Source organism: Phodopus roborovskii, unplaced genomic scaffold, assembly GCF_943737965.1.
Source record: "Phodopus roborovskii unplaced genomic scaffold, PHOROB, whole genome shotgun sequence".
Classification (NCBI taxonomy): Eukaryota; Metazoa; Chordata; class Mammalia; order Rodentia; family Cricetidae; genus Phodopus; species Phodopus roborovskii.
The window spans coordinates 16,966,932-17,111,110 of NW_026126470.1; the positions used below are offsets into that span (position 1 = coordinate 16,966,932).

Consider the following 144,179-nt stretch of genomic DNA (forward strand, 5'->3'; position numbering starts at 1 on the left):
TAACCACAGTTCATGTGAATTGATGATTTCACTGACCCTGACTGCATCAAGTCCAGAAGACAGAATTTCACCAAATTACTCCCCATGCTCTGTTCTCCAAGTGTTCCACTTAGTACTGAACTCTTAATCTGAACCCTGAACTCTTGTGAGTATCTCCATTGACAGTTGCCCACTTCAAAAGGGAGTTTCTCTAACCAGGGTTCTGAGCAGCACTAATTTGTGGGTATATTTAGAATGCCATTTAGTAACATTACTATTTAGTGAAACAATGGTAACATCCCACCTCACGCTCAGGGCCAATGATCTTCTGGACCATGAACTTTCAGGCCAGGTTTACAATACCAGACACTATCCTCCTCTGAAACTGTCCTCGTGTCTAATTAGAAAGTAGGCGGTTACTCATATAACAATCATGCCACTAGTGCATTGGTAGGCATACACATCTTGCCTGGTAAATCAGTATGCAGGATACAGGATCAACTGATAATAAGTCAATTGAACAGTTTCTTCCTAAGCAGCCAGATTAGCATCATCCATCGCCATGAAAACTAGACAGCAGGAGAAGGGTTTCTTGTTCATTTCATGCTTGATATTCTCTCTGTCCTGAAACCAAAGTATGTTACATCTTCAACAATAGGACAACCAAGAACAATGTCAATAGTCTATGCTATCTTCGGGGACTTTAGGACCTCACTTAGCAGTAACTCATAGGGAGGTATCCCATATCTAGTCAGAAAGTTTCACTTAGTAATTCCTATAGTAATTCTGAAGAAAGCAGTGTCGTCCATCTGTCACAGTTAGGGTTTCTATTGCTGAGGTTAAACACCATGAACAAAAATTAAGTTGGGGAGAAGGGGGTTTATTTGACTTACACTTCCATAGGATTGTTCATCACTGAAGGAAGTCAGGGAAGGAACTCATACAGGGAAGGATCCTGGAGGCAGGAGCTGATGCAGAAGCCATGGGGGAATGCTTCTTACTCCATATGGCTTGCTCAGCCTGCTTTTGTGAGGGGCTTATAAAATTACAGCTTTATAGCTTGGAAAGGAGGAAGCCTACACCCAGAGGCCATGCAAAGTAAGGTTTTAAGCATGATCCAGTGCTATCTTGTTATTCTAATTTGAAGCATTTATTCGTAAAATTAATATTACTCACATGTAGGGAATTTTCATAACAAATGCTCTTAATTGTTACAGAATTCAGGATTCTCAACAAGGAAGAAACTTCAATAAGACTGTAGGATGAGAGTCCCCTTTCCCTTGCTATGTTCCTTTAGTTTTCCATGACTTTCTACTCTGCCTATATAGGATCATGAGCATGTGCCACAACACCTAGTTTTACCACTTTTTTTTTGCCACATAAAACTTTTATTGATTCTCTGGTAGTTTCACCTCATGCACACCTATCACAATCGCTTTCCAGTCCTATGTCCATCTCCCTGGTGATCAACACCCCCCCCCAAAAAAAGAAGTAAGAAATCTAAAATTTAAAGAAAAAAGACAGAACAACCCAACACGTTCACTTTGTGTTATCTATATACTCACTGGGGCATGGTCAAACTCTGAGTAACCTGGCTCTGAAACAGAATTGAGTCCTTCCCTTCTCATGCACTTCCCAGAAGCCATCAATCACTAAGAGCTACACTTCAGCCTCTCTGTTACACTTTAAGAATTCTCTTTAGTGGCTGCCTGTCTATGCTAGTACTTTTTGGGGGGTGGAGTTGTTGGTGGGTTATCACAAATCTTCCCATATCCCTCCCTCTCAACTGTGTGTCTGTAGTCATCCATATTACAATAAAAGTAGCCTCCTTGCACTTCACAGTCAGAGGGAGCACAGATCATGGCCCTCCACATGTTTTCTTGAGAGCAAACAGACCACAGATGTAGTCATTGGCTACAGTAGAACCATGGAACAACAGGCCCTTGGAGGCAGCCCGGACCTGGACATCAACACGGCCTCAGGTAGCAACACCGACGATTCAGATGATTATGGACCCTGGCAGCAGCAAGGCCTACAGACAGCCACATGGCCATTTGTGGTAGCAAAGGACATGGACATTAATATAGGCTCTGACTACAGTTAGACCACGGACCTACACATGACCCTTGTGGCAAGGACACAAATATCACTATAACCACACATGGCCCTTGGTGGCATCACGTGCCACAGACATCATCCAGGCCCCCATCAGCCTGGCTGCTGGCTGTTCTGCCTGAGTGCCTTTGCTGGTGCTTTACTACATTTTAATATAAGTGTACTAATTAATATAAGTGAAAATCAGTTGTATTTCATAAAAAAAGAATCATATCGTTTTATGTTTTTAGAAACTTATATGGAATTCTCCAATCTGCCTCTCCTTTTGAGTGTTTTGGGCTGAAATATGTGAGGGAAACCTGATACCACATAGATATCCAGTTGGGAATGGTTGCATCTTGCTAAATTGGGAAGAGTTTGAGGACCTCGAAAAATCAATCTATTCATTCCATTCTTAGAATGTTGACAGTGTAGAGCATTGAACTGACACAGACATCCTACCTGGGGGTCAAATTGACATACAGGCTATAGGTGTGTGCCTTCGGGCAATTTGCTTCAGTCCAGCCCAGTGCAGTCTTTCTGTGTAGTATCATTAAGTCCAGCTTCGTAGGATGGCTCTAGGGGTTAAGTAATATGAACAAAGGACTTAGCTCATGTCCTAGAAAATCATGAGCACACTGAAAGCTGCAGCCCATTCTCAGTGTACCACAACCTGTTTCCTGTATTACCTTGAGATGGAAACCTACCACAGCTCTCCTAACGCACAAAGCAGCAAGGCCAGTCTTGGAGAGGAGAGTCTGAAATGTGGGGAAGGGTGGGTTTCTAATTTTAAAATGTGTTCTACTGTATGGTGATGGGGTTCATCGCTAGTCCATGTTCTCATACACGTATATGTATTTATGCCACAATCACTGGAAAGTTTGGGGAGCTCTGTCTTGTTACCAAATGTTCCTTGAGAAATTGGGATTTCCTCTTAAGGTTCTTCCTGTCTTTGATAAAAACAAACAAAAATCCTATATGAAATGAACTCAAAAGGAATCCCAAGGACAATTTTATTAGAGTTCAAAAGAAAAACTTTAAAGCAGGCAGTATGTAAATGCTGGCAGCCTTGATGGGAAAGATGGCCAAGAGGTCAGCCACAGGACAGACAAACAGACACATGGTTGGGAGCAGAACTTTAGAGAAAGAGAAAAAGAGCCCACAATACCATAAAAAGCATCCTTGGTCCCGGCCAGTGTCAGGATGAAAGAGACAGAAAAGAAAATGGGAACTTGAACCAGGCAAGCAGACCCCACAGAATCTTATGGCAGTTTATAAGGACAAGGGAATTGAAATTCTGGGAAGAAAAAATAATCACCCCACTAAAGGAAAAATATTTCTGTGGCTTATGTATTGTGACTTAAGGTGAATGCACCTTCCTGAGGCACAATACATTGGTCAAATCATTGACTTGTCCAATTAGAATGCTATGTTCTTTCACCCAAGCCAGAGATTGCATTCTCTCAGCCATTAAAAACTAGTTTTCCTCTGATGGAACTTCAATGCTATTTGAACACCATGGTTGAGATTTCTGTGTTTTCCAATCACTTATAGTTAGTTAAAGTCTGAAAATATCAAGCAAAAATGCTCCGAGTGTTATGATAATCCATATTACTATATACCCTGTCTTGCACCCGAGGTGAATCATTTCTTGATCTAATGTGTCCATACTGTGTTTGCTACCCCTTGTTAGTCCGAGTACACATTTCCTGTAGTTGGAGGTTTCCCATCCGCCCTCCAGCTTCCAAATAACCATTCTAAGGATTAATATTAATTATAATTGTTTGGTCAATGGTTTGGACAACTAGCTAGCTGTCACAATTAAATTAAACCATTTGCATTGTTCTGTATTTTACCACGAGGTTCATGGCTTGTTACCTCATATCTTGCTTCCCCTACACAAATTCTCCCGGACTCTATCTTTTTTTCTCTGTATCTTTGTTTGGAGTCTCCATCTGGCTCTATTCTGCATGGCCACTGGCTAAATCAGCTTTATTTTTCAACCAATAAAAGGAACATATATTCATAGAACACAGAAGGACATCCCGCATCAGTATCCTACTTGTCAATCTACACTATCCTGGTGAACCAATACTTGTGTTCCAGAGTTATTGATTTCCTTGAACAAGGAAACATGCAAACGAATTGCTAAGTAGCGTTTCCTTTATGTGAAAAGGTAAAAATGCAATGAGGTAATTTGAGAGTGTTACTTACATAATTTGGATTATAGCATTTGTTTCTATTTCATTAATGTTACTTTCAATCCTTTACTGTACTTTACTTAAAAATTATACTGTTCCATAAGTATTTGTAGGAAAAAATGCATGTCAGGATTGGACGTTTAAATTATATCTTCTACAGAAAAGGACAGTAGTGTAACATGATAAGCCAAGCTAAAAGTTATTGTGGGTTTGGGCAGAACTATCAAATTAAAGCTCATATTTAAAAATTCTGTGTAATTTTAATATTAAAAACAATAGACTAAATTAAAAACAGACATTAGTATATGTTATATCCATATCTCCTATTATAAGATGACACAAGATATATACACGCAACAGTTTCTGGAGGCTAGAAAATAGTATAATATGAATTATTTTGTTTATAAAATAATTTTAATTACCATTAATGATTAACCAATGCAGCTTAAAAGTCATCATTCTAAAGGAGAAGATAAATAGCATTTCTGACTAATAGTCAAGGCTTTTTTGCCTACATGCTGTTTTGTCTCCATGCTCCCATGTTTTTAAAATTCTATAACCTTAATACATATTTTAAAATTTTTATGAGATTTATATACAAGTTTTATGCCTTTCTTTTTATCCAAGATACAAATATTCGCCAAGGGTCTGAAGGAGTAGCTGCTGAAGAATTTCTAGGCAAGGTCATTTGTACTTGATCTGACTTATTAAACTATTGCAGGAATTTCAATAGCACAGTCCTTTCTTAGACTGCCAAGTTTTTCAACCGACCTCACTTAACCCCCACTGTGTCTCTTGTTTTCCTGGAATTGCAGTAGTCAATACCAGCTGGCTAGGTCTTCTTACTGCCCATCTACAAGTTTTATCTACTGAGAGGAGGTGCAAAAAAAAAAAAAATGCTTTACTTACACCCTTCTCAGCTTCAAATTTAATTGACAAAAGATCAACAAGAGGGAAACCATATTTAATTAAGTGCATGGGAAAGATAGTCCCAGCAATCAGGAGAACGTAATCATCTAGTGTGTCTGATTTAAGCTGATACAGATGATAGTTGCTCATACAGCATTCAGAGCCAGGAAAGAAATGAGGACATGGATCTTTGAGGGGGTGGGGTGTGGCTATTGAAGTTAAGACAGAATCTGGGAAGGCAATGCAAGGTGAATGAAGATTGTCATATGCCAAGCATGGTGCTACATACTTAGAATTCCAACACTTGAAAAGATGAAGCAGGAAGATGTCATGACTTTCATGTCACCTCATTCTGGGCAACATTGTGGGTGCAAGACCAGCCTGGGCTATAGTAATGTCCTGATTCCAAATCAAAACCCACCACTGCCACCACCGACAATTTATAAAATGGTTGTCTTGTTGATATAAACTCTTTGTCATGGGTTGCACATGAAATGTCTGTCACAGGGCAAGTGTTTGATCTATTGATCCCCAGTTGGTTGCCCTGTTCTGAGACATCATGGAGCGGTTAGAAGATGTTGCCTTGGTGAAAGAAGTGCGTAACTGAAAATAGGCTTGTGGGTTATAGCCTCCCTGGTTCCAGCAACCTGGCATCCCTCCTGCTGTGAGAGCTTTGCCCTTGCCTTCCCTGCCACGAGAGACTGTCACCTCTGGAACTGTCAGACAAAATGCCTCTGCCATGTATTTTGCCAGTGAAATGAGTGCGGTAACTAATATACTCTTGGAGCTGTCCTCCTTCTGCTGCAGCTTCCTGATGAATGTGGATTCCCCATATAGGCATACATCTCTTCTACAAAAGGAAAGCTTTTCAGAGAGACTCCTGTGTCTGCAGTTTCTCAGAATAACCAGTGCAAAACATGCCAGCAATGTATTACGAGGAGCATTTTCTAGTCTCTTACATCCAGATTTAGAAATGGTTTACTTCATTCCAAAACATTTGTGAACTTTAATATACTGAGACATCTTAGTAATAACTGTGAAGGGGATGAACAGGAAAGAACTTGTGATGTTTGTGAAAAAAAATCCAGGATAAATCATGATGTAAAGAAAAATTTGAAAGAGCTTTTGACAAAGGAGTTTGAAAGGCATGAGGATAGAACCTATGCCTGACTCTAGCTTCTGCCTATGAATGTGAATTTTGGTGCAGTTTTTCAGGTATTAGAAAGACATAATTACATCGTGTTCAAGATGCAAGATTCATATCAAGATGTTATTAAATTCTTGTCTATAAAGTCTTACTAATTAGGTACTGTTATTTTTGAATCTTCTATTGGTCACATAGCCTCTGTCATTTAAAAACAAGCATTATTTTCAATAAAAGTTGCAATGTTATAAATCAAGACTGTTAGCATAATACAAATTCCCACTTCCCCTCATGTCTCTGAGACAATGAGTTCCAAATCTGTGTTCCTTGAATTACAATTTTTAGAACTTCAAGGAATGTTTTTTAATGCTTTATATTTTTTTTTCAGTTTCTGAGTTGAGATTGATTGATTGATGCATTCGTCATGTACTCCTTCCATGTCTGTGTAAAGCAGGTTTCAGTGGCAACAACAAATACTAAACATGCATGTCTATAATCCCAGGTACTTGGGAGATACAACCATGAGTTCAAGATCTGCTTACCGTGTATAGGAAGAGCCAATAAAGAGGTGACACGGGACAACGGAGGCACTGGCATAGTGACACGGTAGTAACACAGGTACTGGCATAGTGACACACAGCCAAAGGAGGTACTAGGGTAGTGGCACATGACCAACGCAGCACCTATTGGTAGCTAGAGATCCTGGCAGCAACATGATTTGTCAGACCGATACCGCTAGGCTGTCAGGACCACAGAACTAGCCATGAACTTCCTATATTTCACAAGCCTCTGTGCCTGTGTTAGGTGGAGAGTTCTCTTACAGATCCTCACCTATGAGTATTCTATCTCCTAAGTGCCATTGTATTCTCATAGAACCTCTTCGTGTCATGTCTGCTTATTGTTTGCTTTAGGTGGGGGATGCAGTTGCTTTAGATTATCAGTGTATCTAAGGGAGGAAAATATTTCTAATACTCTTAGGTAGATTCGAGACCTTCATCCTTAAAACTTCAAATTTACATTTGAAGTGAACTCTACTTTTTTTTTTTTTTTATGAATGTCTTACAAATATCTTTGCGACATGGAATTCTCCGAGTGTCTAGAAATTGATCTCAAACCTTGTCTAAACAAAGAGAAATGCATAGTTAAGACGAAAGAACAATTTCTTGGTTCACACATGTGCACACAAAGTATAATGATGAATGTTGCTAGAAATACTGTTCTTTTCTCAATGGGAAAAGTAGATTTGGCATTTGCTCTTAGTTTATTTTATGCTTACACAGTAGAGCACCCGAGATTGGTAAATTATGTATCCAACAGGATTTATTGACTTATAGCCTCAGAGTCTAAGTAGTCTGGGAAGGAAGGTTCGGCCTACGTCTACCAAGTACCTTCTTGATGTATCATCCCATGGCAGAGTATGTGTGTACATGTGTGACATGTCAGAAAGGGGATCTTGCTCTTTTATAATAATCACAACAATAATTCATTCTCCTAGTAAATTTATTGTCTCATGATAGTAGAACCTTTACATCTTATTCACCTTTCATCAGGCCCTATTTCCCAATACTGTTGTCCTGCACATGGTCTGAGAAATATTCAAACCACAGCAGGATTAAAGGCTGTATTTTCATTTCACGTGACATCTACTCTATTATCTTTTTCACTCGAATATCAATAATGCAGAGCAATGCAGGCATGTAGGAGTTCCTAAGTAGTAGTCTGTGAATCCACAGGCCTAATTAACCATGTCTAGTAAAGCAAATGTGGGAAGAGTTATGGTGATATTTTGTTTGTGTTTTAACAAAGATGGCCCGAAAGATCAGAGTGAGGAGTTAGCCACACAAGTTAGCCATAGAGGTCAGAGAGTGATGGCTCACACCTTTAATCCCAGCACTAGGGAGGTGGAGACAGGAGTGATATGGCTGGGTGGAGAGAGGACTATAAGGCAGGAGGAAACAGGAGCTCACTGCATTCAGTCTGAGAAATCCTACAGACAGGAACTCCCATTCGGTCTAAGGATCTGGTAGAGCTAAAAACCAGTGGTTTGATGCTCTGCTTGTCTGATCTTTCAGCATTAACCCCTATATCTGACTTGGGCTTTTTATTATTAAGACCAATTAGAATTCGTGTAACTGCCAGGTACACAAAGTTTGAAGATGAGTCAGTCCTCAAAATGAGTTTTTATATTAACTTGTCTTAATTCTCAAGTTTCTGTTCTCCATTTATTACAACTGCAAGTTCTGTAAAAAAGAAACACATATATATTAGCCAGAAAGCTTTACCTCAAAATCCTATAGCTGGACAATTGACAATGTACAAAAACAAAACAAAACAAAACAAAATGTTAAGTAAGAACCTTCAGAAATGAGCTCTATATGAATGTTCTAAGTGGGTCATCAAACTTTTTAATCTATTTAGCACTAAGGATTTTAAAAACTAATGCAAAGGAATGAAACTTTGAGGGTCATTGTACTGCCAAATTCCTGAAATTAAAGCATAACATGTCAATAGTTAAAAAAAAAACACTTTAATAGTTTTTTTTTAACATTAATTTCATCTGTTTTTGGTAAAGGAATACTAAAGATCAGACATAGAGCCTTGTTCTTTCATGCTTTCCAAGGTTGAGATGTATCTTTAGTCTGTTACCTTCATAATTTCAAATGGAAGAACCTGATTTTTTTTAGAGCTGTCTATCCTATGTAGAACCCTGAAGCTGCTCTGTAAATGAAGAAAAACTGAACTATGGACTCCAACTGTGGAAAAATAGCTCAAGTTTACTCTCAGACAGACCCACACTCTCTTGGGTCTTAGTGTCCTCAGGGACAATCCGTGTTGTGGAATTCTTGTACTATCCCCCAAATTCTAACCATTTCACAATTTTTATATTCTAGCAAGGGTGTTGGACCATCATCAATGAAGTAAAAATATAATTTATCAACCTAATGTGGCTAATACAAGGAGTTAAGGTGGAAAAAAATCACAAAAGATGGTTGAAGACATCCAAACGTCAGAGAGTTATTACCAGGCCTTTGCCAGATGCTATGATTGTGCAAACCCGGTATTTCATGGATCCTTTACCAAGCTTGCTTTCCCCATTTGTATGTGTATTGTGTTAATTGTATTTTCGGCCAATGCAATTTCTCTGGGCTTCACCCTCACTTCTGTCCCTAGGTTAGATGGTGCAGTTGAACATATTTTATTGTCTTTCCCATTATTGGGCTTTTCTTAAAGTAGCATATTTTTTAAAGTAGAATAAAATATTTTTTTTTTTTTACAGTAGAATATTCCACACGTGGTAGTTAATCGTTTGCTTCATTTGGCAACACGGGTATTAGAATTATGCATCATCTAGGCAGCGATTCTTCCATAATGTTGTTTGCCCTATGTCATTTATTCATTTATACTCTCTTCAGTAAATAAACCTTAAATCCCCAGAGACTAGCAATGACTGGCACGCATTCCCGTACACGAAACAGACACAGAATGTCAATACCGATGCATGTAACGATTAGTTAAGGAGACAACGCAGAAGAACTTCTAACAGCGCTCTGCTTATTTGACTTTTTTTTTTTTTTTTTTTTCCTTCTTCCAGCAGGTTCATGGCTTGTGAAATTCCTAGAAAGGCGTGGGTGACACGGGAAGTAGTAGCTGGAGTTCTGGGCCCAGCCGGGTTTGGGGACCTCAGAGCTAGGGAGGGAACATTATTTTGTGGACACTGTGAAAGAAAGAGGGCGACCTGGTAAACCAACCTAAGTCTGGGGGGGGTTCAGAGCGTCAGAGTTTAGGCAAAGCCGCCGCTCCCGGGCAGTCACCTGCGGGATGATGATGAGCTGCCCTGCCGGCTGGCGCGCTGGGCGGGGCCTAGACGGCAGGCGGCACACTCTAGGGGGCGTGGCACCAGCGGGGCCCCACCCTCAGCCCCCGCGGGTCACAATGCCGGCTTAGGACGGACGGGGCGGGGCCGGGCCGAGCGTGGGCGGGGCCTCCGGGCGGGGCTGGGCGGGGCGGGGGCGGTGACGGCGGCGGGGGCGGGGCGGGAGGCGGAGTCGCGGCGGCTGGAGGACAGCGCCATTCCGGCCGGCCGCTCCCTCCGTCCGCTCGCCGCCAGCGGCCCGCAGTGGTCCCCGGCCGGGAGCCGTCAGGCGAAGCGGAGCGCGAACGCGTGCCGCGGCCCCGCTTGCTCGCGCTCTCCGCCGCCGGCGCCCATGGGCCGGGCCGCCGCGGGCGAGCGGCGCTGAGGCCGGCGGGCGCGGAGGACCAGAGGCGGCCGCGGTGGCGCTCTCCCGCGGCGTCTCGCCGCCACCGCCATCGCCTGCGCGCCCGGCTGGCGGGGCCGCCGTCCTCCCGGGCTGTCCGCGCCGCTGCCCCGGGCCCGGTAGAGCACGGCAGGCGGGATCGCCGCGGGGGCCATGACCGTGGAGCAGAACGTGCTGCAGCAGAGCGCGGCGCAGAAGGTGAGCCGCTGCTCCTCGACGGGCCGCCCGCCCGCCCGCCCGCGTGGCCGGCCTTCCCCGCCCGGCTTGGCCACCCCCGGGGTCGTCGTGCTCGGCCCCGCGGGGCCGCGTGCGGAGCCCGGTGTGGAGCCATGCCACAGGCTCTCCGTCCACTCCCTTCTGCAGATCGCTCGCCCGTAACCGACGGCCCCAGAGTGATCCCCTCACATTCCTTCAGTGCCCCGCCAGGCTCTGTGATTAAACTTTTAACCCCCCTTGCTTCCTTCCCCATTCCCCTTTCTTCCTCTAGAATGTCACTTGCCATCCCCTCCCTCCCCCCTTTCTGGACAGTTTCTCTTTCGGAAGTGTTGTTATTCCAGGCCTGCTGCTCTCAAGATCTCCCAAACCGAGTTACCTGCCTCCCCGGTCAGGTGCATCGACCCCGGGTGGACGCTTTACAAGTAGAGGGAGGGTTTGCTTGGTTATTATTATTATTTCTTTTCTTTCCTTTTGCTCCTGAATATTGAAACTATCTCTCAGGAAAGGAGACCTTCATGGCTGTTATTGAAATCTTTTGTCCCCTAAGTTTGACCTTGCTCTCTCGTTCCTTCACCCTTTACTCTTGAATCAGCTAGACATTTACTTAGGGGGGATCGTCACATCTTGCTATTAGAATAGCACCTTGCTATTCTGGATTTTGCTTGAAGGGTTTTACATACTCCATCATACCTTGCCCGTGCCTTGAAGAGTAAGTTGGTCATGACTTGTCCTGCCTCCCCCTCTTAGTGCTGTGAAGAGAGCAGTTTGCGCACAAGGGAAGCATTGGCTTTTGGTGGTATTTGAATTGTAGGGGAAATTAGGTTTACAGTGAACAGCCAGAGCCGTGTTTGGCTCGTCTGTATGAGTAATGGATGCCACACCCTGCTGTAGTTTTGACACACCATACTTGGAGTCTACCTGCCTGTCTTTAAAGTAAGGCCCGATGTATTAAAATAGACCCGTAGGTGCAAACAGCCTGCTGTTTTCTTTTGCACTGAGAACAGTTTTAGATTTTATATTACCTGAGATAACTAAAGATGCTGCAGAGTTTTGGAAAGCAGCAATAGTGCGTTGTTGTTCCAGGCACTTTTGGCTTGGAGGTCCGTTTTAGTTGACGTTACTTGTAAATTGAGAAGATTATTGTAGACTGTGATGTACTTGTGGCAAGACAAGTCAAGACAATAATGGGTGAAACAGTTTGCCTCCTAATCCTGTACGTCGTATCTTGAACACTATAATCTTTAGATTCTGGTTTTGAGTATGTGCTGGAGTTATGACTGGGAAGGTCATGTGATCTTCAGAGTACTAAGCAATAGGCTCAGTGTCGTTTTGCTTATATTTGTTAATGCATGTGAAAATTTCTTTATTTTAAAGTGGGAAATGCTCTATTCTTAGCTTCTCTCAAACTTGAAAAATGGCAAGGAATTTATTTATTGTTCGTGGTTTTTGTTCTTGTTTGTTTAGACTACTGCTCCTTTATGCAGAGTTGGGTAACTATCTCGATAGCTCAAACTCTGTACGTAAAACTGTCCAATCAAGAGTCAAACTGCTGGAAGTGGTCTTGGTTATCACGTCCAATATTCTTGTTTAGTGGGCTTTCTCTTCCCAAAGAGAACATTCTCTAGTTCAATATATTCATGCCATGATGCTGTCTTTTTCAGCACGTGTTGAGGTAGGTAGATTATTTCATTGACACCGGGGACTGATTTTAGAGCAACATCATATAGTTTTATACATCCATCATATTTACTTTTAATGGTGTTGGTGATTGAACCCAGGGTCTCATGGGTGCTAGGTAAGAACTCTACCAAGTGAGCTACATCTGTAGATTCATTAATGTGTTTCTTTTCCCTGTTAATACACCGTTATTTGCTTGCCAGTATTAGAATTGCTTCAAACAATAGGGTTCTAAATGCTTGGAATAATCCAGTTCAAAGTTGAAGTCTTAAAACTATGCTAGGAACTAGGAAGCGTACTTTGCTCTAGGAAGTAGGATGTGAGCTTCAAATGTAAGAAAAAACAAAAGTGAAACTGATTTCACTTAGAAGCTTTATGAACTGTCAGAAAAAGAAGGGGATGTTTGCAGCACACTGCCACGCATAAAGTGAATTTTAACCGGGTTTCTCTTTTCTAAAGAGTATGTAGGTCTGTTGATACATTTTAAGGAAGTGGCTATTAGAGTTGTTGCAATGTTTGTATGTGTTTTTTCCTCTTTACTGTAAAGAACTGTTAAGATTGGTACTTTTTTTGAAAGTTACCACTCACAAATCTTTTAAGTGTTTTGTTCACCTAGGAAGTAACTTGTGACAATAATAATAGGAAGAGGCAAGAGAACATGTCTTCCCTTTTTGTATTGTCTGCTTAACTGCTGAAGTTTGCTCGAGCCAGGGAGTTTGGACATGTTTGAGAGGTGCAAGGAGAACAGATTTCCTGAGGCTGAGGCATTAGAGGTGAGCATTTGTCAGCACACGGAGTCCAGTAGAACCTGCCGTTATTTCTCCTTGGACCTGTCCCTTCAGCCCTTGCGCTTGACAGTAACCTCTGTGGAGAATCTTTAGATGGCAGAGGAAATTTGATACATACATTCAAGATCTACAAGCAGGCTCCTTAGGGGAGGAGGATAGGGAGCTTCCTTCCAGTAAACAAGGTACTTCCAGGTGAGCAGGAACTTTACTTGAAACTTTTCCTGAGTGAGTTGCCTGCACTGTTGCTCAATAGCACTTGGACGTGTCCCTACATGCAGTAGGACTCACTAAATATTTGACGAATGAATTTGGGGAGTGAATGGTTCTTAGAAGGGAAGCAAGCACAGTGAACGCTTAGCCTCCTAAGTAAGAAGTGACATGCAGTCATTGAGAAACAATGAAAGCTTAAAAGAGCATCCAGGCCAGGGACAGAAGCAGTAGAAGAGGGAGACAGGATGTGGGTTAGGTCTAAATCACCCTTCTGTGACCTTGGGCAACTCATTAAATGTCTCTCAAGTCTTCTTGTAAAGCTTTAAACTGTGTGTAAAAACTCCTTCAGATCTGAGTGTTCGGTGGAGCCAAGCAAGCATTTATTTATTTATTTGTTTATTTTTTTTTTATTTTAATGTAGATTGAGGATATATAGAGGCAAACATCCTCTTTAGGTTGAAAGATCAAAACAATGAACAGATTATTCAAAAAGTGCTATCATTATTCACTCTGTGCATGAAAACAAAAGCAGTTGTCAGAGGAAATCTTATTCCTTTGCCATGAGAGAAATGTTAATTATGTAGGCATGCCCATCAGAGAGAAAGCTGGGACAGAAAGATTCTCAATTCAAGGCCAGCTGACTACACAGCAAGTTAAACCATAGCTGTAAAAGCAGACAGAGAGAGAGAGAGAAGGAAGGAGGGGGGGGGGAGAGAGGGAGGGAGGAGATGAGGAGAAAGAAAAGAAAAAAAAAAGATGTTTATACACTTCTATAACGGTTAACAGCCATATTTTCTAAACATATACCACAATTCAAAGCCAGTAAAGCAGTTCACCAAAAATACCATCTTGGAGGCTGAAAAGCTAGACGCTTGCCGTCCAAACATGAGAACCTGTGGTCCATGTATACGCCACGTATAAGCCAGCACCCATGTATAAATAAGCCAGGCAGGCCCAGCAGCACCCATTTGTAACCAAGCAGGGGGACAAGAGACAAGATGGTCCCTATAGATCACTGGCTGTTGTCCTTACCAGTCAGTGAACTTCAGCTTCAGTGAGAGTCTCCAAGTCTAAGGTAGACAGTGATTAAAGCACACATCCAGCATCGGCCAGCAGCATAGTATTACATGAGCCTGTATGTGCATGATATGTGTGCTTGAATGCAGGCATGCATATATCCCGGCATTTGAAGGTCAGAGGACAACTTTGTAGTCAGTTCTCTCCTTTCACCTTTGCAAGGGATTCTGGGAATCAAATTCAGGGCCCCTGGTTGTGCAAGGCAAGTGCTTATACCGGTTTAGCCATCCACCTGGCCCATTGCTTCTTTGATCATAGTTCAAACAGTCCTCAGATTCCCGTGCAAAAAGGATATGCACTGAGTAGAAACTGGATTTTGAGTTCTTTTCCCAGGCAAGGAATATGCTGTGGGCATATATGTCTGTCTTTTGATGTAAGGATATGGGTCTGTCTTGTGATGGGGGATGGTAGCAGTGAGCTGTAGCTCACATTCTGTCACTCAAAAGGAAATGAGCTGGGTTCTATGGAGTGCCGTTTGCTGTTGCCTTTGGGATACAGATAATACGTTATGTTATGTGAGCTATTCAATACTGCATTGTAAAATAAGCTGCAGGTTGGATGCTTTTTTTTTTTCTAATTTGAAGGGCAATGGTAAGTCTTTTGAGCATGCTAAACTATGATTTGGGGTTGGTCACTTTAGGCTGGTGTTGGTTTTTGCTAGTCTTGGTTTTCACCCAGAACCATAGATTTTTTTCTTTGTAAAATCTACCCTCTTTTTTGCCATCAAAATGTTTTCAAGCTTCAAACATCTTCCATATTCTAGTTTTGTTTCTTTTTGCTGTTGAATATTCCCCAGATGTGTCTACATGGAGACGTTGGTCTATCTCTGGTACTTTCTAGTTTTCCACTAGGATTTTTGTTTTGTGATATTGTTATATATAGATGATTGTTAGCAAGCCTTTGAGTAGACAGACATATTTGTACTTGTCTTGGGCAAATACATAGGAGTAGAATTGTTAGAAATATACAGTTAAATTGTTACCTAGATTCTCATACAGCTGTCCATGAGAGGTCCATTTGGTTTACAATTTCCTCAAGAGTTGGTTTTGTTACTCTTTTATGTTTTAGCCATTTTAGTGAGTATAGTAGAAACTCACATTAGCTTGTATTTTCTTAATGACTGATGGGTTTTGATTTTTCTTTTTCTTTTTTCTTTTTTGGTGGTTATATTTTGGATGACGTTTAAATATTATTTCTCAAATAGCACCTAGTTTTCCATTAATACAGGTAACAACAGCTGAGTATTTTTCCAAATTGAAATGGTAAAATGTTAAAGGAGTTGTTAAGGGGAAACACCAACCATGAAGCTGTAGAATCTATTTTGTTTCTTAAAAGAAAGACTATTTGATAAAAAAAAAAAAAAAAAAAAAAAAAAATGGAGATTGCTGAAAGCTCAGGAGCATTTTCTTTGTCATACCTCAAGTCAAACATTGAGTTTATCCCTTTAATAATTAATTGTTCATATGCTCTAGATATCTTCATAATGCATTTTTTATTGCCAGTGTATAAAATATTTTCATAGTGGATGTATAAACAAACAAGCACAACTGTTTTATGTATTTAGTTGAAGTTTGAAAAGAACTTGGAGGAGGACTGGTAGGTGTTAGATGAACTGTGGAGAGATATATTGGGCAAAGATGTCAATTATACTTTTTGGTCCATCTGATGACAAGGAAGAAGGCTGATTTGAACCACCAAGTTGCTGCATCTTGTTGGATTTTTATTGTTGCTGTTTAGTGGAAAAGGATTGGGTATGTCATCAAGGGCATTAGGCATCAGGGAGCAGGTGGTTACAGAACTGAGAAGTAAGTTCTCACTGAAGCAGGAAGGGCATTTATAGAGGAATGTGTGGAGAAGGACCAGGAAAGAGTTGGTGATGCTCTGTTAACATCAATGGTAGCAGCAAATGTACACGGCATATGTAAGACTTACTGTTTAATTTCATGGCACAGTACATGGAGAATCAAATGCCTTATTTCCTTAAGCTTCTTTAAAACCATGAGTTGGGTCTGGAGATCTCAGCAAGAAGTCCCTCCAGATGTTCCCTGAAGCCTTTAAGAAAATGCAAAATAGGCTGGAAAGTAGACCAGAAGCAGCTAAGGCCTATGTCTCTGAAAGGGAGCTTCAGCTCCCCACAGTTTGCCTGGAGTCAGCAGAGACTCTGCAACAGCATACCTGATGGCCAGTCTCAGCTTTGGACTGCCTGTGTTGTGAGATGGGGGCAGGACACTCTGGGGATACCCACAGAGAAGCATCTCTGGTCACATTGTCCTGTGCTATGTGATGTGGTTCTGGGACAGCAGCAACACTGGCTGTTGGAACTTACCATTGGCTTATATGGGGCTTCCCTGGGGCTAGCTCGGGCACACCTCCTGATCAGCAGGTTTCATAGCTGGTGATGCTGTAGGGGGTATGCCTTGTTCTTCCTTTTCTGGGGGAGCAGGCAGAGATCTGTGATCTTAATATCTGAGGACAAGAGGGACTGACTGACTAGGGCCACCCCCACTTCTCTCTGTCCCCTCTTTACTCCCTTTCCCTGCGTCCTAGGCACTTTCAATTTGATTATTAATTTTACATTTATTTTATTTAAAATGTAATTTTAGTTTCCTCTTTGTTCTGTCTCCCCTTCCCTCCCTCCTTCCCTCCCTCCATCCCTCTCCCTCTCCCTCTCCCTCTCCCTCTCCCTCTCTCTCTCTCTCTCTCTCTCTCTCTCTGTGTGTGTGTGTGTGTGTGTGTGTGTGTGTGTGTATTTGGATTCACTCATGCCATGCATGCATGAGGAGACCAGGGGACATTTTGGTGAGTGGTTCCAGTTCCCTCTTTTCTCCAGGATTCTAGGGACTGAACTTACAGACAAGCATCTTATCGACTGAGCCATCTTGTTGGCTCTACTTGCCATATCATTACCTGGGTTATTTACCTTCTTGATTTTGAGTTTTAGGAATTCTTTCTGTACTTTCCATGCTGTCTTATATGTAACTGATATGTTACCAATTTCTTTGAATTAAAATATTTAAATGTTGATGTTCTATTTTACTTTTTTTTTGATTAGTCCTTTTAATTATATTTACTCCCCCCCCCCCCAGTTTTCATCTTCCACATTTTATTTTGGCTTTGATGTTTATAACACATTTGAAAATTTTTTTATATCTGTGCTCTGAGGCATAATAAGGTTCATATATGTATAAAAACATCATAAATTTTTGGTTGTCAGCCAAACCTGTAATGGCTGAGTTATCCCAGAGCCAGTTCCAGTACAGGTTCCAGAGCTACAAGAAACCCCGTACTGAACCCCACCCCCTCAAAAAATCATACATTTTATATATGCTACAAGCACTTTCAAGATTCACTTCATGTGGATATATAATTGTTCCAGCATCTTTGTTTTGAAAAGATGGGCACTGATCTTTGAGTTAATAATTACTTTCTGAAAAATTGACCGTACATGAGTGGGTTTGTTTATTTTTCTCATCTTCCTCTATTCCATCCTTACTCTGTATAATGTCACATTTTAAGAAAGCATTTAGAAATAGGTTGGGGAAGTTCTTCTGCAGTCTTTGTTTAAAGAATGTTTTGGCTGTTCTCTGATTTTACATCTCCATGTAAAATTCTAGTGTTCTTTGTGCAGTGAGACCAAATGCAAGGTAGGAGTTTTGAGTAGGATTTTGTTGATTATAGGGATCAATTCTCAGTGCATAGACTCAAGGAGTCTTAATCTAGCAACATGCTACATTTTCCCATTAATTTAGATTTTGATTCCTTAATAGCATATCATGTACAGGCCTTGGTGTGTCATTTATTAGTTAATTTTTGATATACTCTAGATGGCATTATTAATTTAGGTTTGTATTTTAGTTGTTCTTTGGCAGATAGAGTATAATTGATTTTTGTATAACCTTTTTCCAGTGACCTTGCTAAATGTTCACAGTAGTTTCACTAGTTCTAATAGGTTCCTTACTTTATAATTTTCCTATAGATCCTTTGTTTTGTTCTTGGTCTGTGTTCTGATTCTTTTCCCCTTGCTTTTTTATTGTACTTTCTGGAGTCTCCAGAAAGAAAAATATTGACTTGGCATTTTTGTATTGTTCCTCATTATATGTGAGAAACGTTTTGTCCTGTACTTAGTATGATCTTTGCCACAGTTTTCTGGAACGGTATATTTTTAATGTTGAAAATATTTTCTTCAGTGTGTGAATATTTTGGCAAAATTCTTTTTTGGTCAACCTTTTTTTGTTTCTGGACATTTCACAGCTTAACCATGATATCATTAATGAACTACTTGGTTATCTATTGGAGTTCTTATAGAGCTTTCTGATGCTTTTTTTTTTTTTTGTGAAATTCATATATATATATATATATATATATATATATATATATATTCTGATTTGGAGAAGTTCCTTGAAGTCCAGTGTCAACTTGTGCTAGTTTTCTGTTTTTTATAAAAAATAATTCCAAGCAAATTAAAAGCAGGAAATGTGGGGGCTGGAGAAATTACTTGGGTTAAGAGCACTGCCTGCTCTTCCAGAGGTCTTGAGTTCAGTTCCCAGCAACCACATGATGCCTGGCAGCCATCTGTAATGAGATCTCATGCCTTTTTCTGGCCTGCAGGGTTACATGCAGGGAGAATATTGCATACATAACAAATCTTTAAAAAAAAAAAAAAGCCGGAAAGGTTTGCACTGTCCCCTGCAGTCCAGGGTTGGTGGCCTTTCGTGTTTGTGTACATTATAATGGAGTGCCTGTCCGAGGCAGTTATACAGATTGTCGTGGTCAGGATGTAAAGAAAAAAGAGTGTGGAAGGAATAAGGCCCTTTTCCAGTGCATCACCTCCTCTGCCTGTCTTCCGCTTGGTCTTTCCTCCTCCTCCTCTGCTTCCTCCTCCTTCTTTCCTCTTTCTCCTTTTCCTCTTTCTCCTTCTTTCTCTTCTATTTTAAGACAGGAGCTCTCTACATAACGATAGAGCTCCTGGAAATTACTCTGTAGAACAGGCTGGCCTGGAACTTGTAAGATCTGCTTGCCATTGCCTCCAAGTGCTTGGACTGTAGCATCATCCAGAAAAGACAAAGATACAAGGTAGAGTTGGGAGGGCACTCCAGTGAATACTGAACCACACATGTTTATTCTGCATATTCTTTTTATACCCGCATCAGAAGAGAGGGAGAAGACCAAAGATTTCATTACCAAGATACAAAGAACAAGCAAGTGTAATTACCTTCTCAATACCCAAACATCAAGTTAAGTACACCCTAAACCAAATATCCTCTTGTCACGGAAAGATACACAATAGCCACTCCTTAGGCTAAATATCCTGTTGTTAAAGATATACATTTGTTACTTCTTAGGTCAAATGTCCTGTGTTTGAACTCTGACCTTAAGTCAAGATGAAGTGGAACCATTTCTATGAGCCCCACCACTGGATTAAAGGCCTGTGGCTCTATGCCCTGGCATTGACCCTTACTTTATCCTCCTGACCTTTTTAATTCTCTTTATAGTGAACATTCAAGAATTGAAGTTTCTAGGTGGTGGTTCTTTTCTCAATATGAATTGCAGAAGAAGAAAACAGAAAAAGGATTTCTGTGAGCCTGTAAAGTGTGTGTGTGCATGCATGTGTGCCTCGTGTAATCTCGTGTAAAATAGTCTTATGTGCTCTAAAGTATAGAAAATTTAGCTGTTAATAAAACATACCTGTTTTTGTTACATGTCTAAAATTTAATCTTTCTGCTTCCTACTTTGTGGTTTCTGTCTTTGAGAGATCATGCGTTTTACAGTTCATGCCCATCTCTACCAGGCTTGTGTACTCACATCAGGTCTGGATTCTGGTGGGTTGCCCACTTTGCTGCACTTACACACAGCCACCGGTCAGTATCATAACTATCTTTTCATTTATTCTTTCTTTGTTTTATGCAGATTGGGAAATAAAAACACACCTAAAGCTTGAATTCCGTGGTGGTGTGTGTCCAAACTGCACATGTGTTATAAGGAGCTAAGGGCTAAGTGGGGATGGAGGGAGGACGGACAACAAGAAGGGTTGAAATGGAGTGCTCATGATGCACAGAGATGCTTCAGTTATTACAGAGAAGCTCTGTGATCTGATGTTCCTTTCACTACAGGCAGGAGTGAGAATCCTGGCAGGATAATAGACAGACAAGTCTTTGGTCCTTTCCCTTCCCTTGGTTTCTCCCTTAGGGAAATGACTCATGGTGCTAGATGATGGTCTGGATAGCTCCAGGGTGGGAGTCATTAGCCAGAAAAACTAACCAGTTTGACAAGAGGAATGGGACCTTTGAGTATCACTCCTACCTCCAGGCAAGCGACAGTGTCTGCAGGTGGAGCTCAGTTGTGAATGAATGGCCAATGATTTAATTACCTGTTTCTTTAAAAACTCACTTAAAGTGCCCACTAAGTACTGCAGGAGAGTACTTAACATGCATACTAAAATTTCATATTCTTAGATTTTTTCCCCCTGGGCATTTATTCTCTAAGTTATTTACTGTTAGAAAAATAAAAACAAAAAATTAAGGAAACATTTTCTAGTTAAGGTCCAACCAGAACAATAAAGAAAATACAAAAAAAAAAAAAAAAAAAAAAAATAGAGTAAGGAAGGTTTAGTATAATGAAGTATTGACCAAGAACAGATTGTTGACTGCTTAAAGAAAAATGTTTATAAAGGGTTAATAGAGGAGGGGACAGGCCTCATGATGTGAATCTATAGTGTCAGTTTCTCTGGAAGTGAGGGTAGGGATGAGATGGCTTGCCTGGGCTGCAGAGGGAGTTGAAGATTGCTTGGACACCAGAGTGAGACCCTGTCTCAAATATTGAAAACGAGGCACTACAGTGATGGCTCCCTGGTTCAGAGCACTGGCTGCTCTTCCAGAGAACCTGGCTTCAGTTCTCAGCTCCCCCATGGCATCTCCTGCCGTCAGTTCTAGGAGATGCAGCTCCATTTTCTGGCCTCTGAAGGTACCAAGTACACATGTGCTACACAGGCATACATGCCAGCAAAACACCCATGCACATAAAATAAGTAATATGTAAAAGTTTTGAAAAAGAACTGAAGGTGTAATTTAGTGCTAGAAAATGTGCCTGTCATGAGTAAGGCCCTGGGTTCAATTCCCAGTACTACCCCCCCCCCAAAAAAAAAAACCCACCTCCACCACCACCAAAAGAAAGGAGGAGGAGTTTGGAAGAGTTGACAAGGGCTATTTTAGCACCTCACACTTTTCCAATTTCCTTCCTTCAGGAGAGGTTGTGATATAGCTCACTGGAAGGGGAGAAATAGGCTGAATTCTGCATGCTAGGACATTCCTAGAAGAGGTACATAGAGTTTATAGTCCGTAGGGCTGGGGTTCTCAACCTGTAGATCTTGACTTCTTTGGGGATCACATATCAGATATCCTGCACATCAGATATTACTATATATGGCAGTAACAAAATTAGTTATGAAGTAGCGATGGAAATAAAATAATTTTATGTCTGCTTTTGACCGTGGATGTAACAACCTACTGACTTCAAATTCATGCTGCTTTGACTTGCCTGATCTCAGGGACTGTAACTGGGATTGTGAGCTAAAATAAATCCTTTTTCCTAGTAGTTGCTTTTGACAGGATGTCTTCTTATAGCACAAGGAAATAAAACTAGAAGAAGAATGTTTAACAATTAACTAACTAACTAACTAACTAACTAACTAACTAACTAACTAACTAACTCATTATTCTTTCTGTGTATACGTGTGTGAAGGCCAGAGGATTAATGTTGAGTTCTCTTCCTCAACTTCTACTTAATTTTCTGAGTAGGTTTAGGCCCTCTAGCTGGCCATTGCTGTGGATTGCCCTGGCTCTGCCTCCCCAGTACTGGGTTACAGGTCCAGACCACTTTCTCAGTCCTTTTGGGTGGGTACTGAACATCCACACTAAGTCCTCATGCTTAGTCAGCATGCCTTAGGCACTGAGCCATCTCCTTAGTTCCTAAAACATGTTTATTTCATTAGTATAAGTGAGTTTAATTTTGCACTCCAAATGAATTAGGAAATGTAATTCAGAAATTAGAGATATACCACATTTTAATTGGATTAAAGAGCTGTATTAGCATTAAGAACAAAGTAAATGCTTATTTTACTTAAACCACAGATATGGAAGTTAAAATATATGACTTGATTATCAAAATTTTGTTTGCCTATATGTTTTCTAGAATGTAGGTACTGTAATTTAAAATCAGACTGTGTTCCACAAGATTTTGCCAGTTTAGTTTTTGGAACTGAATGTGTATGATGTTCCCATAGAAACCATGTTTGTTCCTGTAGAGTTCTTATCTGCCCCCCCCCCCCAAATGTGCTTAATTTTGTAGGCACTTAGGTTATAGTGCTACGTAACAACATTTAGTGGGAGAATTGCATTGACAGTTTTTTTGTCATGATTATTTTATCTGCCTTTTACTAGGGGTGGAGAACTCATGAAATGGTGTGGGTGTATTGCAGATAGGACTGAAGGACAAGGTGACAGGTGTGGATAAAAATTCTTGGGTGAGAAGGATGGAAACTTACATTTATCTAGGACTAGCTGTATTCATTACATTCCTATAGATCAACTTAATATCTTTTCTCTGTTTTTATTTATTTAATTTTTTGAGTTACACAACTGCTTGCTTATGGCTCTTTTTAAAAATGCTTTATTTTGTCTTATTTTTTAAAGTAAAAGTTAAACCGGAACTGGTGGCTTTTCCAAGGTTAGATAGAACCTTGGTAAAGAACAAAGGACAGACACAGCATACTGTTGGATTTCTAGGTAAAGGCGTGGCTTGTATAACTTCTATTGAAGTGCCACCAAGCTCAAACCAGAGAAAAGCCTCACCTGGTGGCTGCAGGAACTACAGTCTGCCTGAGCCGTTCTGAGGATCCCTGTGTGCAGTATTTATTGAAGTGCATATGATGGTGGCCAGCCCCAAAGAGTCCCAGACAAACCCAGTTAAGTTAATGAATCTTCCAATCCTTGCTTTATTTGAAAATGCTTGGGAAAAAAAAAAAAAAAAAAAACCTACCTTGCAAGTGGCCATATTAAAGATAGTTTCATTGTAGCTCTCCCCGAAGCATCCCATACACTTACACAACTAGGGGCCTTTAGGGTAGACCAAGTAAGTTAAGGATGTAACTGAACCAACATTTCCTTGTTTTATTTTATCTCTGTGGTCTCCAGCACTTCTGCTTTGAAGTTAACTAATTTATGAGTTGTTTTTGATTAAAGAAATGCTTTGAAAAGTTTTATTTGCTCTGGTTTAAGCTTTTGACACTTTTAAGTAAGATTGATAGTAGCTAAGTCTGAAAGTGAAATGTATGAAATTTATAGAGAGAGTAGAGGATGATGGAGAAAGTCTTACCAAGTGAGCTTTGGTTTCTGTGTTCTAGAATCTAAGCGTTAGAAAATTGGCCCAGTTAGAAAATTAGCCCTCTTTCTTGTAGGGCAGTGTAAGCCCTGTGTACTTGTGATCATCTTTGCAAACCCTGCTATATTAATTTTAATTAACATACATATTTAATTTAATAAACATTCTAATTAAATAAATAAATGAATTCAATTAATTTTAATATGTGCTATATTAATAATAACATTGGCCCCTGTGTGCCAAACACCAGGAGTACAGTAATGATCAAAATAACCCTTCTCTTAGCTGGAATTACTTGATTAGCTTCTCTCCATTATATAATTTATGGAAATCTGAAGAAAAATGGTAGCTTTCATAGGTGACCAGTGCACACCAGTCTTTGCATTAGAAATAGAATGACACTCTGTAGAGCGCTGATGATGCAGGGAAGGGGAAAGAAAGCACAGCATAAGGCTGGACACAGGGGTGGAGACCGCAGCACAGAGCCTCTACCAAGGGTTAGCATTTTAAAGGGCACCGGAAGCGGAGGAAAGGCTCATGCACAAAAAGAAGCGAGACGTTATCTTATTTGAGGAGAAATAAAGGTCAAATGACATATTATAGAAAAGCCTCAGGAAGTAAAGATTTTCCTTTTCTTTTTTGTTTGTTCTGTGTCCAATGGGAGAAAGGTTTGCTGTTCAGAAAGTGGTATGCCAAAGACTATGCTTCAGTAGAAAACATGTTGGTTCCTTTGGCTTAACCTTCCTGTGGCTTTCTCAAACTCCCCCAGAATACATGTGCTTTTAGCGTACCCTCTTTCTCCTTGCTGCCTTCCTTCTTTTTCTTTTTAGCTTCTGACACTAAACACGAGTCTTTATTGGCCATGGCTAATTGAGGAAGATGATGTGGGAGGAGAAGGTGGCACCAGTACCAGGATGGCATCGCTTAATCGGCTTGTAGATGTTGGAGAACTCCACTACCCAGGTAGTGGTCCATCATCTCTCCTTGATTTCCACCTGGCTGTAGGATTTGCTCCTGTTCGTCCATGCTCACCATGCTGCCTGCCGTCTCTGGCAGGTGCCTGTAGGTCTTCGCCACCTCTCCTTTCTCCACAGATGACTGCTCCTCCTTGGACTCTCTCAGGCCCTTGAGTAGTGAGTGCTGCTTCCACTACAGGCCATAGTTCAGGTGCCACCTCTGGCTGTCCAGCAGCTGGTCTAGGTCCATGCTTTGGTAGGTGAGGGTGGCAAAAGTCCTCCTCTTATCAGCTTCACTTCAGCCATCTTGCCTGTGGCTTGGAAAATGAAGCGTTCTTACCCTTCCTTCTTTGAGTCAGGTTCTCCTTAATTCTGTGCAGCCCTCCTGTTCTTCATCTTGAAATCCCCCTGCCTTAGCCTCCTGAATGCTAGCTAGGATCACAGACCTGTGCCATGTCTAACCATCTTCAGTCCTGACTGAGTCTTCATTAACCAGAGAAGAATGGTGTCATGTTGTAAAAGTCATTTTAAAGTGTATTGTCTCCACCCACCTTTGAGGAGACAGAGACTTTTGAGTCCCTTTGCTTTGTACGAAACAGAATTCATTTAATTTTAGGAGTTGAGTAAAAGGACCAGTGGCTGACTTAAGAGTCATGCAACTGTCCATCTTTTTACTTCGCATCCGCATTCTTGGAGCTTTGTGTAGAGTTATCATTGTTAATGAATGAGGTGAGAAGAAACTCTGTAAAAGAGAGAAGCTGGAGCTGTGGAACTTCAAAGTCCTGTTTTTACCTGTGCATGTGCTAAGCTCTGGGAGGGATTTCCGGGAGCCTTCAATGAGAATGACTTACTGGGGAGGGCAGCACACACAGAGATTATGAATATTTTTTTATTTATGTATTAAGATTACGCATCATTTAGGAAACAGCGTTTTGTATATCAAGGGCATAAGAAACAATTTACCCCCCTCCACTTTTTAATTCTCCAGAGTTACACTGATATTAAATACGGTGTCTTTCTAGTGAGCCCCCGGGGCCCTTCTGCTCTGCCTCTATAGATATGAACAGTGAAGAGAGACTTTTCTAGTGTTAGCTGTCCCTGGCCATTGAGGCCCCAAGGCCTGTGGGCTGGACTGCTAGACTATACACCCAGAGAATTAGGGTTTATTGAACTAGGCTTTAGAACCAGAGGTTTTTGATTTTAAACATGCAGGTTGGAGGCTTGCAGTTGTGGTTTAATCACCAGCAGCTCCAGAATTTGGCAGCTGCTGTATTCCTTCGTTTTCAGCAGCAGTGAGTGGAGAAACCAGACACCAGAAGGCAGTGCCTGCTAGTGTGATAACTTCTGGGTGGGCTGTGTGTGGTGGGAACCTCAGTTCCCAGAGAGGCTAGTGTTATAGCACTGAGACCTATCGCACTGGGACATTTGGATCTCGATTGCAGGTAGTGTTACAGCTCTCGGCTTAGGGGGTTGGGATTCTTGGCTCCTAAGGCTTCCATCTCCTTGGAGTCCCTCCAGTGAGTAGAGAGAGCCTGCACTGCAGATTGGCTTGCGTTCTTTTGCTCACTTAGTTTCTGTCCGTGCGTGCTCTCTGGATCTCTGCAGCCAAACGACCTTCTGTAACTGCTGCCACCTTGTGTTAGCTGGTCTGTGTACTTCACTAAGAAAAAGATGATAACTGCTAAGCCTCCTGCCTGGAGAGAACCCTTGGGAAGGAGTCTCTAGGCATACCAGCTAGTAGCACAAGTTCCCAAGGACTCTCTGAAAAAAAACAACCAAGTTCCCTAGTGATCATCTGTGTGTGATGTGTAGCAGTTCGTACCACTCTTGATGCTGTCCTTCAAGTGAAAGTTGATGTTTGTGCTCATCAAGCCACCTGCTTGTAGTCTTTTCTAGTTTGGATGAAAATGGCTTCAGGGCACACCGGTCAGCCGGAAGTACTGCCCCATGGCTAGTACAGACTGGAGCGCTCTTAACTGGGGCAGGTCTTCATCTGTGGCTGTACTGGTCATCTGCATTCCACATCTGTGGAAGTGTTCTTGGATTAATTGTAAAACATCCATAAAAGCTGGGCTTCTATGAGCTCCTCTGCCTGGTTGCCAGAAACCAGGTTTCTTGGCTGATGGTTCTTGAGGCTGATAACTATAATAGTTTGATAGTTCTATTTATTCAGAAAGCATTAACTGGGTGTATCTGATGTACAGGTAACTAAGTAAAGCCCAACACAGAACTAGCAATCCTAAAAGCATGCGCCAACATTTAGTAAGATCTAAGAGTGTCCGTTGCTGGTTCAACTCCAGCCCCTTTATTCCAGAGGTATGTTCCAGTGGTCTCTCCATTTTTTATGGAAACAGTAAAAAGCAGCATCACAGTCACCTAGAGAGCTAAAAGAGATGTAGTGAAATTACCCTTTCTTCCCTATCCTTGAAGTGCTGCATTTTCCTGTAGAAGAGGAGGATGCCATTGTGCAGTGAAAATAAGAAGGAAGAAGATGGAGGCCTGTGTGCATTTTGGCATCTTTGCTTGTTGACTTTTGTTGCAAATGCCACTGTACATGTTGTTGAATTCTGTCTTCCCTTTGGTCCAACAGTGGAAACAAGTAGAACCTGCTGTCTTCTGTTCTATAACACCTAAAAACCCATACAACCGAAGTCTTTGAAACTCATTAACAGGCTCCAGACTTGTAGTGAGTCTATCCACCTTGCAACCTTGCATCTGAATTTGCTAGAGGAGAGGTTTTTTTTTTTTTTTTTTTTGGTTTTTCTGAAGCAGGGTTTTTATGTATTGCTTTTGGAGCCTGTCCTAGAACTAGCACTGTAGACCAGGCTGGCCTCGAACTCACAGAGATCTGCCTGCTTCTGCCTCCCGAGTGCTGGGATTAAAGGCGTGTGCCACCAACACCCAGCTTTGGAGGAGAGATCTTTATGCAGTATGCTGGTGTGAGGAGAGTGTATCAAACGACAGGTTTGGTAGGTGGGAAGTGTCTTAGTTACTTGCTTTGTTCCTTCAACAGGACACCCTACAAAATACAAAGAAGGACACATTTGTTTTGGCTCACAGTTCGTCATGGCAGACGAGGTTGTTAACAGGAACAAGAGTTAAGTTTTTTTGTTTTTTATTGTGTCCGCAGTCAGGAAGCAGAGAAAATATGATACCCAGGTTTCTTCTCTCTTTCCTAATTTAGTCTAGGACACTAGCCCATGATGACATGGTGCCACCCATTTAGGGCGAGTCTTTCTAATTTAGTTAACTTAATCTGGAAAATCTTTCACTGGCATCCCAGATTTTGTTTCCATGGTGATTCTAAATCCAGTCAGGCTGACAGAAGAGATTAACTGTCACAGGAAGGTGCAAACCTTACCAGACCAACCTTGGTCATAATCCCACCAGAAACCTCAGGAATACAGACATAGCTGCATGAGATGCGTACAGCTAATGACGAAGGGGACAACGTGTCCTGTCAGGTGGCCTCTTGGAATTTTCTCCATTGCCTCCCCACATCTCTTGTAAATTTAGCTAAGAAAATGTCTCTCCCTTTTCTCTCACTTCTCCTTTCCCAGTTTCCCACCAACTTATTTCCTATTTCGTCAAAATTTGTGAAAACATAAACCATCATAAAATAGGGCTTTTTTTTTTTTTTAGTAACGTATCAGACTGACTTCTCAAAAAAATATAAAACACTGAGCATACGTGGTGAAACTCCAAAGACTGCTTCTCTTCATACATTTCTCCACGTTTCTTATTGAACTCTGTAGCACCCAGCTATTGCCATTAAAAATGACTGTAGTATTTAGTTGCATACAGAGACTGTTGTCATGTTCACTGATTTACGGGTGAGCTGAGTGGCTCTTCTCAATGTCAGCCCCATTTTTTTGGGGGGGGGTTGGGATTAAGGGGGTTGCTCACGTCCTCTGTTAAGGGTTCTGTGGAATGTGGTCCTCCCTGTTTCTGCTTGCACACAGTTCTCCGTTGTACCGTTGATGAGTGCCCATCTTCCGCAGCACAGGGAAGTATGTGTTTAGAAGAAGGGGGTAAAGAGTACATTAATGTGTTCATGTATTATTGGGTGTGTTGCCATTCTAGCACAGTTATATTTTATAGCTATGCATTCATCATTAAAATAAAAGGTTGTTTCTTTAATCATACTGTTTCTAGGGTTATTTGCATAAAATCGTTTGAGGCACATTTTGTGAATGAACCAGCCTGCCTCCATTTTAGGCTTCGAAGCATCTTGTAAAGACAAACTAGGTTCATTCCTGTTCATGATTCAACCTCTGTTTTTTTTAAGGATTATGTTATGTTCCAGCTGTAACCCTAATTACAAATGTTTCTGTACTGCCTATTCCAGCCATGGCAATAGTGTCTTTATAACTGCCTCACACCCCTAAAGGTTATATGACCCCCTGTGATTACCTTATTATGACTACCGAATATGATTCCCTTGGTTTGACCACTTGTTATGTTCTGTTCCTGTGACCCTGCCTATTTTCCCCCATTTGGAAGTCCTCTCTGCTGAGCTATATTCCCTGCTGACCTCTCAAACCCTGAGGGGGAGGCAGCCCATGTAAATGAATAAAAAAAAGTTTGCTTTATTTAATTTGGCCATTATTGTTTTGACTTTGGCACAGTGGCTGTGCCTTAGCCTTGATCTACAACTATTTCAGCTAGCAATTTTGACTCGACAGTTACAGGCCTGTTTCTCTGGCAGCAGCCTAGCAGCTCCGATGCAGCTTAGTGGGAATTTGGTTCCCACAGGCACTAGCTCTGCCCCTGCTGGTAAAATAGCTTTCACTAAATCTCTAATATTCTATTTATAAATAAAACTCGAGATTCAAAGGCTGCGATGACAACCCGCTAGATCAGAGAGGCTCAGCAGCACCTCTGTAGCTACCCTTCTCTCCTTAATGGTGTCCATGGGCTCAACCAAACAAAGACTGTGCCGCCCCAAATGGCTCCCTACTCCTCTGCTGTGTCTCTGTCTCTACCAGATGCCCTCTGATGCTCTAAGACTACTTTCTGTTACCTAGTCGCCAACTCAGCCTCCTGACCCAGGGTTAATTTTGTTTAATTAATGCAAATGCAAACTTAGGGTTTACGGCACGATCAAATATCCCCTGACAGACCATGGTGATTTGGGTTAGTGGTCTTTCTCCCCCATCTTTGGGAGTAACAGTTGTTTCTGAAGTAAGTCTCTGATGGGATCTTGGTCTTTATATTGTTATAAACATGTTACCTCATCTTGTTAACGTTAGTGCTTGGCAACTGCTTTCTTGGTTCAAGGACATTTGGATTCTTTCCCTTATTCCAGGATCATGAAGAATGACCATGAACATTTCCACAAATAACTAACTTCCCTGCGATATTCAATCGTTTTTCTGAGATGCATGATTAATGCATACAACTTATGTAAAGAAAGGGCTGAGGTTGCAGGAGCAGTACATTGCAAATAGATTGTGCTATTGTCATAGCATGCTAAGTGTTACATTAGAGGAAAGAAATTCCCATATTATATATTTTGAATTTTTTGTTGTGTTGTGTTTTGTTTTGTTTTTCGAGACAGGGTTTTGGAGCCTGTCCTGGAACTAGCTCTGTTGACCAGGCTGGCCTAGATCTCACAGAGATCTGCCTGCCTCTGCCTCCCCCAAGTGCTGGGATTCAAGGTATATGCCACCAACACCTGGCTTATATTTTAAATTTCTAATTCTGGTTGTTAATTACATTCAGTTTCATTGCTGTTTTTCTCAAATGCCAATCAACCAAAGAGTTGATAATATGTTTTTCCTATTTCAGCCTGTAAATTGGCAGTTTGAGTCTTTGACTGAATTGTTGGGTACTTCTGGCTCTTTCTATACTTTCCTGTTGTACTTTAATATTTGTAGTATTATTAGATAATCTTGTCATCTAGCTACTTAGTACAGTTACTTCATATTTGATTTCATTTTTAAAGTGACCTTTGCCTACTTGTCGATTATTTTTCCCAACGCCACTCAAGTTGTGAGTGGCTTGAAACTTTATTCTCTACAGTGAAGCCTTAAGTGGAAGTCTTAAAGTAGCTATTAAAGAAGGCCCTTTGCTCTAGGCTAGTTTTTCTAGAATTTTCATGGATGTTGTATATGGGGACACTAAATGAAAGAACTTCCATAGCTTTTTTTTTTTTTTTCTTTGAACCACTTGAAAACCAGTTATGAATGTCTTATACTGTCTCTTAAACATTTCAGGTATATTCCTAAGGAAAGAGAGGTTCTCCTACTATAATGCAGTCAGGACTGTGATACTGTCATCCACTGAGCAGCATTCAGCGATGCGTCTGAGTCATCTCCACTGGCATTCTGCATGGCATGCAGTAGCCTTTGCTGCACCTTGTGCCATACCTCTGGATTCCCCATACGCCAGACACACAACACACTCTTTTTCTTTTCTGTAGACATCTTAACAGATGATAGAACAGTGCATTTGGTCTGTAGTATTTCTTTAAGTGCCTCTGGTCATTCTTCAAGATTAGGTTTAGGTTTGTACCGTCACAGGTTACAGTGTGGCAGGTGGTGGGGACCGCCCTTTTGTCCAGTCACCGGTACTATTAACTTTGATTTCCGTTAATGTGGACCGTCAGATTTCCCGTTAGAGTTAGCTTTTCTCTGTATACTTTGTAACTTGAAAGTTTGTAATTATTCCTTTGCTGAGTAAATGTTCACCCAGTAGTTTTAAGTGTCCCTGAAGGTTCCCAACTGAGTTAGCAGTCAGCTATTTTGAAGTAATAATTCAGGAGACCTACATTATTCTGGGGACCAAGCTTGTTTCCCATCTTTACATATTCTATCCTTTATCTCATAGTGTTGTTTCACATTTGGCGGGACTGTGATTTAAGACATAAACTGTGTCTTAAGGTGTGTGGTGGGAGTGTTCGTAGATCACTGGACACTTGGTAGTAGAGCCCTGTTGTGGTGTTTGGGTGATGAGATTTACCAGACAGACCCCATGGACTGTGAAGACAGGGGAAGGAAATGAGTCAAACCAGCTCAACCTAGGATCTTCTGCGACAGACTGGAGAATCACATGGTTTCCTTTTCGATGACTGGATCTTAGGACTCTTGGATGTATGTACTGGTTTACTGTACAGGCTGGGAAACACACATCTCCTGCACATCCCTGGGGTTCTCCTCAGACTTACGCCACAAACACATTGTTCTGTTTGTTGCTGAGATGTCATCCAAGGAGATGAAGATAGGATGGAAACTTAACTCAGTAAGACTGTTTGGGAAATTACGTAGAATTTGAGGTGTAGGAATATGAGCGTGGAGTAAGGACTGTCTGATGTGTGGCATCTTTGTTACAAAAGAGAGGCATTTTTATTGTCTTTCAAATTCTACTCACTCCTCTTTCTTTTAAAAAACTAAAGTATTTTGCCTTTTTTTTTACAATTTCTATTGTTCCTAGTGTAATAATTCTGATTTTTTTCCTGCCCTCTAGCACCAGCAGACATTTTTGAATCAGCTGAGAGAAATAACTGGGATTAATGATACTCAGATACTGCAGCAAGCCCTGAAGGTATGGCCCTTGGTTATAGTTTAAATTTATGGTATATTTTTGTCTCCGTTGTGTACTGTGTTTAAAAGCTGAGTCTCTTAATTAAACTGTACGATACTAGTAGAGGTAGAGGAAAGCACTCTGTTACAAAGGAAAAATCTCATTTCATGGACTGCAATTCTAAGCATGTAAAAAACTTCAGGGATTTGATGTTTCATGGTAACTAGGGATGATGTATAACCTCTCTGTGTTGGATATTTTTCTTGCAAAATAGTAGGACATGACCCCAGTGTTGGTGAATAAGTTGTCCAGCTGTGTGCTTTAGCATCTAAATGGGGCTCAGTGGGTGGGTTTGAATAAGAGGTGAAGGAGGATCTCACAGTAGAGTCAGTAGAGATAAGGCTAACCTCATTACTAGCATTCAATTAATCATGCCTTAAGGACATTTAACCTCAAATTTCAGTATATGTGCGACAAATCCAATGTGTCATTTCGGTTGCATCCTAGATACAGCCTCATTTTCCCACAGAGGTGCCGAGATGAGTCAAATCCCCTGGATAGTGCTCAGTGAGAGTGATCAAACAAATGAAGTATTTGCTAGAAACAGACCTGTGTTTAGAGCATATTTGTATATAACATTTTTATCACTGTAATCACTCATAGCCCCTGAGCTCTTGTCACTTTACTATGGGGAAAAAAGTAAAAATGATCCCTGATTCTGAGCCAGAGGGTCTTTATTTCCAAAGACAGGTTACTTCTTTCTTTTGGACGATTGAAATAAAAATCACCAATGACAGTGATAACCGGAGAGTAGGACCAGGCAGTCTTGAGTTCTTTATGTGGGTTTGTTCATTTATTCTCCCAGTACCAAGAGATAAATTCTTCCATTTCCCCCTGTGAGGACGAGGAAATGGAGATGTTAAGTAACCCACCCCAAATCCCACACAGCAGTGTGGGGGAATGGAATGGACGCCACAGCTGTCCACCAGTGCCTGAATAAGGCTGTGGCCACGGCTTCACTGGGTGGGAGCTTTGCTTTGTGTCACTTGCCAGAAGGAAACTGGCAAAACAGTGTTAATCCAGAGCCGTGCGTGCTGCTGTTAGAGGAAGTGAGCGTGCAGGCCCAGTTCTTAGGAGCCTGACATTTGCATGGTTGCCAGGCTTTCTTTCTTTCTGATAAATACATGACTAACCCATTCCAGGTCTATTTTCAGAAAGTGCCTTTCCCAGGAGATCACAGATGATGAGTCTGTAGCCCATCTCTTTTCTATTGGAAATTTGAGGGAACCCCCTCCACTTTTTAAATTTGAGCAATATAGATTAAATCAAGTCTTGTCTACATGCCTATGCTGTAAGAGGTTTTTCTTCTTCACAAACTTTCCTTTCAATTTGAGTGTTAGAGTCAATAGGATACTTAAATCCTAACCGATGGCCTCTATGATACTCTTAGCAACATACCACAAGCCCTGTGCGTTGGGAACCATGCTCACTGATTTCATGATCTTTAATTTGTTGTGAGTGGCCAAATACCCAATAAAAACCACTTGGGAGGGCGGGAGAGATGGCCCAGTGATAAGAGCACTTGCTGCTCTTGCAGAGGACTGGATTTTGGTTTGTGGCACCCACATCAGTTGGCCTACAAGCACTTGTAACTTCATCTCTAGTGGATCTACCCCCCTCTCTGGTGTCCACAGACACTGTGCTCATGTATGCATTCACACACATACATATGACACACACACACACACACACACACACACACACACAGTTTCAAAAGGAGGAAGAATTTGTCTTGGCTCATGGTGGGGAGGTCATGGCGGCCGGAGCTTGAGGCTGCACACTCAGACCTTGGCAGAACAGGCAGCAGTGGCACTGTGTTATGCATAAGTCCCTCTCTGTGGGAGGTCACCTTTCTCAGCCAGCCTAGCTGCCGAGAAATTTAAACAACGCCTCAAACCATTGCCATGAGTTTGCCACTAGTATTCAAACACAGGAGCCTGTGAAGAGCGTTTTATATCTAAATCATAACACGAATCTGTACTGAGCCTGACAAACTAAATAACCACCAAGCTGTAAAATCCTCATCGTGTGGGTTCTCCTTATGTGAAGCAGGGCCTTCAAAGCACTTAGCACGTTTCTAGACACCTAGTAAGTGCTTTGTCAATGTTAGCTGTCATTACGGCAGTTCATTTTGTGATAGTGTACTTATCTAACAGTGGTCTATTGTAAACTTGTATCTTGGATGAGTCACTTAAGAGACTCATAATAGGCACAAAGGAAGCGCACTTGAAAGCACGTTGCTTTCCCAGCTACCTTCTCCCTAACTCTTTGCCAGAATGAGATTTGGGCAGGTTTTAGTTCTGCTCTCTTTTGGTTGTTGGTTAGTTTGCAGTTATCTTGATCTCTGTGTCATGTCTTCCCTTTACAATATTAGCAGTGACATCAGGCTCGGCTGCTACTGTTCCCTTTTTTAATGTATAGCCAGTGCAAGCTTTCATAAAGTGAACATCACTATGGTGTCCACAATACTCTCCCGGCTTTCTGCTTAAACTGCCAGGCCTTCTGCATCCTGGCTGCTTCTATGGAGACGGCATGGTTAACATCCCAGGTTGCTGTGCTGTCTCAGTTAGTGTCCTGAGCTCATATTACATTTTGCTTATCATTAGCTTCTTGGAGAATCTAAACATAAAACTGAGCAAGCCGCCTTTCACTGCTTTGCTGCTGTGCATTGCTGCTAAATGAACTTTAGTGTATTTTGGTTAGTTGTGCTTTTGATGAGCACTGTGTGTGTGTGTGTGTGTGTGTCTGTGTGTCTGTGTGTGTGTATGTGTGTGTAGTTGTCATCTCAATGGCAGTAGTTCTCTGTGCTTCTCCACACTGTCAAGCTCTAATATTTCAGCTGACCTAAGAAATCTTGACATTTTGTTTAAGTTTTTTCTGGATGTGCATCCAGTACCCATGTTAAAGAAGCTTTATTTCAAGTATTCACTTTTCCCTCTTAAGGCAAAACCCAGAAAATAAACTCCTTGATTACTCATTTGTCTAAAATTAGAAGTTCATGACTGGCTACTTCTAAATGGATAAGAAAGTAATAGGAAACTAAGAAAATAATTGATTTAGCATTGTAATAGAAGTTTTAATAATGAATATCAAATAATGTTTATAGTTTTATGAAATGATTATTGAGATAGAGTTTTTGGGTAGTGTTTTACTATCTAGTTAGAGTTGCATTAAAATAAGTTCAAGTCAAAATGACTTTTGCTACAAAAGATTATGGATAAAAGTACATACATTTTTTTGTGATTGGATGTCATTACTCCTAAATCATTGGATGTTCCCTTCTTTATATTTGAAGGATAGCAATGGAAACTTGGAGTTAGCAGTGGCTTTCCTCACTGCCAAGAATGCCAAGACCCCCACACAGGAAGAGACGGGCTATTACCAGACAGCTCTTCCAGGCAACGATAGATATATCAGTGTGGGAAGCCAAGCAGATGCAAGTAAGTTTTTCCTAATGTTTTATAACATTGATTGAATTACTTTTACTCCTTAAGCAGAGATGAAGCATACACAAAAATTAATGACTATAAATTTTTATTAGTAACATATGTGCTAGGTTAAAGGGAAACAACTTTATTTGTTATATATCCTTTTATGGGTATCATATAGAATACATGGCTTTGAACTATAAAACAACTATGTGAATTATATTCACGAAAAGTCTAGGATTTTAAGTGGACAGTTATTTGTCAACTTTCAGTAGAAGCTGAGTATTGCTTTGGGGGGGTGTAAGTTTGTAAGTTTACTGTATTATAAAACTTCCTTCCCTCACTCCACATTGGAAATGAGATTGGAAGAAAAGGTTTTCATGTAATCAAAATCCTCCGTAATCTAAAATGTTTTGAAGATACCATGTACTCTCATTTGTACCTTAAGTGAAGATATATAAGAGACTTACACTCTCACTTGCACCCTTAAGTCAGAATACATGAGAGACTCGGCCAAGGCCCTAGCTTGACCTTTCGTGAATATTCTCATGTAGCACTTAGAATTTTTCACTGTATACTAATATCTCCAATATGTTACCATGGTTTAATAACTGTGATACAGGAGATATTATTAAAGTGTTTACTTGGCCATGGTTTTCGTCTTAAGTACCCCAAAATACCAACCTAGTATATATAAAACGTGTTACAGATCCGAGACATAAGATCGCTAACATGTTTGAGGAGCATGTGTGGTTTCAATCTGAGACTGAGAAAATTAGGAAATGGTAGGGGAAGCCGTGTCCCTTTCGGCTGCTTGCACGAGGGGGACCTTCTTGCTTACGCCAAGGGCAGGACGAACTGAGGCTTTGCCCAGTCTGCACCTCAGCTTCTCCTGTTTTCTCCCTTTCCTTTCTTTACACGCTGGCAACAATACAGAAGGAGTTGAAGTTCACAACAGCTCGTGCCACTTACCCCTCAGCTCTTCACTTAGTGTTCTTTTGGTCAGGAAGGGTTTCCAACCCTTTCCTCTCTAGTCTAAGTTATTTTGGTCTTTAGAGTTAGCGGCTGCCTGCGTGCTGGAAACCGTTTTCCCTGTCCTCTTGCTTGGAACAAGTTTTAGCAGCACCCAGAGTGTGCTGCTGCTAAAGACTGCCATTTGGAAATCATTGATGCCACTAGATTTTGCATAGAAAAATCTTCTTCAGGACTAATGAAAGGGGATTAAAAAAAACAGTCGAGAAATGTTTTGATGTTGGAAGAAGCTGGGAGAACGTGAAGGGGTCTAAGTATAGGAAGGGAGTGTGTTTGAGAATAACATCCATTTCTGTGGTGGAAAAAGGAACTAATTACATAGTTTTTTTGTTTTTTTGTTTTTTTTTAAGAAAAATAAAACAAAAGGAAGACAGCAATGTATAGTTTTTACTGACGCCAAATAGAGACACGAATTGGTAAATCGTTCAGTTTTGTGCTCTAGTTGGAGAGGTACGATTTTAGAAGGACTCTTGTGAGTTCTTACTGTTAATGCTACACTAGTATAGGAAGATCAATGACCCGAGGCAGACTATGCTACTGGAAGGGTTATTTGCTGTGCACAAGGGGAAAATATTGCTTAATCCAGGTGTATCACCTGTTTAAGACTCTCAGTAAGGGCCAGGGAAAATGCTAGGGGGCACCAATGGCTGTCTGAGTAGGTTCCCTTAGGGAGAGCACAGCCCACATTCAGAAGGCAGATGTGTGTGTGTTGATAAGCACCCCTCCCCCAAGTATATCTATAGCTCTAGAAATACATAACTTTACTTTCCACCTGGAGTAAAGAGTTGGTAATTGAGGCTTTGGGTTGTATCTCAGCTGATTGTCATTTGAGAGCCTTGTTTGCTGCTCTGCTTTCATAACGTGCTATGCAAAGCTGCAGGCACACTGGGCATTGTGGTCATTACCCAGACTGGTGACCATTGAGACACAGCTCTGTTGAAATTTAATGGGGTGCTTGCATAGTGGCCCCCTTGGTCACACTGTGGTGTCATTACTTTTGGTAGCGATATTTGCATCCTGTTTCGGAAAGTTGTTGGAAGTATAACAGTTGTTAGGAAATAGTTTTGATTCAATAAACTTAGGCTGTGAAGTGAGTAAGCAAAGAGATACATATTCAGTAGATTATTGAGAAATACTTTTGACTGTTCAGTTATTGCTGAGAAATGAAGGCCTTTTGTGTAGTTTCAGTTTTTATGGATTGTAAGCTTGTGTGTGGAAGGAAATGTGCAAAATGGAAATTGTTGTGAAGGGGTGTGTAAGTAGGTGCAGACTTGCTCACCAAGCTGACTATAGCAGGAATAACTACAGAGTTCTCAGAGTGCGGAGTTTCTCGAGGGACTGCTGTGAAGGCAACGCCTCACTTTTGAGCCCTGACTTGATTCCATTGGAAGTGTTTGGTATTTGAAACTCTACAGTAGTGGAGTTTCAATATGACAAAGTTTTATTTTCAGTAAATTGTTACTTTCTTTTTTCTTTTCCTTAGCCAAAGCTTTAGGGTAAATAAAATCATGCTCCCTGCTTTCAGCGCTGGTAAAATTTTATTCTCTGAACTGAAAAATTCATATACTAAATATGTATGCCACTGCATTTATGTGAGCTGGCATGTAGCTATTTGTGCCTGAGTGTCTAAAAGTCCCCCTTGAGGCTGATGTTAAATTTTTATCATGTGTCTTCTGACCATCAAAGGCAATGGGGAGTTATGCCACTTAACTCAAAGAACATTTATATTTGTGCCCCTTCCTTTAATATTAAGGAAATAATTATTTTTTAATACTTTTAATAGTAAAGCCATCTCATATTTCTGGTTTTACTCAGTTATAATTTCAAGGAAACTTGTATTCAGAACTTCAGTTACTTTACTGAGTGTCCTTCCATAATATTCTCTACTGTAATTTAATACTGTGTTGTTTTCTGGGAAAAGGCTCAGATTATTTGCAATATAACTAACAAAAATTCTAGGCCTTTTCATGACTTGTATAATCCAGACCATGTTAGATAATAAATTTTTAAAAGAATGCCTTATGCTCCTAACTTAAGTTAGGGATGAAACTGAGATCTTTTCAGGAAAAAAAAAAATAATGACTGCTAGAGACTAGGGAGATGACCACACAACTATGGGAAGCCATATTTAAGTCCCCCAAACCCACATAGGATGCCTCTGTGTAACTCGGTGCTGTTGCAGACACAGACAAGAGGATCAGTGACCCTTGCTGGCTTCTAGGCTAGATGTAGATTTAATGATGGACCTGTCTCAAGGGAGCACTATGGGATGTGATTGGGCAGGATACTGACATGAGTCTCTTTCTACACAAACATCAGCCCCTACCACATATACAGCTAGATTGGACTAGATTGCAATGCATGGTATTGGCTTTCGTAACTGTAATTGAACCAGAGGAGAAACTGATGCTTTGGGGACTTGGCATACACTGTCTTAGCCAGCCTATACAAAGGGTTTTGGCCAATATGAAATATAATAGCAATATTTTTATACCATGACTATTAAATTGTTTTAAACTTTTTTAAAACAGGACAAAAACAGTATATGTCCACCAGAGCAAGATGCACTACAGTTGAGCAATCAAAATATGGATCAAAAGATAAGAGGGACTTGGGTAGGTAATCATAACATAGAAAGTAATACAGCATTATTAAGGGTTAGAGAAACTGGTATAATACAGTTACACGAGTACTAATTAAGTAGCAGGCTCCCCAGACATTCAAATTGCTGCAGGTGCCTAGCCTTCATACAAGCTGAATCACATTAAACACAGAAAACCCTTGAGGTTCTATCCTAGACTTCAGAGAGTGGTTAGAATGCTTGGCCAGAGTGACGTAAGCCCAGATGGTGATGGGTACAATGCATCCGTTCTGAAGTCTAAGGATTTTACCAATGGACTATTCCTCACATTTTTTAAAAGGTCATTTTAAGTAGAAAAAAAAATCAATTCAATGAAAGTTACAACTCTATCTAGAAATTTCTATTACATGAAACTATTTTGTTCATTCACCAGCAGCCAAAGTTAGGCTGAGAAGTAGGTTAGAATGTGTGGGGAAGTGCATCCCATTCCATGCTGGAAGGTGCTTCAAGCCCATTAGGCATCTCCCAATAGATGTGGACTAGGGAACTTTTCACTGTATGACTTTGAAAGTTTGCTTCATTCTTTTTCAAGTGGAGCTTTTATTTCCTTGGCTCGTGCTATACTCAAGGTCTGTTTCGGTTTCTGTGCTGAGAATTTCCTGACTTTTAGGAGAGAATGCTAGCCATAGGCTATCACGGCCTTGTAGTTGTTGATTGACATGGAATATTAGTTTTTTCACTGTCCAAGTTGAAAGACACAGAAAGCAAGTGAGAATTATTGAATGACTCCCCATTTTCTTTTCTCTTTCATTTTCTTCCTTATGGATGCTACCATTATGAATTTAGTATGCTATTAAAATCAGATGTGTATTTGGAACAGTTAAGCTGTTCAGTATAGTTACCAGGAATCAACATTAAAGTGAAATAATGTTGAAATTTATGATATTTCATATTGTTACAGTACAGTTTTAGCAACTGTACTCAGTTTTAGCAACTGTACTCAGCAGTCACAAAAGCACCATTGTCCAGAATCCAGCGGTAGAGAAGGTGGAGTAATGAACAAAGAAAGGGGTCAAGACCATGCTGGGGAAACTCGCAGAAACAACTGACCTGAGCAAGTAGGAGCTCACCGACCGACCCCAGACTGACAGCTGGGGAACCTGTATAAGACTGAACTAGGCCCCTAACATGGGTGTCAGTTGGGGACATGGGCAGTCTATGGGGTCTGGCAATGGAACCAGTATTCCTAGTGCACAGACTTTGGAAGCCCATTCCCTGTGGAGGGATACAGTGTCAGCTTAGATCCATGGGGAGCCTAGGCCCTGTCCCAAGTGACTTGACAGACTCAGATGATTCCCCATGGGAGGCCTCACCCTTCCTAGGGAGTGGGATGGGGGGGGGGATGCTGGGGGAAGTGGGAGGGTGGGAAAGAGAAGGAACTGGGATTGCTATGTAAAATAAGATTGTTCCTAATTTAAACCAAAAAATAATTAAAAAGGAAAAAGCACAATTTTAGGATTGTGTGAAAACTAATAAAGCAGAGTAGGGGACTCGGAAAGTGGAGCAGGCTTTACGTAGGTGTGCCTGTTTCTATTGACGTATGTAAAGTGTAGTGCCTTCTCTGTCCTCTTCGTGGAAATCAGGGACATATACTCACACCTTACTGTTGTCACTATACGTAGCCCACTTTTTAAATTTATGTTTCATATTTGGTTATTAGAGTTCAGGTTTTTTGGCACGTAAATATTGATTTTTTTTCAATGCTCTTATGGTCCTTCATAAGCCATTGAGAGATGCAGTCCGTTTTTGCTTAAGGAGGACAGAGAGTGACGAATACTAATCCTGAGTTCTCAGGAAGTTCAACAAGAATGAAGTGTTGGGCCAGGATGGTGCCGTGGGTGTGGCTGTGGTTGGGCACAGGGATTACTGTTTCAGGTCCTGTCCTCAGAGAATGCTTTTTGGCTGAGGTCACATTTGAACAAACCCGGAGGGCAAGTGTGGAAGGCATCACAGGGTTGTGTGAGAGAGGCTGGATGGCGTTTGGCCCAGGAGACCACAGGGAGACTGGAAGTCCTTGAGGCTGACTTGTGAGATGCTGTGGTGTTCTCCCTTCACATCTGCAATTCCTAGTTCCCCTCCTTCGGTTCCTGGGTTGCTTTTCTCTTACAGCAAGCCATGCACTGCACAGTTACTAGTTTGCACTCCAACTTGTTGCTTCAACTCCACACTGTCCTGGCAAGTATTCTTCCTCCACTTCCTTCAAATTCCTTTCTTTTCCCGCTCAGTACTGGGGAGTAAACCCACGACTGTAGCTCTTGTAAGGCAAACCCTCTACCACTGAGTGTATCACCCAAGTCTCTTCTTGGTGTTCATATTTTATCTTTCACCTCTCCATGTGAAGTTCTTCCTGCTTTTGACTTACATCTATGAGTCTTTATTGGTGGCAAATATAAAATTAGTTTATTAAACTCAACACAACATTCCCTTGCACTTAGCAAGAAATAATGAAAGAACTTCATTTCATCCTTTCAAAGTAAAATCTTTACATTGTCATTCAACTAGATTTTGAGCTAAATGATGCATTAAAAAAAAAATCACTTTTTTCCCCCCATGGAGAAGTGAGTTATAAGCCATGCAAACACTGTAAAAACCAAGAGGATACATGCATTTGTGAGTTAGAGAAACGTTTGCTAGTATTTCTTGGAGAGCTAGCATTTATCATGATGAGTATCATGTGCTCTATTTCTGACCTTATATGAAATTATTTTAGTTTAGGCAGTCTTTAAAATATGGATAGCTGCTTAGATGCCCATGCAATTTCCTCATGTGGTATTCAAGCAGCGTGTCTACCTAGTGTTTTTGTATTCTCACCCTGATACTACAGGGAAAGTAGGTAGCAAAGAGGTTTTCAGTGTTTTCCTAAAGTCTTCCCATGGTGCAGATATGAGCATACAGTGTGCTGGTATGTGGATGGAATTTCTACCAAGGCTATTTTGATTTTAAATTTACTTCGGCAGTTACCAATCATTTACAGCTAGATTCTTGCCTCCTTTTAATGAACATGCAGAAAATGCTAGTTTTCATTATACAACTGATAACTCTATGCACCTAATGTATTTGTTGTTTTATCCGTCTCTGAAAAAGAAATTCAACGAGGCAGGCTCAAGGCTGGAATTTTCAGCTGGTCTTTAGTATATGCCAGATTACCAAAGAAGTAGATTATAATGCCAGTGAAGAAAGGGATTTGTTCACAAGAGCGAGAGCAAGCAGGCAAAAAGAGCAAGCTTCCTGAATGTAGATTCCCACCAGAAGGTGTAGTTCAGGATAAAGGTGGGTCTTCCTGTTTGAAAATATCCGGATTAAAAGTGGGGCTTCCCATTTCAAATGTTTTAATTAAGAACAAAAAATTCTCACAGGTGTACCTAGCCACTTTGGCTTTAGTTAATTCCAGATGTAGTGAAGTTGACAACTAACAACAGCCATCAGAAGGAGAATTACAAAAAATAAATTCACATTACCTGTTACTAAAATTACATTTTACTTACTAATTCATTAAGTAGAATGATACTGAGAGTCTAAATAATTCGGTATGAGTCGGTCATAAAAGTCTTCTCTGGTGATGGCCACATTGTTGTCACACTGTGGGGGAAGAAAAGCATCTTGATGGCGTAATGAGAACACAATGAAGCAAATGTAATTGCAATAGCTGTACCAGCAAGGAGGCCTTTCCTGTGCTGGGAGAAAGTGTCAAACACGGACTGACTGTATCTGATCTCAGCTGACCTCTTCCATCAGTAAAATGTGCTCTTGCCCAATACCCATGCCCCAGTTCCCATCTGCATTGCAGTTGTAGCTATCTGTCTACCTCCCAGAGGATTAGAGACGTGAAGACAGGCACGCGGGAACAACTGAGTGTGGTCCTTTCTAGCCACATGCAGTTCTAGCCTTTTGTTCCAGTGCAAGGAGCAAGTGTCTTTTATTTGCATTGCTGTCAGGGCAAGACAGATGATATGAACTGTGTGTCTAGACAAGGATCAGAAAGCAGGACTTACTGGGTTGGGCTACAGTGCGGAGGACAAGTCTGTCCGTCCAGAGCTGTGCTCTGCTGGCATGTCCTGGCCTTATCACGGAGATGATTGGCACACAGGGTTTTGTAGCAATCTTAGTCTCCTGTTGGTCAAGTGACTGATTTATCTTTTTCAACTGGATTGTAAAAACCAATTTACAGGAGTCCCAGTCCTATCCAGCCCAAAGTCTTGTAGAACATGTTTGCATTTAATAACGTGGCACACTTTTGATTTCAGGACTCCTTTAAACTCATAAATTTATGATGGACTTCCAAGAGCTATTTGTTAATATGAAGTAGAAGAATTTCTGAGTAAGAACTTAAAATTCAGACAAGCTTAGAATAATAATTCTTCTAAAATAGCCACTTATTCTGTTGATATAAACATTTTTGTACAGAATATTTTTCTGAAACAAACTAGTAAAAGGGTACTCCGCTGCAGGTGTCTTGTCTCTGTGGTGTTGTAGAATAGGTGGGTCTCAGATCTGTTGGGGGATTTGCCTTCTGTTGGAATAAGTTTCTTTGGTTCTATTTTGTGAAGAAAACAGCTTCTTGAGCTGTTCATTTAGGAAAGGGGGAGTGTTTTAATTGTATATTCAAATAATAATGAATATTTTTGTTGAATACACCAGAATTCAGTGGTTCTTAGTCCCCGAAGGGTGAGTTGCAATTCGGTTCCTCAGTCACACTGGTGTGAGGGCTGATTGGTGATTATCAATTGCCTTTCAAATGATGCTCTTGTATATTAAAATCTACCATTGTCTTGCTATTTGAATGGATCTGTTGCCCTTACATGATTCTGTGAAATTACATTGATAATTACATTTTATCTATATTATAAAAGAATACTATGCTAAAATATCAAATTTGTTAGCTGCAGATGAACTGGTTTTACCAGAAAAGTCTTTCTTTACATTCTGAAAAACTATCAAAATTAGAGTAGTTGGAACATTTTATTTTTATTTTTTTCAAAATTCTGAGCTTGGATGAAAATTTCCTGTCAGTCACTAACAATAGTTGCTCTGCAATGACTGATAAAATTGAAGTTTAGGTATTCATACTTTGTAGTATGTCATTGGTTCTTACAACCAAAAAATGATGTTCTATGAAAAATACTAACTTTGCAACTCCAGAGTTGGACAAGCACTTATAACATGCTTTGTCACATACAAAGTGTGTATTTTTAGTCATTAGCAATTTAAAAACCTTGCAAATCAATACTCAATGTTTAGTAAAATTACTTTCTTGATCAAAGTTATAATTCTTAAGAGAAACTGAATTTTTTAAAAAAAAAAAACAGTATTGTTTTTATTTCTAAGTAATAATAGGAATTCCAGTGTGGTACTGATGCCTCGACCCTCATCAGCAGTGCAAATATTAACCACAACAGCCAGATCATGTGTCCATATTATTGTGATTATATTCTTTACATACAGGAATTCTCATCTCTTTAAAGTATCTTTAGGGATAAATAAATCACTTAAAAAATAAAAACCACACACGTTGGGTTTTAAGAAATGAAAGACGTAGACCGGTAGCCTGTGTACCATTCTCTATTCTTATGCTATTATTCATATTTCCCAGCCCTGGGGGGGGGGATAGGTCAGAATTTACCACCCTTGCTTATTGTTTGCTTTTGTGTGAGCTCCAATCCATAGCTCATGGGAGAGTATAAGTGTACTTAATTGCTGTTTCTCGGGGAGTTTCTAGCCATCATATATGCTTGGTAATTTTAAAGAAGAGATTGAATCCAAAGGATCAAGCAGTTGAGGGACCTCATTGCAGGGAGCTGAGGGAGGGGTGGTGAGCTCAGTAACTGCAGATGACTGCAGGACTGAGCATCACAGTGCTTTAACCCCATTGCCACACAGCCTGTAGGGTGGATTTGATCAAGACTGTGCTGGGACTTTGGCTTAGGGCATAGAGACCTAGATGAGTAATCTCCACCTGGCTCCACGTAGAAACTGGGATGCTAATAGAGTGACTTTCTTGCAGCTGGACTTTGGATATTGGAGCATTACTCTAGAACAACATCTACATGTCCATTAAAGACGCTGGAAAAAGCAGAAGCAACAGGAATATGACTGTTCCTCTGCTTCTGCTTTCAAAGTCTCCTTTTAGTGGTGGTATTGACATGTTGCAAATCTTATTCATAATCTTCTTTTGCAAGCAAACATGGAAGTGAAAACACAATAGAAAGACGTGGGAATGGAAGGGGGGCTAATTGATCCTGAGCCTAGAACTTGGCTTTCTGCTTTTCTGTGATTTTTCTCAAATTGAAATCCCTTCCCTTCATCGTCCAGATTCTGTCTAAATTACTGAGACCGCTCTTGTTTTGTGATGCATTTCATACCACCTAGAACTAGCTTCTTTTCATTACCGAATCTGGACTGGGTAGCTCTACCCTCTTATAGCTCTACATTATAGTTCTCTCTTTTAGTTCATCCTTTATTATAGTGCCACCCTCCTTAGCTGTGTCTGGTATAGATATCTTGTAGCCAGTCTTATGAAACCTTATACTTGATGCCCTATGAAGTGTCCCATCATTTCAGCTACTGTATGTACTCTGATTGTGTACTGTATGTTTGGCCTATTTTCTGAGACGTGATTCTAGCAACATTTACTATGTTTTCAAGAGGTTTTATTGTACTTAAGGACATTAAAAAAAAACTTTCTATGGCATCTGTTTATAATATTTTAGTAGTTCTTGTGTGCCATATTGCAAAAAAAAATTTAGATAATTTAGAAGTAGACGTTTGCAATTATCAATGTTCATTACTATTCCCTCAATAAACATTTAATGCTATAATTTAGTGATTAAAATTAAGGTAGTTTTCCCCATTTTGTCCTGTTTTTCCTTATGTAATATTCAGATATTTATAAATTATGTGCAAACATGAATATAATTCCTTTTCTTTTTATTAGACTTTTTCCTATCTCTTAAATTATAATAATAGCATTCATAGCAACAACTTCTCTGTCAAGGAAATTGGGCAAGATACATTGCAGAACTGCATTGATCATCCTTTACACACACACACCTACCTACCTATCCTGTGGTCAGGCAGTATAATATATACACAATCAGAGAGCACCAATGTTGATGTTCGGTAGTGCTTATTTTGCTTCTTATTGATAAAGCATTTTCCCCGCAGGCTTTCTACTTATAGTTTTTAATAAGAGATTACGTAGTAAATTAAAAAAAAACAAGATTTTTCTTCTCTTTACTACTTTTGCTAGATTTTATAGAAGAAACTATTAAGTTACCAATGGTAGTTCATGGTAACTGTTTTTGGATTTTTAAAGATATGTATATGTATAAAACTTGACACTGGCTTTTGGTTTGTTCGTGTTTATTGGACATACAGTCTCTGTGAGGGGAATTCGCTTTCATTTGTTTGCCTTAGTTTTGAGAAAGCTAGTTTTGCTTTGCAGATGTCATTGATCTCACTGGAGATGACAAAGATGATCTTCAGAGAGCAATCGCTTTGAGTTTGGCAGAATCAAACAGGGCGTTCAGGGAGACTGGGATAACCGATGAAGAGCAAGCCATCAGCAGGTAAGAGCGTGTACATGGTATGAGAGTCAGCCCGTCTGTAACCCATCTATGCTCCAAAAGGAAAAGACAGATTTTAAGAACAGCAAGGAAGGCAAACTTAAGTCGAAAAAGTCACTGATGTGGCCCTGTTTCTTTTGCATTTTATGTAATCAAATTTCATTTAGTTCTGAACTTTTAAAATAGTTTTTAATTATGGAGCTCATAATTTTGTCACACTTATTTAATTTTTTTGTTTCCTTTTGAATCTACTGTTTAGTTCACCTTTAGCAATGTAGCAATGTATCACACAGGAGTAGTTTTTTTTTTTTTTTTTTTTTTTGTTTGTTTTGTTTTTTTGGTTTTTTTTTTTTTTGGTAATAAGCCAATGGTAAATGTATTTGACTTCATTGGACATATGGTATATAATGACTTTTGGGTAACGATACTTCTTAATGCCTTTGTGTGTGTACACATACATGGTCTTGTCTGTCTGCTTGTTGTGGAGGCTAAAGATTATAAAATAAAAAGTATACTTGTTGCAAATTTTATTTTTTCTAAATGCACATGTACTTTTGATGACTTCAGTTTATTTCATCATATTAATATGAAAATATCTAGAAGCTTATATCCCAGGTTAGTATCAGTAATTCTGTCATGTGTTTTCTTAATGTTTTGGTTGTGAACTTAGCTTTTCTTGAAAATTACTAAGTATTTGTTGGGTTTATTCTTAAGTTGCCACCTTACAAATGTATATTGTTGGATTATGATTCTTTTCTCCAGGTATACCTACACCTTCAGAGCCAGCTCCACTCTGTTGTCCAGGCATGGTGTGGGGGGTCACTCTCCCTAGTGCGGAGGCAGATGAGGGGCAGAGACAGCTCTGCTGCTCTTATGACCTCAGGGCCAGCTCTCCCTCCTGCCTCAGGCATTGATGGGAGGGGTATGGAGTTGGAGAGGCCACTGTCATGTTCTTAATGGCTTCTAATGGTCAGCATCATCATGCTTTACTTCCCAGAACATGGTGGAGCTGTGGAACAAATCCTTAAAGTTCACCCATTATATGATGTTGCTCAGTATGTTCTATAATACTATAAATCTTTTCAACACTGTATTTTCATTTCTTAAGAGTTCTTGAAGCCAGCATAGCGGAGAATAAAGCATGTTTGAAGAGAACACCAACAGAAGTTTGGAGGGATTCTCGAAACCCTTATGATAGAAAAAGACAAGACAAAGCTCCCGTTGGGCTCAAGAATGTCGGCAACACGTGCTGGTTTAGTGCTGTTATTCAGGTAAGGGTTGAGATTCAGCTCTTCATCAGTGGGCCTGAGGAGCAATGGTATGGGCTAGTGCTGTTTCTTGTATATTTTAGTAGATGTTCAGGCAGGGATTTCATATATGTGGACTAAAGTGGCCCAATTTCAGAACCTCCTAGCCCTTGTCTTTAGTTCCCAGTGTGACTTTTTTTGTCCTCTGTTCTTTGTTGTAGATGGGTGCTTGCTATATAGTCCAGGCTAATTTAGAACTTAGGATCTGCTACCTCAGATTCTGAGGGCCAGGATTATAGGTTTGAAATATCACTCTAATTAAACATTGTATTATCTTAAAACAGTCTCTTTTTAAAAACAATTTTAATTTTCAAACAAGCTCTTAATAGGTAGCCCGAGCTGGCCTCATTCCATTTATGTAAGATTAGTTTCTCTTGCTTTCTTGCCATTAGTAATTGCTACTATTTTATTGATTTCTGAAGAGATAGAAAGGAGATAATTTTGTGTGTATTTCTTTGAAAGTTTAGATAACAATTGTAACCAAGGTAGGGCATTAGAATTAACATTTTTGTGAATCAGATCAGATTTATTTATAAATAAGGAAAATATTTATAAAATATAGTATTACAGTCACAATTACAAATTAATTCTTTAAAGAGGCATTTTGTATGAGGCTGGTGTTGGTGTGCAAATATATCGCAGTACATATGTTAGAATGTTAAAATGAATAAATATTGATTAAATCAAGATCAACACGTTTTATTATGTTAGCTTTCTCCAAAATAGGAGATGTTTGTAAATACACATACCCACTATCTTCTCAACTAGGAATAAATTTTTGGTAATATATTTAGTGTGAGCTCTGATTTGTACTTCTTATGTAATAATGACAATTGTCAAAACTCTTTCACCTTGTTAGTATGAATAACAAAATTTCAAAATTTAAATTAAAAATGGTCTAAACATTTTGTATAGTTTAGTAAGAGTTAAAATGTAGCTTAATTGCTTACTGTTCCTAATAAGGACAAAAAAATCATTGGGCATATGAACCATTTGTTTTTATACGCAAAAAGACTATATTTTGTAGCTTTCTGAGTCTATGTTTTTATGATGGCATCAGCTTGTGTGCATAAGTATCTCATGCTTTTCATTTTCTGTCAGCTTGTTGTCATTTAAAAATTTTCTTTGAAGTTAGTATACATTTTAAGCCAAGGAGTCCCTTCTTGCTTGTGGCACCGGGGCCGCATAAGTAGATTTCCTTTGGTCTTCTGGACTTGACTTCTTCTTACATTGATAGACACTGCAAAGTAAGTAAGTCATTACTTGGGTTTTCTGATACATTAACAGTATAAGGCATATCCGGATTACTGAGAATATGTAGCCTTTCTTTGACAATAGACTTCATTTTAAGTGTTTTTATTCACTTATGTGCCCAAAGCAACAGATAACATATATTTGGTACTTTGTGAATCATGTGGGCATTGCAGTTGTGTCTTAGGATCATCCTTGTAGATTGTTTCTCTTCTCTTGTGTGTTAGTGAGATATATTTGTGGCATATTTTAGACACTTTAGACTATGAGGAACAGATGTGAAGCTGGGATACTAATGTTCCTGAGTGTGTCTACTGCCCTACTCCTAGCACTGTGTGGACAGTAACGCTCTCCTTCGTCAGGTACTTTTCATTGAGAAGTTCAAGAAGAGGAAGTCCCTCAACAGAGCCACTATTTCTTTCTTTTGTTTTTAATTATTTTTTAAATTTTATTTTATGTCTATTTAACATATCAATCCCAGTTCCCTCTCCGTCCCTCCCCTCCCTCTTTCCCTCTCTCCTACCCTCTCATGCCCCCTGACCACCCTCCCCTCCCATCTTCCTCCTTCCCCCCCCCCTCCACATGTAGGGTGATGCCCTCCAGTTGGGGTCATCTAAATCTGACAAGTCATGTGAAGTAGGGACTAGGACTTCTCTCCTGTCTCTAGGTTAAGGGAGTATCCCTCCATGGGGGATGTTCCTGCAAGGTCCTTTGGTGCACCAGGAATACATCCTGGTTCCACTGTCTGAGGTTCCTTAGACTGCTCAGGCCTTCTAGCTGAGACCCATATTCAGGGGGTCTGAGTCAGTCCCATGCTGTATTCCCAGCTATCAGTCTGGGGGCCCATTAGCTCTTCCTTGTTCAGGTCAACTGTCTCTATGTGTTTCTGAAGCCTGGTCTTGTCCTCTCTCTCTGCATCTGGTGGTGTGAATTATAGGATGGTTATCCTTTGTTCTGTGTCTAAAATCCATATATGAGTGAGTACATAACTTCTGTTCTTTTGTTTCTTTGTTAAGTTTCTTACTAGTGGTCCTTTCTAGCGGTGAGTGGGGTGTTGAAGTCTCCCACTATAAGTGTGTGAGGGTTTATGTGAGGTTTGAGTTTTAGTAGTGTTACTTTTACGAATGTGGGTGCCTTTGTATTTGGGGCATAGATGTTCAGAATTGAGACTTTGTGCTGATAGATTTCTCCTGTGATGAATACGAAATGACTGTCTTCATCTCTTTTGATTGATTTTTGGTTTGAAATCTAACTTGTTAGATATTAGGATAGCCACGCCTGCTTGCTTCTTGGGTCCATTTTATTGGAAGATTTCTTCCCAACCCTTTACCCTGAGGTAATGTCTGTCTTTGAAGCTTAGATGTGTTTCTTGTATGCAGCAGAAGGATGGATTCTGTCTTCGTATCCATTCTGTTAACCTGTGTCTTTTTATAGGAGAGTTAAGACCATTAATGTTGATGGAGAGTAAGGACCATTGATTGTTAATGCTTGTTTGTTTTAGATTTGTTGTTGGCAGTGGTATTGTGGATATATTTGCCCTGCTTTACCCTTGGGTTCTGGTGAAGTGGGATTATCTATTGCCTATGTCTTTGTGAGCAGAGCCAGTATTTCATATCTAGATAAATGCACTTCATTTCTTCTGACAATAGTCAGATACTCTCATTTGAAGTGATAACTTATGATTAACAGAGCCATAGAAACCCTATTTTATGTTAATAACTTCTTTTTACTATCTCAGATCAAATGTGATAAAGTAACCACCCACCAAACCTAAGTTCACTAGGTGACCAAGCTTATGTGTGTATATGCGTATGCATGTGTGTGTCCGTGTGCATGCGTGCGTGCCTGCATGCGTGAGTGGGTGCTCATGAGTGCGTGTGAATCTTTGTTTGTGTGATAGAAGCATACTGGAAAAATGTGACATATTCTTCCTTAAAGAAAGTAGTAATTTCATTAAGTTAAAATTCGTTATTCTATGATAGTAAATTTAGCTACTGAAGAACATTTGACTTCTCTAGCAGAAACCTAAGCACCCAGGACAAATAACCTTCCTGCTTTAGAAGTTTGGGTATTCACAACCTAACAAAAGTTACTTTTAGGGGAGACATGAAGCTTCATACTGTGGAAATCTGTGGGTAGAAACCATCATAAGTTCACTTGAAATTGTTTTTTTTTTTTTTTTTTTTTTTTAACTGTATCTTCAATGTTCACTGTTATTTCAAGGAGCTATTACTTTATGTTTACTTATTAGATTCATTTCTTTTTCCGTTTCTGACATCACTTAGTTCTCAGGTGTGAGCTGAGATGTGACTATTTACTGAAAAATGGAACTTTTCACTTTAAGTTGCCTCCATTTGCACCTGACGCTTTCATAGGAATTTGCGGAGTTCCTTGGAACCCTTTAAAGGGACGTGAATGCTCTGCACCGTTTCAGTTCTGGACTATCCCAGGGTCTGAGCTCACTCAGCTCACAGTGAGACAAGATGAAGGAAAGTGTCACCTCCTCAGAGCAGCACACAGCAGGAGCTGCTTCTCAGAGGACAGGCTCTTTAAAGTGCTGGGAAATGAACAGGACTTGTAGAATTCCTTACTTCCTAAGTCTTCATAAAGTAGAGAAAAACAGTTTCTCTCCTTGCACACCCACACCAAGGGAAATTCTTACTGTTCAGAAACAAGGCAGGCGCTGCAGTGGGAGCTCGCTCACAGCATAGTAGCGCAGTCTTGTTGTCCTTCGACAGCATCCTCTTGTAAAGTGCCTCCCACGAGTGGTCCAGACTTCTCCTTTAAGCTCTCTTCCATTTCTACAATTCTTATGTCAAACATTCTTCCTCTACCGCTGTACTGAGGAGGTGACTTTCCAGTTTCTCAAGGTCATCACCTTGTCATCACCGTAATAGAGTGTAGCCTTGTTGCTGCTAATCCTTTTTTTTTTTTTTTTTTTTTTGTCTTGAAGTGCTCCAGGGAGTCCTTGCTGTCCCTCAGTCATCAGTTGTGTTTATCCAGAGCTGTATGATGTTTGATCGTTTCTCTTCCTGATGCTTCACAAACGCAGAAGCTCTTTTCTCTGGCTGACTGGCTGGTGTCCTTACTCTTGCTACTGTGTTCTTACCGCTTGTTTGAGCTCTGGCTTTAAAAGGCCGCTTCTCTCCTAGATTCTCCTCTGTGGCTTTACCTGTGTCTCTTCTGAGTTATACCCCTCTTTCATCCTGTTCATCTGCAATCATATGATCATTCTCATGGAAGAGGAGACTCTGTATTTTAAATGTCATTTCTTCTCTGTCCTCCAGTGTTGGTCATGCCATGGGTATTCCGTAAGTATTGATTAAATGTGTGAATAAATGAGCTGGGCCAGTGGCAAGATCCCTTCTCAGAGGAACGAAAATAATAAAACAGGAAAACGAATTATTTTATGTACTCATAACGTTTAATTTAAAAAGTCTTCACTGGGTGTGGCAGCACACACTTTTATCCCAGCATGCAGGAGACAGAGGCATGTGGATCTTTGTGGGGTGAAGTCCAGCCTGACTAAGGGCAGCCAGGGCCATGTAGTAGGACACTGTCACAAAACAAAAACAAACAAGAAACAAAGAAAAGAGTTCTATTAGAAATTGCTTTATCCATTCATTTTTAGCTCTCCAGTCCTTCATTTGTCTTGCTTATTTTTTAAAGACAGGTGAGCCAGGTTTACCAAAATTTATCTGAATTTATTATTATTATCATTGTTGCTATTTGGTTTTTTGAGACCGGGTTCCTCTGTGTAACAGCCCTGGCTGTCCTTGAACTCACTTTGTAGAGCAGGCTGGCCTCTAACTCACAGAGATCCTTTTGCCTCTGCCTCCTTAGTGTTGGGATTAGAGGTGTACCACAAATGCTTTCATGTTTATAAAATAAGCCAATTTTCATTGAATAAAGTGTAATATATTATTGCTCTTTTTGGCAGTTTATATCTGCAGAAAATGTGACTCAAGACAGAAGTACAGGTGCACTATAAAACTTGTAGGAATAGATACATGCATGTAAAGTATGTATAAGGAGAATCTTAGAGAGGTGCTCAGATGAATTAATGTCTATTATGTATTCTAGTATGTACTACTGTATACTTTATTTTGAACGAATATTATGATGATGTTATTAGATTGCAAAGTCATAGGGTGTGGCCTGCTGATGGAGCTCAGGCATAGACAAGTCTAAGGCCTTGATTCCATTTCCAGCAGCTAAAACACCACTAACAAATCCCCATGATAGAAAACTTTTCATGTCTATCCTACTATGTACCTTTGAGTTATTCTAATTTTGAAATTATACATTTCTCTCCTAGGTTGTGTTTTCCTGGCTATCAAGAGAATGTGTAATATTTTGTGTCTTTTAGCATCCGATGAATACATTAATTTGTACTCCTTTTTCCTAAGTAAATAATCTGAAATAGAACACATCTAAAAACTTCTTCATTATATTTTATCTATTTTAAGAAAACTTCATGTTAATGACATAGTAACCTAAACAGCTTTTAATATTGTAATCCTCTGTATTTTTAAAAAATGGTGGTTGTATAATTTTGTGCTTTGAATGTAGGATAAACGCTAGCCAGGGTGCTTGCCTTGCATGCACAAGGCCTTGGGTTCAATTCCCTGCAACTCCCATCCAAAAATATAATAAAAATGAGAATACCATTTTAAAATATAAACATTCTTGCCTCAAGGAGAAAATAGGCATTCTTTTGCTAATTGCAGTAGTTCTTTATGTAAATAGTATAGTTGTCAAGAGTGAGTCTTGATAGCAGTGATATTCACATTTCCATTAATAGAATTTTCTCTTAGATGTCTTAAATTGTTCTTTTTCAGTCATTATTCAATCTTTTGGAATTTAGAAGATTAGTTCTGAATTACAAGCCTCCATCAAATGCTCAAGATTTACCCCGAAACCAAAAGGTAAATTTATAAAAGATTTTAAAAGCTGAGTACTTACTTTATAGTCTGTATGTTCAAGAATTTTGGGAGCACTTGCTTCATCAAACTTGAAACTATTCAAAATTACGTTATGCCATTAATCTCTATGACAGTACTTCCAATCCTTTTTTTCTATGTATCATAAATGTGAATATTCTTCCTCAGTGTGTCACAATAGCGTACGAGTTCCATTTGGCCAGTTTAAGACCTTATCCCATAAAGCTGTCCACTTAGAATACATCTGTAGGCTACATATTACACTCTAAGGTCTTCCCTTAGATTACTCCTCAGAACTGTTGTCTGCATCAGCATTTCTTCACTTGCTTGTCCAGAAGAAGCCTTTAAACTCAGCTATGTGTTGTGCTCCAGGGCAAACCTACCCCTTCTGTGCTGGAAGTTAGTGTGTGGCAGTTTGAGGTTAAAGAGAGCAGATTCCAGAGTCTGATCCTTGGGTTTAGTTATGGGCCTAAAAGCAAGTCGTATTTCTTTCTGGACCATGTAGAGCCCTTAGAAAAGTGTTTGTTATATACAGTATTTCCAAAGAAAATTTTAATTTTTATAAATCTTACAATTTTAATATTAAAAAATATTGGGCTTATTTGCATGCATACATTTATACTTAGTGGAAGTAAATTGTTGCCTGGGGGAATGATGTGCCTTGAGGCAGGTATCAGGTCGCCTGTAAAGAGCTAGTGGCCCTGGCCCTAAAGAGATGGGCTATGAAGACAAAGGAGGTGGCGTTTTGGGTTTCAGTGATGTACTGAACTTTGTGTGACCCATTGTTACAGCGATAAATTATTAAGTTACATTATCCTCTTGGTGTTTAATTTTTAAAGCCACTTTTTCTGCAAACAATGAAACATTTATAATGCACACTAGAGGAAATAAAACCTGAATTACAGCCAACTTTTAGGGCATAATCTCTGGACTGGGTCAGGCTAAAGAACAACTACTTTTTAAAAGGAAATCAAGACAGTTTAACAACTCCATACTGCTAGAGAAATTGCACAAACATCTTCAAGAGAAAGGCTTTACAAGGGAGTTTGGACGGCTGCCTCTCTATATCACATTAGTATCATCAGTCTGCCTGTCTCATGTCTCAGTAGAAGGCAGGTATACTTTACATGCCATTAGTTAGAATTACTTCCAACTGTGTGTGTGTGTGTGTGTGTATGCACTGTGCTTTCATTTTACAATCTAAAGGACTTCAATCTTGTACTTTTCATAGCTGGAATAAGACCAAGGTAGTTTCGTAAATTTATTTAAAAAGACGTCATTATCCATGTTAATATACCAGAGTTACTTGTGAAGCCCTTAACGTACTCAGCTGTGCTAGAGGAGTGTGTGGTGAGCACATGTGTGTGAGAGAAGTTTGTAATGAGTACATCCTAGAGAATCATGTAATGAGGAGTGTGTAATTAGTGAATCCAAGAGGAGTGTGCAATGAGCACATGCTAGAGAATTTAATTCTTGCAGTGGAAGGAGCGTTACTGTTTCCATTCGTTGAAAGAGCCTTATGCAGAAGAATATTGTGAAAATTTGCATAAGGATTGATAAATGAAAGGCTTTGATATGGCACGGTAATAACAGGAAACTGTGTGTGATGTTATGGGTAATTGTCAGTCACTGGTTTATGCTAAATCCACTTGAGGTAATGAAAGATATTTATCTTAAAGGTGTAGATATAACATTTGCCATTTCTTTTACTAGTGAATTTACATGGAACTCAAGACATGCTTACTGTTACACTGAACTTGAAAACCAATGTGTTAGGATACAGCTTAGACCTGGGATTGAATTAATCATATGACAAAGACAGCATTTGTGTGCACTGCTAAGAATATCTTTCTAACCAAATAAAGCTTCCCACAGATAGTTTGTGCATTTAAATAAGAAGATCATTCCATTTGTATAAATGTCCAGGAAATGCAACATGGTTGTTGTTAGCTGAGCTGATTAGGGAGTGACCACATTTGGGGGATGGTGAATGAATAATTTTGTTATATTGATGGTGGTAATGCTTACGAAGAGCTAGGGAAATTGTGTATTTTTTAATGGTGTACATATTGCATACATCTTGGCAGAATTTCTCTTAATTAAAAAAAAAAAAAATATTGTGCCAGCAGTGTGGTACACTTCTTTAATCCCAATACTAGGGAGGCAGAGGCAGGTGCATCTCTGAATTCGAGGCCAGCCTGTTCTACAGAGCTACAGAGTTCCAGGGCAGCCAGAGCTATGCAGAGAAACCCTGTCTTGAAAAACCAAAACCACGACCAAAACCAAAAACAAACCAAACCAAACACCTCCCTCCCAAAACAAATCCAACCAGTTGTTTCATCCATCTATTTGATTAGGAATGTCCTCATTTGTCATGGGCTGATTGACAATGAAGAAGTGGGTGTCAGAAAACAGGGTATTTGGGGAAATTGTTGTGTAGATTAAAATTAATATTTGTACTTTAAAAAACTAACTTATATTGGGTTGCTGGAGAATGAGTTGAAGACTGGAAAGTGGATCAATTTTTCATATATGTGTTTTGTCTTTAATCTTATTAGTCTTGGTGGCACATATATTTAATAAAACAAGTGTTATTTGGCATTCTTTATGGCTTATAAATTTTGCTTTAGAGTAGTTCACCTGAGACTGCTCCAAATGCTGTCTTTAGCTTGGGAATTAAATGATAAGGTTTTGAATTTATTTCTGTTTCTTGGGGATCCCTTTTTACTACATTGAGAGAACAGTGATTTTTGTGTAGATTATATTACTCTGAACATCAGCTATAAAATTATCTACATTGAAACTGCTATAGTAATGTCAATCAGGAAAATTAGAAACCTTCCTATATTTAAATAGTGTCTTTAAATTATTTCTAATTAAATTGTTGTTGCAAACACTATTATGAGAACTAATTTTCCAATTTACTGCCCTAAAGCATTTCACAAAGTTACATGCAGTTCATGATTTTTAAATGTTTTTTATTTAAAATAACTAGTTCCCCAGAAGGTTTGGGGAACACCTGCTTTGTGTAGCAAAAATCAGAAGCAATATTGAGATCATTGAGAAATATGTAATTCTAATAAGAATAAAATTAAGATTTCATGTTCGGGCTTGATCTGATTAATGATTGGGTTAACATTGTACCTATTAAACATTTAACTTGAAAAAATTACAGTAATTACAATGAATTTTACTGAAACTTATAATTTGCAAAATGAATGTATAAAATAACTTTATTAGTACTGTATATAGTATATATATATATATACATATATATGTAGGTGCTAGCGTTTATTAGGTCATTAAGTAAGGACTGGGTCATTGTATGAGAAGTGACAGTTGGTTGTCTGTGTTCAAAGACATCATTCCAGGGGATGTAAAATTTGGAGGCACTGTTGACTTGGAGGGGTCTAAAGCACTACTAGATGAGGCAGGTCCTCTGTTTCAATGGGCATTTGGAGTAGGCACTCAGATGGTGCCTGGCATGTACCCAGCTCTCACTGAACGCTGCTGGCTCTTCTTGACGCCCTTGTCAGAAGCAGCTGCACCCTGATGAATGGGAAGATTATAATGAGCAGACTTAAATGAGGTGGATATTCTTGGCTGGGTAGTGACATAATTTTCTATGAATATGTGGTATTTATGCAGAAATTGTGAGGCTAGCCTAAGGTCCTCTGCTGTAGTTCTTAACTCCTCTGAGTTTTGTAGCTGACACTCTTCTTCAGTGTGACAGAGTACCAGATTTGTCCTAATAGATGTCAGTAACTTTCTGGTTCCCGTTGAAGTTTCTGTTGACCAGTGAATAGTTTGCTGATTTTACTGGGGATGCTGTTTTCATTTGTATTTTTTTCTTCTCTCTATAGGAGCATAGGAATTTGCCTTTCATGCGGGAACTGAGGTATCTCTTTGCACTTCTTGTTGGTACCAAGAGGAAATATGTTGACCCATCTAGGGCAGTTGAGATTCTGAAGGATGCCTTCAAATCAAATGACTCACAACAGGTAGTCTCCTGTCCCTTCTAATCGACTGTTTGAATAAAATCTTACAGATCATTGTGATGCTTTTTTTTTTCATGTGTGTCTGTTGATTTAGGGTGGCATTTCTAAACTTTATTAATATTAAGTTGAAGTCATTGAAATCATTATTATATTATTTGGAAAACATTTAAGCTAAGCAAAAACGGATTGAATTGGAGGTATTAAGGTAAATGAAGTTGTAATTTATAGAGCGTGTGTGTGTGCGCGTGCATACGTGTGTGCGTTCGTGTGTGTGTGTGTGTGTGTGTGTGTGTGTGTGTGTGTGTGTGTGTATGGGTGTGTGTGGGTGTACTATGTGAGTACCTGGTGTGCCTAGAAACTTGAGGAGGACATTGGATGCCCTGGAACTGGGAATACAGTTGGCTGTGAGCCACCATGTGGGTGCTGGGACTTAAATGTGAATTCTCTGGAAAAGTAGTTAGTTCTCTTAACTATTAAGCCATCTCTATAGCCCCTAGAAGTAACATTTTTAACAAACTTGTGGTAACCCAAATGCAGTATAGTATATGCGATTTTCATGTCCCTGCCTTTGTTGATAGGGATTAGTTTTCCTGAATTTTCTGTAAGGACTTTTGAAAAATACTGCTTCAGTCTTTTTTCTTGCATTTAATTGTTTTACCATAGTGCCCTTTTATTAACATTTGCTATAAACAATATTTTAGATGATTTCTTATGGAAAGCGGCAGTGTCTATAAACCAACATAACTGAAAAGTCAGACAGGTCATCAGCACACATAGCAAGCATGAGTATAGAAAACAACTTTGAGAAGAGTCAGCAGCGTTGAAGGGATGGAGACGACACACTGGGAAAGACGCTCACAGAGCCCCTAACTGTTGGGTAGGGAGCTTTATGTTACTTGGATTCATAACATGGAAATTGAGAGCAGGATTCAGAAGAAAAGATGTTGTCGTCATTTGGAAAGTTCCTTTTTTAAACATTTTAAATTGTATAGCAAATGTGTGCAGACATAAAGTGCTTACAGCAGCACTTTCTATTGTTGTATTTTCCTTTTTTTAATTTCCTCCCCCCCAAACAGCCCAGTGCTATTCATGTGCCCCAACTGCTTTGCTTCCTCACTTAGTCTTCCTTGTTGCAGCAATACTAACACAAGCTAAAAGAAATAAAATAGTCCCTAAATGATGCCAAGCCACCAGCTCTAGACCACTGCTTCTGGTTCATTTACTCATTTATTAACTTACTGCTATAGCCTCCTCGTTCTGCATAGCTGGCTGTACTCTCTAGTTGCTCTTTGTCTAAAATGAATTTTACTCAAGCTAACCTCCATTCTCTGACGTGTTTTCTCTCCTTTCCACGATTACTTTTGATTTTCTGTCTTTCTACTGAATCCCATTGATCTTTTGATATCTTTCCTTTAACTCTGGGGCAGCTGTGGGCCTCTTCCCTAAGAGTGAAAGTCCTGCTGGACAGGGCTTGGTATGTGCTGTAGTGTAGTGTGAATCCCTTCCCCTTGTGTGGACCAGCTGGTTTTACCATTGTGGCTGCTTCTTCTCCAAAGGTCCTTGAAATTAGATGCACTTCAGTTACTTTGGTACAGGTGTGATTTTTTTTCTGACACGCATATTAGTGTAGTGGAATATTCACTTTGTCTTCTTCTGTGGCACTGACCACGCCCATTGGGGGTGGAGCCAGGGGCGGAACGAGGTCTGAGGAGGAGGTAGGGAAAATGATCTCTTGCTGGTGGGACGTGGAGAGGAGAGCATCCGATGGAATTTGCTGGTGTTCATCTGTCTAGGTTTTAAGTTATTTCTCCCTGAATAAACATCTATTCGGCCTATTTGTTTATCCTGATCTTTATTAAACCGCAATATATTAGTGAGTTAATGAAATATGTGCACAAGTCACATGACTATTGTGATTAGTTTTAAAGTATTTTGTACTTGTTTTATGATCTCCCAGAATATATAATGTTTGGAAATATGAAACAATTTTATGGTAGATTCTTTGGTGTACAACAGTGCTGTCAATTTTAATCAGACATTTCTTAGAGTGCATTCTTAAAGACCTCACTTGAATTTTGTCATGTAATTGTAAATTTTAGATTAGTAACATAAAAAGACAGGGACTGATTCTTTCCAAGACTTGTAATAACTAGAAAATCTTGTTGGTTCTTTTTAGCTACAGTCTTCAAGATGAGTAAAATTGTTTAAGAATTTTTACAAATTAACTCAAATCCTCTGGCTCAGGAACAATATACACAGTGGCCAAGGGCTTAGAACTAAGATGCTGACGGAGCCATGCTCTGTGACAAGAAGAGCATCCTTCCGGCCTCTGTCATCTTCTGGTCTTGTCTGGCCCTGGCCCTAGAAGACTAGTTTAGATTTCTGCCTGTCTTCAGTTGTGCTTACTGCCTTCTCTTAGTCTGTGTCCCAAAGGCATGTCCATTTACCTAAGCCGAATTTACTATGAGATTGTAAGAAATTTCTGCTAAGAACCATATACAGTTGAAGTTACCTTTTGAGGTTCTGAGTAAAATCTTTTGCTGTTATTTTGCCCATGGTGACACAGCTAGATTCTTATGTTGAGATAATTCTTCTTTAACCATGTGACACTAGAGTTGTGTTCTCTTCCCAGACATTAGCACCAACATTTTATAGGTGGATTGGTTGACCTCAGCACGAGGTGAGACAAAATATGCAATTACTTCATTCTTGGTATTTGTGATTTTGTGACAGAGTCTTTTAGTAGTAGTCTAAATGGCTCAGTGTTTCAACAGAATACATAAAAGTATTGCTGGAGAAAAGCAGTCAGGGAAAATTACCTATATGGATTCATCTATCTAGCCTTGATACCATGTACTGGTATGTCTTTTCAAAAACATATTTTTCTGTCTTCCAAGCAACATTGTGTAAGTGGTTGGTTTGATTATGTGCCCCCCCCCCCACTTATTCCTATTTTTTTGTGTTAGGGGATCAAGGACCAAATAAAGAGATAACGAAAGGTGGTATTTGCTTCTGAATGTACAATTCATCTGGGATTTAGAGGAATTGTAAACTCAATAATTGGGTTTGCTAACTGCTTAAGCTGAGAAATATCTTGATAAAGTAGATATGGACTAAAAGGAATACATGAATTAGAGAAACATTTGTCAAAAGGCACTAGTTTTTTGTTTTGTTTTTGAGGAAAGATGTTGATAATTGTATAAAGCAGAGTATTTTGGAACTCTTTCATTTCATGGTTCCACTGCAAAGTATATAGGGAGGAAGTTGTAATTTTAGCAAGTGGTGCTGGAGAGAAGGACATCATGAGAGCTTGGGTGGAGGGATGTTTTATTGGGGGGAAGTTGAATGGGGAAACGGGAGGAGAGAGGGGAGACTGGCCTCTGTTCTTGGGACAGGAGTGGCAGAAGAGAAGAGAGAGGCAGGGGGGTGGTGTGGAGGGAGAGAGAATGAGGGACAGAGAGACAATTAGAGAAGCAGAGAGAGAAAGAGTAAAATGGTAGGTAGGCAGGGCCCTTTCAAAAGCAAAGTAGTGAATGTGCATAGGTGGTGCTCTTAGTGGCTGCAGCTGAGGGCGTATCCTATCAGAACCCAAGGACAGGCCACTATGATGCCTGAATACTAACAGATGTAGCCTTTTTCTTTCTTTTTTTTTTTTTTTTTATAAATTCATTTGTTACTGTGTGTGTGTGTGTGTGTGTGTGTGTGTGTGTGTGTGTGTGTGTTTCCTAAAATGAAATCTTGTGATGATAATACTTTTTAAGTTTTTTTTATCATTGTTAAGTTATGAAAATGTATTCCATTTTGTGGAACACATTCACATGATACTTTTGTGAGTAGTAACTTTTATTTTGCAGCATCTAGCATTTTTATCCGTGTGATCAAATGCCAACCAAGCAACCTGTTTTCTTTCCACAGCAAGATGTGAGTGAGTTTACACACAAGTTATTAGACTGGTTGGAAGATGCCTTTCAAATGAAAGCTGAAGAGGAAACGTAAGTCACTGTGATGTTCAGTGATGGGCTTTAACGTCAGTGAGTGACAGTGAGTTTGCTCCCCTTGCAGTGAAGCCCAAACATGGAAGTAGGAGAGACTTGGGGATCGCAGTGCCATCTGTGTTGCCCCAGAGCTGTTTGGTAGTTGTGGCATCACATTTTGGGCAGTTGCCAGTTTCCAGTCTTGATCTGACGGGTGGGTCCTACAGGCACTAATCTTAGGTCATGTGTGTTTCCTGGATTCAGCTTTTCATGAGGAAGACAGGCATGGATTTCCAAAGACCCTACTTCATCTTCAGTCCTTTCCTGAGGACAGGAGGAGCAAGTCCCCCTCCAAATTCATGCTGCTCATTCTGTCAGTTGGGTGCAGCACATAGCCCTGGCAGTTTCATGTGCGCCTGTGGGGACGGTGGAGGTCAGCACTGGCTGTTGCTTCTCAGGTGCCATTCACCTGCTGTTTACAGAGGCTCTCGCATTGGCTTGGAGTTTGCTCAGTCCCCTGTGGCCACTCTCCTATGTCAACTGTTCCCTTATGTTTGTTTCTTTCTTTCTTTTCTTTTTCTTTTTTCTTTTTTTTTGTGACTGCCTTGAGATGATGGATGTTAGCTGGAATTGTAAACAAAATAAGCTTTCCTCCCCTTCAGCTGCTCTTTGGCTGGGGTATTTTATAGCGGCAGCAGAAATGAAAACAAAACAGAAGGCTTGAGTTCGCTTGTGGCATTTGCTAGCCTGTGCTTCATACAGAGCCAGGACTGCCTGACAGGTCTGAGTGCAAGATTACTCTCTGCGCTTTACGTTTGCTGTTGTTTTTATTCCTATGGTGACACCTTAATCGTTTCCTCATGATGAAGATTAGTGAAAACTGAGTTAGGATATCCAAATTGCCCTTCATGTTTACATTGTCCCCTTGCCCACTCACGTGTTTGAATAGGTGGCCTCCACCAGCAAGTACTCTGGTCCAGTATGACAATAGTTGCAGGTCTACGTGTAGGAACCCTCCACGACTGTTCTCTGAGAGTTTGTTTCTTTTTTTTTTTTTTTTTTTTTTTTTAGGAAAATGCATGGTTCTTGCCCTTTGTTTTTTAATGTCAAAAGCTAGTTGAATGTAAAGTTAACAGAGTTGGGCAGTCATTTTACTTCTATCTGTTAACCATTGTTCTGGGGGCTCTCTAAGTGCTTTGATGTCTTTTGAAATTCCTAGTTTTTCCCCTCAGGTCAACATTGTGGGAGCATACCCTAAAGAACACAGCTCAATCGCCTGCCTTTTATCTATATTCTTCTGCCTTCCACGCTCCACTTTATAGCTGTGTCTGTCTTCTAAAATGTTCAGAACGTTTCTTTTTTTATTCCTATTTCATCTAAATCTTAAACTTCACTGGCAGTGTATCCTTATTTTCTTCCCAGAAGTTCTTAGTTCTTTCTGGTTGTGATGTTAAGAGAGGGTTCATAAAAGCTATATACCCAGTGGGCACATGTCCATTGATAATGAGTGAACAAAACAAGTGTGTTATTGAGCCTCCAATAAATGGGAATTCTAAAACTTCACAAACTTCATAAAACATGGATGGGTGTTGAAGACACATTAATTGAAATTAAATTACTCCTGGAAAAGTCAACACTCGGTCATTTATGTGTCAGGCATAGAGTTGTCAAACTCTGAAACAGAAGTGCTTGCCAGATGGGATCGCTGTCAGGCCCAGGTGAGCCTTACTTGGGTCTAAGAACCCTTTGGTGACCCATGTCAGACACTGACCTGTTTATGTTTCTCTTAAAAACAGAACTTCATAAGTTGGTTTTATTAACTTAAACACAAAAGATAATGAAAAATTCCCTTATATAGTTGTGAACACAGCCAAGTTTTATACAGACCGGGTTAAATAGTGTCTTTTAGAGGTGCATAGTATAAGCCCCAAAACAATGTAAACACTGGTGACTTTCCATGCCTCCTTCAAACAAAAAGGACAAAATGTCATGCTGTGCAGCCTGGGACCTTTTGCAGGTGACAATTTGAGCTCTAGGCTGCCCTGTGGAGCCTCTACTTTGGAGCTGGGTTGTTTGGTCCCTTTACTGGCGGTGGTGGTTACAGCTGTAGTTTCTTTGCACTTTTCTGTGTAAACGTGAGAGATGACTTGATTTGTTCCCTTAGAAATCTATTTGGATTAAGCGTCCCTTTCCCTTCCCAACATTATAAGCCAGTATTATACAGGCTTAAAAGTATGAGGTGGACATGTCCAGTGACAATAAGAAGAGCAAGTGCCCCATGAGCGTAGCTGGCTTCTCTTCTGAGTTTGCCCCAAGCATTAACCATTAACTCATTCACCCGCCGTATCCATCCTGCCAGCTCAATTACTGTGATTATCCTTAGCTGACAGGTGAAGAAACTGAAGAATAAATTTAAGTCCTTTGCCCAAGGTGACACAATAAATAGCAGAGCTGTGCGTGTGATAGCCACGCAAATGTTACCACCCTGTGTGATAGCCACGCAACCCCGTGTGATAGCCACGCAAAGGTTACCACCCTGTGATATATTGCTCCTTTTAATGGATCTTTCTATGTTTTCTCAATTATGTGTAGATCTGAAAGTTATAAGCATATCTCTATCTTTTAAACATGCTTTAGGGATGAAGAGAAGCCAAAGAACCCCATGGTAGAGCTGTTCTATGGAAGATTCCTGGCCGTGGGAGTGCTTGAAGGTATAGTTGCTTGTTTACTTTGATTACAAGGGAAGATGCTATCCGCGGGCTCTTTGACTGTGTTTGTTGTCTTTATTTCTGACTGATCTACCTCTTCCTTCCCACTAACCCTTTGCCCAGAGAGTATACCCCTGACTAAAGTGCACGTTCACACTCAACTCCCTTTCATCACTCCTTCTGATGAGTGATCCTCTGTGATACTGAGAACTCGGGAGTGTGAGTTAGAGAGCTGATGTGATCCTAGGAAATTATGATTTTCTAGCTGTTGCTTTCTGGACTTTAAAATTAGAGATGCTCAACCCAGGATAGGGAATTAACTCAGTTGTAGAGTGCACTTGTACAAGTTTCCATCCTGAGCCCTGGAGGAAGAGAGAGGAGGGACAAGGGACATGCAAGAGAGGGGCAATAACTAAACCAATTATCTGCAGATAGTCTGTAAGTAGAAAACCCCACAGATCTGGAAACGTGTATGGCCTTATCAGTTCAGATACAGGACTTGCAGCCTGTGCTGAGGTTGAGTAAGCATCTCAGTGTGATGGTCACTCTGTGAAGTTAGACTTTAGTAAGTCGGCACAGAGTGTTTCAACTGATTGTAATATCCTTACATATTTTCAAGAAATGAAAAGTGTTTTGCTTTTGAATTTGGCTAAGAGTGATTCTCATTGTAGGCTGCATATTTCTTAAAAATTAGACCTCTTAAATTCCTGTTTGATATTTCTAAAACAAGAAAGGTGTCAGACTCATTAGATATAAGTTTTTCTAATATTTGATTCTAAAGCTATAAACTTTTGAGAAAAATCCCAAAATGTCACAGGGGATTTTTCACAATGTTCAAAGTACACTATTCATGAAATTGTCTATTTGTAATGGCTTGAATGAGGCAGATACAAACTACATGTTAGGCATTTAAAAGGTTACAATGAGGTAAGTATAGTTTTTCTTCAAAATCTACATAACGTTATGAGTGAACCATGTAGTACATGTCAGGTTATTTAATTGGCCACTCTGACTTATCTGAAGTACGGTTGTGTCTAAACAGGCTCAGATTGCACACTACAGTCCCCTTCAGAGCATTTTTTTTCATCATAGCTGTTACTTATTAGGACATTGCTTCCTAGATATTGTGCCAATTGATGTGGATTGTGTTTGTTGCATTGAAAAGAATTATTTTAGACCGCTTTCCTACCATGTTTTCATTTCTCATCCTCATCCTCTATTCTATATCCATGGTTCTTTGCAAACAGTGTGCTGTGGCTTTATTAATGTTTCCCTGCAAAGCATCCTGGGCATTTGGAGAGCATCGATCCCGGTGATGGACTTTTGCTCCTCTCTGTTCTTCCTGGCCACACTAGCTTTTCCTCCTGGTGTTCAAGCACGCTTACAAATACCTAAGGCTGCCTTTCCCCGGTTCCCTCTGGTACCAACTCTGGACTCTCCTGACTCTTGTTAAACTCCTCAGCATTCCTCTCAGTGTCCTGAGTACCTGAGTGTTGCTGAGTGTTACACAGCAGGAGAGTTGTAAGGTATCATGAATTTTCAGTGATGGCGCAGAAATTAAACACTGGGGTAAAGGGGGACTTCGGAAGTGACCTTCATGCACCTGCACTTGTCACCTCACCTGGGAGACTGTACTCCCCCCACCCCCCACCCCCGTTTTTCTTAGGGGTTCTTTTCATTTCCCTACTCATTTCAGGCCTAGAATTCTAGGGTTTGTTTGTTTGTTTTGTTTTGTCTCATTATCTAAAAAAAACATCTTTCCAATTTTCATGGAATGATTTTGAAGCCTGGTACCCAACACTCTAATTCCAACATCTGAATTTTTCCTTTAGGAGAAAATATTTTCCTCTGTGCATGAGCTTCAGATTCCTTAGCTCTGTCCATTCCCACCATTACCATATTCTTTCACTGTCAGATCATGGCAGAGCCATTCTTCTACACGCTTAGATCCTGTGTCTCTTGCTCTTATGTTGACTTACCCCATTCACTCCTCTTTCTGAGTCTTTAACTTCTTTCTCTCCCCTGTAGTTCACCAGAGTATTTCCACGTCCTACTGCCTCACATCACAAAATCCTTTTTGTGAATACCTAAGCATTCATTCCTGCTCATAGTTAAGTCCCTTGTGAGGAGGCGGCTTTACCTGCCTACTCTTCCTTATTTCAACATACTGCGTTAGTTGCTGATGCCACAGTTCTGAAAGGGTAGATCTTGGGAGATTATTGATTTCCTCCTATCAGCAAAGCAAATCCACTGAATCCAGTTCAGTTCTTATACTGAACTCTTGTAATCCGATTAAGGAATCAGGCAGTAACTCTTCCTCCTCTTCGGTTATCTTGCCTAATTATCTAAGAAAACAAAACAAAAACTTCTCTAGTTTCTGGGACACTACTTTCACTTGTCATTTTTTCTGCCTGTTGTGGGCTCTTAGAAGATGTGGTGTGTGCGTGTGTGTGTGTGTGTGTGTGTGCGTGTGTGTGTGTGTGTGTGTGTGTGTGTGTGCGCGCGCGCGCGCGTGTGCGCGCGCCTGTGTGTTTCTTATTGCATGTGAAAGTAGGGTTCTCCGTACTTAGTATAGACTCCCTTCCTTTACAGTTCCTTAAGCAGTCTCATTTGCTACCACAGTTTCTCACACTCTAGTCAGCAAGAGGTTCTGAAGTTTGTGTAGCCAGCTCTTGAAATGGAGATCTCCTGGCTCCACTGAACCAGTGCTTTCTACTCCTCTAGACCAGAGGGAGAAAGCAGCCCTAGGCGTATGCATTCAGTTCCTAGAGACCGTCCCTTTTCATTAGAGCTATCGGGGAATCTCTAACCTCACCTTCCTGTTGTGCTGTCTGCTCGCCGTCTCGAAGCCAGCCAGCTGAGCCCTGGTCACGCTCTGTCGTGTACAGGGGTGGAAGTGTGTGTGCAGGATAGCTCTGCTCACCCACTCTTCTCTGGATCACGGTTGTGGGCGCTCTTTCAAGTCCAGGAAAGCATCTATATATTTACTTGCTGTTAGAATCGGAAAAGCCAAATTGAGGAACATTAATTAACTTCTCCAACCATCCTATAGGAAAAAAATTTGAAAACACTGAAATGTTTGGTCAGTATCCACTTCAGGTCAACGGGTTCAAAGACCTGCATGAGTGCCTGGAAGCTGCGATGATTGAAGGAGAGATTGAATCCTTACATTCAGATAACTCAGGAAAATCAGGCCAAGAGGTGAGTCCTGCATTTTCACGGTCTTCCTCCTTCCCATTCTCTTTTGATTGGCAAATTTAAGGTTCTAATTACACAGCTGCTAGTGATGGAAAAAATACTCAAAAATGTTTGCATTTAATTACAATACTTTAGGCATATGTGTGAAACTTGTACAGAATATATAATATGTAACCTATGTTAGATTCTAAATTTTTATCTATCTCATTTTCTTCTTGTCACATTTAGTGTTTTAATGCTGTTCTGTTAGGGTAGTGGTCATTAGCAGCATGAAGTCGTGGTCAGTATTTACACAGGCACATGTTGCACATGAATACATGTTGCTGTAATTTGTCTGGTTCTGTACAGCAAACCCCATTCCCACAGAAGAGGCATTCCTGTTCTTATGAGATTGCATTTGATTGCATAAGGTAAAATGGAATACCCTGCCTTTTTCGTGAGAGAACTAACTGGAAAACACCCAAAGACATGTTTATCTACATTGCTGTTTTAATTTCTAAATCTAGGAGTTTTTCTCTCTGTAGCACCATCCATGTGTCCGTCCATCTGTGTCCATCTGTTGGAGAAAGTGTACGCTACTGTGTACACATGATCAGTCACTGTGAAGCAGTGTCGACAAAAACTCCATGTGTGATGATATAGAGATCTTCATATGTATTGTTTCCTGTTCCATTCTTAGTGAGTGGGAAAATAACTACAAATCAAATACCGTAATTCATAGAAAAGGTCTCTGTCTTTAACAAAAAAATCTGTAATTACCAAACAGCTGCTTTTAGAAGTACAAAATGATGCTGTTACAGGTGGATCATGAGTTCAAGGCTAGCCTGTGGTCTATATAGGATTTCAAAACAGCCTGGCCTATGAGACCCTTTCTAACCCCAAATGAAGAATATATGATAATGTGCATTGATATGAATAAGAACTGGGATCTTGTTTGTCTGGAAATAAAATATTGTGCTGCATAAAATTCTATTTATGTTACTATGCTTAGAACCACTAATAGTTCAGGGCTATATATGTAAGTAATGATTCCTTAAAGTGAATTTAGGAAATGTCTGGTTTTTATCTTGTGCTCATGAGCTGTAGCCTGAGATAATGAAGTCTTTTTTTTTTTTTTTTTTTTTTTTTACTTTGTAGTAGGACAAAAACCGCATTGCTGATGGGAAAAATGCATCCCAATACAGACATGTTCTCTCCCAATACCTAATATTCTCTAAGCGTTCCCTCATGAGTTACAGATGTATATAGAAGACTCCTTTTCACAGTTTGAGTCACTTCACTTTTCCCAGCCACTGTGGGTTCTCATCAATGAAAATGTGTAGTAAGCTAGTTGGGAAGATAATGTTTAAGGTATTGAGGTAAATCTGGAAGTATAAAAGTATACTTGCCTGTGTGAATATCACAAAATGATGTGTGGAATATTATCCTGTGGAATCAGGTATTTGTTTATAAAGATCAGGGACAATGTTTTAATTTTTTTCTAACTTAAGATATCAGAAGGAACTAAATGGACAGATGTCTCAAACGTTAAAGAGCATGTGCCACTTAACTCCATCTCCAGGGACTTTTCTCTTTTAACCCTAGTATAATATATGTACTATACTAGGCCTTTGGTGATTCTTCTAAAGCATGCTCTGATCTGAGCAAAACCTTACTCATATTCAGTTCAGGTAACTATAGCACAGCCAGTTATCATTAGTGTTTGGGGAGGAAAGCAACAAATAAATATGTACTTCTAATAGCTTTACTTGGAGAAAAGTAGCAACTCCAGGATTCAAGTCCATTTCATTTTGCTAAGCCTGAAATGTGAATTCCCGTGTTTGGGTTCAGGTCTAAGTTTATGCACTCTTACTGAGGAGGGTGCCATTCTCCAGACACTGGGAGCTCTGGAATACTGTTGTAAAGTAGGTGCTGGCATTTCCTTTAACAGAAACTTGTTGCAGGGCTTATAAAAACAAATACTTAAAAATATTTGTTCTATTATATTACATCTGTGAATTGGTTTGTGAATGTAAACATTCATCGTTTTAAACAAATGGTAGGCTTTTGTAAATCTTGAAGTTTACATGAGAAGAAGTTTTTGTGAAGTTTTGTTGAATCTCATGCGTGTATGTGTGGGTGGGTAGGGACACTGGCTCAGAACAGTAAGAAATTCAACACATTAAATGCTAGTTTGTATTTGAACATTATAAATATAGTTCTTTATAAGCATAAATTTTGTTCATTGATGACAAATGTTTTTCATAAATTAACATAATGTGTAGTTGTAAAATTCAAGGTAAAAATAGGAAGAAAAAAGAAAAATCTGAAAAAATAGATAATGTTTTCCCAATTTTAGGATGAGAATAGTGAACATTTGTGCTAGACAAGTATTTTTTTTTCCCCTGTGAGTCAAGCCATGGGATTTGACAAGCTGGTTGGGTTCAGTAAGTATCACCCAGTAGCAGAAGAAAGAAGGCAGAGCTCTTCTTGACTCTTAAGGGCAACCGGCATCCTTTTCCCTGTGGAAGAAGAGCTGTGTGTAGATAAGTCTACCCTCTCTCCTCTACCTGTCAGACCCTCTGCTGAGATTTTCAAAGGCTGTGCAAAGTTTTCCAAACAGAGTTCAGCTGTCAGGAAACCATTGTATTTCCCTCCTCAGTGGTGTCAGATGGTGACACCAGCTCCATCACTGCATCCTTATCTGTAAAAGTGCCTTGGGGAAAACAGGCAGAGGGATTCTGAGTGTTTGTTGTTGTTTTCTTCCAGCATTGGTTTACTGAGCTGCCACCTGTATTAACATTTGAACTGTCAAGATTTGAATTTAACCAGGCATTGGGAAGACCAGAAAAAATTCACAACAAATTAGAATTCCCCCAAGTTTTATATCTGGACAGGTATGGTTTATATAGATCATTATAGTTTTGCAACTGCTCAGTGAGTGACAGATGGGTAACTAACTGTATAGTGAAAATGTTATTTCCTTCAGTCTTAGCTTTACTGATACATGATATCGTACTGCTTGTCAAGGGAATATGTTCATTTTATTTTATATGAATGCATATTGGGATATTAAAATATTTCTTGTTTTACATATGTCTTATAAGATTTCAGTTCATGTTTTGTAGTGACTTAACACCAAGTCTGTTTATAAGATACTTCAGAATACTAATGATTGCTCATTATTTCCTTCACAGGTATATGCACAGAAACAGAGAAATAACAAGAATTAAACGTGAAGAGATCAAAAGACTTAAAGATTACCTCACAGTATTGCAACAAAGATTAGAGAGGTATTTTAACTTTTATGAAATTATGATAGAAAAGCATATGTTTTGTGACTACCTGGATTTTTAATTTTAAATATACATTGGGGAACTTATAGATAATCATTCTGGATTTAAATTTTGATGAATAATTTTAGAAACTAGAAAGTAGCTTTAATAGGCTTTAGATGATTATTTCAGAAACTGAAATTAAATATGTTACCCCGATACTGTACATGGAACTAAAGGTCCATAGCACAGAGCATGAGATTTACTTTGTGTTGAAGGGAAAGACAAAGAAGTCTACACTAGTCTCCCTGGCCTCCCAAGATTCATACAGCAGTGCCACTCAGGAATAAGATGGTCAGTGATGGGAGGTTACAGGAGCCAGTGCTATCAAGTGCCATAAGGGAGGCTGTATGTGCAGATGGTTTTACATCCACAGTACTGAATTGTTTCTTAGGAAACACCATAAAGTGTAGAATGTGGGTGTCATGCAGCCAGATAAGCTATAGGGCAGAAATGCAGTTTGAGCAATTTCAGTTGCTTTCCTCCGACTTTATCCTCTCATTTGGTTTTAGTCTTCACATTTATAACATAAAATGTTGAGTGCAAATGTATCATATTTCCAGTGGCTTTTATTCTAAAGAGATTACAGTACAGGTATGAAAAGTGCTCACAAGGTAAACGATGGTAAAAGTCACCAATTGAGGGCAAGGCCAGAGTAGAGAAGGGAACATTTGTAGATGGTCCATCGCTTTGTCTTCCTGCTGCTCCACAGTTTGCAAGGGCATCTTCTCACTGATCTACACTTCAGAGCGGCACTTTAGGTGTGTCCCTACTCATCGCTTTCCATCTTGATCAGCCCTGCTGTCCTTGCCTTCAGGACCATTTAGTGCATTTCCTTCGTGTATGTTCGGTCCTTTCTATCTCCTCCCTTAGAAAGCAAGAGAGTTTCATTTTGGACTTATTTAGTGTGTTGTTTCATTTTATAAGACTTACTTAGAAAAACCAAATGTGCTGACAATATATGGTATGTTTTATTAACAGATATTTAAGCTATGGTTCCGGTCCCAAAAGGTTCCCCCTGGTAGATGTTCTGCAGTATGCGTTGGAATTTGCCTCCAGTAAACCTGTCTGCACCTCTCCTGTTGACGACATTGATGCTAGTTCCTCAACTAGTGGCTCCATCCCATCACAGTCTTTACCAAGGTAACGTTTCGCCATGCAGCATGAACTGGGTATCCTGTATCCTGTAATGCTTTCGAGCAGGGTTTTATAAAGTTTCTGTGTTGTGGTTAACTTCAACAAACTTTCTAAAAAGTAGATTCACTTAGATTATTTTTATTATCTTAGTACATCTATGATTGTTGATTGGAGTAAATTTTTGCCAGTTCAGAATTATACTTTGCAATGTTTTGGTCTGTAGTTTTTGAACCTTTTATGATAAGTCAAGCAATTCTTTTAGGGGAGAATTTGTTTCTGTTCATGTAAGTTGCTATTGGCAAGAGATCTTTACTTAGGGCATGTGTTAGATTTTCCATTTAAAAACAGTAAGACAGTCTTACTTTAGAGTCAGAATTTCATCTTTATGAGATTTCCTTAGGCACGAAGTGTCTCATCAGGAGATTATATCTGTTTTTGAGATTTTTCCTCTTGAAATTACGAGAGACTGATGCCATCTTTGTTCTTGGCCTAGCCGTTGCCATTGCTTTGGTCTGGAAGTTTATAGTAGTATTTTCTTTGAAAACACAGCACAGCAGAGCAGCAGGGAACCCCTGCTGCAGATCTGCCCAGCACATCACCTGCATCAGGTGCCTCCCTGTCATTGAGGACAGTGATCCACAAACCGTTCACTCAGTCTCGGATACCTCCAGATTTGCCCATGCATCCGGCACCACGGCACATAACCGAGGAGGAACTGTCTGTGCTGGAGAACTGTTTACATCGCTGGAGGACAGAAATAGAAAATGACACACGAGGTAAGATGCTTCTAGTGTGCTACCCTCATTTGAGATGACGTCGGACACTGGTAGGGAAAATCACTTCTGGATTTCATATTTAAACACTAGTTTTTATTTGCAATCTTTTCGGAAAAGATTTGATGTGAGAAACTGATCTGGCTCTCTGCTTTTATGCTACGAGTGTCAGATTCACAGGGACCCAAAGGATTTCCCCAGATTACTTAGCTGATTAATGATATAACAGATGGTCTGATTTGAAGTCTAGTGTGCTAAATTTGTATCAAACTGGCGTTCACAGCTACTCCATTGGTGAAATGTCACAAAGCCTCCGAGTTTGTGCTTCCCAGTTTGGTACTTTCTGATGTTCGCATAATGAAAAGGGGATAACTTTTTCTTTAGGTGTAAAAAGTCTTAAAGTGAATTTTCATTTTGTCTGTTTTTTTTTTTTTTTTTTTTTTTTTTTTTTATTTAAAGGGTACTTGGGATTAAACCTGGCAGTTTATCCATGTTAGAGATGCTGAGCCCCATCTCCAGCCTTAGAATTTTAATTTTTAAATCTGGTCTAACAGATTTGCAGAAATGATCCATGAACCCAGTGCTAGTATGTGAGATTTTCTGGCAGTGTTCAGCAAAGTAAGAAAAATAAGGATTTTTGTGTGGGGAAGTGTTTGTGCATGAACACATACATACTGTACGGCTGAATTGCCTTTCTTAAAAGATACTTTATTTTGAATTCTTACCTTTATTTTTTTGTTAAAATATACTTTTTAATTTTAACAAAATAATATTTCATGGTAGATTATAGTTTTTTGACTTGTCAAAAGATATCCTACTAACTCTAATTTCTGCTAGAAAGAATATAGAAACTATAATTTTATATTAAAAAGATGAGATTACATTAAATGGTTCTAATTGTCTTATTGTAAATAGTGAAATTGACTCCTGAGGATAAGTGTGACTAAAGAACAGTTTGATAGAAAAAAAAATAACTGTATCGCCAGCCTCGTAACTGGAGAGTATGTTTTATTCAATAGATTCTAGTACATAACTCTATTAGGGTTTGCTAATATTAGTTAAGCAGTGTTTATTGAATGCTGTAATACGTGTTGGATAGTTCCTTGTGGACATGGCAGATGGTGGTCGCTAATAAACTTTTTACAGTAAAGTACTGCATCGAAGGGAAAAAAAATGAAAAATTTTGAATTATTATTCAGCAACAGCAGACACCTGGAGGTGAATGATCACTGGCATGGGAAAGGAATTGCATCAGTCCCTTTAGTGCACAGTAGCAAAAATAACTAAATAAAATAAACTTTTGAGCCACCATGTGGTTGCTGGGAATTGAACTCAGGGCCTTTGGAAGAACAGTCCGTGCTCTTAACCTCTGAGCCATCTAGACCATCCTTAATGAGATGGTACCTCTTCTGGCCTCCAGGAGATACATGTAGGCAGAATGTTATATACCTAATAAATAAATAAATCTTTAAAAAAGTAAAATAAAATAAACTTTTGAAAAGACAAACTGGTGGTTCCCTACTGGAAGATGAAGAAAGGATGATAAGATGAAGAAAGGATGATAAGTTCTCTCTTTGTCATTTGAGAAAGATGAGCTTGAGGAACATTCCTGTCATAAGACCTTGTGCATGCTCTACTGTGGACCAGGAAAGACCAGTTTACTCCAGATACTTGTTTCCTGTCTATAAGTCTTATTGATACTACATACTAGCTGAGGGTTTTAAGCTCTTGTGTACTGTCCCAATGTATAGGAATAGATGCTTAATGTCTACACATTAACTGAAAACAGTGTTGTCATACTACATATATGTATTTATATAGTAAATCCTATACTATATACATATACACATAATCTTCAATAAATATAGTATGTTTTTTAAGATAATATTTTTCCATTAAGGTGTATAAATCTTAAAATTATGACTATCTTAAAATAGTTCTATGTAAGAGGATACTCTGAGGACATCCCCAAACACTGGGTGTATTTTACTCTGGAGTAGTCGGGTAGGTCATAAATACCATTTCAATGTCTCGATTGGCTTTACCTTTATTGTGAGTGCATTGAATGTTCACATTTTTAAAAATGCTATATTTATCTCATTTTACTATTTTGCAAACATTTTGGACAATTTAATATATACCAAAAATGAAATGCTGGAAATATTATATATATTATTCATTCCCTGAAACAACTGTACATTTGTTTTACCTATATTTTGTATTAAGCAAATTTATAAATTCTTACTTCTTACCAGGCAATGTACTCTATGTGAGATGTTAATCTATTTGCTCATAGCGCATGCTGTAGATATTATTTTCCCAGTTTGTCATTTGACCTTAATGCTAGTTTTGATGTTTTTTTTTTTTCTTTCATTTTCATTGTGTGTGTAGGTATTTTGCTTCCGTGTGTTTTGATGCATCACTTGTGTGCAGTGCCTCTGCAGGCCCGAAGTGGATATCTGATCCCCTAGGATTACAGTTACTGATGGCTGTGAGCTGCCATGTGGGCGCTGCAAATTGAGTCTAAGTCTTCTGAAAGAGCAGCCAGTGCACTTAACCACTGATCCATCTCTGTACTCCCTTTCTTGTTGTTTTGGAATGTTTATTAAAGTTTTAGGCATTTGTAGGGAGCTCATTTTACATTTTTCCTTTATGGTTTGTTGATTATTCTTTTTTTTTTTTTTTTCCGGAGCTGAGGACTGAACCCAGGGCCTTGCGCTTGCTAGGCAAGCGCTCTACCACTGAGCTAAATCCCCAACCCCTGGTTCGTTGATTATTCTATCAGCCTAAATAGATCTCAGAGTTTCAGCTTACTCATGTTTTCTGGTAGCTTTTTCTGGCTCCTTATTGGTTCTCTTCAACCAATCAATAGCATAATTATGTGATAGTTTAATGTATCGATACAGTTACCTCTATTATCCAGATTTTAAAATTATGGGAGAATGCAGCTGGAACACCACGCAGTCTTTAAACAGGTTTTTTTTTTTTTTTTTTTATGGGATTCTTTTCTACTGCAAGTAGAAATAGTAGGTAAAGGAAGTGCTGTAATTAGACTCTATTTCTTTGGTTATTTTAGTGTTCAGTCACTTCTTTGTACACAAACACAATATGTCTGTACGTATGAGGTGGTGAGAGTCGACATTCCTTGAAAGCTTTTTGGATGTTTGGGAATGGTTTGATCTTCTTGGCTCTGTGTTTTTCCTAGACAAGTCTTATTTTTTGTATTTTTAACTTTATCTCTGTGTCGAATCACATAGTCTCCAATGGTAACATCTTAAAGAATAGTTTAAGAAACTTTTCTTTTTCTCTAGTGTGATTATAAGAAAACCTTGGTCCCTCTCTTATTACTCTCTGTAGAAAGCCATGCGACATTTATCGTTCATTAAGTCACATTTTTTTTTTTTTTATCTGTAGATTTGCAGGAAAGTATATCCAGAATCCATCGAACGATTGAACTTATGTACTCTGACAAATCTATGATCCAAGTAAGTGAATGCTGCACAGCTGTCATCATCACGATTATTGACTGGCACTCTAACTCATCTTAATATCATTTTTAATGGCTTGGTTTTAGTCATGTGTATGTTTGTGTGTACTAGTGCATTCGGTGGCCAAAGTTGTCGGATAACTTCAGAGCTGGAGTCACAGGCTGTTGTGAACTGTGGCGCTCGTGGACTGAGAATAAAACTTGGGTTGTCTGGAAGAACAAGTGCTTTTGAGTGCTCAGCTGCCCTTATCCCCTCACACTATCTATCTTACACCAATTCCCCTGGCATGTTCGGTCACACAACTTGGAGATACTTTATTATAATAAGCAATATATTTGGCGTTACAGTATATACTAGTGGGAGAAAATTTCTGCTAAAATTTTTAACAGATTTCCTTCATTTCGTACCTATCTTACTTTAAAAAAAAAAAAAAAAAAGAGACTGACTTTTTGGAGCCCATTCCCTAGGGAGGGATACCTTGCTCAGCCATGATGCAGGGCAGGGGCTTGGTCCTGCCTCAACTTGATGTGCCAGACTTCATTGATTCCCCATGGGATGCCTTATCCTTTCTGAGGAGTGTATTGGGAAGGTGGGGGGAACAGAGAGGGGGAGGGAGAGGGAACTGTGGTATATAAAATGAAAATAAAAACCTTTAAGTAACCCTTTTTTAAAGGTCAATTAAAATTATAGTAAAATTTCCAAACAGTCTTCCAAACATCTCAATTAAGAAAAACTATGTTCAGTGGGAGAAAATAAATGACTATTTAAACATAATTCTGGGAGGACTCTGAGGCTCAGTTAAACTTTAAGGTCTGGCAGGGAGAGATAGCACACTCCTTAAAAGCCACCACCCAGGATGTTGAGGCTTGTAGATATCCGTGGGTTCCAGGCCAAGGAGGGCTATACAGTAAACTATTTCCAAACAGCAAGAAAAGAAATAAACGCTAAGTCTGGCTATGCATTGATTAGGAAGTCTTTTTCTTAAGCTCTCAGAGCTGTGAAGCCAGAGAGAGCCTGTACATGTTAAATGTTCACTGAGACTCCTTTGTTCAGTAGAAATAAGTAATCAGAACCCACTAACACACACAAGTGTATTTTCAGTTACTTACACATGTTTTGTATATATTTTATTTAACTTCCCTAGATGTCCCCTAATAATGCATAATTTTGCACATTTTGTTTGTTCTGTTGTTTTCCTCAAAAATTTTAATCCCTGTTGCTTTAATCCTATTTAGAAAATATGCCCTCCCCCCCACCAGTTTAACTAAAATAGGTAGTTTTCAGATTCCTTTGGAATATGTCATAAAGGACTATATACTTGAAGTTCAACTTTGTTTTCCTTTCCATGTTAGGTCCCTTATCGCCTCCATGCTGTCTTAGTCCACGAAGGCCAGGCTAACGCCGGGCACTACTGGGCGTACATCTTTGACCATCGGGAAAACCGATGGATGAAATACAATGATATTGCTGTGACCAAGTCATCGTGGGAAGAACTAGTAAGGGACTCTTTTGGTGGCTATAGAAATGCCAGCGCATACTGTTTAATGTACATAAATGACAAGGCACAATTCTTAATTCAAGGTAAGATGATGCGTCATCACCATTATTATTATTATTTAGAGAGTTCTTTTTAATTTCTGTGTGTGAGTGCATTGTCTGCAAGGATGAGGCTGCACTTTGTGAGAGCTCAGTGCTTGTGTGACCACCAGAAGATAAGAGTGGATACCCTCGAACCGGTGTCACAGAGGGTTATTGTGAGCCACCACGTGGTATTGGGGACTGTACCCAGATCCTCATGCATAGCCAGTGCTCGTAACTGCTAAGCCATGCCTGCAGCCCCAGCGTGAAGGGCTTTGAATGAGGACTTTTCTGTAACCGTTTGGCCGTGTGATGAATTCACTCAGTGGGTAGAGACTGTGGTCAGTATTGTTCACTGACAGGCGTGAGAAGCTGGGAGTAATGCAACCCAAACTAGACTCCAGTAACGGGACCCGTGCAGTCGTATTGTACTCACAGCCAAAGAGTAAATCCGAACGCTCCCCTCCATGGTGAGTGAGCGCTCGCTAGTGACTCCATCCACACATTGGTTAACATTTGACACCCCAGCCCAGCATAGAAGCCTTTTGTTTCCTGGCCTTTGACATTTCCTCCAGTTTCACATACCGCTATTGTTCATTTTGAACTTTATGTACTTTGCTGATATTTGAACTTCACATCATCTCCTCTTGCAAAGTTTCTTGTAACCTTCCAAAAATATTTGTTCATGTGTTCTCAAACAGATTTCTTCCATTGGACAGCTGTGTGCTTGGCTAGCCTTGTACACTGTAATATGTTTGGCTCAGAGTCAAAGTCCCCGAGAGTCTTTTTGCATAAAGAAAACACCCAGTGAAGGCTCTGACGAGATTTGGCCAACTTTTCTTCCATATCCTCTGACCAGGCTGTCTGCTTACATTTTATGTGTAGTGTAAGTTGACTAAGTTCTAGTTACATACTGTTTCAGAACATCTTGATGCATTGACACTTAACAAGTTAGTGTTTTGTGATATGTATGGTTAATTCCTTAGCAAGAGAAACAACTTCAGTTCTACATAGAATCTAACAAAACCATGGATTGCTTCTTAACTTCTGTGCAAAAGCCACTTACTACACAAACAGAGATTGGATGCTGTCTTATAACAGCAAAAATGATAGTGCATCAGTGTTAAGATCAGGAAACATTTTAATCCTGTAACCCTCTCATCACTACTCTTCAGGGTCTAGAAACTTGTAAGAAGCCCTTAGATCACTTTCTAAGTTATCATGCTGTTGTTTGTCTGAGCACTTTTAGACTTTTAAAGAAACTATAGATAATATTGTTTGCTATAATAACTACATGTTATAACTAATTATAGTATGTATTCCATTTGAAATGCATTCTATTTTGAGTTTTGCATTTTCCCTTTAATTCTAAATTTTATAGTAGTTTTTGAAATATGATTTGCAGAGGAGTTTAATAAAGAAACTGGGCAGGCCCTTGTTGGAATAGAAACATTACCACCGGATTTGAGAGATTTCGTTGAGGAAGACAACCAACGATTTGAGAAGGAACTAGAAGAATGGGATACACAACTTGCCCAAAGAGCATTGCAAGAAAAACTTTTAGCTGCTCAAAAACTGAGGGAGGCAGAGTTTTCTGCAGCTACAGGTTTGTTCATTCTTATTGTTGTATTTTATTACCAAGCAATAACACCTATTATTATTGTGTTTTAACATAAGATATGCTCACTGATATGTTCAGTAGTAGGGCTGTGTGATCAATACCCAATTCAAAAGAAAAAAAAAAAGATAAAACAATGTTAGTCAAAACTAAGTATTTCAAACTGTCTTCCAAGCTATGAATGGTCTGTGAGTCACTAAAACTGGCACATGTATAAGAAGTCAAAGGATGAAGTTTAACCAGAGTCCAGTAGAAAGATCTAGCATCCGCCATGCCCACAGGTCTGGGCTTCCTCGCTCCTGGGCAGACTACAGTGCACACACTTTCCTAATTGCTGAGATTCCTCTGCTTGCTTTGAGCAAGCTGCTGTCCTCTTGTCAGGAAGCAAGAATAGTTGTGATTAGGAAAGATGTAAATTCACTTAATAGATTAAGAAAGCAAATACTAAAATACTCATTTATTGTATAATACTGGGATAGCAACATGGATTCTGTTTTTTTTTTTTTTTCCCCTTTTTAATTGAGATTACAAAACAGGGTTGGGAATTAGCTCAGTAGTAGGGCCATGTGATCAATACCCAATTCTTATAAAAGATACAGTAATTTTACTAAAAACTAAACATTTAAAACTCTTCCAAGCTAAAAATTGTAAATAGACCAATAAAACTGTCAAATGTATAAAAAGTATAGATACTAAAATATGTAATTCTTAAATTTTACCTGATAAAACCGTTAAAATATTCAAAGTAATAGTATAATAAATTTCACACAGTGAGCTTTTAGGAAAATGCAAGGTAAAACTTCTTTTCATCCTTTTTATAAAGATTACCTCTGCAAACCTGTTTTAAGACCATGAGTTTTTTTGCTGTAAATTTTCTGTTTCTCTGCTCTGGGTAAGAAAGTGAGAAGTCAGGAAGTAAACCTAGATATTTCTGCAAATTAGACAACCCAGAGAGACTCCTGGTGGGTTGTCTGTCTTCCCATCTCTGTTTCCACTATGAGTGGATATCTTTTTTTTTTTTTTTTTTGTTTTTAATTTGAAACAAGGTTGTTTTACATGCCAATCCCAGTTCCCTCGCTCTCCCTTCCTCCCCTTTACTCCCAGCAAACCCTAACCCATCTGCTTTCTGCTCCCCAGGGATGTGAGGGCTTCCCTGGGGAGTCTTCCAAGTCTGTCATATCATTTGGGGGAGGGCTTAGGCCCTCCATGTGTCTGGGCTGAGAGAGTATCCCTCTATGTGGTATGGGATCCCAAAGTCCATTCATATACTAGGGATAAATACTGATCCATTACTAGAGGCCCCATAGACTGCCCAGTCCTCCTAACTAACACCATATTCAGGGGACCTAAGTTTGTCCTATGCTGGTTTTCCAGCTATCAGACTGGAGTCCATGAACTCCCCCTTGTTCAGATCAGCTGATTCTGTGGGTTTCTCCAGCCTGGTCTTGACCCCTTTGCTCATCACTCATCCCTCTCCACAACTGTATTCCAGGAGTTTGGCTCAGTGTTTAGCTGTAGGTGTCTGCTTCTGCTTCCATCAGCTACTAGATGAAGGCTCTAGGATGCCTTATAAGGTAGTTGTCAGTCTCATTATTGTAGAAGGGCCTTTAAGGTAGCCTCTCCACTATGGCTTAAGAGTGTTAGTTGGGTTCATCCCTGTAGTCTCTGGCCATTTCCCTAGTACCAGATTGCTCCTTAAATCTATAATGGCTCCCTCTATTATGGTATCTTTTTTTTTTTTTTTTTTTTTCTCTTCTATTCTTTCCCTGTCTTAATCTTCCTGTTCCCTCCTGCCCACCTCTCCCCTCCTCTTCTCCCCTTCTCTTTCTAACTCTCTCTCCCCTCCCTCCATGTTCCCAATTTGCTCAGGAGATCTTGTCCCTTTCTCCTTTTGTGGGGGACCATGTATGTCTCTCTTAGGGTCCTCCTTGTTTCCTAGCTTCTCTGGCGGTGTTGATTGTAGGCTGGTGATCCTTTGATCTATGTCTAAAATCCATATATGAGTGAGTACATACCCTGTTAGTCTTTTTGTGACTAGGTTACCTCACTCAGGATGGTTTCTTCTAGTTCCATCCATGTCCCTGTGAATTTCATCAGGATTCCATTGTGTTTTTCTGCTGAGTAGTACTCTATTGTGTAAATGTACCACATTTTCTTCATCCATTCTTCAGTTGAGAGGCATTTAGGTTGCTTCCATGTTCTGGCTATTACAAATAATGCTGCTATGAACATAGTTGAAGAGATGTTCTTGTTGTTTGAATGTGCATCTTTTGGGTTTATGCCTCAGAGTGGAATTACTGGGTCTTGAGGTAGACTGATTCCCATTTTCCTGAGGAACCACCATACTGATTTTCAAAGTGGCTGTACGAGTTTGCACTCCCACCAGCACTGGAGGAGTGCGCCCTATGAGTGGATCTCTTTACCTACTCACTCTCCTTGCCAGGATTTACATGTTTTTTTCTTACCTTTAACGGAATAATTTTGGGGATTTGTTCGCTTAATTCATCTTTCACAGAGATATTTCAATGCATCATCATGTGTGTGGATTTTAGCTTTATCGTTTTGAATATTAAGCAGAATTAGTTTTTCAGAGGGAATTGTATACTAACTCATTACCACATTGTGACTGATACAGGCATGCACAATTCTGCACAGACTTATAACTTCTTTTGAAATAAATTGAACAATACTGACATTAAAAAGCAAAGAATTAAGAGTCCCCAAGAATAAGATAGTATAACGACAAAAGGGCCATCATTTTGTTGTGTAAATATTGCAGGGTCTGTCTGAATCCACCATTAGAGGCAAGTGAACTTTGCCACTGTGCAGGACGGGGCTTTCTCCCCCCCCCCCCACCCCCCATGCAGCATGTGGCTTCCTTGTAAGATAGGCAAGCTCTGAATTTCCAATGCTGTTGCTTCAGTAGCTACCAAGAGAGTTTTGGCTCCAATCAGTTTCTTTCAGTTTTTTCCCCCCAATTCTATTCCTTTTATAACTTATTTCATCTTTGGTCTCTTCTGTATTCATGATTCTAATCTGTCCTTATATTTGGGAGGTAGAATAAGAGCAGGTAGAAAGCAAATGTCCCTAGTACTGTGCTGTTCCAGAGACTATGTGGTATTTTTTTTTTTTTTTTTTTTTTTTTTTTGAGACATATCCATCATTAGTTTCCTGAATACTATATAGTATACGTATGTTCTTTGGCTGTTTTCTGAATTTATTTTTCCCTTGGAAATTTCAATAATGGTTTTTATCCTTATTTTTAAAAATTACTATTTGAAACGACAGACATGATTATAATGTATTTAAATGTTATCTAATCCATTTCCCAACTATTCCCTCTTTTTTTCTTAACCCACTGTGTCCAGTTAATGCTGTGCATGGTTTGTGGGCATTGAGCTCCATCCACTTGAGAACGGACAGCATACCACGGACTGCCAGCTCTTGCAATAATACCTCATAGAGGAATGCATTTTAAAGTGTGCCAGGAGGTGATGTCTTTTTGTTATGGATTAACCTGAAGTTGAACTCAGGTTTTGAAGTTTTATTATTAACATTACACAGTTGAACTTACAGACCCAGAAATGCAAACATTCGAGAGTTCCACAATTGTGTGCCCACAGCCTGCCTAACATTGCTCTTTCAATACTGTGTTTAGGGAATTATTGAGTACACTCTTAGAATGGAGAAGATGCATATCTCTTTGTAGTAATTCTCTTTACCTCTGTCAGTATGCATGTGGTGGCTCTGGTTCCTAGGAAGTCAAGGTAATAAATGTCTCTTTTTTTCCCTTGAGCGTCCATTATTTTCTTTGATTACTTTTCTTGGACGAGTTAGCTAGTCCCCACTTTCACCTTAGCCCTGTTCCCCATAGCTCTCACATGTAGGGAACATCCCTATAAATGGTGACATTACTAATAGCATTTATGACTGTCTACTTTTTAAGATCCTTTGAATATCCCAAAGTCTTTATGAACCCTTTCACGATCATTCCAATCTATTTTCACTACCAGGTTTTTTATAACCCTTCTTTGGTTGAACTTAATTTTAACCTGCTTATTAATGTGGTTTATATCAAGATTTTTTATGAGTCTTTTATTGGTCCTTAAAAATGTTTTCCAAATGCTGTTTCTTCTGCCTGGAATCTTTATTTCCAAAATAGTCCTGCCTACAAGTTTCAAGACACAAATCAGCTGGCATATCTTCTAAAATGTCTTTATTAATAGCAGTGTCCCATGTGTGTATATTGGGTCCACAGTTCATTTATAAAAGGTTATGAATATCATTACATTTAATATATTATAATAGACTGTAGATTTACCTTGACTTCTTGAAATTAAAATATGTTAAATATATAAATATATATGTCAGGTTTTTAGTGGTCCTGGATGATATTCAGTCAATATCATCTAATATTATCCATAGCATTTTTTTTAGAATCAGATTTCTATATAGAAGAAAACCTTGAAGCCATGAATTATAATAGATTTGACTGTTCATCAGGTAAAACCCTTCTTACTCTTAGGTGCTTAATATCCATAAAGTCTTGGACTGCTGGTTACATCAGTGTCTGATCAGATTATTTTCTTTCCCTTACTGTGCTAAGCTTAATGATTCTATTAGTCATTATTCTTACTGTATTGTGAAAAGAAACTGACAAACATAGGGAACACTTAGCAAATTTCTGCTTAGTCCTAAGTATAAACTTAAGATGCCTGCAGGAAAAAATCCAGAAGGAGATGCTCTGTCTAGTTGGAAGTAGCCTAGGATTGTCTCTACCCTGTCCTCAGCAGGGACATTGAACATATCAGCCCCAATCAGGAAATTGTTAGGTACGAAAGGAATTAACGTCTTTTAACATCTCTCCTGTGCTTCTAGTTTCCCTTATGGGAAAAATCACCTCTCTCATCTCAGTAATCCATGTCAAAAGCTTGGAACCAACTTTGTGTTTAAGTTCTGACTCTTACATTTGCATCTCATCACTTCTGTCTGCCTTTTTTGCTGTTTTATCCAAAGTGCACCCATCCCATTTAGTATCTAACTTGTAGTATCTTCACTAACCTCAATACCACTGTCTTCTGTAATTGATTATTCAAAATGCAATTAGAACAATTTTCTGTGTGTGTTGGAGCTAGAACTGAAAGATTTCTTCATTCTAGGTAACCTTTTTATAGCCCACAATTCTTGCTGTGATAAACTTGCCTTGTTGCTTTTGTATTAAAGCTTTTCTTCCTCTTGTTCACCTCAAAATATTTATAGGACTCAAGACTGTTAGCACTTTGCCCACCAGCATCCTGCCTTGATACCTTCACTATTGTGCAGTATAATATCTAAACCACCCTCACTAATTGGATGTTTGTGTTTCCTTTGGTGGAAAAACTCACTAACCTTTAGGTTTTGCAAGTTATCTTATTTTGAATCCCACAAAGTGTAAATTGATTATAACACCCTCATTTAATTCCAGACCTTATTGCCATGATCTTGTTATATTTAGTTGTTTTTCTACTGCTGTGACAGAACACCATGGCCAAAGGCAACCTTTAAGAGAAAACATTTAATTTGGGGCTCAGGGTTGCAGAGCCTTGGAGTCCATGACTGTCATGGCAGGGAGCTTGGTGGCAGGCTGATGTAGAGCTATGCTCTACAACTGGCACTTGAGCAAGTAAGCAGTACTTCCAGAAAGTTGGAAAACATACACAAGTAAGCAGTACTTCTAGAAAATGGGAGAACATACGGGCCGAGGGAAGAATGTTCAGAGCTGTTGGGCAGAAGGAAAGTTTCTCTCCCCGGGTACACAGAAGTGGTAGTGTGTGGGCTTTTTCGAGCAGAGGACACAAGGTGACACTGGAAGAAAAGGCCAAAACCCAGCGATGGAAAGCTTTGCGGGTCATTGGATAGCCAGGGTACTGTTGGCTCCATGATCTGGAGTTCAAAAGTTAGGTGGAGCTGAGAGTAAGTTTGAACCCTTTTCCTGAATGGTATTTGAGCTCATAAACCCATGTTGGCACCAGTGTGGCAGTTGTCATTGTTTTCTCTTCTGAGAGTATTGAGTTTACAAGGGGCCAGATCAAAAAGGAGATGTAGGGTTCACTCAGGGTCAGGATTTGTCAGACAGATGGGGAAAAACAAACTTGTACTCCTCGTAGAAACACATACCGAAAAACCTGGATGGTTTTTCAAAAAGAGACTTCGGTTCTTTTCGTGTGGAAAAATGTCCTTGCATAAGATACAGTGGGTGTGCATTCTTTAGTAATTGAATACTCTTAGCTTTGTTCCTTTCCTTTTTGGTTCCTTTTTGTTGCTAAGTTCTTGCAATGTATTGAAGCTCACATTTGACAACACATGACTTGACTTGGTTATTGTCTAACTTCTCAGTTAGAAATAAGCTGGTTGTATTCATCTAGTATCTTGTGGTCTATGTCAGATACACAATTGATTCTTTTCTCCTGAAGCACAAACAGGAGGATCAGACTATCTAGAGCAGCCTTCAAGAAGCGACTTCTCCAAGCACTGGAAAGAAGATACCATCCGAGTGATCGCCAAAGCATCCCATGAACATGAAGATAAAGGGCCGGAAACAGTTTTGCAGTCGGTAAGAACCTTCCTTGTGGCTCTTGGAACAAAGCATTCCCACAGTGCAATGGAAAAGTACCTCATCTGGGAGGCAGGGGATGCTGCGGCTCTGCCATGGCATGCTCGGGGAGCATGGGCTGGCAGTTCTTCAGCTTATGGTTTTAAATAAAATTCTCAAGTTTCTAATTTCCTGTCAGCGGTCATAGACTGAATTGTCCATTTGACTTGGAATTTAAAGAGAAGTAAAAGATTCAATACCAGTTTTCATGTTCTTCTCTTTCCCAGTCTGTGATCTGCCAATCCTGGAGTAATTAGGAACTTAAGAGAGTTGTCATTGTTGCGTGGAAGTGAGGGTATTATTAGAAAATCAATAGGATATGCAGTTTGTGAGTATCCCGAGTAGAAATTGTTACTATCATCTTACGGTAATGGAGTTAACAATTTGTTTTATGGGAGCAAAATGAGCACAGAAATATGGATAATGTTGTCAGTGAGTGTGAGTTTGGAAAGCATATGTCAGTTTTGTACTGCAAAACCACCATGTCCCTCTGTCACCCCACCCCAGTTTTAATAGTGAATATAACCAGCCCACCTCACCATGCAGGCTTTACGGGAACTTTAGGACATGACGATTGTCTTCATAGGGAACTAAAGCAAATAGGTACTTTAGAACTTTACATGACTGTCAGTCATTCTCCGCAATAGCCTGTTAGCTAAAGACTGCCAGTAACCAAATTGCCAGTAAGACATTCTATTAGTTGTGTCGCCATGGAATAAATGATAACAAGAAATTCTCTTCCAGCTTGAAAATATGGTATAGCCATCTTAATATGAAAAGTAATTTGAATATATTTTGTTTTATGATTATAAGTTCTGTAAATCCCTTATATTTGTAAGTGAGTTTACAAATATTTGGTAACTCTAAAACTTTTCTTGAAAAATATTTTGCTTCATGAGTCTGGAAGTTGTGCTCTTGGGGGTCATGGGAACAGGATAACCTGGGGAATGAGGTCAGACAATAGGTATGCGGAGAATACCTTTATTGTTATAAAATTTTTACTTGGGTTCTTTATAAATTGGCGCTTTAAATTATTAAGGCCTAAGGTATATCATGCTTTTATCCTGTCTCAGAAAACAAAAAAAAAAAAAAAAAAAAAAAAAAAACATAAGTTAGTGAACGTAGAACTGTTTCATTTTAGTTCAGCTAATCATAAATATTTTGACACTTATCATATACATTTGCATGACTTGTCTTGGTGTGGGTATCATCTTATAAATTAGCAATGTACTGTCTCTTATCTACCTGAAAGAGGAAGAGAGAAAAGAGTATGATGGGAAAGCTATTTGTTTTCCACATTGGTTGTCTTGTGAAGTAACACCTCCATTGACTCCGTTGTCTGTGAAATCTGAACTTGTTGAAGAAGGTGTAAACTATGGCAATCCGAGTAGCTTTTGGCTCTTGGTCTCAGAATCATTGCTTAGGAGTTTGGCAACCATTTCTTGTTATATTTTCACATTTCTACGTAGTATATATTAGAAACTAAAGTGAGGAAGTTCAGACTTTAGATAGATGTTTCTGTGATTTTTATGTATGGATTTTCCTCCCTTTTTACTAGACCTAGAATCTTTTAAACTTTTTACTTGAGTTTCAGTTTTGTTTTTGTTTGTTTGTTTATTTTTACAGATGTGAAGTGATTGTAGAGGTATCCTGGGATTTTGTCTGTTTTTGTTTCATTTTGATAGTAGGCGTCGGGTGCTAGCCCCTTCATCTTGGCTCTAGTGTTTCACAAATCACAGTACCTTAAGTTCCAGTTGTAGAGTGGGCCTGACTCCTGTAAAACATAGAATCGCAGAAGCCACCAACGGTCTCCAAATGTGCAGGCAGCTTGCTTTTTCTGAAGAATTGCTTTGATTTCCAATTGAACACTTTGGGATATGTAAGTGTGTGGCAGGCAGATGGCATGAGGATTACATCGTGCCTGGTTTCAGTCATTGGCCAATGGTCAGTCACTGTTAACTTGGCCTTTTCTTCTTTTCCGATCATTTTTAACTAGAGTTTTCAGATTTTTAGTATGGTTGTGCCGTGAAATTTTATGTTTTGCCTCTTCGTTTATTCACCTAAACATACAAGGTAAATATTTTCTCATGCTATATACTCAGTAAAATCGTGCTGAATATTTTTCCACTCAATAATTGAAATTTTGTATACTTACCAGTTCCATTGTGTATTTGTTTCTACTTTTACATTATTATGAACAGGCCATTTTAATAAAAGGTTTCTCCACATTTTGCTTTTTATTTTTAGACTAGACTCCTTGGATTTAATTATTATGTTAAAGAGGGTGTCATATAAATGCCCAAAAATGATACCTGCTCTCAAAAGAAAACAAAACAAGACAAACTCATTTACTCCACAGTCACTTCAGTTTCACTGAAAGAAAGAAAACTGAAACTTAAAGAAACAGTTAATTGTGGTTTATATTTCTAGTCAGAAGTAAAATCTGCGGCTCTGACACTATCAGTCCCTTCTATGAGAACATTTTTACAAAATCATACAGGCAGTGAGTTTTGGGCCATTTTAATTAATTCTATCATGGTAACCGAGGACCTTCCTAATTTTGTAGCTTTTGTTTACTTTTCGTTAATTTGTTCACTATGAGATTTGAAATAATCGAAAATGAAAAAAACATTTATTTTTCTTTAGTGCACCTACTTATATGAATTGTATAGCTAAAACCTCTATCCTTCCAGCATTTATCAGTGTTATGCGTTTGAAACTTAACAGTAGCAAAGAAGGGTTTGTTTTTTATTAACTCAAATTTCCTCCCTCGGATAGTTGTTTTATAGGGATCCTGTAGGTATTTTCTTGAGGTTTATATTGTCTTTTTTTTTTTTTTTAAGGTTGATTTCATTTTTAGTGTCTGTGTGTGAGTCTGTGCATGTGGGTTTGTGTACGTGAGAGTGCAAGTGCCCACAGAATCCAAAAGCAGACATTGGATCCCTGTGAATTGTAGAGAGAGGTGAATGTGAGATGCTAGACCTGGGTGCTGGGAACTGAACTCAGTGTCTCTGCAGGAGCAGTGTGTGCTCTTCTCTGCTGAGCCATCTCTTCAGCCCCCCCCCCCCTTCTGTCTTTTACTATGATCCAGTTTTAGATTGATTTGCTCGTAAGAAATCCATCACTAAAGTCCCAACATGGATTGTTAACTTTCTGGCTAACATTTCAGATTTTTTGAATGGAGACCTTGCATAACACCCGAAGTATTAACAAGTCTCAATTACAACAAATACGTATCCATAAATATGTGTGATAGTAAGATTGGTTTTACTCAAAGTAATTTAATAAAATAATGGGCAATAGCTGCCATTTGTAACAGCTGTTAAATCCTAAATACTTAAATATTAGTTCATGATCAGAGCAACAGTGTAGTGGGTGTTTCCTTTCAAGATGATGAAAATTCAGATAAGTAGAGCATCCTAAATGTGTTATAAAAATAACAGTTTTAAAAGAAACATTTCTTTAAAAAAAAAAAAAAGAGATACTGTTCTTAGTCATTATTTGTGCTTTCATTGTTAAAGTCTATTTGAATAGCGGCGGAAGCTATCTAAAACATCAAAATCACTTATATTTCAAATAGAAATAAAACATGGTATTGTTTTTCATTGTTATTCATATTTCGTATATGAGCTAGTGTTTATTCTTGCTAAAGAAAGTTCTAGTGCATATGGCAGTGAATGAAGCCAGCTGCCCAAGTACTTTGAGTCTTTTTACATCTGCTGACCGGGAAATAGAATGTGTAAGTTATAACCTGTGCTCAACAGGACCACGTGAAATCTTTACCCTTGCAAACTGCTGGGTTTGTAGTAGGTCATAATCTTATTTCCATAGAAGCAGCAAGATGGTCATTTGGAAGTAACAGGGTTGCTTGCCTGCTTTAAATACTACTGTTAAATGCAACTCGGGTCTTTCTTATTTTTAAGTACTTTAAAATACTTTGTGAAAAGCTACTTTAAGCATTTGGAGTGCAAAGAGCAAGGCTACAGATTTATATTGTAATTTAATTGCCTTTAACGTTTTTCTTTAAGTGGTTTCATTTTATACCTAGTTAACACAGATATTTTAAGAGAGATTGAGTCTTTGCATGTAAAGCAAATGCTTCCGTTGACTTTTCTAATCTGCATACCAATGATTTTCTTCTGCAGAAACCTGAAAATACCACAAGCCAACCACCTTCCAATCAGCAAGTTGTAGAGGTGGAGATCCCTCATGTAGGGAAGTTCATGATTGAGTCAAAGGAGGGAGGGTATGACGACGAGGTACCTCTTTTTGCAGTGTTGGGTACCATTGCTCTCACTCTGTGCTGCTATGTACAAACACTTTAGTCATTACCTCAGGCGTGTCTGCACCCACATGCTTACCGTCTGTCTCTCGCTGCATAACATACAGTCTTGCCTCCTATGGTGTGAACCACTTACTAACAGAACTTGGGCTTAGAGAATAGATGGAGAGGATGATTTTATGTTTCTGAAACTGCGTTATACAGAAATAAGTTGTGTTTACTCTCAGGCTGACGGATTTCAGTAGGAGCCACTTCATTGTACAATAAACATTTCACATTTAAAAACAATTGCTAGTTTCCTCTAACCTGTTATACCTGTATAATTTTTTTTTCTACTCTGGCCATCATTGCCTACCACCACAACAGAGAGCCCGTTAGCATGATGATGACAAGATGGATACTGATATTTTTGCTGCTCTAGACTCAGACTGTGAAAGCCAATGTGATGGCTAGCGGGCTCCACTGAATGGCTAGCCATGCTGTCTTTCCCAGGGATATCTCCATCTTCTTCTGATTATTTCATCTACTTAGTTGTCCCAACAACCTTCAGGCAGTTTTGTTTCTCATAATAAAATTTTCTTTAATTCAATCGAATTTGAGATGTTTTAGTTTATCAGATTATTGTCATTCCTTGTCAGTAATTGTTTTTTTTTAAACCTTGAAACTCTTAAAATGTTTTTTTTTTTTTTCCTCTGTGTTTGAGAGGGGCCAGATAAGAAGTCTTTGAATAGTGATGATGGAGAGAGATTTGTTGGATACCACAACTTTTTTTAGTGGATGTATCAGTGGATGAGAATTGAGTGTGTGTTAAATATTTTTCCCAAATATCATTTATTCCTCCAAAACGTATTCCTGAGTTTTAATTACAATTATGTAAGAATTAATCATTAAACTTAGCATTATAAAACCTTACAAAACATTGGTACCACTGTACCAATATGAGATGTTATGTCTACTGAAGGACTATATTGAAGAGCTAGGAACTGGCAGGAGTACTTGAAGATTTTTGTGAGCAGGCAGTGAGGGCTGGGTAGGTGGTAACCCTCCATGTATAATCCAGGCAAACTCTGAGCAGGTTTTGGTGGAAAACGGGTAATGACCTTTAAATGGCAATAAGACAGCTTCATAGTACTTAACTTCAGATATTATTTACTTTTTGAAGGAACACTATCGTTTTATTTTTCATTTTACAAACCAACCACAGTTCCCTTTCATTCCCCCTTCCCTCCACCCCACCCCCACCTACTCCTCAGAAAGTGTAAGGCCTCCCATGGGGATTCAATTTTAAATGCAAACAGCCAAGAATGAGGCATTTGGAAAACAACAGTACTTAAGTATTAAATATAGTATCAATAGTAGTACTATATTACATTGTTCCATGTTTGCTCTTGAAAGTCATCCAAAACTGATACGTTTTACTAGAAAGATTAGCTTATTTTGGAGCACCTAATTGCCTGTTTTGCGTGTGAGCTACTTTTGGCATTTGTGAAGGAATGGTGATTACTCACTTAGCACTACCTTTGGTGGGCAAGCTTCTCTTACTTACGGAGTTGTGGGTTTCCATGGATTCTGTTGGCATCCTTGCTTAACGGTGCATGTGCCTTGAGACTTAAGATAAGCTGTATGAACGGAAAGCTGCTGCTTACAAACATGCCGGTTGTACAGTTGTGCAAAGGTTCCTAGCCCAAGAGCAGGAGAGGGATTCAGATGGAGTTCTTCAGAGGTTCACCAAACCTTGTTGTTTTTTCAAAATAGTTCTCTTGGAGAAGCATTAATTTTTCTGATTTGTCCAGAAGGGGGTGCCCGTTTACAAGTCCTAACTTTAAAGAGGATGCCTTTTTGCAGCTTGTACAAAGGCATCCTGCAAGCCAGCTGTGCCACTGTACAGATGATTGAATGATGCTTTTGCTCGATCCTCAGACAACATTTGCTCTTTTGTTAAATGCATCACTTGACTTGTAAGCAGTAGAGAAGAAAGGGATTTTGAGTTGCATGTAAATAATTGGTTTCACTTTGTTTTCGGTTTCTGTTTTTTTACTATTAACTATTCAGAAACTCTTACTTTCAATCTCTGTGGCAGATCATGATGACACCCAGTATGCAAGGTATTATCATGGCGATAGGTAAATCCAGGAGTGTTTATGACAAGTGTGGTCCTGAAGCAGGGTTCTTTAAGGTACTATTAACACCTTCATTTTTTTATTTTTTTTATGTAATGTTTTACAGCATCTTGTTTCCATAAACAAATTTCTGTTTTCCTATCTGAATGATAGGAGCTGCTTGTGTGTAAGATTCCAAAATTCATTTTCTTCTTTAATGCAGATAATTCAATTAAACCAGAACATTGTCTTATTTATTATTAGTAATTTAATCAAGACATTAAGGATATTGAAAGACAGTAACAGGGATCGTGTAATTGCTTCTGGTAATAGTTTATTTCTTCTTGATAATAAGCCTTTCAGACTTTGATGAAGTCTGAAAATTATTTATTCATTTCTTACCACAGGATTGTCTCTTCTTTGAATTTTTAATATTCTGCTCAAGTCAAGCAGGAGGCTGTTGACCTGATTTCCGTTTCATTTTCACACACTTTCCCTTTTAAGTATGTGAGCTCTCCAAAGTTTTTATTATTATTTTTTATTTGAAAAATGAGACACCATGTGTGGTGTGTTACTTTCTTAGATTTACCAAAAAACTGTGTGTGTGTGTTTCAGTATAAAGAATGTCTGTTTCAGTTTGGCACTTGGGATTAGAGTGCTGTAATTTTAAGGCCATCCTTGTCTACAAAGTGAGTTTTAGGACAGCCAGAACTGTTAAGTAGGGAAACCCTGTATCAACAAACAAACAAACAAACAACAGAAAAAGAAAAGAAAAATGTCAGTGTCTATCCTTTTTTGATGTTAAAATTCTAAAACTGTCCCTTTATTTTCTATACTTTGTCATTACCTACTCCTTTTCTGAGAAGCCACACCCTCCTGCTAGTGTTTCAGCCCGGTGTATAGAACAAAAGCATTGTATTTATTTGCCTTCTCAATAAGCAATTTTGAATTTGTTAGAATTAATAAATTTTACTGATAGTCCCCAGACTTTTTGAATATCCAACTTGAACTGTTAAATTTTAAACTTTCTTGCAAACTGGTCCCAGGACAAATTGGCTAGTCTCTTAAGATTTCATGCAAAAAGAAAAAACAAAACAAAACAAACAAAATAACCTTTCTTAGAAAGACATAAAGGCCATGAGCAAAAGAAGAGAGTATTCACATACATTATTTGCTGTCTATGCTCTTTGTAGTTGGCTTAAAGGTATTGTTTCTAACCCTTCTGTCTTAGTGTTTCTATTGCTATGAAGAGACACCAGGAGCAATTCTTACAAGAAAAACATTTCATTGAGGGGTGTTGCTTACAGTTTCATTATCATCATATTTTGGAGCAATTTTATGGAGCATGGTGGCGTGTAGGCAGATGTGGTACTGGAGAACTGGCTTGAGAGTCCTACATCTTTCAGGCAATAGGAAGTAAACTGACTGTCACACTGAGGGAAGCTTGAGCAAAAGAAACCTCAAAGCCTGCCAGCAGTGACACACTTCCTCCAGCAAGACCATACCTCCTCAAAATGCCACTCCTTTTAGTATCCGTTTTCTTTCAAACCACCACACCTTCCTTTTGTTCTTCATTTCCCCTTAATTGCCCCACACGTATGTTTAATTTTGTTGTTGTGTTCTGAATTTGTCATTGGCTCCCCTCTCTACCCCTCTTACTCCCTTTTTATTTTAAGTTTGTCTTTTATTATTGTTTTATGTGTCTGGGTGTTTCACTTGCATTTCTTCTTTGCACCACTTTTATTCGATACCCACAGAGGCCATCAGAGGGTATCAGATTCTCCGCGAACTGCAGTTACAGGTGGTTGTGATCTATCATGTACGTGCTGGGAACTGAACTCAGGTCCTCTAGAAGAAGAGCCAATGCTTTTTACCCACTGAGCCAAATACAACCATGATATTACTGATTTGCTTTCTCAGGAAAAAAAAATCTTTTTACAGATTAAATCTTCAACCTGTGATGGGAGATGTCATTCTGTAAATGTATTTCTCTTATTGGTTAATGAATAAAGCACTGTTGGCCAATAGGAAAGGAAGATAGGAAGGACTAGGAGACAAGGAGGAAAGAGGAATGAGTAGGGAGGAGATCCAAGATGGAGGACGGAGAGGTAGAACGCTAGCCATGAGACCACATGGAAATACTTAGATTGATAGAAATGGGTTAATAATTAAGACAGCTAGTCGATAAGAAACTAGTAACTGGCCAACAGAATTATATCTAATACAGTGTCTCTGTGTGTTATTTGGGGCTGCTCCCATGGTGGGACAAGACTGGCGGGGGAAAAACCACTTGCAACAAACCTGGATTGAATTTTCTTGTGCATACTTCATTGCTTTGAAATCTATTATTATTACCTTGGGTATTCACATCATTTCTCTCTCTCCCTTACCTTTTAAGTATTGGGATTTGATGTACCATGAGAAAAAGAAGCTATAAAGCAAATGAAAAGACAGTTTGTGAGATAGGAATTGGTTAGATAGATTGTTAGATATGTTGCACCTCTTAGTGAATAATAAACATAAATACCCATATAAATGCTATAGGTGACAATCTTTGCTCAATTCAAGATTAATAAGAATTATCAAGATGTGCTGCAGAAAATTGGCAGTTTGAGGGCTTACTAGTGGCTGTTAACATGTGAGGCTTGGGGCCTTTAGTAACATTTAGACATCCTCTGCTAGTGTCCCCTCCCTAAGTCCTCCCATCCACTACACCCTGGTACTGCTCAGGGTCTCTGTGGCCAAACCTCTCTCGTAAGGATAGCTGAAACCTACCAGGCTGGAACCTACCAGGACTGGCATATGATGGTTGCTCTGCCTTTCTCTATTCCATGAATTAATATAGAGGATGTTTTATTTTTTCCAGTTCCTAATTTATAACTTGAGGGGAAAGGTGTTTTTCTCTGTGTCTTGAACATTACCAAAAAATATTCTTAAGTTGAATTTATAGAAATTTTTGATTGCGAGAAAAATGTTTAACTCCGGGCCTCATTAAGTATCCAAGTATGGCTTATTTATGCATTGTAATCAGACCTAGTTTTATGTTATTTACTATTCCTGTGTGCATGTGTGGGCACATAAACACACACACAGAGAGACACACACACACCATGACACACATGTAGAGTTCAGAAGATAACTTTATGGGGTTTTATTTCCTCCTGTCTTCACATGGGTCCTGTAGGCAGAACTCAGGTTAGAGAGTGTCTGTCGCAAAAACTTTAATTGAAATTGTTGGTTGTTTTAATTCTGTGATTCACAGTTTTGTTGCTGGTTATCCGGGTCACTTTTAGTTGTGACTATAATTCTATCACTGAATACTTGCACAAAGATAGGAGAATAGAATTGTGAAGTCAAAATGCTTGCAAATTTGAAGTGCTGTTAAAGAACTCTCATATTGGTTTTTAGGTTTATTGACAGTTGTCTGACAATAGATAGAGCATTACAAAGTTTAATCCATGATTAAAGTTTATTTGATTTAGTTCAGAATGAGTATCTTTTCAGGAATATTTTGCCTGCTGGTATTTATGATAACTGCATTTATTTATTTATTTTTATTTTTTGGTTTTTTCAAGGCAGGGTTTCTCTGTTTAAAAGCTATAGTTATTATAGCTCGCTTTGTAGCCATGGCTGGCTACAAACTCACAGAGATCTTCCTTCCCCTGCCTCCCTAGTGCTGGGATTAAAGGCATGTTATGTTATCATGCCTGGTGACTTCATTTTTTTAATATTGTAGCAATCAATTTTTATTTGTTCATGTTAATGAGATAAGATAATGTTTTCAATGGTTTTCCAGTTATATTTTGTTTATAATTTGCATTTTATACTTACTTTGGACATGACTTTTAATAAATGGCTTTTTTCATAGATCTAAGTCTGCAAGACTGCTTCTGAAATTATACAAATCATTATTCTCCTTTCATGTTTTTTTAATTTTCTTCCAATAGGAAAAGATGTAAAACTCTCAAAACAAACTTTGTCTAACCAGCTTTTATTTTACACTGACTTACAATGCCATTTTTATCATAATTCTCCATGATAACTGAAACTGTGTCTCTGTGTTCTATTGGTGTATGTAAAGCAATGAACCTATCATCTCATGCACCATTGTTATATTTGACATTTTATGGGAAAATACTTGCAAATTTCGCAGTGGTTTTATAAATAAAATATTTGATGAAACTTTTTCAGTGTTTATGAGTTTTAGAATAAATTGCTACTCCTTCCTTGAACCCTTAGAGAACTTGGGTGATACTTGTGTTCATGTGTTAATTTAGGATGAAATTGGAAATTATACTTTGATTATTTTAAAAAGGAACCAGATATCACTTTCTGTCATCCTTAGCTATCATTTTTAATTAGGTTTCATAATTTTGCTTGATATTTACCTTACTTTTTACATTGTTCTTAGATGCAGAACTATTTTATTACAAAATGGTACTTGCAAATTATAAGGGATATATGTATATATATATATATATATATACACACATATATATGTATATATGTGTATTATCAAAATTGTATGCTTTTAAGTAAATTTTTAATATGCTGTCTTGATTATGTCATTAAACTCTTTCCCAATAAATATCTTGCCACTTCCACTATAGCTATCATTTCATATTCACTTTTATCATGTTGACTATAGACATTAGTGTATATTGTCAGTGTTAGAATAATGGTTAGAGACTCGTTTGTTGAGTAGTGTGTTACCAAGTTCCCAGTCAAAGGTTTTATCTTATGACTAATACTAAAATGTAGACATGAGCAATTCTATATTAAAGTTTGGTGCAAAATCTAAAATGAAAACCAGATTATATTATTTAACAAATATACCAAACTTCATATTACAAGTATGTAATGTTTTTGTAGAAGCTAAAATAATTACCTTAAAATAATTCTCATTAGATCTGCCAAAGATAGTGAAAAATATAATTAGGAACATAACACAGAAATAGTTGAGACAGTGTATCATGTTCACCTTACTCACTTGGCAGCTGTGTAGAGATCAGCATAGAACATCTGTCCATTTCTATCACTAGCTGAGAAAGCGTGGATGGAAAGCATCATGACTGGATCCACCTTGGAAAATTTGGAGACTCACACTGAGCAAACCTAGGAGATGAGCATATAAAATACGAGGCTGTATAATGTTTAGAGTTTCTAAGTTTGATATATGTTGGTTGTTAAAATTTCATGTGTCTCTTCTCACCCAAAATTGGGAAAATAAAATTTTAAGAGATCTTTTTGCAAAGTGTATATGTGCTATTTAAACATGTACTGATAGTCTTATATGTCAGAATATATTTGATTTTTAAGGTGATTTGTAAGCACGGCAATAAGACTTGACATGTTTATCTAGGGAGAAAGGGCATTTTCTCCCTGGGGAAAAGTATTTTGGAATAATTTACTTCACTATAAAGATGAATATCTTGTTTTATTTTTAATGTTTGTTATGTAGAAAGGACTAATTCACCTTTTAAGTGCTGTGTGGCATGAAGTATTTCAATAAATGTTTTTAGTTATTTTTTCATCTGAAATATAGCAGCATCGATTATAGGATTGCTTGAGGAAGTTATGCATGAAAAGAAAGTGACAGGAAAAGACAAATAAACCTTTTTTAATTGAATGGATATTTTGCAATGTGTCTCCCATGCAGCCCAAAGTATTTTATGATTAGCAGAATTAGAATTTAGATATAAAAATAAAATGATTGAATATTTTGAAAGTGTTATCTTTAGTTATGTGGGCTTCATGTGATCAATACAGCAGTCAGTGTTTGATATGTTAGTCTACATATTTATAGTTATATATCTAGATTATACTTATATGCTGAAAGATGTATTAATATTTTGTGTTATTGGTTTTCAGTTTTGTAGTATTTATGGTTATATAAAGGAACCATGTGATACAGCATGTATAATCAGTATTATAGTATTAAAATTTAAATACTGTTATAGCAACAATACCTTCATTCTGCAGTGACTAGAACCCAGGGCCTTGTGACTGCTAGCAAAGTAGTTGTAGTAGTGTAACTGCCTTCAAGAGCCCGGGTATTCCTGGACTGTCTAATTCTCCTTGGGTATGCAATCTAGTACAACAAATGCGCCACAGTAGAGAACGTGCTGAGAGAAGCGAAGCAGCCAAGCCAGTAGACCTTACCTGTCCCCAGCTAAAGTGACAACCCTGTCCCCATGAATCCTCAGGTGCTAAAGGCTCTCAGTTCCTGTCTCCTCCTTATAGTCCTCTCTCCACCCAGCCAGTCACTGCTGTCTCCACCTCCCTAGTGCTGAGATTAAAGGCCTGTGATCCCAGGTGCGGAGATCACCTATGTGCGAGCTCTTTCTCTGTAGGATTGGATCAATTTTGTGTAGTCAGTATGGCCTTGAACTAACAGATCCGTCTACCTCTTAATGCGGATTAAAGGTGTGTGCCATCACCACCTAGCTTCTATAGCTAACTAGTATGGCTGCTTTGCTATTTTGATCTCCAGTGGCTTTAATAAATCATAAACAATGTATCACCACAGGAGAGCAACAGAACATCCCTGTAGTGATGATGCCTCAGCAGACTTTCACTAGTCTCTGACCCCAAAGCCTGCATCTTATAAAATGAATCACACCGTAAGCGAGATGCACTGTTTTACCACTTCTGTGTGTGTAAACAAAGATTTGTAACATGATTGTGTAAGGAAGGCCCTATGTGGTTGATTATTCAGAAAATCCTTTTAAAGTATGGAATATGGGGACTCCTAAATTTACCAGCTTACTTACCCATTAAAAGGCAAAAATAAACATTATAATGCATCAAAACCTTTTCTCTTGTTTTATTTTCTAGGCAATTAAGTTGGAATATTCAAGGTTGGTTAAGTTGGCTCAAGAAGATACCCCACCAGAAACAGATTACCGTTTACATCATGTCCTCGTCTACTTTATCCAGAACCAGGCTCCAAAGAAAATCATTGAGAAAACTTTACTGGAACAATTTGGGGATAGAAATTTGAGTTTTGATGAAAGGTAATATAAAAACATAAAGCATCTAATTCACACTCATACTTTACCTTATTGTTCTGGTTTTGGCTTTGTTTTGCTAAGCCCATGTGTAAATTGCGTATGTAGCACAAAATCGTCTTCCATTAATTTCAGTATTTGCTTTGCTGTTCCTCTAAAAGTTCTAGCTGTGCCCATTTGAAGTTTGGGCTAAAAATAATTTGGATAATTCAAATAGGAATAAAGAAGTAATTCTTCTGTGGGATAAAAATGTAATTTTTTCAACAACTTCACTTTGCTGACTTTATTTAGATCATATAATTTTGCTGGCAGGCTTTTATGATTTATGGGATGTATGTAGCAACACCTTTAACCTGCAGTGAAAGAAGCCAACAGTGCCCTGAGCTTAGATAAACCTAAGCCTCTCCCACATATTCCCAGTAGCCACTGGAAGCTGGAAGGAGACAGTCAGTGAGAGAAATGTCTAGCCATCAAAACTTCTTTGCTCTAAAGGAAGATTTAAAATGGTTAATTTTGTTCACCCGAAACTAATTGTCAGAATGTCTTGTGAAATTTCTACGTTAATTTGTTTTCTAGTTAATGTGAACTTCATTTAAAAAAAAAAATAGATTCCATATAAAAGTTCAAGTTAATAAAAGTTAGTTGTTTTTCCTATTATATTTTTGAGATACTCTGTAACCCTAGCTGCCTTTTGGAACTCAGGCTGGCCTCAAACTTAGAGATCTTCCTAACTCTGACTCCTGAGTGCTGGAATTAAAGGTGTGCATCACTACATCTGGCTCCTTTTTAATTCTTAAAAAACATTATTTGTGTTTGTATGTGTGTGGGGGGGGAGGTTGGGGAAGAGGGGACAGCCATGTCTGCCATTGTGCATGTGTGAAGGTTGGAGGGCCGCGCTGGGCAGTTGTGGGAGGTGATTGACCCTATTCAGGTCATCAAACTGTTGAGTCATCTCACTTGCATTTGTGGAGATGTTGTTTGTATATGCGTTTGATAGTTTAGTTTTATGCCACATACTCTTACAGTTTTTGTGGGTTTTTGTTTTTGATTTAGAAATGTATTTCTTATATTTGAAGGTGTCACAACATAATGAAAGTTGCCCAAGCCAAACTGGAAATGATCAACCCTGAAGAAGTAAACTTGGAGGAGTATGAGGTAGTGTGCTTTGGGGAAAATTCGACCTCTGGTTGAAGCATTCCATATACTTCATTGATTTCAGCACTACACAGACTGGGTCTTTATACGTGACAAATAAATGTTACATTTTAATTAATAACTACCACTTACATAGTTCTTTGATAAATAATTTTAAGAGGACTTTGGTACAGTTGATTATAGAGAGAAATGTTTTAAAGAAAATCTTTGGCTTTTATGTTCATATGCATTGCTATTGTATTACTTCAGCTAGTTTTCAAATACTTTTGCAGAGAATTTTTTCTAGTTTAAAAAGTGTAATGTATTGCATTAATGTTGAAAGGGCAAAGATTTATGAAAAGTCTAGTAAGCATTCTTCTAAACATTGCAGGTATATTGACTGGCTTAAACCAGATAATATAGACCATGGCAGGCTGTCTCTCTCTTGTCCCCGCCAGCACAAAGACAAATACATTTTTTTTTTTTTTTTTTTTTTTTGTATGCACGAGAGCCAGAAGTGGCGCTTCATGCTCTTCATCCCGGGTAATCTTATTAGTGGGCTGTACATGAGCATTGGAGGCACAGAGATGGCAATGAACTACCTGAAGGTTTCAGAAGAGGAGGTGATGGCACTTGGCCAGCAGAACCAACCTTCAGTCTTAATTCATTCAATATTTACACTGACTGTTTGCTGTAGTTTCTAGTTTCCCATTGCTTCATCATATGTGTTAGAGACATGGTCAACAATCATTGTAATCACTGTATGTCATCTCAATTTGTTATTCTGAGACAGTGTTATATGAGAGTATGCACACACACAGACACATGGCTTACAAGATTTTTGAGTGTGCACAAAATCCTTTATTAACATTGATTTGAATAATCAATCAAATCAAGCTTCTAGTATTTATCTATGCTTGAAACTTTAACACTATTTTATTAATTTGTATTAGAATTACTTTTATGTATTTTGTTCATTAATATTTGATTTTATTTACAACTTTATTACAATTTTAATTAGAAGATAAGATAATGGGTTCATCATACCATTTCCCAGTGTGTATAGCTCTTTGCTAGGCTAACATTTGTCCCCCACATACCCTTTCTTGCCCATCCGTCTCCTGGCATTACTTCTTTGTTCGTTTTAAGCAGGGCTTTACCTGTGTAGCCCTAGCTGGGCTGGAACTCTCTCTGTCTACCATGCTCACTTCAAGCTTGAGATCCTCCTACTGCCTCTAGTGTTTTTATTTGAAGATCTATTTATGTATATAGGTATTTGTCTGCATATATGTCTGCACCCCAGAAGAGGACATCAGATTGCAAGGGACTACAGTTACAGTAATGACTGCCATGTGGTGGGTGCTGGGAATTGAACCCAGGACCTGTGGGAGAGATACCAATGCTTATAAGCACTGAGCCTTCTCTCTAGCCCCCTTGCATTTCTCTTTCCCAATAACCTTCATACATCGATGCTCTGTCCTGTGTATATGTGCGTGACTATGTTTGTACATACATATATTTAATATGTATAATATTTTCATATTTAAGTGTAAATTTTGAATATGGAAGAAAGATTCTATTTTATCTTTTCTGGTTCTGCTCAATTTGTTTGAAATGATTTCCAATTCCATCTAGTTCACCACAAATATCATAATTTCATTCTTCTTTATGACTGAATAAAAGCAGGTGTGTATTTACTACCTACTTAGTCCATATTTTCAGTACTGTGAGTACACCGTAAACATGGAAGATAAATGTCTCTGTGGTCTGCTAACTATATTCCCCTGGGTTTGTGACTCAGAGTTGCAAAACTGGATATCACAATAGAGGACATTTATCCTCTCCATTTGCTCATCATGATGTATCCAGAAAACCTTTACAGTTTTTGTCAGAACTTCTTTTTAGATGAACTCTATATTAATTTTGTTGTTGTTTTGATCTATTTTTGTGTGAAACATTTTAAAAACATAATGGTTTTTGTGATTGTTGTTACCTTGAATGTCCATGCCCTACTATTGTGTTTAGGGAGTGGGGCTTACTTTTTGTCATATATAAGGTAAATAGAATACACAACACATTTAAAATTGTCCCATATTTAATATTGAATAAGTAAACTATGTCTTTACTTTCATTAAAATTCTTTTTAGGCAACAGGTTCTATCTCTGGACAGAATGCATAAGTAGATGATTCCAGTCTGTACTATAATAATAATTAGTAAAATTTATTCTGAAAATATTTTATGGGAAAAATGGCAGTTTGATTATCCTGCCATTTAATTGCTTTATATCTCTAGTCTTAATTTTAGTAATATTTTTGTTTAATTTCTCATCTATGACTAAATGCCTAAAATTTTTTTATTTTTTATTATTATACCAAAAAGTAGTGTGTACTGTTATTTTAATTTTAATTCTTTATTTCCCCTTATTTGCATACCTATCATAACAGTACATTATTTTGTAAATATTCTTACCATTGTTTTACTCTCTTAATTTTTAATATTTCATATACAGGAATGGCATAAAGATTATAAGAAATTCAGAGAAACAACTATGTATCTCATAATTGGACTGGAGAATTTCCAGCGAGAAAGGTAAGGCAGAATGGACAAATATGGAAAAGCTGTGTTCTTGTCATTAGCCATATTCAGTGACTGTTGTCCAAAGCAAATTATGCAATATACACTTTAAAGCATGTTTTAGCTTGGAACAATTTTAGATTACAAAATACTGAAATTAAATACAGTGGGATCACATAGCCTCCATGTGAAATCTGTTTTCTTTTCCATACTTTTTTTTATAAAACTTATCCAAAAAAGTTGACATCCATGTCTTTGTTTTTCTTAGTCTTTGTTAAATCACTTAATCAACATTTGTCGAGCAGTTTCACACGTGAACTCATTGCATATTGACCACTCCCACGCCATCCTTCTCACATTTCTCTTCCTGTCCTCTCCAGCTACTTCCCACCAATTTCTCTCCAGCATTCATGTCCATTTCATTTCCTGGACCATTGAATCGACCGGGAACCAGGGTTGAGTTTAACCATGATTTGAATTTGTCCATTGGAGCCTAGTGGAGTATAACTGAAAATTTTGTATGAAATCCATCTATACAATTTTGAGAACAAAAGAGCTGATACTCCAGCATGTAGAGCTGTGGAAGCAGGGACCTATTGTAATGTTCCTAGAATCTTGTCTAGTTGCCATCTGGGCAGCAGAGGGGAAAGCTTCTGCAGGGAACTGTGTCCAGGGCCATACTAAAGATAAGTCAGGGCTAAACAGTCTCCAAATAAGGTTAGGGAGAGAACAGGATGGCTTCCCAGGGAGGAACTGTCGGTGGGGCATCATCCATGTTGCAGAGCTCAGAGAGAGCTGCCAAGCCATGGTAGACTGCAACCTCTGAGCATCAGGGCCTCCAGTATTTTATGACTGTAGATTGTTTTACACTAATGAAATACTAACATCATGTGTTTTATTTTCAGTTATATAGATTCCTTGCTGTTCCTTATCTGTGCTTATCAGAATAACAAAGAGCTCTTGTCCAAGGGTCCCTACAGAGGGCATGATGGAGAGTTGATATCGCATTACAGAAGGGAGTGTTTACTGGTGAGTGTACATGAAGTACATAGTGTGTGTGTGCATTGCCTTATGCTGGACACAGTTTTCACATTTAAGTGATTGACTATAAACACCATCAGTATAAAAATGTGGTATATCTACATAACAATGATTTTTAATGGGAGATGATTGCTTTCATTGTATTTCCAGATTTTATCATTATAACACCATTTCCTGTTTTTGCTGGATTGTGAAGGATGATAGTCTATACAGTAAACAACTAGTTTCCTGAGACTTATAAATCATGCTGAACTTAGTTTGCATGATATCAAAATTGCATCAAACATGAAGCTTTTTATTTGTAGCTGGAGACTGGTAGTTTTTCCTCAAATGTTTCAAAGTCTCTCTACAGAATTATTATTGCAGACCTTTAAAAGTTAATTAAAAAATGTCTTGCTCAACTTTAGGAAACTTTACATGTGTAGAGTGTGTGATTGATGCATACTGTGTAAGCTGGCCCTCCTGTATGAAGTCACAAATCCCTCCAAACTGTTTGATTACATTGAAGTCACTATTTACTTCCGTCTTGTAAGCCACTAAGTACTAATTGTTTTCCTGTGTAAAAAAAAAAAAAAAAAAAAAAAGAGAAAAACCTCTCTAGCTGAGTAATATGCATTAAGTGTAAAAATTTTTAAGTGGTTTTTTTTTTTATGAAATGTTTGCTCTTAGAACTATTCAGTTTATATTAATTTTAATGGGAAGTGTTGTCTTTGCAGTTTGTAATGAGATTATAGAAGTGTGTGGTTTTGTTTTTACTCTGTTGCCTTCGTTATGTGCAGAGGTTTTCCTGAGCTTGTATTTGGGTATGGTATCATCATACATACCTGACTGCTATTTGTTCTAACCCTGTTAGAACGTATTTATCATGCTGTCTTTAGTGCAGGTACTCTTTCCTTAACTGTAAGATGAAGTAAGATGTGTTCTCTTATTCCATTAAGAAATTAAATGAGCAAGCAGCAGAGATGTTCGAGTCTGGAGAGGACCGGGAAGTGAACAATGGCTTGATTATTATGAACGAGTTTATCGTTCCTTTCTTGCCCTTGTTGCTGGTGGATGAAATGGAAGAGAAAGATATCCTTGCCGTGGAAGATATGAGAAATCGATGGTGTTCCTACTTAGGGCAGGAAATGGAATGTAAGTGTGAACAGTGCTGCTGGGCACCTGCCGTGTGGGGTAAAGCAGCAGAAGATGCTGCTTTATTTTGTCATTTGTTTATGTCCTGTGGCACTTTCATGTTCACGCCATAGCCATTTTCCTTCCTTACAAGTCAAGATGTGCACATTTCTGTTGCCATGTAGTGGGATATTCATTTTGTCTCCTTCTGTTGGGGAGATGCGGAGAGGAGAGCGTTCTGACCTCCTTCCAGAGGTCACTTCCGCCCCTGGCTCCACCCCCCAATGGGTGTGGTCAGTGCCACAGAAGGAGACAAAGTGAATTATCACACTACATTGCCTTGTGCATTTTTTTGGAAAAAAGAAAAAAAAATCTCACATGCCTAAAATGGTAGTAATTTTATATTTTTCCAGATGAATCCTCTCCTATAGTAAACCTATATTATAGGGAGTCCTTTAATTTTTCATTGCATTTAGATAGATCTACTTATTTGTGTTTGCAGCCAACCTCCAAGAAAAGCTGACGGATTTTCTGCCAAAACTGCTTGATTGTTCTACAGAGATTAAAGGTTTCCATGAGCCACCAAAGTTACCTTCCTATTCTGCACATGAACTCTGTGAGAGATTCGCCCGAATCATGCTGTCCCTCAGTCGTATTCCCGCTGATGGAAGATAAACTGCCCAGAGTTCCCACACACTATAGAAACTCTTTTCTTACCCCATGTTCCTGTGGCGGGATGTGCTTGCTGCTGCTAGAGTTTTTAACTTTTTTATTTTAATAACTGCAAAAGACAAAACGACTATGCCGACCTTAACCAGACTGCAAACAATAAAGCCGAGAATCGCATGGCACTCAGACTTTGTTTTATCCGGAGCCGGTGTATAATTACAAGTCAATTGATTTCTTGTGGCAGAACTATGCTTTTGCCACCTTCTATTGCAGTATTGCCTCTCAGTTTTCTTTATCAACAGCTTTCCATTTAGTCTGGCGTTTCCAAGACTAAGCCATTAAGTGTTCAGCACTGTGTATGACATATAATATTTGGTAGCTTGTAAATGAAATCAAAGAATAAAGTTTTATTTATGGCTACCTATGTGTTTGTAAGCAGGTATATTGCATACTGGTGTGTATTTTAGATATATAAATGAATTTAGTCCTGGGGTTGACATTGGGTGATGCATAGACTCATAGCCCTTTTGTTTACTATAATGGTACCATATTGGAATTGTACTAAGAATTTAGAAATTCAATGTGTCTATATCAGCTGAGTCCTTGGACCTAAATTTGTTGTATTCAGTCAAATTTTCACTGAAGTGAGTGACTGGGTTTTAAGTCGAGATGCACTGAAACTTTTATTCTTTTCTTAGATTAAACGTTTGTTCTTTTATGTATGTGTAAATATTATAACAAGATGATTATTTCAAGAGAAACCTGAAAAAAGTACTTGAATAAGGGCTATTGTGAAATTTAAAAAGAAAAATGTGCACATATACACACATCATGCACATACATGTATTCTTCATAATGGAGGGCAATGTTTTTCATTATATAATAATTCTATTTTTGTAAATTATATACTACTTTAATTGAAAATGTCCTCTACTAATCAATGCTGTGAATGAAATTGATTCTGTTCAACTAGGAATTATAAGAATCTTAACTTTTTATTTGCCTCCGTTTTTTTTTCAAAAAAAGGTAAAATGATGTAGAATATTTTATAGATGGAACTACTGTTTTAAGATTAATGAAGAGATATTGTGAATGAAAATCTAGATTAATACTTTAAAAGTAATCATGTTACCACCCTTCTATTTTTGAATTTATAAAAATCCTTTATAAATGACACTTTGTTAGCATAGTAAAATATATCATTATGCTCTGTGTATGTTTGTTGTAGCGTCGTTACCTAGCTAATACTTTCTAAAAGTGCCTCTCACAACAGATCCAATAGAGCAGTGGTTCTCAACCTTTCTAACGCTTCGGCCTTTTAACATGGTTCCTTGTGTTGTGGTTACCCACCCCCTACCCCAGCCATACAATTATTTCATTGCTAGTTCAAAACTGAGGTTTTTCTACTGTTATGAATCATAATGCAAATATCCGATATGCAGGATATCTGTGAGGTGGCCCCAGAGGGCTGAGACCAACAGGTTGAGAAACACTGCGCTGATGGAGGTTAAAACAATCACTTCTGTGATAATTTTGCAAAGGGAGTGTTGTCTGGTGAGGCAGCCACGAGAAGGCATCAGGGGCCTTCCTGCATAAAATTCAGGGCTTCATATTGTGGCTGTCAAAGTGTTTGGATTTAAAGTTCTTTACTGAGTAGACTTCTGCACTGGTCTTTTTAAAAATCCAGAAGCTTCCCAGGTGTTGCTGCAGTTTTGCTAGTTATCTGACATTTTATGATATCCTAACAAAGGGTGAGCTTCTTTATAATGATGCACATAATTGTTTGCTAACGCACAAAGTTGTCAAATGTCATGAGGAAATGATTCTGTCAGAAGCACTTCCAGGGAATGGTGTGGTGCCTACACCTATGGTAGTAGTATTAGTAATTAGTTTGTACTTAGAAAAGAGTTAGTGGGCCAGTGAGACAGCTCAGAGGGTAAAGGAATTTGCTACCAAGTCTGACAGTCTGAGTTTAATCCCTAGGATCTGCATGGCAGAGGGACATCACTGACTTCCACAAGTTGTACTCTGAAAACACACAGACATGCTTGCACTAAAAATAAATAAATAAATAAAATATAATTTTTAAAAAACAAGTTTTTTCATTCCTAGGATTGAATCTGAAATAACTAAGTAGTATAAATGAGTTTTATTCATACCTGGACAGTCAACATGTTTTCCTAGGGTCATTTAATCTCTTCTCATGGTGTAGGTCATTGAAATGTCTTTGTTATTTGCTGAATTAAGTATAACCTGTACCTTATGATTGAAGAGTTGGAGCCTTGTAGAACTCTGGTCCACGGTAAGGTCAACATTCAATCTTTGTCATTTAGTTACTGTAGTAGTCTCCTCTTACATTTTGAAATATTCGGAGTAGAAATAAGTTGAAAGACCAAAGTCGTCTTATAGACACATGGTTTTTGAAGACCAGTAGCCCTGAGTGAACCTAAAATTCTGGGAATATCTTCTCATTCTTTAAATTCCAAGTTAGAATACACTGTATTTAAGGGTACTAGTTCTCAAAATGTCAGCTCCCAGGCAGTGTTCAACCTGTCTGGGGTCATGTTAAGACTGAAAATTCCTGAGCCCTATCTCATAACTATGATTGGACACTTTCCAGTTGTACCTTCTTAGATTTTTCACAAATCTTGAAGCAGGAGGGCCACCCCATGTCATAAAACTCTTGGCAGCATTTTGTGCATCTTAATACACAGTAGATTTCCACCCTCTTCTGAGTCTTGATAGCAATCCTCCTATATTCCTTACTAGTTTCAAAAGCGAGACAGGCTTTTTGTTGTTTTAATTTACATATTACTGAGACTATAATGAACGTTTTCTCTATTTGGTACGCTACGAGTTCAGTGTCTTTGGATTTGTATTCAAATTTGTTGACTGGCTTCCAGTTTCTACTCTTACTCTCCCAAATTAAAAAGAAGAAATAAAAAGGGTTGCTTCAGGGATGATTCATTACGCTTAAAGTTTATTTTTCCTTTGCCTTCATATTGTTAGGTAAATTAAATGCCCTGTGCTATGGTCATGGTCCAGCTTCCTCCTGAGCATGTCTGTTGGTTTTCTGCGCTGTGAAGTAAAGGACTGCGGACATACGTTTACTCCTGAAATTTACGTTCAAGGAGGTGGCAAGTTACTTTTTGTCTGTCTCCTATGTCCTGTGTCCACATCCTCTGCCCCAGTGTGGCCCGTTCCTTGTACACACTTGTGTCAGGTTCTCTGCAGTAATGACAGCCTCATGCTGGGTGTGAATGTAATCCTCATGACCTCATGAAACTTTATTTACCCCCTTCAAGGCTTTATTTCCAAATGCACACACTGAAGGCTGGAGCTTTCACATGCAATTTGGCAGGCCACTTTTTCATTTCATACAGAGGGAAGTAGCTGGTTTTCTTCCTTTCTTGATGTAAGGGTAAGGTTGTTCATGTTTTCCGTTAGCCTATGTTTTATTTTTCTCTCTACTTTCACGTTCTATTAGGAGCAGCTGTAGCAGTCTAAGTCAGCAAAGACCTTTTCTGGCACTCAGCCATTCAGTGATTTCATTGAACAGGTTTTTATTTATTTAGTTAGTTTTGATTATTTATTTATTTAGTTTTGAATAAATGGAAATAGCATGTGTTGATGGATGTGAGTGTATTTTATTAGTTTTGTCTCACATTATACCTTTAATATGCTTCTAATCCGGGTAATATGTTTGTTCTTATATTTTTTTCATGTTCCTTTCCAATTTCCCACTCTACCCCTAGCTGGTATATTTTTTCCCATGTTTGGATAATGTCAGCACTGGTATGTGTGGTAACTTTTGTTTCCGTGTGTTGACAAGGGGAGAGGGGTCATGGGGAACTGTGGTTGAGATGCAATATATATGAAAAGAGTAAATTAAAAACATAAAACAATAGCAAAAGGAAGACCCAAGTTGGGTATTATAAAGTATTGTAGTAGCTGTCTATTTTACAAATTCCTTCCCATACTTTCCACAAGGCAGTTTTTCTCCCTCACCTGTTAGCTTGAGAGTGATTGACAATAAAAACACTAAGTTAAAAACACTAATAAAAAAAGTAATAGAAAGAAATGAGTCTCAGCTGGGTCATACACACACACAGACACACACAGATATATACACACAGATGCAGACCCTCACAGATATGCACACACACAGATACACACACACACACACACAGGCGAGTGATGTTTGATGTCACTTTGTGCTATATAGGGAAAAAGTCTCAAAAATAAGTAAATGAGTCATGATTGAGGCACTATGTGCAGTGGATCTGACTTAGTACTCGGGAGTAGGTAGTTGCTTCTCTAATTTTTTTTTTTTGTTGTTGTTGTTATTTAATTGTTTAATTGATTTTAGCCCTACCCAGAGAGACTATTAAGGAGCATGAATGAGTTGGTTTTTTTGGTTTTTTGTTTGGTTGGTTTTGGTATTAATGCAGTGGGACAACAGGGCTTGAACATGCTTTATTTTCCCTAAATGGAAAGCATGTCCATTTTGCCATGTGTCCACCTGAGTACTGAAGCAGCATGTAGAGGTTTCTCAGTCCTTAATTTATAGCCACCATCAGATTTCTTTATCATTCTTCCTTCTTCCTTCCTTCTTTCCTTCCTTCCTTCCTTCCTTCCTTCCTTCCTTCTTTTTTTCCTTCCTTCCTTCCTCCCTTTCTTTCTTTTTCCAGGTTGGTGGTGTTGGTTACTGTTGTCCTACTTTTTAAGGTCTGTGCCTTCCTAAAACAGATGTCTTCAATTTACTCTTTTCCTACCTATATTCTTTAAAATGCCCAACTCTGTCTTCTTATTGAAAACCTGTGTTCTGAGTGGTGTGTATTTCTATTGCCTGGGTACCTCCTCAGATCTGGATATTTTAGACATGATCAAGTATATTCATAATGGCAAAGCTGCAGACATTCTGGATATTTCAAAGGTACTTTAACCATTGTACATTAAAGCCAAACTCTTTTTAGTCCATGGATCTAATTCCCTTATATGCTATGGTGAATGATACAAATCTAGAATTTAAAAACAAACTCTACCAGCCTGCACTGATGCCAAGTGCTGACTTCTATGGCCCATTGGTCCTCATTGCTCTCTGGACTATTGGATTTGCCTCTGTAATCCATCTGCCACACTGTAATGCCTCCCGCCATTGGCCTTGCCTCTGTAATCCATCTGCCACACTGTAATGCCTCCTGCCATTGGCCTTTGCCTCTGTAATCCATCTGCCACACTGATGGCACAGCGAACTTCCTGAGGGGCATGTTTCATGTGTCTATGCCCCATGCATCTTCTCCAGCCCTGCAGTCATTGCACCTATAACGTGTTTGAGTCATACTGCCCGTATTTCAGATACTCAGCGCATACCTACTGTATCATTTTTACTATGTTCTCATCTGAATGATGCTGCCCCACCTCTTACTGATATGGTTCTCTCTGTTTTGGGATGCTGTGCCTTTGTCAGGCATCTTTAGAAATACCATGAGAACATAATAGGTTGCAGTATTGATTTCTATCCTGATTCTGCCATAAACTAAACGACACAAAAGTGTCGTTAAGGACTGTCATAGTAGACATGGAGCAGCTAGCTGTAAGCTCAGTGACTTGAGAAGGTAGCCCTGAGATATAAGTGGGAGATTGTAGTGAGGTAGTCCTTCTGTAGCACTGACCACGCCCATTGGGGGGTGGAGCCATGGGCGGAAGTGACCTGTGGAAGGAGGTCGGAGGGGGCCAGGAAGGCGCTCTCTTTCTGGCGTGACTGGGACAGGAGAGGATCGTGTTGAATTTCCTGGTGTTCATCTGTCTAGGTTGTAAGTTATTTTTCCCTGAATAAACATCTATTCGGCCTATTTGTTTATCCTGATCCTTATTTACCGCAATATCTGGTGTCAGAAGTGGAATTTACCTGGGTTTTGCCCCCAGGCGGCAGAAGCTGCCCCCCTCCCCCACCTTCCCCAACGAGCAGGGTTTAACCAGGTGGACTCACCACAGCTTTGGGACATTTGCCTCTTCCTTACTGCAAAGGAGATCTTTGCCGCTAAAGCAGACCTGAGAAGGCACTTACCGCTTAACATTTTTTGCCCATTTCCGCACGGGACTTTGCATTCGCGCAGAGCCTCTCGGCGGCACCCGCCCGGCGGCACCCGCCCGGCTTGCACGCGTTTCGTCTTGTGTTACAAGTAACTCCAAAAGTCCCCTTTTAACAAAATTCTGCTTGCCATAGTTTGTTAAGAACTTTTTACAGGAACCGGGATCAGACGAGCCTGGGCGGCTAGGCGCTATTTGATGACACACCTCCAGGCGTAGCTACCACAAGCTGAGATATACAACTAAAAGCATCAAAGTTCCAGGACAGCAGAATTACACCTAAGGTAATTGTAACATCCTTTGCAATTTAAGCTGATATAAAATCTGAGATAAATTGTTCTATAACTATGGCAGATAATTTTACTATGCAGAACTTTAGGAATTATTTTACTTCATATGTAGAAGGGATTTTAGCAGAAGAAACTTATGACTGGACCAATATATACTTTTATTTTATAATAGCAATGGGTTTCATCATTAACATGATATTCTTAAAGAAATGGTTTGAGATTACAGCAAACAATAAGGAACTTGTACAAACCATGGGAGACTTAGTAACAAAGATTCGAAACATTGAAAATGATAGAATTCAAAGCATAGAGACAAGGATTCAAAACATTGAAAATGATGGAATTCAAAACATAGAGACAAAGATTCGAAACATTGAAAATGATAGAATTCAAAGCATAGAGACAAGGATTCAAAACATTGAAAATGATGGAATTCAAAACATAGAGACAAAGATTCGAAACATTGAAAATGATAGAATTCAAAGCATAGAAAATATAGAAAGAAAGATTCAGAATATTGAAGATGGCGTTGGCGAGCTGAAAGGTATAATTTGTTTAATGTCAGATACTTCAATAACCAGAACAGAAACAATGCAATGCATTAACAAACTAGCAGAAACAGCCCACTCCTGGTCGGAGGAAGCTACTAATAAGTTTAAAAAACTGGAACATCAGATAGAAAGACTAGATGACAGAATCTCTTCCATGTCTGAGGATAATGGCAAGCTAGCGGATAGAACGTTGTTTCTGGAAGGCAGTTTATGTGCCACTCAGATAATATCTATGGATGAGAATATTAAGTGCATGAAATCACTCATAGTTGGAAAAAACAAACTGACTGATTCAATGAAGTCTTTGGAAAATTCTGTGATTCAACAAGTTCAAACACTGAGAAAAACAATGAATAGATTGCAGACCTTAGAAGACCGTCGATCTAATAAACCAAAAGAAGAGGTACAGGTAATAGGGCATAAGAGAGACTTAGAATTTCCTACATCCTGCGGGGTCAGGGGAGACCTGCTTAAGGTCAATGTGTCATCTCCTATGGCTTCCCGTGTACCTGTTACTGAAAAATCAACAATGAAAAAACACCCAAAAGGTGTCGTTGCATATCAGTGGGAACCAATAAGTATGAAAGTTTTAAAAAGTGTGAAGGAAGCGGTAGTCTCCTATGGCATGCACTCACCATATGTGAAGCAATTAGTAGAATCATGGGCATGGAGTAACAAGGTAACCCCTAAGGATTGGGATCAATTAATATCAGCCGTCCTTGAAAGCTCCTGTCAATTAGAATGGAGGGCTTTATGGAGAGTGGAAGCAAAAGCTCTTGAACTTCAGGGCTTAAAGAAAGGTTATAAAGCTCCCCAAGATAAAATCCTTGGTGAGGGTCTTTATGCTGACCCAGAAACCCAAGCTGCCTATGATGAACACATCTTGTCTCTATGCAGTATAGCAGCTCTGAATGCTTGGGATAAGGTTCATGAATTAGGGGAGAGGATAGAATCCTTTACCAAGATAAGGCAAGGACCCAGAGAATGCTTTAAAGTATTTCTAGAAAGATTGTTTAGGGCAGTACAATTAGAGGTAACAGACCCAGATGCTAGGCAAATACTCATAGAATCATTAGCTTATGAGAATGCAAATCCTCAATGCAAACAGGTGCTTTGGCCTTTAAAAATGCGATCAGCACCCTTGGGTGAATGGATCTTATATACAGCAAACATTGAGTATAATGACAATAACACTGAAGCTTGGGTAGTAGAAGCCATATCTAAAGGTCAGAGAAGACATCAAGATAACAGAGTTCCTTACTATGGTGACTTAGAAGCTTGGGTAGGAGAAGCTATCTCCAAAGGTTTAAAAAAATATCAAAATACCAGATATCTTAATTGTGGTAGGGTAAGACGTAGGGTAAGAGGAAATTATAGTATTCCTAGGAATAACACTCCCAGGAATGAATCAAACAGAGGGCCTCAGCCTTCTGGGTTATGTAGAAGGTGTGGCAAAGGCCGACATTGGACAAATGAATGTAGATCCACCAGAGACAAGCAAGGAAACCCTTTATAATCGGGAAACTCCTTGGGGGGCCTCTAGAAGTCCCCAATGTCAAAGGTGGTCTGGACATTCCCAATCACTGTGGAGGACAATCTCCCACAGGACAATTAGAAAATTGTGTGTCTATTGTAAAATCTCATGCCTCTGGATGAAAAACTAATGATGGAAGGTGACTCAAACATGAATGAAGGAAACAAATGTTTATTTTGGCAAACTTCTATGAACAGTCAAAGACCTAGATTGATAGTTAAGATGAGTAACAGGCTTGTTAGGAGGATTGTTGACATGGCTGCTGATGTAATCATCATAACTAATAAATCTTGGCCTCCAAGATGGTCCCTGCAAGAGGTAAATGTTCAATTCTTAGGGATTGGAACCCTATCTCAGGTAAAACAGCAATAAATTTATGGGGTTGTGATCTATTGTAGCAATGGAATACACAGATTAATATTCCTCCAGTGTTAGATATGAACCAGAAACGAACTTATGGTTGTAGAAAAAAACATTATAAAGTACTATACTAGACAGACACCACATATACAGGCTGTACAAAAACAATACAAGTGCTGAACAAAAGATCTACCCTTAAAATGGCTAACAGATGAACCTGTCTGGGTAGGGCAATGGCCTATGACCTCTGAGAAGATAGAAGCTTTAGAAAGCCTGGTTCAGGAACAGCTAAATGCTGAACATATCTAGGAATCTACCAGCCCTTGGAACTCTCCTGTATTTATTATCAAAAAAAAAAAAAAAAAAAAAAAATGGAGAATGTTTACAGACCTGAGAGCCATCAATAAACTTATCCAGCCAATGGGCTCTCTACAGCCTGGAATGGCCTTGCCTTCTTTGATAGCTGAAGAATGGCCTGTTATAGTTATTGATTTAAAGGGTTGCTTTTTCACTATACCTTTATAAGAAAAAGATAAAAATTTGCCATCACTGTACCTAATTGCAATAATTCTCAGCATACCTGCACAAATAAAAACTGACAATGCTCCAGCATATGTCTCCAGCAAATTGAAACCGTTTTTTGAGTATTGTAATCAATTCATCAAGATCCAAGTTGAACAAGAGAAACATCTTAATAAAGAGAAATGACAAGTCATCCACCAACGTAGTTCCCATGAGATGTGCAGAGACCTCTCAAAGGTAGGGGAGGTGCTCTGTTCTTGTCTTTACAGGAAAATGGAAAACACTCATCTTCAAACAGCCAAAAGACGCTGAACGTGTAGGTACCTACAGAAGAGAAGACAGCTCTCCAGAAAGAACCATTTAACGAAAAGGAATTGGATGGTAAAAATATTTAAATCTAGTGAGCTATTTCTATATAGAAATTCTCTTTACTATCTAGTATTCCTCTAGTCCCAATTCATGTAAACCAATGCTGGCTTTGGAGTTGGATTTGGCTTTCCTTCTCTAAATTCAAGCATGTTGTTAAGATTAAATTCACGGTTTCTGTCTTAAATCAAGAAGCCAACTGGTGTAAGGCAGAATAAAACAAAATCTGGGGACTGCCATTTGTCTAAACTCGGTTTTCTCTCTGAAATCTTAATTTTCCTCATATACATTTTCATGCTTAATGTTGCCTTTCCCAATATGCATACTTTAAAGGTTGAAATTTTTATGTTGATATTGTTCAAGTTTTCCACAAGGAATAATAACGATTCCTAACAGCAGTCTTTGAACTCTCCGGAAAGAAGATGGGGCCCCACATCATCATTTCCACTTGACTCAACCTGATGCATCGGAACTACAAACATCACCCTAAAACCGGTTTGAGACTGTTTTGCTCGAGACAACTCATGACTAGCTAGCTGTAATGGTGCACCTTTTTATTACACCCTGGCCAGTTTCAAATAGAACTACAGTCAAGAATTTTCTGCCACACAGTGACTAACTACATATGTCACAGCCAGTTCTGTTGAGAAATTTGGTTGCTAAAAATTTTCTTCCTACAGGATCCATTGGAGCAATCATCGTCCCATTTCAGCAGGAAGTAATCTTAATATGACTACGCCCCCTTTCCCTACCCTTGGAATTTTGGGATAATAGTCATCGTCTTTGGGTTGGTTTTAGTTATTTGGGATTGGGTGATGCTTACACTCGGGTTTATCTTTTAGACAGGAATAGGGAATGGTGGGTAAAGGTATGGTTTAGATGGGATATAAATAGATTAGCCTATTTCCTTGAGAATTTGAGTATGAATGAGATAGTATTTTACAGCTTACATTGTTATGTATTCCTATGTGGTAAGCTATGTAAAATTAAGTTTATATTTTGTTATATTGTGTTAAATGTTTCCACTTATAATATTTATGCACATTATTTTTTACCATATTCTATGTATGTATACTTTTCCTGTATTCAAGACATTTTGTATATTGATACAATTTGGGATATTTATCTTGCTGCCCTTTATAGTTCTACCTCTTGTCTTGACACTTATACTCTACCTCTATTTTAGGGATTTACATGTAGGTATATGTAAATAGTTATATTGTTTAAGTATTTGTTCCTGCTTTACTCAGGAAAGTTTTAATCAGTCTTTTAGCTAAGTTCCCGAGTATTACAGATTATCTTCACTCACATTTCCTGTACCTATGAGATTAGTCAGATATAGATGCTTAATCTTCAATCACTTCATAGACATGCAGAACATGGCATTTAAATGTTTTAATATTAGTACTCCTTTGACATGAGACACTGTTGCTCCTGACAGCACCGTGCACTTTCCCGAAAATATGTTGGACACTGTTGTTGCTCCTGCTGGAGTTCAATCTCGCCTCAGCTAATGGCCTGTTGGGCATAGAATTGCCCCCACCTTGACCACTGATTTGGACATGCAGTCCTATGTGCTTGCAGGAGACAAATATAGAAGACTGCTTGACCTTGCCAAGTCAGGATAAGACAGCCATTCTATTTCCCTGCTGTTGTTGTGGTCTGTCAAGTTCTCTTGGCCTTAGCCAAATCTGGGTGTACCAACGTCGCTGTGAGACCTAGGGTGACTGTTCAGGTGGCTTGCTGTTTCTGTCCTTGCTGCACCTTTTGGAAGTTGTCCATCCGCATTTCCTGTCTACTCTAGTATTGTTATTTTCCTTCTCAGGTCTTGATGAGGTTGAAGATTAAACTATCACAACTATTATTCTCTCTTCCTAGTTAGATATATTAGGTACTAGACTTACGTTTTCCAGCTTAGGACAACTCTATTGTAAACTCCATTATGCCCTCACCCTAGGACTAGATATGTAGGTCATTTTGTTCTCGATTTTCCTTTTCTTAGAGCACACTTGTTATTCACTGTTTTGTATATAGTTTTGTATTAAGCCTAAATCTTTTCTTTAGACTAAAAGGGGAATTGTAGTGAGGTAGTCCTTCTGTAGCACTGACCACGCCCATTGGGGGGGTGGAGCGATGGGCGGAGGTGACCTGAGGAAGGAGGTCGGAGGGGGCCAGGAAGGCGCTCTCTTTCTGGCATGACTCGGACAGGAGAGGATCGGGTTGAATTTCCTGGTGTTCATCTGTCTAGGTTGTAAGTTATTTCTCCCTGAATAAACATCTATTCGGCCTATTTGTTTATCCTGATCCTTATTTACCGCAATAGGAGATATATCTCATAGTCCTAGGAGCAGGGGTAGCAACGAGTCAACTTGACAGTGATGTTCAGCTCTGCTAGGAAATCATGACTGAACTGATTATGATAATTCTCTAGGATACATCTTCTGGGCAGTTCCGGAAGTCCCAAAAGTTGTTCAGGACTACAAGCAACCATGTTGTTAATTCGACATTAATAGAATCAGCAACCAAGAGAAAAATAGCTGTTTTTCCTACCTTATTGTTTCCCTCAAGTACTTATTGGCAAAACCTAACATGAAGGTAGCATTGAAGAATGTTAAGGATGTGTAGCTTTGAGGCCCAACCCGAGCATCCAGAGCTGATACGGTGGAGTGGCAGCTAAGATACAGTAGGTAAAGACTATACACTAGCTCCCATTTTATACAAATAGCAACTCCTAAACTTTACTTTTTAAGAACCTGTGTATTATTCTTGGGTCTTGAAGTAAACTGGTTATGATGGGAAAACATCTGTAAAAATGAAACTGTATATAGGTCTATGTGGTGGTGGTGGTGGTGTGTGTGTACACATTGCACTGCATTTGTAGGTGTGTAATTTTTGTCTGCATCCACAGTGGAGCAGTATGCACATGCTGGGGAATTCCCACATCCATCCACTCATTCATACATCCAATGCCAACATGCAGTCTTTTGGTGAATATTGGACAAAACCACGATCTGAGGCACAAAGTAATAGACCCAGTTTCACCTGCCTATTCCAACTTGATAACTTTCTATGTAAGTGTAAGTGTGTGTTATACACAGCTGGTTCAAATTATTCTTAATAGAGAATTCTTAGAATTCTGTTTTAACACTTAGAAAGTGATTTCAAAGGATTGTTATCAAGCTCCATGCTTGGGTGAGCTGGCTTGGGGTTATGGGTGTCTAGATCACCTTCCCAGACTACGAATGAAGAGGGAACCAGAGTATTAGTTAGTAAGTAAGCCATCAGCAAAAGTAAGGAAATGAAATAGACCTTGCAACAACAGAGGGGCTGGCAGAGCAGGACAAGAGCTGGAACCAGCTGCCTTGAGTGTTAGGTCAGTTGAGGCTCTAATAGACTAGGGCTTGTGAGCTGCATTCTGCCTGGAATGACCTCCACCTGGGGCAACAAAGCTGACCATCTTCTCAGACCAACCAGGGAGTGGGGGAAGAGTTAACCACATTTTGTTTGGATTGCTCTTAACTGTGTCACCAGTCAAGGCCTCAACTCACGAAGGTTGCTTCACGCAAGAAAAACTATCCAGGTACATTTGTCCATGTCAGTTTACCCTTCAGCTGTGGGTCAGCTGTGAGCTGGCTGGCTTTTAGCAGTTTGAGCAGGATTTTAAAACTAGTCCAAAGCCCAGGCTACCTCTGAGAATCTGTCTCCACCAATTTCCAAACTGTTTTCCTGCTCCAGCATGAGAAGTTTGTACATAGATGTAGATATGGTTCCAAAGAAACACATATAAGATCTGTTTCTTATTGCCTCAGTGAGTTTGTCTATACAAAAAGTGTGTGTTTTATCATATAATTATGGATGTATAATGCAGGCTGCTATGTGTGTCTGATTTTTATGCATTTGTCATATTCATTTATGAATGTGTGACTTGTGTCTAGATCATGAAGTAAATGCTGCACCAATGTTCCTGTCCCATTTTACACTGTACCCACAGCTCCACAGGGACTGTTTCTTTCAGACATGAAGTACTGCAGAATGCAGTTGGTGTTTGATATTTTCTAATGTTGCACAAATTTTTCATGTTGAGTGACTATTTGGATATGTGACTAGTGAGCTAGTTACACATTTTTTTCTTTTAGTTGTTCATGTTTATTTGCAGAAGAACATTTTAGGAATGCTTAACCCCTTCTTATGCTTAGCATAAGTTGTTACTCTAAGATCCATTATTGTCCCTTTATATCTGCTCTCATTTTCTATGTAACCAAAACTGTTGAGCTCTTTTAAGTTTGGTGCCTTTGGAAGAATATCGAAAATGGCTTTACTCTGGACAGAATAAAGTTCAAGTATATATTCTAGTATTTTATAATCTTATTTTGTGTCTATCTTTGATGCATTGGACAATTCAATTCCATTAAGCCTCTCCTCCCGATGTTAACTGTGATAGTACAACTCATAAAGTAATTTTTATATTTCATATTAATAAACAAACATATAAGTTCTACTTATCTTCTTGTCTGTTGCAGGTACCATCACTAAATACATTACTATTCTTTTATATTTTAACATTGGTTTAAAATATAATTACACATTTTCATGTCTAATAGTTCAGACATCACTCTGAAGGAATTATCCCTTAATAGCCATTTTTCTTTGCAGTTTTCTATTTTATTTTGTAGGTAACTTTGACAGGATTTAATCTTCTTTTAAGTCAAAGCTCTGCCAGCCCTGTGGTGGTAGTTATAGCCTGTGGCAGAGACAGGACATGGGACACACCGAAGCTCAGGTGTTTCTCTAATGGCAGCCCCCAGCCAAAATCATTGATTTTGTTTTGCATTCTGTTAGTGTCTTAGTGTCTTGTGGTCCATGGCAGAGTTCTTGAGGCATTTTCACCATCCTTTAGGTAAGTCTCCCTGCACATGTTGGAACAAGTTTGTGGCTTCTCAAAATTAAAAAACAAAACAAACAAACAAACAAAAAAAGTAAAATGAGAGAAAGAAAGAGTTCCTACCATAGTAAGTATCTACCTTCTTGGCCTCAGAACCCTTTTCATACTCTAAAATTATTACCTTCAAATAAAATTTTGTTTGGGAAAGGCACACTTTAGATCTGTTTTTATTCATCATCCTAAAAGTAAAAGTGAAAATAGGACTTACTAAAAAATAATTTAAAAACGTGTCTGCACTTATGTTAGCACAAATAACCTATTTTAAGTGAGCAGTAGCAATTTGCCAGCTTATTCTTTTAGAGGCAGGTATACTTAAATCAAGGGCTGAGACATTATGAATGCACAGTACCAACTTATAACTGTCCCTGTCCTTATGGTAATTCTGAAAATTAATGTTGATGCCTTTCCAGGGCAATCCATAGAATTAACTGGAAAATGGACAAAGCAAGGACTAACAGCTTCCTTATTTTAAAAAAATTATGGAAATTGTTTTTTATGGTAGTCATGTAATTTCCTGAAATTTTACAAAATTTCTTACAAAATGTCCTAAGGGTACATGTTGGTACCTTTAAATTCTTTTTCCCCCTATTTAAAAATTTGAAACAAGGTTGTTTTACATGTCAATCCCAGGTCCCTCACCCTCCTCCCCTATTGCCACCACCAAACCCCAGCCCATCCCCTTTCTGCTCCTCAGGGAGGGTGAGGCCTTTCATGGGGGATCTTCAAAGTCTGTCCTATAATTTGGGGCAGGGACTAGGCCCGCCCCTATGTGTCTAGACCAAGAAAGTATCCCTCTATGTGCGATGGGTTCCAAAAGTCCATTCCTATACTAGGGATAAATACTGATCCACTACCAGAGGTCCCATAGACTGCCCAGTTCTCCTACCTAACATTCACATTCAGGGTGTCTGGATTGGTCCTTTGCTCATTTCCCAGCTATCAGACTGGAGTCCATGAGCTCCCCCTTGTTCAGATCAGCTGATCTGTGAGTTTCTCCAGCCTAGTCTTGACCCCTTTGTTCATCACTCTCTGCAACTGGAATCCAGGAGTTCGGCTCAGTGTTTAGCTGTGGCTGTCTGCTTCTGCTTCCATCAGCTACTGGATGAAGGCTCTAGGATGGCATATAAGGTAGTCATCAATCTCATTATCGGGGAAGGGCATTTAAGGTAGCCTCTCCACTATTGCTTAGATTCTTAGTTGGGTCATCCTTGTAGATCTCTGGACATTCTAGGCAAGTCTTACCTGCTCTGGCCATGCTCTGACAGCCTCTTGCACATGTTCTTCCCTCCCTCTTGCCCCCTTGAACCATCCACTGTGTAAATGTGAAGAGAACTGTTTGTGTATTTCCATCCACTTTTATGTTTCTATTTGCAACAGGAAGGCTTCTTAGAAATCTGTCCCTCGATGGCTAAATAATAGAACTCTTAGCTGATAGCATGGAGGTAAGATCTCCTACTACAAGGAATTTCTCAACATACAAAATCAAGCAGGGAAGGAATTTTTTTTTTTAAATATAGTATTTTTAATTTGTCTGTGTGTCGGTACATGCATATTCCAGAAGAGGGTGTCAGATCTCCTGGAGCTAGAGTTGCAGTCTGGGAACTGAATGCAGGGCTTCTGCAAGAGCTGCATGCAGTGTTAAACCACTGAGGCATCCATCTCTCCAGCTGCAGGAAAAACCACTCTCCAGAGCTGGGGGTGTGACTCAGTGGAAATGTTGGCTTCTGTGAATGAAGCAGTGAGTGTGATCCCCAGCTACTCACACCTGAAAGCCTCCCTACAGATCATGAGGTTAGAAGAGTAAGTGCCAACCAGAGATCTGCAAAGTACAAGAGGATCCTGTCCAGTTCACAAGGCCGTGAAGGGCCAAGTTGGAAAGATCATCATGCCATGTTCTTTGAGCTGTTCCCAAGTTGTTGCCTGAAGAGCAGAGCAGATACACTGGGTATAGATCAGAGCACTCGGTGAACTGAGAATAGTTTCTCATAAACCGTAAAATACAGGTGTATGGTGCCAAACAGCAAACAGCCATGGCAGTTTTGAAAGACTTTGTGAATCTTAAAAGACATAAAAAGGCAGCAAAGATAATAAACCACAAAGCAGAAAAAGATTGCATGTATGATTGGCAGCACTAGTTTAAAGGGCCTGGTTAAGTCCCTAGTAAAGGCTTCTTGGTTGGCTGCTCAGTCTCTTTGGGTCCCTAAGAGGCTTTTAGATGATTGTGTGGGTCATGTTCTTATGCTGTCCTTGACCCCCGTGGGTCCTACATTCCTTCCTCCCCATCTTCTACAGGATTCCCTGAACTCTGCCTAAATTTTGGCTATGAGTCTCTGCATCTTTTCCTTCAGTTGCTGGATGGAGCCTCTCTGATGAGTACTGGGCAAGGCACTGATCTGTGAGTACAGCAGGATGTTATTAGGAATCATTTCATTGTGTGTGTGTGTGTGTGTGTGTGTGTGTGTGTGTGTGTGTGTGTGTGTATGTGTGTCTGTGTGTATGTGTATTTTATCCCCAGTCATATTTGGTTGTATCCTTGTCACTGGGCTCTGCTGCTCTAGCTGCTGATGGTCCAGGCAGTGTCGGGGGGACTCCTCTTGGATGGTGCTCAAACTGAATCAGTCATTGCTTGGCCCCTCACACGTGATCTGCGCCATGTCTACCCCAGCACAGCTAGTAGGTAAGACAATTGTTGCTGGAAGGTTTTGAGGCTGAGTTGGTCTCCGTCCCAATCCCAGCACCAGAAGTCTTGACTGGTTACAGAAGATGGACTGTTCAGGCTCCATATCCCGCATTGTTGGGAGTCTTAGCTAGGGTCACCATCGTAGATTGCTGGGGGTTTCCATGGCACTAAGTTTCTAGCTTGTCCCTAAGGTGCCCCTCCCCCACCCCGAAATCCCATTGTCACTCCCAGTGTACCTGTCCCTCCATCCTCCCCTCGCCTGATCCCTCCTGTTCCCATCCTGCACCCCTGCCTTACCTGTCAATCCTTAATGCCTCTTCCATTTCCCCTCCCCAGGGAGATTCATGCACCCCCACCCCAGCCCTACCCCTCGAGCCTTCCTTGCTCTTAGCTGCTCTGGGCCTGTGGATTGTAGCATGGTTGTCCTTTACTGTACAGCTAAATGACACATGTGAGTGAGTGCATACCTTGTTTCTCATATCGGGTTGCCACCTCCAGTCTTAATACAGGGGGAGGTGTCTAGTCTCACTGCACTTGATATGCCCATGCCATGTTTGGTTGCTATCCATGGGAGACTTGCTGTCTTCTGAAGAGACAGGGAGGAGTGGCTGGGGGGCCAGAAGGGAGGTGGGGGGGGGGAAGGACGGGGAGGAGAGGAGGAAGAGAAACTGCACTAAGGATGTGATAGTAATAACAACAAAAAATAATTATTACAAAATAAAAATACCCCAGTGATGATACTCCTGGGAAGATAGCCAACTTGATGAGCAGTTAGGAAAATTCAGTTAATCCACAGGGAGATACAATAAACACACTAAGACTGTCAAATTCTGGTGAAGGGTGTAGTTCTGGAAAAGCTTACCTTGCACAGGTAAGTGTCTAAATTAGTGCAGCCACTTACAAGCATATCTAGCATTGTTTAGCAACATATCTAAAGTTGACGGTACATTATTCAGCAGTTCTTATGTATTTTTTCGGAACATATTGAATGTATTTGGGGGTGCATACACATACTTCAGTTTGTACATACAAAACATTGTTAGGGACAATATTCAGATCCGGACGTAACTTCAGTCTGTCAGCAGTAAACTGACAGTATTACTCCGTGTGCATTCTGTAGATTACCCAGCAGGGAAAGCATGCACACAGGAGTCACACATACCAGGGGGAACACGTCCTGAGAGAATGAAGCCAGACAACACTGTGCACAGTGTACTCTCATGTATTCATTGTTCCAAAGCCCAGGTTCAAGCCGGATTACAAGAAGTCACTCACAGAAGTTAAACTAATTTTAACAGAGAAGGTGGAAAAAAGATGACCAGGTATTTCAGGAAATGGTTCCATTTAAGAGGGGAGTGTGATCTGGAAAGGGTAACTGAAGAAAGAAGGCCCTGACTTCTAACCCATATAGTTCATCATATGCTTACAGTGAGGGTTGTTCCGCAGCCATCCGCACAGTTTTCCACTTAACCAGGAAACACTCCTCTGAATGCATGAGATCATGTTGATTTTTTTTGGAGTTTATTACACTGATAAATAAAACTTCAAAACTTGAAAAAAAAAAGAGAGTACCTATAATTTTGGCATTGCTTTTGGATTGTGAATTCATTTATAAAGTTTGGTCTCTATGCTTCCAATTGGCACTGCAGAATTGGAGAAGAGATGAGAAGCAGTAGCTCTGAGATGCACCACGGCTGTTTGCTGTAATGTGATATGACCCAGGGAAGGTCACAGCCAGAAGTGACTTTTGAGGGGGCATCAAGAGGCCTCACCCCTAAACAAAGAACTACAGGCAACTCGGGAACACTCAGAATAGGAGAAATACCAACTGGTTATCAACACCAAATTGTCAGCCCTGTAAAAGCAAAAACAAAAACAAAAACAAAAAAGTGTGTGTGTGTGTGTATGAGAGAGAGAGAGAGAGAGAGAGATATTACCAAGGTTATATTTAGGAATGAATATATATGTATTCCTATATGTATCACATGTATGCATGTGGTATCAATTAATGAGAGAAACGAGGCCATAAATTAGAGAGAGAGAAAAGACAAGGGGGGTTAGTGATGGGAAAGGGAAGGAAGAATTATGTGATCATATCAATCTTAAAAGGAAGAGACTCGTGTTGGAAGGAAACCCACAAAATACAGAGTGGCAAATGAAGTAGGCAAAGTCTGATGCCTCACTTTGAGAGCCCCCCCCCCCCGCCCATAGGAAAGGGTTGCACTTGAGGAAGAGCATGGAGGGCTGAGAGCAGCAGGGAGGTGACAGCAGAGGCAGGATGCAGTGACTTAGCAGTTCAGGGCTTGTCAGAGAGTCAGTTACCAGGATTGCTGGACCACCCAGCAAAAAGCATGATGCGTCATGTACTAGATAAAAATGTTAAAAACAGTGCTTTGGGTCGTTGCACTGGAAGAGAGAAGACTATTTTCAATGTCAGAATGGGCTTTAATAAGCATTGCTAAAGGGAGGATTAAAACTGTTCTCCCCGTTAAAACAGGTGAAAAAAAATCAAAATAAGGAGGGGGCAACAAGTAGTGTGGGGATTATATTTGGTGATGATGTCTATTGGCATTCATCATCTTTTCATAATTTAAAATTTTTTTCTTAAATAAATGTCAACCCAAATTTTTGCTATTTTCATGTAGCAGTTTTCTGTAAACTGAATAGTGAAATACATTAAACACAATCATTAAGCCAAAAGCCCATGGGAAGGTAATATTGACAAGCAAAAGGGAGAAACTCTTTGCAAGGAAGACAGGAAATGTGACACTTACCTTGTTCCTGGTTTGTCCCAAGTGCAGGAAATGATTCACAACCATCAACCTGAGTAACTGGAGATGTCGACTTAAGGTGTTCAGGCATGCCTTAGCAACCTCAGGTGAGACCTTTTAAAAAAATTATGTGGCTCCAGATTGGAGCCCTCAACTGTGATGCCGATACCACAGTGAAGGGAAATCATAGAAAGAATAGCATAGTAGAATCTGTTTACCAGACTAATGGTTCTTATAGAAATACAACCTAAACTTCAGGTCCTTTCCTAATCCTGTGGTGAATTAGATATGTAGAAGCATCTTCCAGACCCAGGGACCAGAGCACTTCATAACTGAGCTATTTCAAAGTTTGATTTGGCCACCAGGAGTCACTCCTGCATAGCATGTGTACTTCTTTGGTCACCCATATCCTGGGTCCAGGGATACATGGAATAAAAATCAGGAAAATTTGGCTTAATACAGGAATATGCTGCAGAATTCTCTACTGGGCTCACACAGTTTTGAACATTACGGTTGTCCATCTTGCCATACCATACTCAATTCTAGCCTTCCCCTCTTCCAGGAGTGCTACTTGCCTGCTATTTTCCAAATTGCCAGTAGGTGGTGGTATAACACTGCTTTTGAGAATTGAAACCTTAATTTGGATGAGAGAATTCAGAAATGTGCTCAACTGTATGTGCTTTTCTTATCAAAAGCAGTTTTCTTTTATGTGCATGTAATCTGTCTGCCTTGACCTGTAGTGGAATTCTCTAAGTTCTTGGGGCAAAAGTGCATCTCCCTACTTGATAAAGCTAGCTAGAAAAGCAAAAGCCTTTTTTTCATTTTGTGCTTTTTCTCTGATAACTAAAAAATTAAGTTTAGGTAACAGTAAAAGTTGTTGGCTAAAAAATGCTGAGACATCTTATCAAATTTGAGGAGACGTTGAACACCACAACTTTTGAGAAGGACAGGAAGTGTGGCAGTCTGCGACTGTGGCAGGAAGCTTGCTGAGTCCTAGGAGTGTCGTCTCTCTACTGCATCACCGTGTATAGAAGCTTGAAGAGACATTTTCCCAAGGTGCTCTTTGCATTCTGAATTCCACTGACCTCTGGTGTATAAAAGTAACAGTATGTACCTTTAAGATTGTTTCTTTTGTTTTTTGAGATTATAATAAAATTGTAACATTTCTCCATTCTTTTCCTCCCTAAAAGCCCACATATCCCCACTCACTCTCTTTCGAATTTATGGCCTCTTTTTGCATTAATTGTCCTTACATGCATGCATGCATACATACATAACATACATAGATACATGCACATATGTTCATGTATACACCTTTGTGCATATATATATGTACACATATACATATGTGTACACTTGCATGTGTATACATAAATACAAACTATGCATATTTTCAGGGTGGACCATTTGATATTTTATAACCAATTGGTGTGCTCTTCCATGGGGAAGACTATATCTCCTGCTTTCAGCATCCATTAATTGCTGGTAGTGTTTTGTGAGGGCTGGAAGCTCCTGGGCTTTCCCTGTCCAGGTTAGCATGGCTATCGTTACTGTCTTTATTCTAACTCAGAGAAAAAGGCCATTGTCCCTTATTAGCTGGTTGAATTGTACTACCTCTGACATTTATTTTGAAGACATAACCTGAAGTACCTCAATATACGTCAGTAGGGAAAATTATGTTAATAGGATAGGCTCTAACAGAACTTTGAGTAGGAGGTTCATAAGAAGAGGACTTTTGGCTTCAGGGGTGTAGAGAACGGAGAGCATTCATCGACACTTGAAGAAGCAGTTATCTCCAGGCCAGGAAGAGAGGCCTCAGAAATCACCAATGCCAGAGACATCATTCGCCTTTAGCCTCCACAACTGAGCAACCAGTGTCTGTTGTTTAAGCCTCTTGTTCTGCTGGAATTCAGGAAGAGATGGAGGCTCAGGTGGGTAAATCTCAGTACAAGGGCTGCTTCTGCTTCCCTGCATGAACAGATTCCTAAGGAGTAAGTTCAGAAAGGGCTTTAGGGGAATCAGAGGGCTGAGAACTGGAGGAGAACAAAATGACATTCATACTGAGAGCCACTGCAGACTGCAGAGTGCTCTTCCTGGGAGCTTGGACAGTTACAACTCGATGAGTAAGAGTTTAGAGAAATAAACTAGCCACAACGTCAAAGCCCTAATTTGACTTGCCAATGCCTGATGATTTAAGTGCCCCCAGCTGAGAAACCTACTAAACTGAAGACTCTTTGTGGCCAAGGACCCATGGTCCATAAACTGCAGGTCACAAAATTAGCAGAAGAGAATCTGTGCCTGAGTTAAAGTCACAAGCAAAAGTCACTGGGAAAAGGTGAGATGGAGAACTAGTTAACAGACTAAGTGTGGTGTGATGACAACTTTACTGTTGCCTTCACTCAATTTAGAACCACCTGGAAGGCTGGTAAGGAATGTATGCCTGTAAAGGTATTTCCTAAGAAATCTAACTAAAGGAAAAAGCCAACCTGGATGTGGATGGAACCACTCCATCACTTGGGGACTCTGAGAATCAAAGAGGTAAAGTGTAAAAGCTAGCTGAGTATTACCAGGTTTTCTACTTCCAATCTCATATGAATTGAAGAACTTCCTGTGCCACAAACCACACATCTGCAAGCTCCTCTATGACTCCAAAGTGTTGGGTATTGTGAGCCTTCCTCCAGCTCTCCTTTCTCCCCATTTCCCCAAGCCTGCTCACCACAAATCCAATCTCAGCTTCCATGAGAGCCGACCGTACTTTGTGAAAGTGATGTCTTATAGTTTCCGCAGTTATAGTTTATAAGATGATAAAATTTTTATCCACTGAAGTTATATAGATTGAAGATGTGTGTTATTCAAGGGCCAGTCAGCAGAAAGGAACTGTTACAATTTTAACAGAGAAAGTTAAGTAGAAGCTGTTGAGTATAATCTACACACATCGCGTACCAAATGGAGAACAGAGCTCTGAGTGATACTGAATTATACATGTAGTGAATAGCCATTATCTCCAGGTCTGAGGCAGAGTGGCTGAGGGTAGAACAATCAGATACCTGCCCCCTCTGCCGCTGATGGAGCACCATGGTCATGGCTTAATTATGGCCATGGTCTATTGTAGCTGGAGAAATTCTCCAAGACACATTGCTAGTAGAAATTTCTAGAAGGTCATTTTCTATGGTTCTAGGGAACTGTTAGGAGGAAATGTTACTTTTTACAATGCTCCAGGAAGGTGCCTGAGGGGATGAAGTACTGAGAAGCTACCTTCTAAAGTGTCAGTGATGCTGCCCTTGAGAAGCCTGTAGGGTAGCAGAAATAAGCCAATGGGTCCTCCTGCATCTTAAGATGCTGGGCGCTACAACAGCAAACAGAGCAAAACACATGGGAAGCCGTCCTCTTCTCCCTACATTATCCCCTAGAGCAAACTGCTCACAAAACTTAATAATTTACCGTTTGTCTAAGGAGAAATATTTGCAAGGTTCATCTCCAGTGTCAAAAGCAGGGCGGCGGAGGGTGCGGTTAGATCTGCTATGCAGTCAATTTACAGTCGGCAAAAGGCGAGTGGGATCATTTTTCCTCTGTAAGAAGGTTTAGCAGGACTGGTAATCTACTAATTCATCAATCAAGTGATATGTCGCTGGAAAGCCAGTTTTACATGTGACCTCATAGTTCTTTAAACTATGTGGAGAAAAAAACGGTTAATTTTTTTTTTTAATAAAGTGCATTTGAACTATTTAGATCCAATTAGAAAGCAGGAAAAGTGTCATCATTTTTATGCTTAGCCTGTGAAAATGCTTTGTTGGACAATGAGTTTCTTAGAAAATAAACCACCTCGCCACAAACAGTTCCTTCCCTGAGGGAAAAATCCGTGGTTTCTAAAAAATTGAGTTCAGATTGCATTTGCCTACAGGGCCAAGATGACTTTCATGTGTTACTGAGACCCGGAATTGTGTTCACACAGTATGACTGCACAAGAAAAAAGAGGCCACCAGTTACAGTTGCATGTGTAATGCACTATAAAGTCGCATATGGAAGTTATTCTGGAAGGATGTCTGTTTTGTTCTATTCTTCCTAATGTTGTTTCTCATGAAATTTCCCCTTCTATTTGGGAAGAGACTTCTTAAAATCCCTAGAAGCCAGAGAGCAAAGCCCATGAGTATAGTCCAGACAAAATACTTAATAATTCTCTGTGACTATAGAGATTTACGTAGAATAGCAGCTTCTAGATGTTAGCTAGGGAGAAAAGAACTGCTTCCCAGGTCAATCTTGATACTAGCAGAACTTCACACAGCTGTTACCTCTTAGGCGTTTCTGCAGAAATCCAGAGATCTGGATCGTGTGCTCGGAATATTCTGAATTCTTACTGTCACGGCTAAGTTTAAGAGTGGCTACAGGAGCAATCAGGAAAGTATCAACTGGAAGCAAATGCTTTTCTCTCCACTGACTTGCTCAAAAATCTAACAAACCATAAAAAGAAAAGAAACATATTCTGCAAATACTATAGTACTTTGCCAAGGTCTCTGGAGCTTACCTTCCAACACAAGGTCCAGCCATATCTCATGTCTTGCTTTAAAAGCTTTGGCAGTTACTATATGTTATTACTGAGTTTCACAATCATGCATAATACATTTTAATTAAGCAGAAGGAAAAAGGAACTGTCATCAAGATGGGGCATTAAGAGCCTCTATTCCCCTCTAAACTTCACAGCTAAATATGTACGTGAATATGACACTTCAGTTAACTGGTAGACACAGCAGTGACTATTTTTTAAGCATCTGTTATAGTTATTATCTGAATACCATAGATATTTATTCTAGAATACCATGTCAACTAATTAAAATAAATGTTAGCTTCATGTTGCTTGTGAGTAATTTTCTGTTCCCTATACTTTTGTGATTTACTCATTTTGGAATAATTACAATTTGTGTGCTTTATCTCAATTCTGTGTGGTCTAGCAAAATATAGTTAGACTTTTCTGTGCTTTGGGTAATCTTTTTTTTTTTTTTTCTAAAATGAAAACAAAATTCTTCATGCACATGGTAGCACATTAGAACTGACATTAAGAGAAAGCAACTTCTTTCCTTTGTTTATATTTGGGCCTAGTAAGACCCATCCCTGAGATCCATACACCTTTCGACAAAATCTACAGCAGGAGAAGTTGGTAACTTTGTAATATTTGTATTTGTGTAAATTTAAACAGTAATCATCCAGGTGTTTCCTTTTAGGACACACCAGCAGATGGAACACATCAGGGAAGGACGGTGATCATGCAGGGGAGGATGGTGATCATGCAGGGGATGGTGATCATGCAGGGGAGGATGGTGATCATGCAGGGGAGGACGGTGATCATGCAGGGGAGGCTGACGGTGGTTCACAGCCCCCTGGGTTCCGGCATCTCTAGCTTTTAAGAGGGGAAAGGCTGAGGAGGACCTTATAGTCTCTTCTCAGGGGAAGGAAACTTGCCCCATAAGTAAAGACTAAACAAAAAAAAAATGTTGGCAGTGAAAGTGTGTCTTAGGACTGTCAAACACAGTCAAATTCGGGTTTATTTTCAAAAGAACTAGATCATAGGAGAGCCTAAGAGGCTTTGGAAAGAGAAAGATGTTCAGGGTAGGCAGGAGGCTACTTAAGTTTGCACTTTGACTGACTATCGTTCCTCACCAGTGGGTTCCATAACTAACAGCCATAATTGTGCTTGACAGCATTTGAATAATGCTAATCTGTAAGCATTTAGGTATGTACTTATAATAATTGTACTAATAATGTTTATGGGATGTGTGTGCACAAGTAAATGGGGGTAAAGAGATATACATACGTGTGTGTGTGTGTGTGTGTGTGTGTAGTGGGCAATGAGTACTATATAATTTAGTTGAAAATAAGGTATGTAGATGAAGTTAAATGGATATTTTATTGCCTCTTATTTTTGCTTCATCTCTTTTCTAAAAAGCTGTCTTTAATTGCTTCCATTAACTCTGTTTTACTGATGTTGTGACTATCTTATAAACATGTTTTGTAGAATATTAGATTTAACTTTTTAGATCTTCTTTAGTTGAGCCATCTCTTTACAAGAAGCCAACATTTACAGTAAACCTTCCAAATGAAAATTATTACGTTCCATATCTGTGAATCATTATCTGTACTCTGTTGGTATTGGCATCTCTTGGTTGTCTTTTCTCTTCCCGGTTGAGATTTTTCCTAGTTCTTGGTAATGTGAGTGGTTCCTGTTGTATCTTGGACATTTCTATGTACTTTGTGGCAACAGTGGATACTAAATACTTAGCTATATCTGGTTATCAGGCCACCTCTGAAGCTGGAAAGGACCCTGGCAGAAGTTCTTCATTTGTGTGAGCTGAGAGTTGAAATCTCGGTTCTCTACCAGGTAGAAGAAAGTGTTTGAGAAGAGGACACCTCACAACTGAAGGGTGGAGGTGGGAATTAATTTATCCTGCTCCATCTTTTCTTTCTCTGGTTTTCTTTGATTATTTATAAGAATGGCTATTAACTTATATTTTTTTAAACATCTTACAATAGGTTAACTGCTTTTATATAATTAGGACTTTACACTGTCAGGTTTAGCTTTAAAATTTGAATGTTTTGACCTTTTATTTTTTTTCTCTTTTTTCTTATTTAAATTAGAAACAAGCTTGTTTTACATGTCAATCCCAGTTCCTCTCCCTCCCCTCCTCCCCTGTCCCCCACCAGCCCTCTATTCTATCCCTTTTCTGCTCCCCAGGGAGGGTGAGGCCTTCCATGGGGAATCTTCAAAGTCTGTCATATCACTTGGGGCAGGGACTAGGCCCTCCCCCATGTGTCTAAGCTGAGTGAGTATTCCTCTATGTGGGATGGGCTTCCAAAGTCCATTCCTATACTAGGGATAAATACTGATCCACTATCAGAGGCCCCATAGACTGCCCAGTCCTCCTAACACCCACATTCAGGCCCTCTAGGTGGGTCCTATGTTGGTTTCCCAGCTATCAGTCTGGGGTTCATGAGCTCCCCCTTGTTCAGGTCAGCTGATTCTGTGGGTTTACCCAGCCTGGTCTTGACCCCTTTTCTCATCATTCCATCTCTGAAACTGGATTCCAGAAGTTTGGCTCAGTGTTTAGCTGTGGGTGACTGCTTCTGCTTCCATCAGCTACTAGATGATGGCTCTAGGATGGCATATAAGGTAGTCATCAATCTCATTATAGAGGAAGGGCATTTAAGGTAGCCTCTCCACTATTGCTTATATTGTTAGTTGGGGTCATCCTTATAGATCTTTGGACATTTCCCTAGTGCCAGATTTCTCTTTAGACCTACAATAGTTTCCTCTATTATGGTATCTCTTTTCTTGCTCTCCTCTATTCTTCCTCTGACTCAATCTTCCTGCTCCCTCATGTCCTCCTTTCCCCTTCTCCCCTTCTCTTTCTCCTAACTCCCTCTCCCCTCCCTCCATGCTCCCAATTTGCTCAGGCTGCTCCATCCTTTCTAACACCTCTCTGGCTTGAAGGTCTTCCTGTTGTTTCCTCATAGTGAACACAAACACTGACTACCAGACAGGCAGTGGTGAAATTTACAACCCTCTAGAAGGTCATCTCTAGGTGATGCATGGAGAGGCAATGGATTTTCTTCCTGTCTTCCTTCCTTCTTCCTTGCTTGCTTCCTTGCGTGCTTGCTTGCTTCCTTCCTCCTTTCCATCCTCTCTCTCTAACTTCCTTTTTTTGATTCTTATTGTCATCAGGTAATCACTGTACAAAATGATGAACTCCCCTGTAATATTGCCATGTATGTATATTGTGAAGTTTTTCCATATTCACTATTTATTTTCTCCTAATATTCTTGCTTCCCTCTCCTGCCTGTCTCCTTCTTCTTCCAGCGTAGTCTCCCTTTGCACTTCCATATCTCATGGTTCATTACAACAGAATTGGTGTGAAAAGTCAGGCAACAGTCTACATGGATACAACAGATGGATCTGGTATTCAGTAAAGCTCATTGGAGATGGACCTCCCAATTCCCACTGACAGTCCTTGACTTAGTACAGCAGGGGTCAGTTATGGCGGACTGCCTCTACCACTGGGCTAAGTGAGAATTCCTATTCACTGTTATCCTGGGAGGCGTGAGGAACTGAGCTACTGGTGATTAGGGTACTCATCTCCAGATCCCTTGCACAGGGAAAAGCAGGATTAGTGAAACATCATTATATTGACTTTAGTCTTCATTTTGAGCCTGTGGTATATAAGGATAAACATAGGCAATAATGTCACCACTTGGGTTCTTGGGTTCACTGTCCTCTCCAATCACTCCCTCCTCCTCTTATATTGCTTACTGTATTTTGTGCATGTATGTATCTAGGGTGGCTGATGAACATAGTGGGAGAGAAGGAAAAGTGTCTCCTCTCCATTTCTCTAAGCTAAGAATGATGTTTTGGTAGATCAGGAAGAAACCATGGCATTTGTAGGAAAGTCTACAGAAATGGAGATGATTGTGTTAATAGAAGACAAATGCTTTCTCTTTTCTCTTGTGTCCACCATCTAAATTTATATGTGTATGCACATGTGTGTACAGTTTAGGAAGCTAAAACTGGGACCTCACGAGCAGAAAGGCATCTTAATATGGGTGGGAGGAGGGAAATGGAATATACCTGACATGAAATCAGATGGGGGCTCTTAAGTGTGAGGAAGAGACCAGAAAGAGAGATGGGGAAGGATGAAAAAGAACAGAGTATAACGGCATAAACATAAGAAAATTCGATAAAGGAAATGTTACATGTTAACTCTGGATATTAGAAAATAATAATAATAATAAAGATATGAAGGGAAATAAAACTTGAATTAAGTGGCAGTGGAAGAGAAGGAAGTAACAAAAAGAGATTGAAGGAAAGGGAGGAAGGAAGGGGGGGCTGAGACAAACTGCAGGACATGGCAGCTGGATAGACAGAGGTGGGTGTGGCCAGCTGTGGTGAAACTGCATGTTGGCACTTATTCCTATATGTGTCCCTAAAGGGTTTTCATAGCAATGGCCATGCTGTTCCCACGAGGGATCTACTCTTTGGGGAGTACTGATTGAGGCCTTAGAAGTGGCCCTGAAGTGTTCCCATGTGCACGCTGGGCATGGCCAAAGCAAGCGCCCCTGGCTGATTTATGTTCTCTTTAACCATGTGGCCAAGTTGACTATATTTTTTATTACAGGATCAAGTGTGAGAAATACAGAGTTTTGTGTTACCAAAAATTCCACTTAAGACAGAACTTTGTGATTTGTCGCCAGAATTGTGAACACTAAGATTCTATTTTACACCACTGCTTGTAACCTCAAGATATTCTGATCCATGCAAATCAAGTTATTTTTTAAAAAAATAAATAAAAAAAATAAATAAATAAAATTCCCTGGAATCAAAATTCTCCATATTTCAAGTCTCCAGGCACAATCCTTTGTTCATAAGGATCATATCTTATTATATAAGGATCATATCTGGCTTTTGTTTTCTCATTCTTTCAGCTTTCCCAGCTCAGCGAGACATTGAGTAGTATGAATATTTTAAGTCAGGATAAAATTATGACCAGTAAAGTGTTATCTCAGAAAACTTTGGTTCCCACATACAGCCTGGGATCAGTGTTGAAACATACTCTGCGTGTCTAATCAGGAAACTTTCTTCAATCGTGTGCTGAGTCTACAGTTTGACTATGTGTTCATTTGCTCCAGTTTAAGGAGGGAGACATGTCCTGGAAAAGGTCCAACTAGTCAGCATTTTCCTCAGAGTTCTGCATTGTGAAAGTTTATGAACACACTCCCCAGAGGGGATTTTAAATCAAGATCTGACTTGAAGGGCTCAGAGTACTGGTAGCTTTCCAGCAGCATCAGAGGGAAATCACATTTTGCATACACACACACACACACACACACACACACACACACACACACACACACCCCAGCAATAACTTCATGGGGACATCTGTGGAGAGGGATGGACACTTGTAACGCGACTGTCTCCCTTGACCATCTTGCTGTAGCTTATGCTTGAAGGAGGAGGCAGGTCTCCTGAAAGTATTTATATTTGGAGAAAATTAAGATACTCTTTGGTACCCCAAAGAAATAATTACTCCCAGGGAGCATAGTCTTTACTGTGAGTCACAGACCACTGACAAGTAAAGCAGTTCTCAAACCTGTCTTCTATTTGCCATTAACTTTCTAAATGAAATTCCTCCATATTTTCTTTTTTTCTGTATTCTTTGTATCCCCTGTCCCCAGCTAAGCCTCTGGTCATTATTAATTTATTTCCAAAATATTTCATCAATAGTGTTTTAGTCTCCTCACCAAAAAAGGATTATTTCATGGGGAACCTAGAACTTTTGTTAGTTTAATAATTCTGAATCTGGGGACAGGAAAAGAGTCTGCTGATAAGATGATAAGATGATCATAATATATAAGAAGTGTCCTTGGGGGAACAGAAGATACACTTTTCCAGAGTGATAGCTATAGGGTATTAAACAACAAGGGTTGCATGCCAGGTGTGTTCCATGCAGCCATCAGCTTTTCAGAGTAGAAACCACTATTTAATCTATCAATTCATGTAATTCTGTGTCTTAGTTAGGTACATCAGTCCCTGCAATGAACAGAACCACTCTAGTATTTGCTACACAGAAGTTTTTTCCTTGATTCATACCAGCTATAGTGAATGTTCTGTTGGAGCAGCCCTACTTTTATTCAAAGAGGAATGTCCTTCCTGGATTCTGTAGTTGTCTCTATGACCTCTAGGTGTTGTTTGCCTCTTGGTGTCATACCAGAAGGGTGACTGATACAGAAGAGTAGATGTGGAGGTTTAGGCACCCTGCAGTTTCAGTGTGAATTATTTCTGCTTATACCAGTAGCTAATATTCAGATACATGTCTGTACTTCGTAATTGTAGTGGAAGGTATATTGATTGAATCAAAAAACAATGTGGGTTTAAATGGATAAACATCTCTGATTACCTTATGTATAGCATACTTCATTCAATGACTAAGGTTGGCACTTGCGGAATAGTCACATATAAATATACATGCATACATACATACATACACACACACACACACACACACACACACACACACACACACACACAAACATATAAGAAAGGTAAGTTGGGACACATAGTACTTCCAAAATATTTATCAGATATTCTCTTGACTATCTTTGACCTTAAATATTTATGTTGGAATTGGCAGCACATTTAAGAATACGCATTTCCATTTGGAACTTGGTTAAGCTAGCCTTAGGTTTGAAAATGACTAGGGATATTATCCAACACTAACTAATAGGTATTTCAGACTTAAACTTAGCTGCACCATTTTCTTTAATAAGATCTTTTAAAAAGCCTTTTCTGACTTTTAACATGTCATTACAAGAGTTAATACAAATGCCAGGAATAGGATATGATGTAGCTGTCTGTGTTTCCTGACCCTCTTCATATCTGGCTAAATCACTGATGGAATCCAAATACCTGGATTTTTATTACTCCTGTGGCATCATGACTTTCATCATTTCATACCCAGGCACTCAGGTCCTTTAAGTAGCTCTTTTATTGGCTGACTGATAATCTATTGTCTTTTTCAGGCCAGACTTCTTGGACTAAAGGAAACTTGACTAAAACTAAAACCCAATTTGGTCCTTATCTGTCATTTGATAATTAAAATAATGCCTCAGGTTATTCAGCCCTTGTATTTACATTACTATCATGTTGGAAGCATTTTGAAACCACAATTGGTACATTTGCTTCCTTACAGTCATTATAAAACTTTTGATAAGGAAATGAGCATGTAGTTTAGACTTGTTTGGGGTCACACAGCCTCTACTGTGCAAAGCAGGGTCCATCCAGGTCCTTTTATTATTATTATGTTTTTTCTCTGCTAATCTCTTTGCACACGACTTCACTGCCAAGCTAAACCTCCACTCATCATTCTGCATGGTTTCCTTTTCACGGAGGCGAGTAAGAAAAAGAAGCATGGTCATCTGTGATTTCTCAGCTCAGGAGAGTGAAGAGAAGGGGTCAGACTGTTGAGATGACAGTGACCTCCTGGGACCTTCCTCACCTGCTGCTCTGCCCTAGCCCTGTGGCCTTTTAGGTAGCTCTTCCCAACCCTGGTAATTAAAGGCAGACAAGGCTCATGTTTAGTGAAGTTAGAGTCACAGAAACAGGTTTTAATGAGCAAAAAGCAAAAAGGATGTGTTGGTGCATGCTTCCTGCCATTATGTAGGACAGAGAATGAAAACAATCCTAGGGGATTAAATGTTGGTGCCATCAAGGACAGGAACGTGCTTTTGAGTGTTAGCAACCTACTTTCTGATGTCTCATACTTTCTGATGTCTAAACTGTTGGCTAGAGTGCTGTCTTCATGACACGGTAGGAACGTTCACGTACATTTTTTCCTTCAGCTTCAGAAGAATATTCCAACTTTAATGAAACTAGTGGAGCTAGTGACCAGAGCTCACTGATCTACACATTACTCTGCAAACCCTGAAAGGCAATATACATTATCTTGAAACTAAAGCCCTGGCAGAATAGAAGTTGGAAATCACCGAAGTAAAACATTTCCTCTAGTGATTGTGAATCACTTCCCATAACCTTGTCTGCTGAGAGGTTGGACTGAGAGTTCTCTTATATGTGGGTAGTAATTTAGATAGTGGCACACTTTTCTCAAGAGAATACTTTTTTAGAAAATACCATTAAGGCAAAATATAATTAGTGAAACCCCCAATGAAACTTGAATACATTAGAGAATTATATTGCTTCATAAAATTGTTTTATAAACATACCAGAAAATTTCCCTAACCACACTCAAGTGCAATCTCTTACAACTGAAGTCATAGCTTGAATTTATTAATACACAATCACAAAAATTAATAAATGTGCAGATAAGGAAGATTAAGGGACTAAATAAGCTGTTCGTGATTGCTTTGTTTTTTTTAATTTTTATAAAAAGTGATTTTACTGTTTGAGAATTTCATACATGCATGTAACTTTTTTTGATCAATTCTATCCCTTACATCCCTCCATTTTTTCTCATCCATTCTATCACCATTCCCTCCCAGTTAGAAATACTCTTTTTTTTAAAGCCACTGAATTCACCATATTGCATGCGTGTATGGGATCCAGTAGGGCACATGTAGACCTATCTCTGAAGAAAAAGGACTCTCCCTGTCTCGGCATCCATTTTGCAATAGCTCTTCACATAAGGAGGTATTTTTGTGACTCCTCTTCCTCATCCATGCTGGAATTTTGAAGTCTTGTACGGGTTTAATCTTGTTCAAATTTCATCAAAGTCATGTAATAGGATACACACACACACACACACACACACACACACACACACACCACACTCACACACACACCTGTTTATTCCCTGTCTGGCGTGGATCTTAAAGGTCCCCTCAAAACTCATCTTGTAAAGGCTTGATTTCCAGCTGATGGTGTTTGGGTGAAGTGATAAAAGTTTTAGGAACTGTGGCAAACTGCAGCAAGGTCATTGGCAGCATGCCCTGGAAGGTTATACCGGGACCCTGGGCCCTTCCTTCCCATAAGTCTTGGCTTTGTGGTTGCTGAAAGGTTGCAGCTGTGCTTTATCACGAGCTCCTCACCATGATTGGATACCTTTCCGCCCGCCCACAGCTAGAAAGACAAGCAACCATGGACTGATGCCTTTAAAACTTGTAAACAAAAGAGGAGCTTTCTCTTTGTAAGTTGATTCTTTAGGGTAAATTACAGCAGTAACACAAAGTTTTCTAACCTAAAGTTGTGGCCAGAATGGGACAGTTTCTGGTACTCTATGTGGTTTTGAAGCTTTTGGCAATAATTTGTGACATGGATTTGGAAAAATTTGGAGAATTCGGGTATAGAAATATTTTAATTTTGTGAGTAGAGATTAATGAGCAATCCTGGTGGAGGAGGGTCTAGAAGGGCAGAATGATTGTAGGAATATGAGCAGTAAAGATCATGCTAATGGTGAAAATAAGAGCATTGCTGGGAATTAGACTAGAGGCCATTTGTGATACTTTTTTGTTTTTTTTTTTTTTTTTTTTTGGCCAAAAACACTTGCTGATAATTTTTGAATGCTCTGAGACCCTAAGAGAGGCTGAGTTTAGATGGGATAGACTAGTTTATTTAGCAGAAGGAAATTCAAGGAGGCACAAAATTCAGGAAATGGCATGGCACTTGCTGGCTGATTTGAACCTGATTTACAGTGAGAATCAGGACCAAAAATCAGTCCAGGGAGATTTGAAAACCTTGTGGTTTTCCAGAAAAGGATCACATTTAAAATTGTAGCACAGCAATGGTTGGAATAAGAATAGTGCTATGTGTTTGAGTATTGGGAGGCTTGGTCTGGTTGAAGGAGGTATGTCACTGGCAGTGAGGTTTGAGATTGCAAACTTCCATGTCATTCGAAGTTAGTGTGCTCTTTCTCTCTCTCTCTCTCTCTCTCTCTCTCTCTCTCTCTCTCTCTGTCTCTCTCTGTCTCTCTTTCTCTCATGTCTCTGTGTGTGTGTGCCTGGTGTCGTGAATCAGAGGTAAGCTCTCAGCTACTGTTCTAGTACCATGCCTACCTGCCTATTGCCATGCTTCCCAACACATGATCATGGAGTATTCCTTTGAAACTATAAGCAAGCCCCCAGTTAAATGCTTTCTTTTATAATTTACATCATGGTATCTATTCAAAGCAGTAGACAAGTAACTACGACAAATCCAAAAAGTGCTAAGTTTGCATCATTCAAAAGAAGCCAAGTGCTTTCAGTGGAACTATAGAAATGATTCCTTGAAGCTGGATGTTGGTGACACACACCTTAAATACTAGTACTCCAGAGGCAGAGGAAGGCAGATTTCTGTGAGTTTGAGGCCAGCCTGGTCTACAGGAGCTAGTTCCATGGACAGCTTCCAAAGCCACAGAGAAACCCTGTCTCTAAAAAAACAACAACAACAACAACAACAACAAAACCCAAAACAAAACAACAAAAAAGCAAAAGAAAGAAAGGAAGGAAGGAAGGAAGGAAGGAAGAAAAGACCAAAACAAAAACAGAAATAATTCCTTGGGTGGGTGTATCACAGGAATCAGTACAATTTTACCCACTACAGGCCCTGAAACTTCTGTTTATGAAAACTGCCCATTCTTTGGCTACATGTCCATCTGTGTTTCTGACGGCATGGTCCTTGGTACCATCATGTCTTCATGGAGCTATCTATCATATCCCTCCAGATATCTAGACCATTACTCTACTTACCAGCATGCTTGTTGTCACTAATTTCATGGAGTCTTCCAAGGTTGTAAGGGTGCTCCTTAGCCCTCTTTGAGTAGAGGTTAGTTAGAGGGACACTACAGGAACAGTACTGTATCTGTGCTGTTGTAAGAAGGAAATGCTGGACAATTGCCTTATTTAGGGTTATTTTTACTGTGATTAAACACCATGAAAAAAGGTAAGTTGAGGAGGAGAGGGTGTATGTGGCTTATGCTTCCACATTACTGTTCATCAATGGAGAAAATCAGGATGGGAATCAAACAGGGCAGGAACTAGGAGCCAAGAGCTGATGCAGAGGCCATCATGGATTGGTGCCAACTAGCTTGGCACTTGGATTGTTCAGTTTGCTTTCTTCGAGAAGCCAGGACCACCACCCCAGGCATGATCCTACCCACAATGGACTGGGCCCTTCCACATAATCACTAATTAAGAAATGTCCTATAGGCTTATCTTACTGGGGCATTTATTTTAACTGAGACTCCCTACTCTCTCATAATAGCTTGTGTCAAATAGACATAAAACTAGCTAACACAGCAATCTAAAGTCACTGAATGAAGTATAACTATCTAAACAGGTGATCATAAGGAATTATCCTTACATGGTTTTAAGTAGTAAATTCATGGGCAGCATGAATTTAGAGACAGTACTGTAAAGATACTTCAGAAGCCAATTTAACACAACAAAATAGAATAAATAGAGATCACCATTTTGTATGAAAGGTGATTTCAAGAGAAGACAGTGACATGAGAGCATTTTATTTATACCAATCCAATGTTCCCCACTGGGATTTTGATCAAGGGTCTCATGCATTGTGGCCTAGGCATCCATCTTGTTTGTATCTTTTTTGTATCTTCTATTTTCTTGAGGGTTAAGATTAGAATATGGGAGATTGAGTTTCTTTTATAGTGTGCCTTGGTTAATGTACACTTCAAACCTCATCTGTGCAAAGCTTTTGTTGTAATTTGGACTTCAAATGAAATGATACTTTGTGATCCCTGTGAATCCTGCTAAAGCTTTTATGTTTTTACTTGTATGTGGCATTAGGTTCCTGATGACACAGAGAATTAGTATTTAATCATACATTCCCCCAGGGTTTTTCTAGAGACTGACAAGCAATAGGTTTGGGTGTTCATTAGGTATCCTAAATTCAGACAATTTAGAAATATTTTCTCACAATGCTTTTTAACATTCCCTTTGTTGGCAGATGTCAGCTTACAGGGCTGACTGGACTTAAGAGCTACCTGGGGCTTACTCCTAGAACTTCTGGCTTCCTTAGTCTGAAGTGGGAATTTGTTATCACAGATAATTCCCATGACCCAGTTGATAAATACTCCCTTCCAGGACAGATAGTCACATGTTTCTGTGCTTAAAGTAATTGCTTTACTGTAAACACCCTTGAACTTTTCAGACCACCAAAGTAGAATCGTACTGGATAACAATGGATTTTTCTTTAAAAGAATGTTTTCTTTCGCTTTTCCCAGTTTTGAAACAAACTATGCTTTCCCTCATGCCTAAACATGTTTGCTTTCAAGCTGTCTCTGTGTGTCTGTTCTGAGCCCCGCTTTGAAGGAAAATTAATTGTTTCCCATTTTTATTCTTGATGTGAAACTGTGTGATTAGATCCATTTTCAGATTGCAGGGGAGAAAACATGTCTGAACTAGCTGTTATTGAGGTCAAAGTAGCAGGCAGAGCTTCGAACACCTGAAGCCTCATTAAGGTGATTTGAGGACTGGTTGGGTTTTTCCATTTGCTGCCATTGGGATTGAGTCAAAGTCTGTCAGTCATTGACTGAGCTCTGTGGATGTATTTGCTCTGGCAATGCTGGCTACACTAAGTCTACCACTTTGGGCAGGATGTTCACTGCATT

The 144,179-nt window shown here is 39.2% G+C and overlaps 1 protein-coding gene across 4 annotated transcripts; it reads left to right on the plus strand.

Annotated features, from left to right (window-relative positions):
* The first annotated feature begins 10,627 nt into the window (after positions 1-10,627).
* On the plus strand, positions 10,628-107,967 carry Usp25 (ubiquitin specific peptidase 25). Of its 4 annotated transcripts, XM_051191770.1 has the most exons (27): positions 10,628-10,781; positions 32,350-32,427; positions 35,762-35,906; positions 39,458-39,541; positions 47,009-47,132; positions 48,238-48,400; positions 54,529-54,615; positions 58,494-58,631; positions 62,544-62,620; positions 65,240-65,313; positions 68,363-68,511; positions 71,257-71,384; positions 71,685-71,780; positions 72,804-72,965; positions 73,509-73,735; positions 77,147-77,217; positions 78,573-78,801; positions 80,204-80,404; positions 86,869-87,008; positions 91,193-91,306; positions 93,410-93,505; positions 100,266-100,444; positions 101,515-101,593; positions 104,084-104,163; positions 105,054-105,177; positions 106,128-106,323; positions 106,805-107,967. In XM_051191770.1, the coding sequence occupies exons 1-27, from the start codon at positions 10,737-10,739 to the stop codon at positions 106,975-106,977; spliced, it is 3,459 nt and encodes a 1,152-aa protein (XP_051047727.1). In that variant the 5' UTR covers positions 10,628-10,736; the 3' UTR covers positions 106,978-107,967. The 4 variants fall into 4 exon arrangements, with proteins under 4 accessions (XP_051047727.1, XP_051047728.1, XP_051047729.1 ...); XM_051191771.1 differs by lacking the exon at positions 39,458-39,541; XM_051191772.1 differs by lacking the exons at positions 91,193-91,306; positions 93,410-93,505.
* Positions 107,968-144,179: the final 36,212 nt, after the last annotated feature.

Excerpts from the sequence above, each read along its gene's own strand:
- Usp25 (XM_051191770.1), top strand. The coding sequence starts at position 10,737 with ATGACCGTGGAGCAGAACGTGCTGCAGCAGAGCGCGGCGCAGAAG. Across the intron at positions 72,966-73,508 it reads CCATCACAGTCTTTACCAAG|CACAGCAGAGCAGCAGGGAA; the intron begins GTAACGTTTCGC and ends TTGAAAACACAG. Across the intron at positions 73,736-77,146 it reads AATAGAAAATGACACACGAG|ATTTGCAGGAAAGTATATCC; the intron begins GTAAGATGCTTC and ends TTTTATCTGTAG.